Source organism: Archocentrus centrarchus, chromosome 24 (assembly GCF_007364275.1).
Source record: "Archocentrus centrarchus isolate MPI-CPG fArcCen1 chromosome 24, fArcCen1, whole genome shotgun sequence".
Taxonomy (NCBI): Eukaryota; Metazoa; Chordata; class Actinopteri; order Cichliformes; family Cichlidae; genus Archocentrus; species Archocentrus centrarchus.
The window spans coordinates 30448186-30592364 of record NC_044369.1 but is presented as its reverse complement, the minus strand read 5'-3'; the positions used below and the strand labels follow the sequence as shown (position 1 = coordinate 30592364).

Sequence of the window (144179 nt, the reverse complement as noted above, 5' to 3'; positions counted from 1 at the left end):
CCTTGGAGACGGCCCGGCTTCTCACCACCCACGTTTTTCGGCTCCATGGGATTCCTGAAGACATCGTGTCGGATCGGGGGCCCCAGTTCACATCTCAGGTCTGGAAGGAGTTCTGTACATCTCTCGGAGCCAAGGTGAGCCTCTCCTCTGGTTATCATCCCCAGACAAATGGGCAGACGGAACGGGCCAACCAGGAGTTGGAGGCAGCATTACGATGCGTGGCGTCCACCAATCAGGCCACCTGGAGTTCCCACTTGGCGTGGGTTGAGTATGCACATAACTCTCTCTCCTCCTCCGCCACAGGGGTGTCCCCCTTCGAGGCCTCCTTGGGTTTCCAACCGCCACTCCTCCCTGCCATCGAGGAGGATCTCACCATTCCCTCCGTCCAGCATCACCTTCGCCGCTGTCGCCGGCTATGGAGGTCCACCCGCGCAGCTCTGCTTCGGACGAAGGAGCAAAACAAACGCGTCGCTGATCGCCATCGGACCCCTGCGCCGGACTACCAACCAGGCCAAAAGGTATGGCTCTCCACGAAAAATGTTCCAGTCCGTGCCGAGTCTAGGAAACTGGCCCCCACCTTCCTGGGGCCCTTCGAGATCGACTCCATCGTTAACCCTGTGTCTGTCCGCCTCAAACTCCCTCGTACCATGCGCATCCATAACGTCTTCCATGTCTCCCAACTTAAGCCTGTTGCCACCAGTCCTTTGTGCCCTCCAGCTGCCTCACCTCCTCCTGCCCGTTTTCTCGATGGCCAGCGGATCTACACCGTCCGTCGCATTATGGACGCCCGCCGTCGGGGGCGGGGTTATCAGTTCTTGGTGGACTGGGAGGGCTACGGTCCCGAAGAGCGATCCTGGGTGTCCCGAGCTAACATTCTGGATGCGGCCATGGTGCGGGAGTTCCGGCGGCGCCATCCCGAGAAGTTTCGGTCGCCAGGAGGCTCCCGTTGAGGAGGGGGTACTGTCATAACCTAGGGGGAGGGTCTGCGTGTGTGTGTGTCTGTATACATGTGTGTTTGTCCTGCGGGCCACAGCGGAGGTTCCGGTGTCTCCGCCTCCCTAGGGCGGAGATCACCACACCTGCTACGGATCAAGCCATCAGGCAGGGTCTTTTTAAGCTGCCAGCAGACCATCACTCTTCGCTGGATCATTGACTACTTCTCAGTTAGTACCGGCTCTCTGGTGTGACTCTCGCTTTCGTGGATGTATATTACTTACCTGCTCTTCGTGTTCGCTCCTTTTTTCAGATCCCCGTGTCAGTTCCTGCTCGTCCTTTCGGAAACCCCGGCTTTTCGTCAACCCGCCGCTCCACGCCGTACCACAGCTGGCCCCTCACCACCTGGGAATTCCTTCAGCCTCTCGACCCGCTTCAGCCGCCTCCCCCCTCGCCTTCCTGGACCCCCTTGTCTTTGCACCTCTATCAATCACTGTAAATAAACTTGCACCTTGCTTTCATCAGCCACCGCTTGTGTGTCCTCTTCCTCCTCGAGTCCTGACAGCAATGAAAATGTATTCTGTGCCTTCAAATAATACTGCCTAAGGGAAGCATGTATAATGTAAATAGAATTGGTCCTAACATGGAACCCACTGGAACTCCATAATTAACCATAGTGTGTGAAGAAGACTCTCTGGTTACATGTCTGTGTAGATTCTCAGTTATCCAGGTCATAGTAGTCTCTGGAGCTTGAAAAAGGCGACTGGACTTCTTTTTGTTTCTTGAAGACGTTTCACCTCTCATCCGAAAGGCTTCTTCAGTTCTCAACCAAATGGTGGAGAGACCCAGGTATTTAAACCCCTGTGGGCGTAGTCCCCTGGAGGTGGTTATGACCCTCTATTGATCATGTGCTTGAACACATGTGCCCAGGTGTGAAGGGGGCGTGGGTCATATTTAATCAGTGGTTTCAGTTGAAACCAATTTAGACCAGTATCTCCTCTTTGACTCCCACCACCCTCTGGAACACAAACTTGGGGTGATCAGGACCCTACAACACCTTGCGGAAAGTGTTCCCTCTAAGGCAGAAGGGAAGCATAAGGAACACACACACATTAAGAAAGCCCTCAAAACATGCGGTTACCCCAACTGGGCCTTCATCAAATCAGCTAAGATGCACAGGAATGAAGGCCAAATACAAACTACAGAGAATGGGAAGGACAAGAGGAACAACATTGTCATCCCATATGTGTCAGGCTTGTCAGAGAAACTCAGAAGAATTTTCTCCAAGCATGACATCTCAGTATACTTCAAACCAAGTCACACCCTAAGACAAAAACTGGTGCATCCCAAGGACAAACCCGCCAAACACAAGATCAGCGATGTAGTGTATGCTGTTCAGTGCAGTGAAGAGTGCTCGGACCTCTACATTGGTGAAACCAAACAGCCTCTTCACAAACGAATGGCACAACATAGAAGAGCCACCTCGACAGGACAAGATTCAGCAGTACATCTGCATCTGAAGGAAAAAGGGCACTCTTTTGAGGATGCCAATGTCCACATTTTGGACAGGGAAAACAGATGGTTTGAAAGAGGAGTGAAAGAAGCCATCTATGTCCACTGTGAACAACCATCATTGAACAGAGGAGGTGGATTACGTCACCAACTTTCCCCCGCTTACAGTGCTGTCCTGAGCTCCCTTCCCAGACGTCTCAACCCCCATTCACACCTTTGTTCCAGTGACCTCAATAGGCCACAGGAAACAATGGAGCGGAGTCCTAAATTGGTTTCAACTGAAACCACTGATTAAATATGACCCACGCCCCCTTCACACCTGGGCACATGTGTTCAAGCACATGATCAATAGAGGGTCATAACCACCTCCAGGGGACTACGCCCACAGGGGTTTAAATACCTGGGTCTCTCCACCATTTGGTTGAGAACTGAAGAAGCCTTTCGGATGAGAGGTGAAACGTCTTCAAGAAACAAAAAGAAGTCCAGTCGCCTTTTTCAAGCTCCAGAGACTCTCTGGTTACCTAAACAAATTGGAGTGATACTTGCAATGCACTACCTTTAATCTGATCCAGACCAGAGTGGGGAGGGGCTGGTTTTATCTGGCAACAGTTCTGTCATAATGAGTCAAATTCACCTCTTTTGATCTTTCCATGGTAACGGCTTTTTGACAGACACATTTTACAAAAATTACTGTTTTTGATTTAATCAATGTAGTTTCCAGGTTTTCTTGTTTAATTGCTCTTTTTTATTACTTTGTCAACATTTCATGTAATTATATGCAACCTTTATTAATTAAAGTAATTAAAGTAATTGATTAAAATTATTTATGCTAATTTGGTGACTACATGGAATTATTAGGGTCAAAATCCAAGATGGTAGATCATATGTTTAGCTCAGGTACATTGTCCCTGAAACTAAATTACTACCTTGCATGTTTTGATGACAAAAAAATTATAATGTGAGCCAACAAACCTTTATTCCATTTTAATGTTTGTTTGCTTTTTTTTTTTATGGTATATTTTAAGGTCATTTTACCATAGTTGCCATTAGTAATGAAAACAAAGTTCTTAGAAGATATTGACACTTTATCACACATGTATTCTATTCAAGTTTTCTTGTATACATCTGATTGTTAAGGGAATTTATCATCAAGACAGTTTCAACACATAAAATAATGCCATCACAATGATGCCAGTTTTCATTGTAACAACACCAAAGTAATTGTAGGGATTTGCTATTGTGTATAAAATCTTAAATAGGTTACAAGTTGTGAGGCTTAAAAGTGGCTGGCATCAAAACAGATGTAAAAAAAAAAAAACCTGTCCGTGGTCCCAGTAAGCCCAAAAGTCCTGGTCTGAAAAAGGTGAAGACCTATAGTATGCTCTAATCTCTGTAATATAATATTATGGTCAATAGTATTGAACGCTGCACTGAGGTCTAGCAGGACAAGCACAGAGATGAGTCCACTGTTAGAGGCCATAAGAAGATAAACCTTCACTGTTGTTGTTTCTGTGCTGTGATGAATTCTGAAACATAAACCGTTCCTCTGCAGATGATCAATTAGCGGTTTTACAACTAATCTTTTAAGATTTTTTTAGATAAAAGGAAGGTTGGAGATTGGCCCATATTTAGCTAAGACAGCTGGGTCAGGTTGTTTTTTTTTTTAAGTAATGGTTTAATTACTGCCCCCTTAAAGGCCTGTGGTAGGTAGCCCATTAATAGAGATAGAGCGATTATATTTAAGATTCAAGCATTAATCAACAGTAGGACTTCTTTGAGTAGTCTTGTAGGAATGGGATCTTGTAGGAAAGCAACTGTAAAAAAAAAAAAAATACATCCATAAGATGGTTATGAACAATTTTCCACTAATGGCTAAAATTCTATTTGTGAAGAAATGAATGAAGTCATTACTAGTTAAGGTGAAAGGAATACTCAGCAGAACACAGCAGCTCAACAGAGCTGTGACTCTTTGTCAGCCTGGCTACAGTGCTGAAAAGGTTGTTCTTATTAATTCCAATAATTGATGAATAGTAAGATGTCCTAGCATCATAGATGGCTTTTTATGGAACAACAAATTCTTTTTTCAGGTTAAATGAAGATCTTCTTAATTAGCAAGATGCTAGCTCACGGGTCATCTGCTGTAAGCTACATGTTTGTGAGTTATACCAGAGAATTAAGCATTGCTGATTTGAGGCTCTCTTTTCAGGAGAACCACAGTATCCAGAGTTGTATGCAGTGACAATGTAATGCTATTAACAAGATAATTGACCTTTGTGGGAGAGTTTAGGTAGTTGCTCTGCACTGTGGTGGCACATGGCATTGAAGTAGACAACAGTGGAGGAATTATATCATTAAACGTAGTTACAGCACTTTCAAGAAAACTTCTACTGTAATGAAATCTATTCCTCACTGCTTATTATAAACTTTATTGTTATCAAGAAATGATCAGTCAAAAGAGGGTTTTCAGGAAATACTTTTAAATGTTCAGTTTCTAAACCATATGTCAAAATAAGAGCCAGAGTATGATTAAAGTGGTGGGCGGGCTCAATTACATTTTGAGAGAAGCCAATTGAATCTAATAATCTAATCGAATAGATTTAATGCAGTGTTGAGGCTGTGATTTTCTGCATCTACATGGATGTTAAAATCACCCACTATAATTATTGGATCTGAACTGAGCAACAAAGTCAGATACAAAGTCTGAGAAATCATTTAGAAACTCTAAGTAAGGGCCAGGTGGATGATAGATAGCAACAAATAAAACTGTTTCTTGAGTTTTTCAGTTTGGGTGGACAAGGCTAAGAGTCAGGCTTCCAATTGAGTTAAAACTCTGTCTGGCTCTTTGGTTAATTAATATATATTAATCAACCAAAGACCCAAGGGGTCACCCTCAGACAGTGTTGATTCATTTAAACTAACATCCATCCTGCTGTAACCAGGTTTCTGTAAGGCAGAATAAATCAGTATGTTGATCAATTATTAAATCATTTACTAACAGGGGCTTGGAAGAGAGAGACTTACTGTTTAATAATCCACAGTTAACTGTCTTCCTTTTTTGTGCAGTTGAGAATACTACAGTATATTGTTATTTGTGAATTGTCATAATTAAATAGTTTTTTGCTAATTTTTGGTTTATTTGGGGGGGGGGGGGGTGTCTCAACAATGGATAGTCACATTTTGGGAGTTTAATCAATTCATGTTAGTAAATTTAAAATAAATTAAAAAATAAACATTTATTTGTGGAGAAAAAAATGATTTTCGGGGGTGTTGGGGAATGACAGGAGACGAGAAGCTGCAGAGAAACATGTAAGGCTGCAACTCTGCTTCCACGTCTCAACAATATACATATACAACAATACATATATTGATTTCTTAACCCCTTAACTGGCAGCAAATAAAATCACCTGAAACAACTACATAACACCCTCTGGTTATTATTGGCTCTGAACAACCCATTTCATAGCCTATTAATCGGCTGCGTCTGGTCCGCGGGCCGAATGAAGTGCATTTATATGGCAGGCTAGACCCGCCCATTTTGACTGACACCTCATTCGGCCAATCATATTAAGAAATGGGTTTCCCAGAGCCAATAATACTCAGAGGGCGTCACGTAGCTTTGTCAGGTGATTTGGTGCAGCCAGTTACATGATTGGCCGAATGACGTGTCAATAAAAATGGGAGGGTCTAGCCTGCCATATAAAAGAGACTGCAAACGGCCCGTCACCGGGCCCTTGCCAGTTAAGGGGCTACACAGTACAGCAGGGTAGAGAATTTATTTAGATGAAAGTACCCCACACTGCAAAGTAAGTCAGACTTGATTTCTTTTTAGTTTACAGACATTCCTTCATGTCTTTGTTTTTCATTGCTCTGCTTTGCTAACTAAAAAGCTGCATGTCCAGTCAAGCCTAAGTATCCTTGGGCAAGATACTGAACCCCAAGTTGCTCTCTAATGCATTCATCGGAGTGAATGCATCAGAGTGTCTGTAGACACGTGTATGAACGTTACAAACCGGATTCCAAAAAAGTTGGGACACTAAACAAATTGTGAATAAAAACTGAATGCAATGATGTGGAGGTGCCAACATCTAATATTTTATTCAGAATAGAACACAAATCACAGATCAAAAGTTGAAACTGAGAGAATGTATCATTTTAAGGGAAAAATATGTTGTTTCAAAATTAAATGGCGTCAACAAATCCCAAATAGTTGGGACAAGGCCATTTTTACCACTGTGTGGCATCCCCCCTTCTTCTTACAACACTCAACAGCATCTGGGGACAGAGGAGACCAGTTTCTCAAGTTTAGAAATAGGAATGCTCTCCCATTCGTGTCTAATACAGGCCTCTAACTGTTCAATCGTCTTGGGCCTTCTTTGTCGCACCTTCCTCTTTATGATGCGCCAAATGTTCTCTATAGGTGAAAGATCTGGACTGCAGGCTGGCCATTTCAGTACCCGGGTCCTTCTCCTACGTAGCCATGATGTTGTGATTGCTGCAGATTATCTTGTTGAAAAATGCAGGGTCTTCCCTGAAAGAGATGACATCTAGATGGGAGCATATGTTGTTCTAGAACCTGAACATAGTTCTCTGCATTAATGGTGCCTTTCCAGACATGCAAGCTGCCCATGCCACAAGCACTCATGCAACCCCATACCATCAGTGATGCAGGCTTCTGAACGGAGCGTTGATAACAACTTGGGTTATCCTTGTCCTCTCTGGTCCGGATGACATGGCGTCCCAGTGTTCCATAAAGAACTTCAAATCGTGACTCATCTGACCACAGAACAGTCTTCCATTTTGCCACACTCCATTTTAAAAGACTCCTGGCCCAGTGCAAACGTCTGAGCTTGTGGAGCTTGCTTAGAAAAGGCTTCCTCTTTGCACTGTAGAGTTTCAGCTGGCAACGGCGGATTGTGTTCACTGACAATGCTTTCTGGAAGTATTCTGAGCCCATTCTGTTATTTCCTTGACAGTGGCATTCCTGTTTGAGGTGCAGTGACGTTTAAGGGCCCAGAGATCACGAGCATCCAGTAGAGTTTTATGGCCTTGACCCTTACGCACAGCGAGTGTTCCAGATTCTCTGAATCTTTTGATGATGTTATGCACGGTTGATGGTGATAACTTGAAAGTCTTTGCTATTTTACGCTGGGTAACACCATTCTGGTATTGCTGCACTATCTTTCTGCGCAACAATGGTGGAATTTGTGATCTTCTTACCATCTTGGCTTCAGAGAGACACTGACACTCTGAGAAGCTCTTTTTATACCCAATCATGTTGTCAATCGACCTAATTAGTGTTCATTGGTCTTCCAGCTGTTCGTTATATGCTCAATTTCCTTTTTCCAGCCACTTAGTGCTACTTGTCCCAACTTTTTTGGGATTTGTTGACGCCATTTAATCTGGTTTGTAGTTAGAAAGCACATATTTCATGGTCCTGGGCCTTTTGTCCCAATGTTTTGTGTTTTTGTTTTTGAAGTCTGTTGTTTAATTTCTCTAGTTGTGTTTCTAAGTTTGCTTAGAGTTTAGATAGTTTGTTATAGTTTTCTGAATTCTGTTATCAGTCATAGTTATTTGTATTTAGTTCCAGTTTCCCTTGTTCTTGTGTTCCAGTGTTGTGTTATCCCTCCTGTGTAAAGTCTTCTCTGTTGTGTTTCAGGTGTCTGTGTCTCCCCTGTTAGTTGCTTGCATGTCCAGTTCACATGTCATAGTCTGGATGTCTGTGTTTTGGTGTTTCCTCTGTGAACCTGTTGCCCAGTGTTGTGTCAAGTCTGTGTGTATGTTTCCATTGGTCACTTCCTGTTTTAGTTTCTGCGTGTGTTCGTGTTTAGTTTTGCTTCCCCTTGTCTCGTTTCTGTGATTATGTTCAGCTGTTCTTCCCACTTGTTGGCTGTTCCCTCATATCCCTCTGTGCTCATATTGTATGCATTTCCCCTTGTTACTTGTCACATCCTTGTCATTGTTGGTTTTCCCTGCTGTGCGCCCTTATGTAATCGAGTTTCAAGTTTCTAGTGAGTTTCGTGTTTTGTGCAGCTGGCTCCAACCAGCCCTGATATGTTCTTCATTCAGCAATAAAAGCTGTATTAAGTATTAATTTAGATTTCCTTTCTGGGTCCTGCACTGGGGTCCTCTAACTTGCCTGCCACAGCAGTACATGACAACATAGGCATAAAAAACTGCTTGTATGAATGGGTGAATGTGTACATGTTATATATGTATGTTGTGTAAAGTGCTTTGAGTGCTCAAGTAGAGTAGAAAAGCATTATATAAGAAAAGGTCCATGTACACACACATAGGCTACAGAGCTCAACCTGTCCAGCTTAATCTGCACATGCTCTGCTGGTTTAACAGATTGGATGCATATTTTAATTTGAAGCTCCTAGCATACTGCTCACTTTCTCTAGTAGAAGAATCGTTATTGTCTGTGTTCAGTCACAGAGGATCCTGCATCCCATCCGTGCTGCTTGCCTTTCCTTCATAAGCTGAGTCTCTGAGCTGAATAGCACCTCACTGAACATACTGTGGTCAGACAAGAAAGCTGGTCGTTTATCAATGTTTGTCCTGAAATCCAGCACCATTAAGAACCCTCCATCCTCACTTCTGTAAGTCAGATTATGTCTCCTAAGGGGCCACTAAGTCTCTAAACCCCAATCACTATGCTACCATTTGATCTATGGGTTTATTTTTAATGACACATTAAAATGCAATTAGCATCTGTAACCAGAACAAATCGTGTGCATCCAATGAAGGTCTTTGAGGAAAAAAATGACACAGATTCCTTTTCACTACATCTCCAGAAGTCTTTTTTGGCACACTGGCCTCGCAGTATTTTGCACTTACATGGGATGAAACAGCTCTGCCTTTAATGGGACTCTGAGAAAGCCACATATATTGACTTCTTAAACAGTCTGGCAGGGTAGAGAATTTATTTAGATGAAAGTACCCCCACACTTGATTTCTTTTTAGTTTATAAACATTCCTTCATGACTTTGTTTTTCATTGCTCTGCTTTGCTAACTAAAAATCTCATACACAAAACTATTAAACAGAAAAGTGTCTGTAGATACACTTGTATGTCCATACACAAATTTACATTGTAGAGGTCAATTCATGTTAGTACATTTAAAATAAATACAAATTTTCAACCCTGCCTCTCGCCCTATGATAGCTGGGATAGCCCCCCCACCCCCCCACAGCCCTGAACGGGATAGGCGGAAGAGAATGGACGGATGGATGGATGGATGGATGGATGGATGGAAGGATGGATGGAAAAATTAAACATTTATTTGTGTGGAAAAAACTGACTATTATCCACTCTGATAAGGATGCAGTGAATTTTCCAACCACTGACCTCGGGAACTGTCACTGGATTTAATATGCTTGAAATCAGTCAATACTGCGACTGACCTACACACAACATATAGTGTGCTTTAGAAATCTTTTGACACAGGTCGAAAAGCAGAAATAGCAGCATGATCAGCAGCCTGCATTCCTGCATGCTGTGCTGCATGCTGATTGAGCTGCCAGTATTGTATTCTCATAAAAAATGGATTGACTTTACACAGGCCAGCAGACAGAACATCTTTGGCAATCTTCCTCTTCTCTACTATAAGAACAGTTTTATGGGTCTGCTGGTGTTTTGATATCCAGGCTGGTTAACCACAGCTAACTTACTTTCCTAAAAAGTCAACTTGAACCCTTAAAGTCTCTTTTAGCATAGCTATGACTGATATTAAGGCTTGCTCGCAGCAGTCCATGAAACAGACATATTTCAGAGAGAAATCATGGTTATCTCAAGGGGTGTTAGAAACATTTTGATTTAACTATATAAGCATTCCACCCATTTTTATATATAGTCCCTTATTTTGATCAGCTCAAAATTAATTGGACAAACTAACATCATTTTAACCCTCTTTCTACCAAGTACATACGTACATACCAGAGGTATGTACGCTGCTCAAAAGAATTAAAGGAACACGTTTTAATCAGGCTATAGCATCAAGTCAGTTAAATTTCTGGGATATTGATCTGGTCAGTTTAATACCAGAGGAGGGTGTTAAATCAGTTTCGGCTGATTTGGTGTTGATGAAATTGACAACGGGTGCACTAGAGGGGCAACAATGAGACAACCCCCAACACAGGAATGATTTTAAAGGTGTAGCTCATTTTTTCCCTCCTCATCTTTTTTGACTAGCTTTGCATTTGGCCAGGATCAGTGTCACTATTGATAGCATGAGGCGATATCTCGACCCTATAGAGGCTGCATAGGTAGTCCAGTTCCTCCGCGACTGCACCCCAGTCCATGCCATTACCGGAAAGTTTGCAGAAATAAGTCCTGAGGTTCCTGCTGCTGGCTTGGGTGGTCTGAGTTTGTCTCAGCATCTCAAGCCCTTGCACATGCACACATACACTTTTGAAAACGGCTCTTGCAGAGCATAATAGGTTCATGACTTATGCATTTTGTTACTTAATTTGGGCCTTCCTTTCACATGCCTTATAGATGTAGCCCAAGTCCAACTGAGCTGTACCCCATCCAGCCCACCTTTTCAAGCAGACATAGTATGCAGAGATGAAAATAGACAAAGTGGACTTTTGGGGTTTAAACATGCTTGCGTGAGATACATATTCCCTAGTGTCAGTGTACCCTTAAAATTGCCTGTACAGTCTTATGAACCAGCCAAAAAAGTGGCCAGTCCACTTACTATAGATGTAAAGTTGAACCACTGAGTGCTTGCTCAGAGGCTTAGCTTTACATCTATAGTACCGTATTTTTCGGACTATACGTCGCTCCGGAGTATAGGTCGCACCAGCCAAAAAATGCATAATAAAGAAGAAAAAAACATATATAGGTCGCACTGGACTATAAGTCGCACTTTTTTTTGGGGGGGGGGGGGGGGGGGGGGGGGGGGTTGATAGAATCCGAGACCCAGAGCAGAAATTCCATCTTGAACGGCAATTTAAAATAATAATGGATTAAAGAACAGGACGAACACGGTTACACCTACGTTATGCTAACGTAGCACATTCAGCTACATGACGCACAACGAACACGTGTTCGGTATTGTAACGTTGTAAACACACTTCCAAAGTCGGCGATATTCACAACAAAGATCGTCTTTATTAACAGAAAAACGGCTGCTGTAGGCCACAGCCACGCCAACCACAACTACAACAGCGGAACAGCAACACACACACAGGCAAGCTCTCGGTCTTTTTCTCTCTCTCCATGCTGCCTTCACGAACCTCCCGAACAGTCCGAAATCCCACAACATCAACACGCTCTCTAACTAAGAGAATCGCTACAGTATGTTAACGTAACATTAAGTTATTCAGATAACCATAGCATAAAGAACATACTAACAAGTTAACCAAACCATCAACCCATTGAATTCTTCATCCTCGGTGTCACTTCTAAACAACTCCGTACACTCCGTAGACGAAGCGCCGCTTCCTCTTCTGTGTCGCGTTAGTCAGACTCGTCGTCAGCTGCAGTTCCAATTATTCCACCCTTTCTGAATCCCAACAGGATGGTTTGTCACTGAAGCCCATGTTTTCTTGATCCATCCAATGACTTCCAGGAAAGTTGGGTGGCGCATTCTCCCAGTTGCCGTTAAGCTGTGCTCTCCATCCACTGCGCCCACAGGTTACGCAAGACTGCCTTAAAGCTGCAGTTCACAGAGATGTCAAGTGGCTGGAGTATTTTGGTTCATGTGTTATAAATGTCACATATACGTCGCTCCGGAGTATAGGTCGCACCCCCAGCCAAACTATGAAAAAAAGTGCGACTTATACTCCGGAAAATACGGTAGGTGAGCCACTGTGTGTTTGCTCTTTTCTTTATTGAGTGTATGAATTGCTGGCAACATAAGGTAATTTTAGTCTAAGGTGGTGTCTCTTGTCATTTTTCATTTGACCAGTGAATTTATGCTCACAAAACATATTTCAGATCCTAATGACAGCTTAATATATCATTTTATACACATGAATACAAGGTCTCCAATAAAATCATTAAGCAACTTTAAGCAGATTTTTCCCTGTTGTATAGAGAATGGTTTTATTGCAAACAGAAACTGCAGTACTGTCTCCTGGCACATTCCTCAGCTGAACTGGACTTGTGCCTTGGCTCTTGACATTTAACATAATTGCTCTAGTGGAGCTGGTCAGTGGCTTACTATTAAACTATGATTATAGCAGGCATCTGCTTTGTATGAAAGTTGCATTCATACTCAGAGAAGCCTGCCTATTTCAGGAGTCAATTCACACATTTTAAGTATTAGCTTTTCCACTTACCTTTCCAGTCAGAGAGAAAAAAGAAAGAAATGTGCAGCAGTACCTTACATAAAGCAGAACATTATGGTGGTTATGTTAAACAAGTGAGAGGCAACAAACAGTATGGCCTGGGTGAATATGTAGGCAATGCTTACACATAGGCTGGGTTAGTGTGTGGTGACAGGTTGAGTAAGTGGACTGACCCACTATAAGACAGCAGTGTCAGCGGAAATGACATGAATACAATTGATCCTGGTTCTACCACTGGAGAGACCTTGTATATAAAATCTGACAAAGGGTGAACAGCTTATCCACACAAGGTCATACCTGTTCTCAGCCCTAGAAGATTAACAAAAAAAAAAAGAAAATTGCTGATGATACTGCTCTCTCCACAGCCACCATGAAGTAGGCTCACTTTGTGATTCTGAAAATCCCCGTTGCTACCATTAAGCAAGCACAGGTGGAACATGTAGGTGCCACAGAATGAGGCAATTATGCAAATTTTCAGAACAAAATTTGGAAAATTTATTGCAGTCTGAACATTCACCTCAAGATGTAGACCAAGATCAAGCAGGCTCATCTTATAGTTTCAGCATCCATCTTAAAAACCTGTTCACATATGGAATCACAGTTCAACTGCATGTAGTTAGAGATTGTTAACAGACTTGGTTACAGTATTGTTTTTTTAAGTTCAAGGTGACAAAGTATTAGAAAAATGCAAGGCAACTACTGTTCAGGCCAATTAAATAAAACCAATCAATCAATCAATCAATCAATCAATCAATCAATCAATCAATCAATCAATCAATCAATCAATCAATCACAAAACAGAAAAAAACATTTAAAGAGTAAGGATATAATAACATAATAAATTCATAATACATTATAAAGGCCAAAGTTTTGTCAACCCCTCCATCCTACCAGATCTCCTCCCTGCATTACATTTGTGGCTCAGTGTTATCTGACTTCCTCCATCTCTCCTTACATACGTGATTACCAGGGTTATTATAGTTAACGAAAACGAACGAAATAACGAAAACTGAAATTGAAAAAACATTGTCGTTAACTGAAATAAATAAAAACTAAAATTAAAAGGAAGAAACGACAACTAACTAAAACTGAATTGTGAGTTTACAAAACTAACTAAAACTAACTGAAATTATAGATATTGTTATTTTTTCAAAAGTCTTGTGGATTGATATGAAATCATTTTTTTCTCTCTCTGAGTTTAAGCTCGGAACGCCGTCGGGCAAATGGGTGCGCATGTGCGTGCGTGCGCACACCGCGCTGCTCCTCAGAGAGTCCCATGTGGTGTTTTTTTTTTTTTACTATGATAGCACAGATAGCAGCGAGTGTCTTGTTGTGGATGATGTTGTGGATGATGTACGGAACATTTCTTAGTCAGGAAAAAAAACACCAACATCAAAGTAGACCTGAGAAGCGCACACAAGGCAGCTACGGAAACCGCTCTCATCCTACAAGGCAACCCGGCCTCCACCTCCAGAGAAACGTGACTACTCGTCGGGTCAACGCAGCCCACAACGTTGTGTTTAGTCCTTGTGCGTTTCCGGCTACTTTATCAGTCAGATAATAACAATCAGGACTAATAATCAAAGCATCAATATAAGGACTCACAAATGTCAGCAAATTCCTGGAGGGAGCTGCTGAAACTATGGGAATGGACGTGAAGAAATGAAGAAAGTGAAAAAACAGGGACAAATATGTTTGCACCCTAAAAACTGAGCACAAAGAGCAAGGACCAAAAAAACCCCCAGCACACAACCACAAGGTAATTAACACACGCAATCCAGCTATACATGCATAAATGCGGACATGAGGTCGGACACTTCCGTAGGCTACATAGGCCGCAAAGACCCTGCAAGTCTAATCAGCGAGCATCTAACCAAGCTAGCTCCAAAACAGAAGCAGCATCAGGTGGAGAGAACATCAGGATGCAGCTGGATTTGAGCTTTGACTCCTTCAAAGAGTTTGTTTTTGTCAAACACCACATGTAGCTGTTATTAATCTGCTGCCCTGAGGCTGAACTTTATTGGGAGTTTATTGTAGAATTTATCGAGTTTGGAGTTCATATTGTTAGCAGTTTCTCCCTGTTGATGTTCATGTGTGTCCTTAATATTACACACATTTAGCATGTAGTTCTGCTGTCTGTGAACAGTTGGTTGCTGAATTTATTTCTTTAAAGGGTATCTTTAAAGCGTACCTGATTAAGTATGAAAATACTAAAACTAATACTGAAACTAACTAAAACTAAGCATAAAACCAAAAATAAAAACTAATAAAAACGAGCAAAACCACTCTGAAAACTAATTAAAACTAACTGAATTAGAGAAAAAAAAGTAAAAACTAACTAAAACTAAACTATAATGTAAAATCCAAAACTATTATAACCCTGGTGATTACTAATATCAGTGCGATCACTTGAATGCATATGTGGTTTGGGGGCCTCTGCTAGATGACTACAGGTTTCCTATGGAAGCACATACTCTGGAAGAACCCCGAGCACTTGGTGACACTGCAACAAGTAGAAACCTGGAAAGCGGGGTCAGGGAGCCGCAGCCATCTGTTGTGACCGGATGGGGTGAGTACATTTCCTCTATTATGAGGAACCATAATTGACTTTGAGGCTCTTCACAGCATTTACACAACAAATGGCTTTTGAGTGCTTGTACAGAGGGTGTTATTTTTAGGTAAGAAGCAAATCTGTGCCTGGCTTCTGGTTAATATTGTGAAATGCTGCAGTAACATCTGTTGTGTCATGTGTCAGCGCTGACACTTCTCACAATGCTAGGAAATCTTGAGTGATATTTGAGATATTTCTGATTATTTTGTTTATCTGCCATCAACCTTCAGGAGGAAAATAATCTAAAAACTAATATTTGGAGGAGTCTTGGTCAGAGAATCATTCTATCAATCATACAAATTACCCCTCACCTTGCAATATTTATGATAATGTTACCAATGACACAGTGTTAATTGCTTCCATCCCTCACCTCTTCTGATGGTATGACATACAGATCAAAAGAGAGCCTGTTTCTTCGTGTTGCTGTGAACACTCAATCCATCATCTCCTGCTCTTTGTGTGTGATGAAGGCTGCATTTATGGGGCATGATTTAGTTGTTTTCATCTCACCGCCATTTTCCATGTGAAACTCTTACTTCTGTTTGATAAACAGATGCAAATAGTTTATGCCTTTATTTATTCATATGCAACTATATATGTAATTCTTTAGGGAATGCAGCAATCGTTGGATTGTGATTTTCTTCAAGATCTGTTCCTGCACATTTCCTTATGGTAATCAGCTGTATACTTATGTAAAAGCAAAAAAAAATAAAACATTACAGTTACATAAAACATTGGCATGATACTAATGCTACAGTTAGCATGGTGAGAAGTGTTTTTCATATGATTCTAATTGACTTGTTCTATTGTTCTATTTCTATTTATGTTTGCATGTTTCAGGTCAGACCTCTGGTAGAGGAACACACACATACCATCCCCCAGGGGGTGAGAGGGATACTCCAGCCACTTGGTTGTGCCTCTCAGTGTACGCCAGTTTGCATATTACATTCTGCTACTCTGTGGTGGCTCGTCTCCAGGCCACCTTTGCACAGTCTACAAGTTGGGTCCTGTTGACTGTGGTACACTCCTGGCTCTATGGATCTGGTGCTTAGTGCCTGTTCTTGTGCTGCCATTATCAGAGCCTCTGTGCTGTCATTTAAGTTGGCCTTTTTTAGCTATTTCTTGATGTCAGCCGTTTCCTCTGTCTGTTGATGGTACATTCCATGCAGGAGCTTGGCCAGCCATGATAGTTCCTCTTTCTGCTCCTCATCACCATCTGTCTTCAGCTGCCTGAGGCATTCTTGGAGCAGCTCATTTCAGGTGGCCATGTTCCTGATCTATTCACGGATGCTTCGTGTTTCAACATGGATTGCGGCTCTGACACTCACTAATTCTTGCCCTCCCTCCTTCTATTGATCATAGAGCCTCAGGGTGCTGGACTTAAGGTGGAGACCTCCATGTATTGTGAGGAGTTTTCATGTCTTGGCATCAGTGGCATCTATCTCCTCCTGTGACCAGCTTATTATTGCAGCTGGGTATCTGACAGGTTTATGGATTGGTGGCTTGAATCTTATTCCTTTTCAGCACCTTAAGTAATCTTAAACAGGTGTACAGTGTAGGGGCAACATTATCTATCATCAGGTGCTGAAGAGCTACTGGAACAAGGTATATATGGACAAGAACTGACCAAACTTTTGACTGCTACTGTACTTGTTTTGGTCAGTCACTCATTCCACAGAGTTCCACAGAGTTTGAAACATTTACTGAAAGTGCTCTTTTTGAGGTTTGGTCCCATGAATTATTATAAAACAGATAAAACATACACAGCACCAGTGGTTCTTTCTGTTACAGTAACTGCTATTGAAACTATTCTCATTTGTTTTTGTTTTTGTTTTTTTTATATTTAATGACCTATAATCTAGATCAGGGACCCTCACATCCAGGCCTTGAGGGCCCCTGTCCTGCAGGTTTTAGATGTGTCTCTGCTTCAACACACCTGAGTCAAATATAGAAGTCATTAGCAGGACTCTGGAGAACTTGACTGCATACTGAGGAGGTAATTCAGCCATTTGATTCAGGTGTGCTGGATCAGGGACACATCTAAAACCTGCAGGACACCGGACCTCGAGGCCTGGATGTGAGGATCCCTGATCTAGACTTTACATGTAGATTCTTTTTTTTTGTTTGTTTGTTTTGTTTTGTTTTTTTTACAATGAAGCAAATATAACTTTCTCAGCTCGCATTACCCATGCAAAAAGAATTGTTCACACCTTAAAGTGATGTCATGTAGATGTTTCAAGTTATAGAACTGAATAAACGAATGTTTGCTGTCAGGGAGAAATGTTGACCGAGTCAGTCTTGAAATATGAAAGAAAAGAACAAAGCTTTTGCTTCCTCAGGCAACTCACTAAACAGCAGCAGAAAAGAACTTTCATCTTCAAGCATCATCATTTTATCATGAATTTAGGTGACCTTTCTCGTAAATCACAGCTGGGTGATCTGATCGAACTTTGTAAAGTTTTGGAAACTTTTCCACATTCAGTTTTTGGAAAGCATCTCTGCGCTTGCTGCTTCTTTGTCCCAGATATTCAGTTTACCTGCAGATGTGCACTGCAGCTGACAGCTGCATCAGCGGCCAAAACAGAATGAGCGATTGCAGGCAAATATTTCTTGTTAACAATTACATTTGAATGTTGAAATAAATGTTAATTTGCTAATCAGTGAATCTGCTGTAAAGATAGCTGTTATAAATTACGACAGCCGGAAACATTAAATAAATAAAAAAAAGATAAAAAAATAACAAAGCTGAATGTTGACAGGATACAGATGGGTATGTTTTAAAACTTAGCATGAAACAAAACCTCAGCCTCTCTGAGGTGCTCTTTTTTATTTAAATATTACATTGGAGTATGATGCTAATTGATCTCCATAGCTGTAAAATGTTCCACCAGGTGTTCTTTTTTAATTATTTTTCAAAACACAGTAACAACGATCAATTTCAAGATGTTTTCTTTGTACTATTTTCCAATTAAATTTGGGCTTTTAATGATTTGAAAAGTACTATTTTATATTTGTGTGTACTTTTCTACATTTCTTATCACTCCCTGCACTAGCATAGGATGCTGGCCCTGGACATAACTGTGAATATGTGCTAAATTACACCCACACCACACCACATCTTTATTTCCCAGGCCTGATCCACATGGACTGTCATAAGACTGAGGATAACCCCTTTAGCTTTATCTACCATACTTTTTGTGCAAGCACATTCTGGGAGCTCGTTTACATTCAATATACCACATCAAGGGCATTAGGAGACATGTAGGCTATACATCATAGCTGTTTGCTGTAAGCACTTACCCAAAGGTAGAGGGAAGCACTCAAGGGCAGCCTACTTTTAAGGATGAGCCTCCTCAGCTGCTCAATTACTATATTAATTCGCCTTTCAGCAACAACCCAACCAGATGCTCAAATAAAGATTTTCCAGAGCAGTTTTGTCTAAAATTGTCTAAAAGGCAAGGCAACAACTTCTGCCCCAAAATGTGATCCAAAATCCAACATTTTTTTCAGTAGTCTTTTCTGTGTGGTCCAAGAGGTGAATATCATTCTAGTGGCAATACAATCCCCACTAGGAAGCCCTGTTGGGTGTGGCTTGAAGGCCCTGACCTGACATTTCTAACTTCTCGTGTATTCTAGTTGAGTGCTGATATTATTGCAGTGATTACTGAATGCTACTTGGGCTGTGCTTATCAGCTGTGTTTATCAAAATCAAGCTTCCTGTGAGAGGACAGCCAAGCAGCTGTTAAATAGTGGGCCAGACTATAAATTGAGTGCAAGAGTTGCAGTGAATTGTGGCAGATTTCAGAGGCAACACAATCTGATCTGCATATGAGTTGGTGTGAAATAAACCAGGGAAGACACAGATGTCAACAATTGCTATTTGTTTTATGAATATTTGCAAATCTCCACAGAACTAATAATCCCAAAAAAGATAGCATATCATGTTATGCAGTGCTGTATTTTCCCTTTTTCTGATTTTCTTTTTTCCATATTTGTCACACTCACACTTTTCAGCTGATCAAACAAATTTTAATATTACACAAAGATAAATACAGAATGCGATTATAAATGATTATTTCATTAATTCTGGGAAGATAAAGCAACCCAAACCTACCTGGCCCTATGTGAAAAAGTAACGGATGTTTTGGAGTGACCTAGTCAAAGTCTGAACTTAAATCAGATTGAGATGCTTTGGCATGGCAAACTAACAGAACTAAAACAGTTCTGCAAAGAAGAGTGGGTCAAAATTCCTCCACAGTGATCTGAAAGACTCATTGCCAGTTATTGCAAAAATTTAATTGATTAGGTTTGGGGGGAATTACTTTTTCACCAGGGCCAAGTAGGCCTTTAAAGCCACATTTTGTATTTACTTGGTTTATCTTTGTCTAATATTAAAATTTGTTTGGTGATCTAAAACATGTAAGTATGACCAATGTGTGAAAAAAGAAATCAGAAAGGCTGGGGTGGTAGTTTCCATCTTCAAGAAGGGAGAACCCGAGGGTGTGCACCAATGGAGGAGAACACACTCTTTAACCTCCCCGGGAAGGTCTATGCCAGTGTGCTGGAAAGGAGAGTTTGTCTGTCAGTAAAACCTGAGATTCAAGAGGAACAGTGGAGTTTTCATCCTGGTGGCAGAACACTGGACCAGCTTTTTATCCTCTCAAGGATATCTGAGTGTGTGGGAGTTTGCCCACCCAGTATACATTCAAGTGAATTTTATTTATATAGTGCCAAATCAAAACAAACAGTCGCCTCAAGGTGCTTCATATTGAAAAGTAAAGGCCATGCAATGATTACAAGAAAACCCAACAGTCAAAACAACCCCCTATGAAATACTCAGTGCATTATGGGAACCCCCAGCAGCCTAAGCCTATTGCAGTATAACTACAGGATAGTTCAGGTTCACCTGATCCAGCACTAACTATAAAGCTTGATCAAAAAGGAAAGTATTATGCTTCATCTTAAAAATAGAGAGAGTGTCTGTCACCCAAATCCAAACTGGGAGCTGATTCCACAGAGCTGAAGGCTCTGCCTCCCATTCTACTCTTAAGTATCCTAGGAACCACAAGTAAGCCAGCAGTCTGAGAGCGAAGTTCTCTATTGAGGTGATATGGTACTATGAGGTCTTTGAGATAAGTCGGTGTCTGATTATTCAAGACCTTGTACCCAAGGAGAAGGATTTTAAATTATTTTCTGGATTTAACAGCGAGCCAATGAAGAGAAGCCAATATGGGAGAAATCTGCTCTCTCTTTCTGGTCCCTGTCAGTACGCTAGCTGCAGCATTTTGGATCAGCTGAAGGATGGGTATGGTGTTCCAGATATGTCCTACCAGGAGGATGCCCCAGGGTAGCGTTAGCAAATTGCTGTCATTATTATTTGAGACAAATCGTGTTTTTTTTTTTTCTTCCAATTTTAGGGAAGTTCATTGGTTGGGTCTTCAAGGTTTTTGAGGGTCTCATTGGGCATTTAGGTACTAGTCAACTTCAATATGTTCCATTCTACAGAGCTTGTTAGACTCCTAGCGGGGTTAATGTGTTTTTATTTTATAGTGTATTTGTTCCTCTTATATATTAAGTTATTTAAGGGTAACTGAGATTCATTAAATATGGCTGAAAGATAAAAATTTTTCTCCATGTCAGATATAAAAACAGGCGAGTAAACTACATTAAGTGTAGTGTGAAACATCAGACAGACTTTAAGGTTTTGATTAAACTTTAAAACAAATTAATAAACTGAACTTAAAAAAAACATACTGAGAAATAAATAGTTTTAATATAGTAAAGGTCTACATCTTAACCATTTAAGATAATTCAGATGCCAAAAAGCACAACCAAATTTTTAAGAAATGCTGCATCTAAAAAACTTAGTTATTTCCCCCCCACACATTGTGGCATAAGTTATCTGTAATCACATGTAACAATCAGAAAAGCTCAAGTGTTAAAAATTTACCTACTCTTGAGTTTCTCACCAGCAACTCCAAAAAGCCGATACTGACACTTCTTCTAACTTCAACATGATGCCCCTAAACAAAAAGAGGTGAATTAAATACTGAGAGCAATATGCAACAGCAGACATACAGAAATAGCCCAGCTAATGCAAATGGAGGCCTGTAACAGTTGTTAGCAAAAGAGGACAAAGACAGAACACAACCAATAACAGCTACAACCAACTTAACCACATAACCAGTATGTGGTCCATCAGAGCCCAAACCGAGAGTCATGTAGGAGTGGCTTTACAAATTAAAACTTTACAAAGTAAAGTCACTAAAGCTAAAATATCAGACCTACAAAGTCTGTATATCCACGACAGTTTGGACTTGTCTTTGCACTTGCATAGTTTAAAAAGGCCTCTGGGCCCAGCAAATGGTGGATATCCCATATACGCCTGCCTTCAAATGTGATACTTTCTAAAATCCTATTTTTAATTCATTACACCAAGTCCCTTACTACCAATTTAAACATTTTTGATATCAAAACCAAAGACCTTGTCACAAAAAGTAGTTACATGTGATATATGTAAATTGTGGTTACATGTACAAGCATGATCACTAGGTAGGAGGCAAAACTTAGGTAAGACTAAATTAATTCAGTTCAACTCAGTTAAGTTCAGATTTATTTATATACCACCAATTCACAAAAACAGTCAACTCAAAATGAAAACCCTACAATTTTGGGAAGAAACCACAAAAATCTCACAACCCCGAATGATTAAGCACTTGGCAACAATGGGAAGGAAAAAAACCCTTTTAACAGGAAGAAACCTCTGGCAGAACCAGGCTCAGGGAGGGGCAGCCATTGACTGTGATTAAGTATTCAGCAGTCAAATAATGACCTTACCTGATGAGTCTGCAGTAATGAACAGTTAATCAAGCAAATAATCTACCTCCATGGTTCCACATCTATGAATTTTCTCAGCAAGACTGCTGAGAAAATTCTGCCTCCTTGAACATGGTCTTAACATATCTGGAGAAAAAGGTGCACATTCTGCTGACATCACTCACTGAGCTTACAGATCTGTCAAGTTCACTCTTACTGCTGAAGTTTATTTTACTTGCTTTTGACAAGTTGTAGCCAGCAGGTAGTTCAGCAGTTTATATAAAGTGTGGTGTGACACATTTATCTGAGCTTATGATATAAACTCACACCACCTTCTTCAACTAAGCTACCACAAGCCCTGTCCAAGTCACTGACAACACTGCTCATATCCAAAGTCCTGACAGTATACTCATCCCAATGTCTTCTCTCCTTCCTCTTTTGAGCACCACTTTTTGCTTTGGCTTGCTAAACATAATTTTTAATGCTGCACTGACAAACTGCTCACTCGTTGAAATGCAAACTTACATAGTTGATGTCACCAGGTTCATGCATTTTCCACAAATGACAGAGGTCAGGAAGTTCAAGTAATCTATTTCCCAGCATGCCCCACTGCCATCAAACCTTTTCAGAAAAGGTACCTATAAGTCACATGTATATTGCATAAATATAGTTAGGTTTTGCTTCACAGGATAGATCCATAACTTAAACATATTAGTGGAACTCTTATAATCTGCCCTTCAATGTTGGAAATGTATGCATCCTGTGAAATGTGCAGGGGACATTTTGATAGTCATGTCAGCTGGGCCTCTCCTACTTTGTGGGCCCCAGTGAATTGCCCCAGCAACCCTGTTGAACATTACACTTTTTAAATATAGAGTGGGGGCCATGGAATATGGCAACCAAGTCAAAAACATGCTCTAGTACAACGTTAAACTGTCTTCCCCTTCAGTAACAGAATTTCAGTAACTACTTTACTGCAGCCTCCACTTATCTACACATGTTAACTAAAGTAAAGTGATTTTGGTTAGAGTAAAAGAGTCAATTTCAGCCTGCTTAAACCTTGTTGATTGTTATGACCCGTCATTCACCCCCCCAAGACCCAAGCAGCCACACAAAATCCTTCTTGTAAAAATAACAATGATTTATTTGATCACACACAAAGCACTCAGAGCAATTCACATCAGGGTGAGCCAAGGCCAAAACTATCTACAAAACAGGAACTAAAATCTACCATGATTCGTCGTCTGACCTAAATCAGAAAATAAACACCAAAGAAATGGCATAGCCATACCTCTCTACCTATAGTCAACACAGGAGAAAACTATTTAACCAAACTGGTTGCTCACCCCTACCCACCCTGGATTAGAACACTTGTTTTCAGTTGTGGCTGGTTGGAAATTTGGGACACAAATGATGTTCTCTCTCTGCGTTGTCCGTGTGGCCTCCTAAGTAGAGTGTGACCCTCAAATAGAGCCAAACATCCACAGGCAGGAGGGCACCACACCAACCACAACCAGGCACCTGCACAGACAAATTAGCATGTCACACAGACACACACCTAATTTGATTACCGATCTGTTGTTGCTGCTCTTCCACTCCTCTCTGACTTCCAAGTGATCTGAGCTAACATTAGCAGCACTGCTAACATGTGCTACTGTGCCCTGCACCAGAGGAGCAGCATAAAGAGCATCGCAGAACTACTATGTCTATGATGAAAACCCAACTTGGTACAAATAATGGGAATCACTTATATAGATAAGATCATAAATCTGATAATTATATCAGTTTTATGATCCTGTGGTAAATGGACTGGTTCTTATATAGTGCTTTTCCACTCTATGTTGAGCACTCAAAGCATTTTACACAACATGCCTCATTCACCCATATTTATAAAAGCACTTCCTTCTAAGATTAAACCTTCCAATTATTAAGTGACCTGCTCTACCTCCTGAGCTACAGCCACCCCAACAGCACTGTGGGTTTATAAAGAAACTTATGCAAAACTTTGTAAAGCCAGTCGTACATGAGCTAAAATACCAGCCTCACAAAGTTTGTATAACCAAGACAGATTGGAGTTGCCATTGCCCTAAGAGTCTACTGATTTGTGAAGCTGTACTTAATGCTAACATGCTCACATTGCCAGTGTTGTTATATCAGTGTTTACCTGGGGACGATTACCCTAGTCACTGGCTTAGCTAAGAATATTGCTAGCTAACTGGAAATGGCTGTAATGGTTGTTGCTTTAAAACTATTGCTCTAACTTCAGATACGGTTGAGACATACCTTATTTACTTTACAAATTTCCAATAAAAATGGAGCCTTTGGGGTTGTAAGGCTCTGAACAGCTAAACTGGAAAATGTGGAGCAGCAAGTATCTAGAGTTCAGGCTGGGTCTTTTTTTTTAGCATAAAGAAAGATGCATCTACAGCAGGCTGTTGTTAACTCACTACTTTTTTCTGTTCTATTCAGGCAGCTTAGCCTATTCCTCATGATAGTGCTGCAGCAGCTGAAGAGGCTATTTCAAAAACTCATTCAGCCCCACTTTAAGTTCAAATCAAATCAAACACAGAGCACTCTTAATTAAACTAAAAAAAACAACACATAAACTATTTAGTTTTTCCAAATGTCAGTGCATTTTTGCAATCCGCATGAATCTGTTGAACTTTTCCAAAAATTGCTCCATGTACAACAAAAGTCACTCAGTATGATCATCAACACAGATTGCTGCTATGCAAGTTGTTGGAAAGAAGCAAAGATGGCAGCAGTTGAAAATGACTGGTATATATTTGTACTTGCTGACAATACATCCAGACTTCAAATTCAGTCAGTCTTACTGTTAACCATCTGCACCACTGTCTTTGCCCTAAGAGCCGCTCACAAACTGTTATTTTGTGCTGCTATAGCTCTGCTAAAACATATTTTCACACAGGCCCTTTCAGCATGGCCCAAGTGACCCCTGACTTTAAGTATGTATATATATATATATATATATATATATATATATATATATATATATATATATATATATATATATATGTATATATATATATATATATATATATATATATGTATACATATATATATATATGTATATATATATATATATATGTATACAATTAGTCTTAAAAAATCCAAACAAGATACTATGTATGAAATTATAGCAAGACAGAAAGAATCTCTGATTTCCATAGAGAATCTGTTTTTTGTAGTGGTTTGTAATGGTTGTAGTGGTGACCCCTACAGGGAAGGGAGCAGCTGAGACAAGCTTTGTAGGTGGGAACAGAGTTAAGCTACTCCCAGCAAACAGTAAGCTAATGGCAGCAGCACCATCACTCATTCTACTCCACTGTGTCTTTGAAGAAGCCATTGTATCTGCCAAATCCATCAACCTTTCCTACAAAGGCATTTGCCAGCCTGTGAAACTGATCATCTACCAAGGGGATTGCAGGCCACAGCCGGGAGAGCCATATTTTACTGCCTTCCTAAATACTTAATGCAGGAAGGTGCCATAGGCCAGGTTATAAAAAAGGTTCCCATGAATCCAAAGGGCCGGACCACTCTCAATCAGCCCAGAGTGTCCTGAGACACTCTCAATCCAGATGTTTGATTAATTTCACTGTGGCTACAACACTTAATCAGGAGGATTTTTTTCTTCTTTTCTTCTTTTCTCTTTGTTTCTTTGTTTTTGTAGAAAATCTGGATGGGAAATTAGTATTCTTTAAGGTAAGATGCTCAGATTTGCATTAGATACACATTAACATTTGATTTGCCACAAACACCTGATTGTAATCAATTTGCAGCGTACTTATCAGTTATGAAAATTATTGTGCTAAAGTAGTTAAATCATTCAAACTCAAGTTCAGCTTTTGTCTGGTCAGTCCACAGATTATTTCCCAAAAGTCAATGGGACCACTGAGATTTCTTGTCAAATGTGAGGCAAGACTTTATGTTCTTTCACCTTGGACCTCTGCCATGGATGCCATTTTTGCCCAGTCACTTTCTTATTGTTGAATCATGAACTCTGACCTTATCTGAGGCAAATGAGGCCTGCAGCCTGTTTAGCCACTCCCAGGAAGGTTCATCAGTGTTCCAAGTTCTCTCCATTTGTGGATAATAGTTCTGGTGTCCCAAAGCCTTCCAGACTGACAAATGTCAATGACTTTGTTTTACAGCCGGTTCTTTAGGTTGTGGCATGATGTGTTGCTTTTTGAGATCGTTTAGCCTGCTTCACTTTGTCAGGCAGGTTTTTATTTAAGTGATTTCTTGATTCAACAGGTCTGGCAGTTATCGGGCCTGGGTGTGGCCAATGAAATTGATCTCAGCTTTCCAAAAAATGTGGCTAATCATGATACAACATAGTGGAGTAATTACTTTTTCACACAGGGCCAGGTAGGTTTGGATATTCTTTCCCTTTTGTAAGTGAAATCATCCTTTAGAAATTGCATTTTGTATTTATGAAGGTTATCTTTGATTAGTATTAAAATGTGTTTAATGATCTGAAACATTTAAGTGAGACAAATAAGCAAAAAACTAAGAAATCAGGGGCAGGGCAAATACTTTTTCACACTGCTGTAAACCATTAAAGGCAAAGACAAATCTGAAAGCACCTAACGGGCTGCAATCCTGCACACGAGGTATCTGATCAGTTCTGATGATGAATGGCTAGGCTGTGAAAGTGTTAGGTCTAGATTTTTTTTTTTTTTAATTGTTTGAAGCCCCTCATTGATACATTTGCTATGACAGAAATGCATTAAATATTGTTTTAGGTATGTACAGTTTGAAGTTAGAGCAAAGCCTCTCATGTTGGGTTTTAATTTTTACTCAATGAATAAAATGACAAATGTTTAAAAGTAAACTGCAGGAAATTAATTAATAAGTAGTGGCTGAAGCAAATAATAGACAATTAAATAAATAATAAAATTAGATAGAGGACACACAGATAGTGGACCAGTAGTCACCAGACTAACTTCACAGCCTTTGGGAGATATGTTTATCTTATTTATGGCCTTCCCGGTCTCTGAGAACAATATGTTTATCTTATCCTTGAAGGTTTTTCCCAAAACGTCTGTGTCTAAGGCGGGTGTGTACAGGTCATCACGCCTTGTTGCTAGGTAGAATAAAACTAGCATGTCATAATGAGGGCAGGAGGGCATGTGCTTCTTTTACAGAGCTCTTATTGCTGATTGGAGGAAGCTGTGGCATGAGGCTGGAACCAGCCACTGGACGAACCAATTTGAGAAGGCCAAGTCTAAACAATAACTCTCTCCATCTGTTTTTGAATTGATAGAGCTTGTAGACAGTGGTGTATAAAGTGTTATGTTTAGCCTAGAATCTGCGCCCTTTCGGGAGGAGAGTCACAGCCAGCTGGTTGGATGGTCTGTGATTTCCTGAACCGAGAGTGCCTGTGTATATGTGATATCTTCTGATTCTTTAGTTTAAAATTAAAACATTTATTATATTAAAGTGATTTAAATGTCTTAATTTAATTGTGTTTACATTAACATATTATTGGAAAATTTCGAAGGTACGGTATATCCCCATAGGTACACTTTACCATAACGCTCTGAGTTCTAGCCATCATCAGTGGCAAGTCTTATAAATGTTGTATATTTTTTAATATTTATAATTATTGTTGCATATGACACCAGTAGTTATTGTAATCTTTCTAAAATATAAACCTTCTGTTAAAGGCAACTATATAACTGTAGTATCAGTTCAATTCAATTGTATTTATTTAGTGCCAAATTACCTCCTCAAGGTGCTTTATATTAAAAGTTAAAGACCCTACAATAATTACAAAGAACACCCAACAATCAAAACAAGCCCCTAAGAGCAGCACTTGGCAACAGTAAGAAGGAAAAACTCCTTTAGCAGGAAGAACCCTCCGGCAGAACCAGGCTCAGGGAGGGGCAGCCATCTACTGTGAATGGTTGGGGGTCAGGGCAGGGAGACAGGACAAAATACAGAGTTGTAAAATGAAATTCAATGTTCAAGTGAACGAATGAGAAAACAAAAATATTGTTCATAGTGTATGGCAACTCTTACAGTTATAGCTGTTCTAAGACACAAAAAAAAAAGAAAAAAGAAACTTTTCTGCCTTTTCTTTTTCACTAATGAATATATAGACTGTAGACAAAATGATGGAAGCCAGAAGGTACTGGCAATTTTTAAGGTTGAATGTTTTCTTTTATGATTTGCATGAACTGACACTGTGAATCAATAAACGTACCTTAAATGTTTATATAACAATCTTACTATTCAATTTGCCTCTCTTTCATTTCATGCAATTTAATGATAACTGAAATATTCAATTTTCTCACTTAGAGGAAAAGGTTAGCTTAGTGTTGTTCTGTTGCTCTACATTGCTACACCTACATTCATATTATTTTGATGTGTTATTTTGTTCTATTTTCCTGTTTGTACTGCATGAACTTGTGCTGTATTATGACCCTTTGACAGGTCTGATTTCTCTACATAGGATTATTCTTAGAGGTGTATGGTCCACAAGCTGGGAAAGTATCCTAGTCATCTGAAAAGTATTTACAACTTTGATCAAAAAAAGCACTTTGTACATAATGCAAGTGAACATAATGAGAATGGACTGATCTTCTTATCCTAGAGCTAAGGTCAAGAGTAAACGTTATTAAAGCACCAATCTTTTTGGGGGATTTTTAGGAAAAAGGGCACCTTTCCCCAAAATTACCTCAATTTTTCTTAAAGAGCAACAGATTAGGCATGAAAAGTGTACATTGTTGTATCTGTAAATACCACATAATATTTCCCCAAAGGCTACACCTAAACTGTGAAAAGCAAAGCCTATGTTTTGCAAATGGTTTGTGATGTGTTTTCCTTGTGGAATCCAACAGGTAAACAATAAGACAGGCCTGCACTTCCATCCTCTAATCAATTTATACAGTTTAAAACCATTCATCTCCATATCCACATTTGACTTCTATATTAGTTGCAAAATGTCAGATACTGTAATAATGATGAAGCGGGGCTCAGGAGTATTGCAGAATTGCCAAATACAAAAGATTTGTTTCCCTCTTATCTTCCTAGGGCAGTCTGCCAGGTTCCTCAATTTCTTTGTGGCAGTATGTCAGCGTATTGAGAAATGTAGATAAAGACATTTTGTACTCTGATATATAAAGATTTAATATATCATGCATTGTGGGGTGACAATTATCTGTGTGGACCTCATCTCTGGCCCTCAAAAAACACCAGGCTCAGCACAGCAGAGGCGTGTGGAGTGATAGTGACTGGTAAGTGTGAAGTAGGAGAAGAAAAATATATTTCTTAAACAGATCCATTTTCTTCCACTTATGCTTTTCAGGGTCATGGGGAGCCTCCCCCCAGCTGCCATAGGGTGAGAGGCAAGGTATAATATCATGGACAGATTGTATATCTTTCACAGCTAATACAGAGAGACATACCATTCACACCTATGGTGTGATTAGGTTAACCTAATCCACTAACTGCATGTCTTTGGACAATAACGGGAAACAGGAGTACCCGGAGAGAACGAACGCAGACAAGAACATGCAAACTCCACACAGAAATGCCCCAGCCAAATTATGGATTAGAACCCAGGACCTTCTTGGTGTGGTGCAGCATTGCCAACCACCGTGCTACCATGCTGCCTATGATGTCCCTTTTGAATGCCTGGGTCATTGTGCCAATATATTGCTCTGTATCTCAAACATTAGGTTCATATTAAGTGATTATGAATTTCACATTTCCAAGTGCAAATGTTTTGTTCAAATATAGGAACAAATACAAGTAGCATAGATTTTATGTTGTAAAGCAGAAAATAGGATGTGGACTCTAACTTATCAGCTCATATTAGCAAGCTTGATTCAGAAATTGTATGGGTAAATAAACTGCATAAAATGTGATTTAGTGCAGAGACACAAACACTAGAATTTTACTCACCAAAACACTTACACTACTTAAATGGACTTGCTTTTGGAACCAGCCTCAAGTGGCCATTAAAAAGAACAGCAGATTTTAGCACTTCTGTATTGCCGTAATGTGTTAGCCTTAGAGGTTGCTGCTTGAGCAAGGCAGAAAGGTGAGTGTGGATGTAATGTAATTTCCAGAGCTTTCCATCCGGCCACGCGAATAGTGCTGCCACAGATACTATACCCAATCATGTTGCGTCATAACCCATTGAATGCCCGTCTCTGACTAGTCTGAATTATCTTTCTCTTGCCATCTTGGGCTTCTTGTGGGTGGAGCTCCACCCTCGTCAATAAGTACACTGCTCAAAAAAATAAAGGGAACACTCAAATAACACATCCTAGATCTGAATGAATGAAATATTCTCATTGAATACTTTGTTCTGTACAAAGTTGAATGTGCTGACAACAAAATCACACAAAAATCATCAATGGAAATCAAATTTATTAACCAAAGGAGGCCTGGATTTGGAGTCACACACAAAATTAAAGTGGAAAAACACACTACAGGCTGATCCAACTTTGATGTAATGTCTTTAAAACAAGTCAAAATGAGGCTCAGTATTGTGTGTGGCCTCCACGTGCCTGTGTGACCTCCCTACAACGCCTGGGCATGCTCCTGATGAAGTGGCGGATGGTCTCTTGACCTTGACTAAAGCATCCACCAACTCCTGGACAGTCTGTGGTGCAACGTGACCTTAGTGCATGGAGCGAGACATGATGTCCCAGATGTGCTCAATCGGATTCAGTTCTGGAGAACAGGCGGGTCAGTCCATAGCTTCAATGCCTTCATCTTGCAGGAACTGCTGACACACTCCAGCCACATGAGGTCTAGCATTGTCCTGCATTAGGAGGAACCCAGGGCCAACCGCACCAGCATATGGTCTCACAAGGGGTCTGAGGATCTCATCTCGGCGCCTAATGGCAGTCATGCTACCACTGGCGAGCATATGGAGGGCTGTGCGGCCCTCCAAAGAAATGCCACCCCACACCATTACTGACCCACTGCCAAACCGGTCATGCTGAAGGATGTTGCAGGCAGCAGATCGCTCTCCGCGGTGTCTCCAGACTCTGTCACGTCTGTCACATGTGCTCAGTGTGAACCTGCTTTCATCTGTGAAGAGCACAGGGCACCAGTGGTGAATTTGCCAATCCTGGGGTTCTCTGGCAAATGCCACACGTTCTGCACAGTGTTGGGCTGTGAGCACAATCCCCATCTGTGGACGTCGGGCCCTCATACCATCCTCATGGAGTCGGTTTCTAACTGTTTGTGCAGACACATGCACATTTGTGGCCTGCTGGAGGTCATTTTGCAGGGCTCTGGCAGTGCTCCTCCTGTTCCTCCTTGCACAAAGGCGGAGGTAGCGGTCCTGCTGCTGGGTTGTTGCCCTCCTATGGCCTCCTCCACGTCTCCTGGTGTACTGGCCTGTCTCCTGGTAGCGTCTCCAGCCTCTGGACACTACACTGACAGACACAGCAAACCTTCTTGCCACAGCTCACATTGATGTGCCATCCTGGATGAGCTGCACTACCTGAGCCACTTGTGTGAGTTGTAGAGTCCGTCTCATGCTACCACAAGTGTGAAAGCACCACCAACATTCAAAAGTGACCAGAACATCAGCCAGAAAGCATAGGTACTGAGAAGTGGTCTGTGGTCCCCACCTGCAGAACCACTCCTTTATTGAGTGTGTCTTGCTAATTGCCAATAATTTCCGCCTGTTGTCTATTCCATTTGCACAACAGCATGTGATATTGATTGTCAATTAGTGTTGCTTCCTTAGTGGATTTACTTGGAGTTATATTGTGTTGTTTAAGTGTCCCCTTTATTTTTTTGAGCAGTGTACATTTCATGACATGGACACAGGCGCCCACGCTTGTTCGTGCGGGTGCGGTATGGCGGGATTGTTGGTTTGTGTGTCCATGCTTTGTTTCTGTCTTTTTTTTTTCTTGTAAATTTATTTTTCCAGGCATTGTTTGATATTTTTTTTTTGTATGCAGTTTGCTGGGGTATCCCCTTTTCATGTTTTCTGCTTTTTTTTCCTTCTCTCTCAGCCTGTCAACTCTGGCATCACAAGGACTGTATATGTATAAATAACACAAATAAATAAAATAATAGGACAATATTAACAAGAGGAATCTATAGAGAATCTCTAGAGCTCATCTTGGACGAGTAAATATATCTGGCACAACATTCCTATCGCAGTTCTGGTTGCAATATCTGCCAGACATGACAGGCTTGAAAAAAACAAAAAAAAACCTTTTTAGTATTTACAGATTACAGAAATGCAATAGCTGTACATGCTAATGCACATGATAAAGGGCATGGAGTACAATTTGTTGTTAGTGCTTTCTACGCGATTTCTGCAAACCCGTTAGAGGAAGGATACAGCATTCTGGGACACGTTGACAGCGTGCTATGTAAGAGTAAATCCTCTGGCTTTATATGCAAAAAGAATAATTGCTCTATCGTATGTGGTTGCAATTCTACCGGCATTTAAAAGCAGTTAGCAGTTGGGAGCACCGGCATTCCGGCCGGACACATTCCCTCAGTCAGCAATATGTTTGCTTTACCTTCAGTGCTGCGATTTGCTACACAAACATACAGCACAGACACATACACAGCCATACAAGACACACATACACACACACACCTTTAGTGAACACTCAACACTCGATCAGTTAGTTTAAACATGACCACACTGAGGTCACATGGAGTGTACACAGAGTTGGTTCCAGGGAAGAGAGGCTAAAAATCGCTAATTGGTTAAATGACTTATAGGCAGCCTTTCTGATGCATATGTTCAAAGCATCTCTACACACACTCAGCTCTCCACAGTTCCTTCACACGTACTCAGCCTGCTACAACTCAAAACAAGAGGCGTAGCTACATTGATTAACAGTAATATAATCTTCACCATTAGCAACACTGTAATACGTCCCAAAGCTAGATTTATAATACTTAATTTATCTATTCAAAATATGGATTTGTGTACTGTGTACTGCTAGCATATATGGACCAAATGTTGATGACCCCTCAGTCTTTCATGCTCTCTTCACTTGTCTTTCTGATCCCTCTGACACTACACTTATAGTAGGACAGACTTCAACCTTGTATTTAATCCAGAAACGCACAGGATCAGTAGAGCAGTCAGTCAAAGGAAATGTCAGTCTACAGACATTCTTAAACAATAAATGAATGATTCTGGTCTTTGCTTGGTGTTCACATCACCCCACTCTCAGGGATTACACCTTTTCACCAGTCACATTCTCGCTTAGACTAGTTTTTGTTAGCAGCTCGATTATGATGCCATCACAGACACTCAGATTCATCCTATCACTATCAATGATCATGCACCATCTTGTTATCACACAAATGAGTCACACCACCAATTAGGAACTGGGTATTTAATACATCAGTGCTTAAAGAACAAGATTTCATTAATTATTTCAAAAGGAGTGGATGACGTACTTAGAAAATAATGACCTACCAGGAATAATGCAAGCAGGAAAGGTGCAGGACAAAATAATATCTTACTGTTCACATAAGAAAAATAAATTTAAAACACTTGTATTAGAATTAGAACAAAAATAAAATCTTTAGAAGCTGCCTATGCTGCCTCACCAGAAGAACACACAATTAGCAACCTTAGAAACTGAAACGGTACTAAATGAAATAATTGTTAAGAAGACAATTTCTGGTGCAGAGGCTGTGTTTGGAGAACTTTGATCATGGCAATAAATTATTCACTAAGCAGTTATTTATTCTGTTAAAGATTTGACTGGAAACATTAGTCATGATCCACAACAAATACATAAATCTTTCAAAGACTTATGAAGCTTTGTAGTCATCACAGATTAATCAATCTGATGCTGCCATTACATAATTTTTTAACAATAAAAATCTATCAAAATTAAGTGATGAACAGATTGTGGATTTGGATTCATCTCTTTCAGTGTCTGAATTCCATGAAGCCCTACACTGTCCTCCAAATATTAAAGCCCGAGGTCCAGATGGTTTTCAAGAATTTCAGCCTACCATTTTTTTTCATCACATAATTTTTTTCAGAATGACTCAAATTCAGAATGATCACACACCATCTCCAAACATAAACTCTGCCAATGTTAGGCTGGTTCTTAAACCAGGCACCCTACATGCTCAGCTTCCACTCAATTTCACCCATAAATGTAGAGTGTGATATAATTTGCAAAGTGACTACCAGAAGATTAGAAGAAATCACTCCATTTATAATAAATCCCAACTAAATACAGTAGGATTTATCAAGGGTCGACACTCATAATACACACAGACTAATAAAAGTAAGATACTTTTCCATTAACAAGTTATAAACCACAGTTATCTCTTTAGATGCAAAGAAGGCACCTGAGTGGGTAAACTGGAAGTTTCTACAAACAGTTTTACATAAACTTGGATTTGGTTCATCCTTCATAGACTGGATCAAATCGCTGTGCAGCTCTCCAAATAAATGTGTTAAGACAGACAATCTTATTTCCCAAAGCTTCAGTCTGCAGAGGTGCACTTGGCATGGCTGCTCACTCTCCCGCTCACCTTCTGTCATCTTCATTGAGCCACTAGCAGCAGCAATCTGACAAAATGTAGATATCAAAGAATTCAAACTGAAAATACAGACCATAATATAAGAGCATATGCTGACAATGTATTACTTTTCCTTGGGAACTCACAAAACTCCTGAAGATGATCACACTTATGGATAAATTCTCATCTATATCAGATTACTCCATCAACTGGAATAAATCAAAAGTTCTGCCACTGAATTGTAATTTTCAGAACACCTCCACCACTCCACTACAGTCATGCAACATTACATATTATATAATAATTCACCTAAAATCAACTATCTGTTCTTGCTGATCCTTCTGTTGCTTGATTTATGTCACTAGACTCAAACATCTCAAAATTTTTATAGAAAACACCCCATCATGAATAATTTTAACAACACCAATCACCGATGGGAATACCCACCCGCTATTAATGAAAACAGAAAATACATGTAGACGTCAGGATAATATTATAGCATCATTTCACAACAGAAATCCCTTAAGCAGACATCTTATTACGTTCTGGGTTAGTAAAGATATAATACGTATTCCAGCAAAAATATGTTTTCAATATTATTAATACTCATTAAATCCAAACTATTTTAGGCATGCTGTAAGAGTTTTGTATTTTGTGATTATCTTTAACATTTCTACAAATACTTTTTGGTAACCACATCCTAAAACAGACAAAAAAATTTCCATGTTAAACAAATTAGAGAATGTACAGTACATGCTGCACTCTTGTACAAGGGTGTATACTACAAAAATTCAGTTATATTTATATAATCTAATAAGCCAATAAGCCAGACATAATGCATACAAGGTATTCACATCATATTATACTCATGTATGTACAGGAATATTACTACATAATGCACCCATACTAGGTAATGTGCTAATACCAATGCATTATGTATAACATCCCTATAATCATAAGGCAGCCATGCAGACAGACAAGTACCGTTCTTCTGACAAACACCAAACCCAGAATTGTCCATCTGAATGCTAGACGCAGAAGTGTGATTCATCACTCCAGAAAACACATCTCCACTGCTCTAGAGTCCAGTGGTGGCGTGCTTTACACCACTGCATTCAGTGCTTTGCATTACACTTGGCTCAGAATCTCATCCCATGAAGCTCACTACACACTGTTCTTGAACTAATCTGAAGGCCACATGAAGCTTGGAGGTCTGTAGCAATTGACTCTGCAGAAAGTTGGCGACCTCTGTGAACTATGTGCCTCAGCATCCGCTGACCTCACTCTGTGATTTTACATGGCTTAGAACTTTGTGGCTGAGCTCCTGTTGTTCCCAGTCACATTAATTTTGTTATAATACCACTAATAATTAACTGTGCAATTAGGTGTGAGGAAATTTCACAACTGGACTTGCTGCACAGGTGGCATTCTTTCACAGTACCACGCTGAAATTCACTGAGCTCCTGAGAGCGACTCATTCTTTCATAAATGTTTGTAGAAGCAGTCTGCACGCCTAGGTGCTTGGTTTTATGTACCTGTGGCCTCTGGAAGTGATTGGAACACCTATATTAAATCATTTGGATGGGTGAGTGAATACGTTTTTACTGTTGCACATCTTTGAAGAGTAAGGAAGACATATGTCACATTTCATATGCAACTCCTTGTGGTTTTGAAATCTATAGAAAGAAGAAGAAGAAGAAGAAGAAACAGCCTTTATTGTCCCACAGAGGGGAAATTTGGGTGTAACAGCAGCCGCAGTTATTATAAATATAAGTAAAAATATAATAATTCACACTAAGAAAAGAATATAAATATATATAAAATCAACAAACAATATTAACCTTAATACTACTAATAATAACACTATATACAATGAACTATATACAATATAGACTGGAAAGGTAAAATCATGGACAGACACTCAGATGGCTGGTGGTTTGGGGGGGGTCAGCTGCATCCTGGGGTCACTGCTGGCTCTGGAAGGGTGCCCATTCACCCACATTCCATAGGGGTTGATGAGAATGGGTGTGTGTCTTTGTGTGTCCTTGTGTGGTTTGTATATGGGTGTGTGTGAGTGAGTGGCCTGTGTGTGTGTGTGTGTGTGTGTGTGTGTGTGTGTGTGTGTGTGTGTGTGTGTGTGTGTGTGTGTGTGTGTGTGTGTGAAACCTAATACCAAAACAGAAATAACCACTTAATTAAAATCTTGTTGAGCACTTTCTGGTTTACCGGCGCAGCTTTTACAGTCCTTACGGTAGTAGTGAAGCGTCCAAGGAAACCCACTGACCAATTGCATGTGAGTTTGGCGATACCACGTGATACCACCAAGCTGGTTCCTGCCAGCTGGTAAACTTTGGAACAAACAGAGTTATTATAGTTAACGAAAACAAACTAAATAATGAAAACTGAAACTGAAAAAAACATTTTCATTAACTGAAATAAATAAAATCTATAATTAAAAGCAAAAAACAGTATTGTGAGTTTACAAAACTAACTAAAACTAAGATAAACTATAGATAAAATGACCTTTGTTTTCATAATTTTATTTTAAAAAACCCTTGTGGATTGATATAAAATAATTTTTTTCCGCTCTAACAGTTGAAGCTGGGAGCGCCATCGCGCAATTGTGTGCGTGTGTGCGCTCACCGCATCGGTCTGCAAAGTAATGGCAGCGGTCTGCCGAGAAACCGCACTGATCCTTCAACATAACCTGACGTGCACCTCCAGAGAAATCGAACTACATGTCGGGTCCACACAGCCCACAAGGTTGTGATTAACCTGTTCAGGCCTTGTGCGTTTCTGGCTACTTTTTGCTGCAGTGTTTGAATTTATCAGTGAGAGAACAACAATCAGGAATAATAATCAAAGCATCAATATAAGGACTCACAAATGTCAGCAAATTCCTGGAGGGAGACTGCTGGAACTATCGGAATGATGTGAGGAAATGAAGAAAGTGGAAAAACAGGGACAAATATGTTTGCAGCCAAAAAACTGAGCACAAAGAGCGAGGACCAAAAAAGTCCCAGCCAGCACTGCATATAAAACACCAGCACGCGACCGCAAGGTAATTAACACACACAATCCAGCTACACAAGCATAAATGTCGGCCACTTAAGTAGGTTGTGTACAGAGGCCGCAAAGCTAGCTCTCTGAGCAGCTTCATGTGGTGAGAACATCAGGATGCAGCTGGATTTGAGCTTTGATTCCTTCAAAGAGTTCATTTTGTTTTTGTCCAACATTCGCTGCGTTCTGATGTTTTACACCACATGTTCTGATGTTTTACACCACGTGTTCTGATGTTTTACACCACATGTTCTGATGTTTTACACCACGTGTTCTGATGTTTTACACCACATGTTCTGATGTTTTACACCACGTGTTCTGATGTTTTACACCACATGTTCTGATGTTTTACACCACGTGTTCTGATGTTTTACACCACATGTTCTGATGTTTTACACCACGTGTTCTGATGTTTTACACCACGTGTTCTGATGTTTTACACCACGTGTTCTGATGTTTTACACCACATGTTCTGATGTTTTACACCACGTGTTCTGATGTTTTACACCACATGTTCTGATGTTTTACACCACGTGTTCTGATGTTTTACACCACATGTTCTGATGTTTTACACCACGTGTTCTGATGTTTTACACCACGTGTTCTGATGTTTTACACCACGTGTTCTGATGTTTTACACCACATGTTCTGATGTTTTACACCACGTGTTCTGATGTTTTACACCACATGTTCTGATGTTTTACACCACATGTTCTGATGTTTTACACCACGTGTTCTGATGTTTTACACCACGTGTTCTGCACTGACGCTGAAGTTTGTTGTAGAGTTTATTCAGTTTTGGAGTTCATGTTTTTCTTTATGTTTCTCCTTGTTGATGTCCATGTGTTACACACATTAAACACATAATGCTGCTATTTTGTGAACAGTTGGTTGTTGAATGCAATTTTTTAAACGGTATCTTTTGTCGAGTTATTATTATACAATAGTCACTCTTGCACAAAGTATGAAAACCTAAAACTGAAGAAAACTAAACTAAAACTAAGCATGAAACCAAATATAAAAGTTAATACTCTGAAAAGTAACAAAAACTATATATATATATATATATATATATATATATGGACCTCTTTAAATTTTATTTGAATACCTCTGCTCTAGACAGAGCCCTCGTGGCCAAACAGCTCCAGAGAACCAGAGGCAACGGGCAGCCCACCCATCCTGGCACAAGCCAAGAACAGGGCCACCTCCATGATCATGTCCTACAGGGGCATGTAGGACTTGATCAGACACCCCACCCCAACCCAAACACACACACACACACACACACACACACACACACACACACACACACACACACACACACACACACACACACACACACACACACACACACACACACACACCGCAAAGAGATTGTAGTTTGTGTCTCCATTTTGCTTTTTGTTTTGTTATTTTCAGGTGCTGTTTGTTTTTTGTGTGGACTTCTCTTTTCTCTCATGTTTTCCTCTTTTTTTCTCTTTCTCACTTTGTCTTTTTTTTAACTATCTGTCAGCTCCTGTATTGCTGTATCACACACATATACACGTATACAAGTGAAAAATAATAAAAATGAATGAATACATTTTAAAACAGAAAACCACTAATAAGAGGAGCCTATAGAGTTTATAGAGCTCATTTTGGTAAAGCACGTCTTTGGCACAACAGTGCATTCAGATCGTGATTGTGATCCCAAAAGCTACCAGACAGGACAGGTTATTAAAAAAAAAAAATAAAAAATCTCTCTGGCTGTCTTACACCTTCTGTCTTTTGTTCTGTCTCCCTCTCCTCAATCCCAACCATTCATGGCAGACGGCTGCCCCTCCCTGATCCTGGTTCTGCAGCGGTTTCTTCCTGTTAAAGGGATTTTTTTTCTTTCACACTGTCACCAAGTCCTTGCTTAAATGGGGTTGTCTGATTGTTGAGGTTTTCTCTGTATTATTGTTGGGTCTCGACTTTACAACAGCGAGTGCCTTGGGATGATTGTTGTGATTTGGTGCTATATAAATACAATTTAATTGAACTGAACTGTATAGTGATATACTTTAGTACAATGGACATTGTCACTGAAATATTCAGTGTTAATGTTGTTCAAATTCTTCTCACATGACGTGTGCCAAATGTCCCCCCTGTTACGGGACAATTTAATTTCTAAGTGTTTTAAATTTATAGTCACTTTCATATTTAGATTTTCTAAGAGCTAAAATGTGCCTGACTTTACTCTCCAAATGCATTTTAAGAGGGTGTTACTAAACACCCTCCCAATAAAGTATTATCAAAGGAAAGGCATGATCGATTTTGAAGTATGATGTAATTTCAATTAATGTCTTTTAGATCAAAAATGAATTTTAATCAAATTTGGTTCATTTTTTTCAGTGAACCATTAAGATATGTGTAGTATTTTGTTTAATTTTGAAAAAAAAATATTTATACAGGTAACTGTAGACTGAGAAGAAACAGGGTCCATCCTTAATTCACCCTGTTTAAAGAAATTATAATCCTGTAAAGCTTTAAACATTTCTAATATCTATTTAATAAAATAATAACTGATAGTAACTATTTTAGAAATATAATGTATAACTCCTGGGCTTTTAACAAGATTATTAATTTCATAAAGTAAATTTTCTGGCAACTGTGTTTTTCAGCTATTTTCACCTTAAACAGACTTTTTCATGGATACATTAACTTTTGGTTTTGGTACTAAAGAACATATGTATAACTTTTAAATGAAATAAAGATTTTTAAAAGTTAATATTTTCCTAGTTTAATATTGGTTGTACCACTTGACATGGAAAGTATAACAGTCCATATTTAATCCATATTTAAGAGTGAGCTACAAAACTTTTCAACTAGCCATAAAGACACCATTAGGTCCTCTGGATTAAATATTGTTTTCACTATTATTACATTTTTACTTCATAATAAAGTCTCAATCAATTTCTTGACAAAATACTTGCTTATTTTAATTATCATAACAGCTTTAAAATCAATTGTATTTATTTATCAATTTATTTTTTTAACATAAATGATATATGAACATAATATAAAAAATAAATCATGCCACTGCATTCTATTTATAATTTATTATCAATATCATTTAAACACAAATTTGAATACATGGAAGCCTGTAAAAGAAGCCTGTAGTTTTCTTTTACATGGACAGTCTCGCTGCCTGGCATATTTGGGGGTTTAGATACCAAAAATGACATAATGCATGTTGTATGAATGCACTGAAAAACTATTCAAATTTAAAAAGTTTTATAGAGTAAACCCACACATCATGCTTAAAAAATGCATATCACATCACCAACCAGCCTACTACTGTGCGTCCACCCTGTTACTGTGGAAAACAATAACAGGAAGGACATTTTATACTTAAATCAGCTATTATTTCACATGATGTACAACAGACTAGGACACAATTTATTTCAACATGTTTAAGAATAGATTATTGGATTATTGTTGTAAGTAAGGCTCTGCAACAGTAATGACAAATTTTGAATTATTTAGATTTTTCTAACTTATATGTGTACCTGAACTTGAACAAAGATGATTGGGGACATGACATTTTAGGATATTTGTGCTAAATAAATCAGTGGTAATTTTATAAATAAATACATACTGTATGATTGTATTTTGTCGTCGAGGGGCATTAATACTGTAAGACAAGTTTTAAGAAGTAAATATTGGCCTATTTTTATACAGAATATACTCATTTCACCGGGACTCAAATGCACTGAATGCTAGGAATGACCCAAATAAAATATATTTTTACTTGGGCAAGATAATTTGTTATTCATGTAGGAACAAGGGGGCTCTGGCAACCAGAATTTTTTACTCTATGAATTCATGGGTTAACACTAATAATCTTTTGTAAAGGTTGCTTTAAATTCAGCAAGGATTCTTAAATAATATGAATCATTATTTCTTGAAAATAAAATCAGTCAGATGGATTTTGAAAGCGAACCTCGAGGTTTCACTTATTGAGGACTGGGTATGTGAGGCTTCAGACTGCTCTAAATGCTTTGTTTTGTTTTTTTTTATACTCTTGGCTCTGTATTTTATATCAGTGGCAGCAGATATTCCTAATATGGTCATTTCTGGCTGTAAGCAAAGTCAAAACATTTGTTTGTGATGGGAAATCCATCTGAAGGAAGTTGGCTTGAAGGGAGGCTCAGACATCTTGTCTCAGCCAGAGTACGAAGACAGGAGCTGCAGCAAGGCCCGCTCTAAGATGAGGTCACTGTTCAGTGTTTGACTGGACCAAATGTATCAGTTTCTTTAAGTAAGACAAGACAATAAATGCCTGGTGTTTCCATCAAATGAAGACTGAACAGATAAGAATGATGCTGAATAAATGCATCTAAAAATTAAAAAGGCTTCTGAGCTCACGTTCAAAAAATGAAAAATGTCAAAACAAACACCACACGAGATATGCAGGATATGCTAAATGTTATTAACAAACAAATAAAAAACAGCAATAACAAACAAAAAACACTGCAAAGGACACTTGAAAATTATATAGATTGTATTATATTTCCAAAAATATATGTACAGTCTATTACAAAGGTTACAAAGCAAAAAAGAATTGTCTATGTAACAAGAAACTGTCTAATTAAATGATCTTACAGTTCTGTTTTTGAGGAAAATACTTTTGACCAGTGAATATTCTCAGTACTCTCATCACAGAAAAATAAATAATGGATCAACAATTTGTATTACTGTACAATAAACTAGAAGGCAAAATCAAAACAGTCAAAGGAAAGATGGGAATCCTATCAGCTGTCTTTGGTCCTAAATGAAAAAATTATGTACAACTGAAATCTTGTGGGTGACAATAGTTCATCTGTGAAATAGAAAAATATAGTGCATTTTCAATGTATTCAGAGCTCTCTACTGAGTAATATGTGTAAAAAAACAAAAACAATATAAATAAAATGTACAAGTTTTACAATTAGAACATATACAAAGATCCCCTAATATCCCGGCTCGTTCTGAAACAACTGATAGTGCTGCACTCTTTGGAATTATCCACCACCTGCCAAAGTGGAGAAACTAATTTCCAACTGCTGAACCACAAGATTTAAAAAATAAGTTTGTACTCTATCTGCTATTCCTAAATTCCAGCCAGCAGTCTACATCCTGTAGGTTCCTTTTTTTTTTTTTTTTTGCCTTTTTATATTTTAAAATCTTTTTTCCTGAAACAGAGTCACAACAAAACTTTTTTTTTTCCAGAGTTGAGCAACCTGAAGTTCAGCATAAATCAAACTGAAACATTGTATCGATTGCATCCTGGCCTTAATCTCAGTTTGGCTCAAACTACTATCTCCCCAGCACAGAAAAAAAAAAAGGGACAGAGGTGTGAGGGGCATCCTCCAGAGGTCCAGTTTGAAAATCAGAGCAGGGAGTTGATGGTGAGAAACAGAGTGCTGCCTGTAAACTGGGGAGTTTTGTGCTGACTGAATGACTTTATGCCAGTATTCAATTCAAAGGTCTGGCCAAGGCCCAATTGCTGAGGTCTGCTGTATGGATAAAGGGAGGGCGTGTGTGATATGGAGGGCTGGTCGGGGCTAATTTTGGGTGTCTCATCCCAAGGTGAATCCCACAGTGAAAATGGATTTAAGCAACGCATCCACGATAAGCCAGCTAATGTTGTTCATTTAAGGACTAATTCACGTTTTTCAAATTGAGTTTTCCGCCATTCTGAAGGAATTTTACATCCACACAATCACGGTTTTAGCATGCCAGGCTAACTCATTTTTCTAACAGGTGGCAATACAACAAATAGTTGAGAAAGTAAACAAACACAAAAAGAACATAAAATTTGTTGCAGTCTTTATGAAGCTCTAAACCTATGACTACCTGACCATGTCTATCTATGCAGTTGTGAATTTGCATCTACTGTCAGGCTATATCTCACCCTTTAGAGAGACTTCAGTGACACTCAGTCTGAGCAGGATTTCTTTGTTGTTGTTGCCAGATTTTTGCACCAATTTCAATCACTGTCTTAGTGTGGATGAAAGGTCAAAACAGAAAGTACAAGAAGTCTTTTTTTTTTATGTTAAATGAAGCTTCAGATGGTTTTACTGCCTGTTAGTGAGCTCAAGGTTGAGTCCTGATGGTTATACTTTTTCTGTGATGAGAAAATGACTACAGCTTTGAAAACAAAGATTTATGTCTCATGTTACAGCAGCAGCGAGAGACGTTTTAATGCTTTTCTTCTGTGAACACCACCCTTTACAAAGGACACTGCAGTAAAAACAAACTCAACATGGAAAGTTTTCCTTTTTGGGAATTTTTTTGTTTGTTTGTTTGTTTTTGAAGTGGAGACAGATGGCACCAAATAGGTTGATTGACTTTTAGCACATCCTCGGCACAGCCCCTTCTTCTCTGTTCTCCATACAAAGCTGTACGGAAGAAAAGAGGAGCAATTTTAAGAAACACTTTAATGCATGTTCTGTCACATCTGTGCCTGTGAGGGATGAGCAGCAGAGACGCATGAATAAACAAGGGAGCTGCACGGCTGCCTGCAGTACCGGGACGGAGGGATTTAACAACATAGTCCGTGTCTGATACTAGCTCCATGGTTTAGTGTGACATTTTCATACCTAGACCCAGAAGGGGCTCTTTAGATTTTTTTTTTCTTTTGGGTGGAGGGAGGTGGGGAAGGGGGGGCAATGTGTCAGAAAATTATGTCAGCATGGCTAATTGGCACCTTTCTAGTGTTTTAGATGGTGCCTCTTTTATCTCTGCAGTCACTCAAGTCAACATTTCCATGCCACTTTAGAGTCTCACCAAATGTTTAACATATCATTACAGCAAAATACATTATTGTTTCATTTGATGACTTGGCATGGTATTTTTACGCAACACTTAGGTCAAAGAGGTACATTCCTTTCCTTTTCCGGCGGTGACTGAATCTTTCCAAAGGTTTTGTCTCTGAACAGCACCCGCATCCTTTCCATTTCATCTAGCACCTTAAAAAGTCTGTCGAGGACAATTTTTACCTAGTAATTATTGCTCTTTTTAGTCCAACTCTTCTTCACTGACTGTCACTTGTGGCATAAAACAGAGTCTGTGCACACCAGTTCAAGTTCAAGATAAAAAGACATCACGCTACAATGAAGAAAAAAAAAAAAAGGAACTTTACACCATTGAAATGAGCCACAGAAAGCACTGCCACTGAAGTGCCTAAAATAGTGGCAATACTTAATCTAAACACATTTTAAGGCAGTATTACGTCTCGTCATGTCTTGAAACAATTCATCAAAACAACCACTGTGTAAAACATTTGAGGCAAAATGATGGCAAAGCATGGCTGCAACGTCAATACAATCTTTCAACTGTGCTGACACATTGTACTCAACAACCAAGTGAAACTCTGTTTCCCATAGTGAACACTCAGATGAAGGATATTGCTACTCTGATTAAAAAACAATAATAATAATAACAATTCTGGTGAATCGAAGAAGAGTTTGCCTCCTGCAGCTCCATCGGTGTTGCACTCATCATAAAATTCTTTGATTAAAAAAAAAAAAAAAATGTTGAAAATTTGAAACCACGTCAAAAGCCCACTCCAACAGGCTGCAAACAAGCGTGAAGATAATGTTTTCACTTCAACAGCACATGAAGAAAAACGAGAGTCATTGCAAACAGTCCAGCACAAAAAGTACCTTTAAATGTGCACCTAAAAAGTTCCCTCTGTGTTTGGATTAAAGAGTTACCCTGTTGTCACATCCAAAGAGAAGAGGAAAAAGAACTTTTATATGTGCCAAAACGTGTCACTGTGGCAGACACAAAGGAAATTAACAAATAAAAAAAAAGAAACAAGTAAAATCACTGCTTTAGTTCTTTTAAAGGAAATCCAGACAATGTGTTCACATAAATCATTAAGTTAAAGAAACTTAAGCGGCAAACTCCTTTTCAATATGTTGTTTGATATGTGGTTTAGCTTGAAAAAGAAGGGAAATATAAATTTGTCTCATCCAGGTAGTTTCTTTTTTGTTGCTGTTTCTTTTTTGCGCTTTTCCTCTCTTTAGTGCCCTTTAAAGAGGTGGACCACAATCCTTCACTGAGAAACAAAGGAATGATTTCACTCCAGGCACAGCCAGAAGAGTCAGACATCACATATGTCTGTTTACTTTGACAGTTATTCCATTTATGCCCCAAGCTCATTTTTGTTCGCCCTCTCTGAAGGCAGCCCATCAGAGTTTGTCACACCTGGACACCCGTGCCATGGAGGTGCAGCATCTGGGCTCTCATAGTCTGTATGCTACTCATGATCTTTTTCTGATGTCCCACCAGAGTGATCCCCAAGCTCATCACGTCCCTGGAAGACAGAAGAAGAAATAGTCAGCTTTTTTCAATATTGTGAATATAGCAGCTTGTTTATGAATCTAAATAAAAAAAATTCACAAGGATCAAGGATAATATACCAAAACATCATTTGAAGCAGTCTGAGGCTTGATTTCTTTGGGAAGTTTGGAAAGTTTGTTTTTCCTTTTTAACTCGTGTGTTTTATGGGGATGGTAACACATATGTTGAAAACTAAAGACTAATATGCATTCATTAATTGCATTGCAGCAACTCAAAATGGTACTTAGTAGTCTGTATGGAACCCACATGTTTGTGTGCATGTCTGACATCTCATTAGGGCATGCTCCTAATGACATGACAAATGAGGGGGATCTCCTCCCAGATCTGGACAGTCTGAGGTGCAACCTGCCAGCATATGGCCCAAAACATAATAACCCCAGAGGTGTTCTATTGGATTTAGGTCACGTGAGCATGGGAGTCAGTCAATGGTATCACTTCCTTCCGTGCACCTGTCCGCTGTGCATAAACAGCTTAAACTGATTAACAACCCTCTCTGCTAGTTAACTGACCAGATCAATATCCCAGAGGTTTAACTGACATGAAGCTATACTCTGAAGCTGTACTTCTATAACTTTTCATAGCCATATATTCCCCACTCATCCTATGGGTGGTCTTTATTTTGTCCTCCAAACAGAGGCCTGGGAGCTTGAAGGTCCTGCGCAGCATGTTAGCTGTTCCTAGTACTGTAGTCTTCTGGACAGGGAGCTTGGAACTTGTTTCTTGTGTTCTTTGTTCCTTGACCTCTTGCAGTTGACTTGGGGTCACAGCCCTGAGTGTTCTGATTACCACAGGAAGCACTGTTGCCTTCACGTTTCACATCCTCTTTAGCTCTTCTCTCAGCCCTTGGTATTTCTCAGCTCACTATGTCCTTCTTCCTCTGCTTGTCCACCACTATGTCCGGTTGGTTCGTCATCAACAGCTTCTCCATCTGTATCTGGTCTCATAGGATCTTAACTTGGTCATTCTCAACCACTTTTGGGGGTGTATCCCATTTTGACCTCGGGACTTCCAGGCAGAGATGTTCCTGTATACTATGCCAGCCACTTGGTTATGGCGTTCCATGTATGTCCTGCCTGCTAGCATCTTACACCCTGCTGTTATGTGCTGGATTGTCTCAGGGGCATCTCTGCACAGCCTGTGCCCAGGGTCTTGCCTGGTGTGGTAGACCCCACTATTTATCGATCTTGTGCTCAGAGCTTGTTCCTGTGCTGCCATGATTAGTGCCTCTGTGCTGTCTTTCAGTCCAGCTTTGTACAGCCATTCGTAGGATTTTTTTTTCTTATGTGAGCCACTTGCTCTATCTGCCAGTGGTACAATTTTGGCAACATTACCTTCTGGTAGTGCAATCCCCTCAATTTTGACTACCTTCCCTCGCTTTGTTACCATCCAACTATACACACCGATTAAGCATAACATTATGACCACCTGCCTAATATTGTGTTGAAGGCAGTGTTGAGTTCACAAGAAAAGGTAAATTAAACAGAAGCAAATCAATAAGTAGGCTGATTCCTAAAATGATGTGGTTCAAAAACAGACCCAGTTCCTCCTCCAGCTTGGATTATTAGAAAGTTTATGGTAAGTTTCAGAAACTCACAAAACCTTCATACAATGGCATTCTACCAACAATTCTACTTTTGAATACAGCTGAAGTTTTTGCTCAAGAACGAACGGAAGTAAGGGAAGTGTAGATGAGAGCACAGACTAAGCATAGTTAATTTTAATGTTCTCTACTAATGCTTAAACCCCTGAGGGTTTCCTATCCACTCACTCGATTGACATCCTGGCCACAGATTCCAAGGAACTGTAGCCAGCTGCTGTGAAGTTGTCTCTGTATCGCTCCATCTTGATGGCTTCCAGCCACTCTCCCACTGAGCGGAAAGCAGTGAAGTCTGGTGTGCTCTGATCTAACAGTGGGCTAATTGGTCTGCGGGATGAGCACAGAAAAATGGTTATGTAAAAAGGAAATGTTGGGCTGAAAACACAATCAAACAAGAGATGAGACAAAGCGGCAACCAAAGGCATCCAGCAGTGTGGCAAATTATAAGAAGGGGAAAAAAAAAATTGCTGATTGGAGGCTTCAGTCAATAAGAATATCACAAATAGATGCTGCATGTCATCCTCTGCTTCTGAAAAATGTTTTTGTCAATATCTTTTTGATCTGAATTCATTCCCAAAAACATACCCCATACAGTCTCTATATAGAAAATGATTTTTAACCAGTTATAACCTTTAAGCCTCATCTCACAGTGGAAAGCATGTTCTGACTGTGAGTAGAATTCATTTGACAAACGTCAGAGTGAGCTCTGGAGTTCCCACTGCACTCCAAAGTACTAGAAACTCATTATAGAGATTGATTTAAAAGCCCTGCTTTTGACCATAAAGGCATGGAAGCTGCTTTGAGCTATTGATCCTCCTGGATTTATCTTTTAACTTTGAACTCGAGAGGCTAAATCATCCACTGGACACTTTGGATCATCTACCAATGTGATAAGTTGAAATTCTATACTGTGTGAAACCTACATTTAAAAATAATTCATCAGGGGTCTTATTTCCATACCTTGTACACGTTCCGACTGGGGTTTTCAGTGTGTTAGGGTTGCGTATCATCTTATCGAGGATGCCAACTATCTGGTCAAATTTGGGGCGTTCTGCCCGGTCTTTCTGCCAGCAGTCCAGCATTAGCTGATGTAAGCCTGGTGGACAGTCCATGGGAGCTGGAAGACGGTATCCTTCCTCTATTGCCTTTATGACCTGGAAAATGCAAAGCAGATGAAGGAATTAGCATCAGCCTTTGGTATCATCCAAACTCCAAAGCCTTTAGTATCAGTTCAATTCAATTCAATTTTATTTAGATAGCACCAAATCACAACATCAGCTGCCTCAAGTGCTTTATATTGTTAGGTAAAGGCCCTACAATAATACAGAAAAGCCCAACAACCAGAGATCCCCTATGAGCAGCACTTGGCAACAGTGGGAAGGAAAAACTCCCTTTTAACAGGAAGAAACCTCCAGCAGAACCAGGCTCAGGGAGGGGCAGTCATCTGCCACAGCTGGTTGGGGGTGAGGGGAGAGAGACAGGACAAAATACAACTAACTACAACTAACTAACGATTAATTGCAGAGTGGTGTATAAACACAGAGTCAAAAGGGGTGTGTGTGAAGAAGAAACACTCAGGTGCATCATGGGAAGCCCCCAGCAGCCTAGTCCTATTGCAGCATAACTAAGGGATGGTTCAGAGTCAACTGATCCAGCCCTAACTATAAGGTTTATCAAAAAGGAGAATTTTAAGTCTAATCTTAAAAATACAGAGGGTGTCTGTCTCCCAAATCCAAACTGTGAGCTCCACAGAAGAGGGGCCTGAAAGCTGAAGGCTCTGGCTCTATTGGGGTGATATGGTACTATAAGGTCTTTGAGATAAGATGGAGCCTGATTATTCAAGACCTTGTATGTGAGGACAATTTTAAATTCTATTCTACATTTAACAGGGAGCCAATGAAGAGAAGCCAATATGGGAGAAATCTGCTCTCTCTTTCTAGTCCCTGTCAGTACTCTAGCTGCAGCATTTTGGATCAGCTGAAGACTTTTCAGCAAGCTTTTAGGACAGCCTGATAATAATGAATTACAATAGTCCAGCCTAGAAGTAATAAATGCATGAACTAGTTTTTCAGTATCACTCTGAGCCAGGATGTTTCTAATTTTAGAAATATTGTGCTAGAGCAAGAAAGCAGTCCTACATATTTGTTTGATATGTGCACTGAAGGACATATAATGATGTCAAAATATTATAGAAAAACGCACTGCAAACTGGGGGCAGAGATATTTTTTAAAGCAGTGGGCATTTTCTAGAGCAGTGGTTCCCAAAGTCAAGAGTGATGCAGCCCCCTTAAAAATCAGAAAATCCCATGGGGCCCTCCTCTACAACCCCATCATCCGTTAGCGCTGGCCTGTGAAATTTTTCTCGCTAGAAGCCTGTCTTCACTCTCATCAAAATACACGAGAAAGGGATGTATTTCCTTGAAAATTTGATTTAAAAAAACATAAACAACACAGGCTGTTGGCTATAAATTGCTAATTCTACCCCGTCATATATAAAGTGCTGAAGCCAATATGAAGTGACTCACTTGCCACTGGGACACAAACTTTAATACAAGAGCAGTAAATTTAGGGCAGAGTAATGAGTTATATCACAAACTAAACACCTCCTATTACCTATTCATTTTTTATATAAATAAATACATTTATGTAAATGGGTAACGATGCATACTTCTGAGTAATTTCATGTTTGTAAATGAGAGCTGGATCTCAAACATTTTAACTGGTAAAATAAGGGTTTGAAAAATAAAAAAATAAAAAAAAATTACCGTCACAGCCCACCAGGGGGCCGCAGCCCACACTTTGCGAACCACTGTTCTAGACCTACGAGATTTTTATCAAAGGTGCTACATAAGTGAAAAGAGATTTGTGTATTATTAAGAGAATGCAACTTATTCTAGGGGCCAGGATAGCTTGGCCTCTAAAGCATCCAGCAAAACCAGGCTTATTTCAGTCTGTCTCTTATGTCTTCCATTCATGACTTTATGTAAGTGTACTACTAAATTCCTTAACAAAGAAACCTGGCCTTATCTTAGTCACAGTTGCTTTCATTGCTTTTATGAATGACATTATTTATGTCACCAGTTTGAATTGAGATCTGGAGAGAGAATGACACCAGCAGTGAATAATACTATTTATTGTATAAGCCAAGGACACACAGATTGGGTTTGGATTCATTTCAGGAGTTTGTTTGTTTTCTTTTTTTTTTTGATAATGCTATTCAGCTTAGGAGCGTTATCAAAATCAGACCTTTTTCTTTTATTGAATGTACTCATGCTTTTATTTGCTTCCTCCCTATCCTGAAAATGATCTCCGTGGGAAAGCGATTTCCTCTTAGAGCTAAACACTGCAGGTAGACTTTTTAACCAACTCTTTGGTAGTTGGGATCATATTTCAACAATCCCTGTCACTTTTTACCAGCCAAATAGGAGTTTTAGAATTAAATTTGATAATTTAGTGATAATCTTTAAGGCAGGGGTAGCACGGCGGTGCTGGTTAGCACTGCTGCCTCATAGCAAAAAGGGACCCCACCATCTGGCCGGGATCTTTCTGTGTGGAGTTTAATGTTCTCCTGTGTCTGTGTGGGTTCTCTCTGGGTATTCTGGCCTCCTCCCACAGTCCAAAGACATGCAGTTAGTGGGGTTAGGTTAACTGGTGATTCTAAATTCCCCATAAGTCTGAATGAGTGTGAATTGCTGTCTGTCTGTGTTAGCCCAGCAACAGACTGGTGACCTGCCGAGGGTGTACCCCACCTCTTGCCCTATGGCAGCTGGGATAGGCTCCAGGCCCCCGTGAAGCTGAATTGGATAAGCAGAAGAAGATGGATCTATCTTTCAGACACTGGAAGGTCAAGCTTCATGTTATGATGTGAATATTTAGTATATTTTGTGTTTCAGTCCAGGTACGTTGTTCCTACATTCTTCATATATTTAAACAAAAACCTCTTATACAACTCTAATACATAGGAAAAAAATCCTTCTGCAGACCTAATCCATAGTCACTCAATAATCATGCATGCAGTTTAGTACAGAGTTAATTAAAAGCCAGTGCTGTGAAAACTATAGGTGCAGCATGAACACTGATTTGAGCCCTGAGCTCTCCTTCCTTTAATGTGTTGAGCTGTGTATGTTTTTGCATATATTCATCAGCTATTCCTGTCAGGACTGCTCTGAAAAGAATGAGTCATTGAGGGAAAGAGTGTCAAAACACTGAAACTGTTGGGAAAAATGCAAATAATGTTCTTCCTGTATCCCTGGAGGATGTTTGCTGACATCTTGACAAAGTGCAAAAATTTCTGACATTGATGTCTGTCAAGCAGCAGACGGTCAAAACACCACATATCCCACTTTCATGCCCAGCCATCTTGTTTAGCATTTCTAACATCTGATTGTTCAATCTGCAGGCCTCTGCTTTGGTGCGCTGCAGAATATTAATCATATTTAGCTATGATACTGTGGGTGCTAAAACTGGAAGTCATATAGGAATCTTAAGGCCAAAGCTCACTCGCCTTTCACCATCAATCAAAATGTGTCAAGAGAATAAGGACCAGCTTCAAATGATCTGGCACTGTTGGACTTTCTCTGTGGGAGTTGGCAGGAAAGAAAGCAACAGCACTCAGAGATCTGTGGGTGAGTCAATCATCATAGCAATTTGCGACATTTGTAATGAGAAGAGTGAGATTTAAGCAAAACAAATCAAACAAAAAAAAAAAAATCTGTTCTTTGAGGAAGAAAAGTGTGGCCAATATCAGGAGTCCCGAGGAGGACTTACAATTTACTTGATGGTGAGGCTGCAGGAAGGGTACAAAAGAATGAACCCTGATTACCTGTCTCTGCTGCATGAGTCAGATGAGTTGTAAACCAGGGGGTTAGGGTTGGTTGCATTTTAGCCACAGCTTCAGAAACTAGAAGATATTACACTTCTCTTGCTTGCATTTTGACACGAAACAGTTAAAAATTCCATGCAAATAAGTAGATGTGAGCAAATAAGTAGATGTGAGCCTAACACTTCACCTATGTAGCACTATGTGTTCCAAGGCCATTGGGAAAGCAATAGGAAAATGAGTCCCCCCCATTTAAAAAGTCAGCTAAGGACTTTCTTTTAAAACATGTTGAAGATTTCTCAGTACTTCTATGCAACTGTGTCCACTGTGTAGCTGTCATGGTTATGTTTTACTTGGGTGAAGTGTCTGGTCGACAGAGGGTGCTGTGCATGATTGGGGGAGGCTGAGGGCAATTATGAGCTGCAGTACAGCTCGAGCTCATGGCGGTTCTGACCAATTATTAGGTCAGAGAGACAGGATGCAGGTTCCTGCATATCGGCCAAAACAGAAGCACAGAAAGGGAATTCTCAACGTGCATGTTCGGTGATGTTTTGAAAATAAAAGGTTGTATTTAAGACTGTTATAAGGGAACAAATGAGTGGAACAGAAGAAATGGTAAAGGTGAAGAAGAGGATTTTCATGTGATAATTTTGTATTTGTAATTTGACTGTTTTCTTATAATTTGTGTTATGTTTTTGAATTATCTATGCATCAGCAGAGTAAGATGCTCTGGGTCTGATATCAGTGTGAAGTTATGCCAATTAACACAGACGCTGAGCTGTCGTATCCTGTTCTGTTGTTCACAGGAAAAAAAAAACATTAAATATGCTACCCACAGGATGGACCACTGTGTCATTCTTAAAGGTGTAACACCTACACTTAACTCTAAACAGGTCACTGGCAGTCTGGTGGATGTAGATCTGCAGCATCTTTACATTACATTCCCAGAATGCATTCAATCTGAGTAGAAAGGTCATCGGGTTTATGATGTCATATTTGAGAAAGCTACCCAAGCATCGCTGAAAACAGAATACAGCTGTTTTCATAAAAGTTACAGTACTTTCAAACATGCAGTTGGCATTTACATTTTTTCAGCAGTTCTTTAAAATCCGAGCAAAGCCAAATGGCTTTGCAGTCATTGCTGACTTGTTTGTAGTGTAATTGTTTCAACACTGCTAGTCACATTGGTTCCCATTACCATAAGTCATTATAAACCTTTAAAGATGTTTGAATCAAAAGCATTCTGCATGACAAGTGTTTTCCACTCCTGTTATTTGTATTAATAGCATTACCAAATCCACCCTCTCGGGGCTTCATTTCAATGCATGTCCCACTTCAGGCTTGTTTCTCCTTCAAATGGATTCAAGCAGAAGATTATAGCAAGACTTCTTGAACTAATTAAGCCCAAGGTTACTGTCGCCGCTGAGCTGCTCTCATGAGAATCTTGCAAGAAACCTCAAAAAAAGAATTACAGACCAGAATTTTTTTCTGTGATTTTCAGTGTTTTAGTGTGAGGACTTTATTAGTCATAATTAACGGAGGAACTTCTGGGGAAATTCTCATATTCTTATAACTCATGTCTGATTTCAGATAATTATGTGAAATAGTAGTTCTCACTTGAGATTCTGATTGGAAGTAATGTGCAGCCTTCACTGCCCTGCTACCTTTAATACTGGTTTGTTATTTGCTACACACTAAGAAGAACTAATTATGACTATCATTACTATATTACTATTTACTTTTATAAGAAATTAATTGATCATTTAGTCTATTTAATGGCCAATAAAAATGCCCAGCTTGTACAACTAACCTTTCAAAAATGAAATATATTTTTCATTGTCTAAAAAAAAACACACACACAAAATATAATAACTGAAGTGCTGAAACCAGTGGATGTGTTATTTAACTTAATAAATCAAATCTGCACTCACTTAATTTAGCTCTTTTTTTTATAGTTGTGAAGTTTTTCTTTTGCAAAAATAAAATTAAGAGTTAAGGTGGCATGTGGATTTTAGCTGCCTTCCCATTTACCCTAAACTATAACTCAGCATATGTTCCCAAATTACTGACCATAAATAAGAATTTCCATATCTAGTTACATCTTTGGGCTTTTTGTAAACGTGTGGCTTCTCTGATTGCGAGGCAGTCACTTCATGTCTGCATATCCAGAAATAACTTACATCTTGGTTGGACATGTCCCAGTAAGGGCGCTCTCCATAGGACATAACCTCCCACATGACAACACCGTAACTCCACGCATCACTCGCAGAAGTGAATTTACGGTACTGGATGGCTTCTGGTGCGGTCCACCGGACGGGTATTTTGCCACCCTAGTGAGTAAAACACAAGTCAGGATTAGTCAGAAGAAATTTGTTATATCCTGTAGAGTTTTTCTGTTATATGCAAAAATATACACAACCCAAAAAAGAACACATTTTAACAGACTGATACTGATTTCTAATTAGCCTTTTTATAAAGGGTCCATGAACTGTAATGGGTTTAATGGTTAATAAATCCTTTATCAGTGCCATAAAGATTAGTGTAAATAATTGACTGTACTTTCTGTTTTGCTTCCAAGAACCTTGACCAAAGTGCATCCATTAACAACTTCTTACAATTTAAAGCAACTGAAGGCAAACTTTTAACTATTTTCCCTGTTTAACTGTTTTACTTGTTTAGGACTGAGATCAGCTCAAAGACTACACACTCAAAATACTGGCTTGATATTTTTAGTACAACTTGAGTTGCAATCAGGTTTCCAGATCAGATTTTCTTCTTGAACGGCCTAAATATGAAGCTTTTTGTCCTTGTCAAGAAATGACACTGTTTTTGTATTTTATCTTTTTCTTGAAGGCATTACCAGTTCAACTCGTAGTCCAGCTTCACCATAATCATAATGAGTAACTGGGAGAGTGACCATGTACACTTTACTGTTGTTTTATATATTTGTCTTGCTTTAAGGCGGTCATTATCTTTGTTGCATGCTGTGAATTTGCCTGCCGACCTTTGTCATTAATAACAACATTTGGAACTGCTGACATCATAACCAGTCAAAGGCAATTTTCAAAATTCTGCAACATGGCACTTATTTTTAAAAAAGTCTGAACTCCAAGATATTACTAAATAATTGATTTTAAGGACTTAGAGCTTTGAAGTCTTCTAAAAGTTGTGGTCAAATACAGTTATTAAAAGTGGTGTGGACTACTTTGTTACTCATTCTTCCTTCCTCTCTCATTCACCAGCAGTGATTTGATTAGAGAATTCAGACAGGGAGAACGAGTGCTTTAATTGACTCACAGTTGTTGTGTAGACAGCCTCGGGATCGTCGTCTATCACCCTTGACAGGCCGAAGTCAGACACTTTACATACGAGATTGCTGTTGACAAGGATATTCCGTGCAGCCAGATCTCGATGGACGTATCCCATATCAGCAAGGTATCTCATTCCCGCTGCGATGCCCCGCAGCATTCCCACCAACTGGATGACTGTGAATTGGCCATCATGTTTCTGCACAGCACAGTGAAACACAGACAGGTCAGCCATTTTCACTGACCATGATGAAAATGTAGGTCACAGCACTGCCGCAGCTTCGGCACAAGATTTATGATATTTATGCAGCACACAAATCCTGCTGCAGACTCTCGACTCTCTGAGACACTTTCCAGCAAACGGAAAGGAAAAGTTACAAAAGATGCCGCTCGAAGCCTCCTGCACTCCGAAGGTTGTACTCACCCTGAGGAAAGCATCTAATGAGCCGTTCTCCATGTACTCAATGACAATCATGACTGGTTTTCCTAGAGAAGAAAAAAGATGGCCAAGAACGGAGATTATTAATTATTACCTAAATTTTATTTGCTCACAAAATGTTCCCTAATAAATGGCAATGCTCAAACTGCTTCCAAGTTATTTTTAGCTATACATTTCATTGCTTTTAATTAAATCTTACCATCTGCTCCTTTTATTACTGCATCTAAATGAGAAAATGTTAAATGGGGAGTGTGGCTAATTCAACCTGATATAATGTCACTCTAACTGAGGCGCATTTGCCTCACAAAACTAAACATACTCCAATGATACAGATCTTACAACAAGTCCGAACTACTTCACGTATTCAGTTCACTGAGTTTTGAATACTGTGTTTACCTCTTGTCACGACTCCCTCCAGATGGACAACATTAGGATGGTCAAATTGTCCCATAATGCTGGCTTCACACAGGAAGTCCCGCCTCTGCTTCTCAGTGTAGCCCACTTTTAGTGTTTTGATGGCAACCGACACGTCCCGTTTTCCAGGCAGCTTCAGTCGGCCGCTGCACACCTCCCCAAACTCTCCTGTGTGAGGTGAAACTTTTGATGAGTGAGGAGGCGAGCAGATTAAAAAAAACAAAAACAGAAGCACTTCACTATGACAAATTTATTAGTGTATTTTGAGACAAAGCAGCTGTGCAGAGCTGGAATACCAATTTGAGTGTGACACCTTGTTATACCCAGGGGAATGTAACCCAGACCTATAATAAGACATGCTAGAGATGCATACATACTGTCATTGACCGCCTCTGTAAAACCCATGTGGCAGCAGTTTTTCAGCTGTGGGTATTCTCAGTGATTGCCTCTACCAGATGTAGCCCACACATTAATTGCAATTAACTTTTTCCCTCTTTGCAGTTGCTCCATCAATACATGATGCATAAAGCTGTGTCCCTGTTCAAGGTGTAAATATTTAGTTGTCAGTGTGATATATGAGAGCACCGAGGGACTAAATACAAAAAGGCTGAGAGACACGGGATGGGCTCACCTGCTCCAATAACCCGCTCGATTTTAATGCAAGAGGCATCCAGCTCCTTGGCAAATTGATGGACAGCCCTGTTCGGGTCCTCATAGGTTTCAGGGTCAATGTAGGTTTTGGTGCCTGGAAATTTAACTGTAGAAAGGTAAGAGGATTACTGTTAATGATTAAATATGCATACTGCGCACCAGCAGGTGCTTGACAGGCAAACACTAAGGCCAGTGATTCAGAGGGAATCGCTGAGCAGTCAGCGGCTGGAAGCAAAGATTTGAGTAACCTGTGTGTTGTGCTTTTATGAGGCTGTGTTACATTTCACCTCTCTGCAGAGACTCACTGAAAAATAATCTGCCTTTATCCCTGTTCGATTCAGTGCTTTTATATCCATGATATGATTGTATATATGTGATTGAGCAGGTGGAGAGCTGTTCCAGTCTTAAATCTCTGTCCCGAGTTCATTAACATCACTCACAGCAATAAGCTGTAAAGGAGTGAGCACATTTTTTTTAACACAGAAAGGTTGAAATGGTTTACATTTTTTTAAGCAACTGAATGTTTATTTGTCGGTTTTGTTTCACAGCCTTGAACACTACCTGCATGAATTTATGTGGTTCAAATTCCACTCTGAATTTTTCACAAGGGAACTTTATATTCAGCTGCTCATATTACATTAAACGGATGCTTTTGGAAAGTTTTCAGGAATTTATGAAAGAAATTCCAAATGTCCAGAGTCTTTCTTTCGGGTTGTATAATTTGCAGATAAGCAAAGGTGTTGACAGTTCTGTTCAGGTCCATCACTGTCCTAACACTGATGTTCATGTTAAATTGTTTAATTTTTAATTATGGAGCCTGAATTAAAAAATAAATAAAGTGCATTATAGACTCCACAAGTTTCTAAATGGATTTAACACTGAGGTCTGAATTTAACACTACCTACCCTCCTCTAGCATAGCCCGAGCTCCTAAATTTAAAGGATCAATAAAATTCTGTTTTTGGAGACAGTTAAATGAGTTTCTGATGTCTTAGAGTTGCAGGATTTTGTCTTTGTGCCTGGACTTTGGAGCACAGTTTTCAAAAGCCAAAACTGTATATTTTAATGTAAGGCTAAGATTATGCAGGACATACAGAGGATTGAAAATGTCTTACTGTCAGACCTGAGGTGCAACAGTGCAAACATACATCTAAATCTGAATCTGTTTTACAGTAAATGAAGTGCAAAAGAGTGTAGGAGTACTAAAGGTACTCAGGTTTAGAGGTACCTCACAGGATAAAGCAACTTGGATGCTAACCCTAAACCACAACCACACCGATATGCAGAAAATACTTTGGTGAGTTGCTGAAATTGAACCACTTGAAATGAATATCTGGACATTTCATGTAGTTCAATTCAAACTACATAAAATGTGTTGTTTCAAAACAGCCTGCTTCGTGCCATGAGCTGTCTAGTTTCATATAAGTTTCCCATTTCAAAAGCAACTACTTTTTTTTTCTTTTTTCTATGCAAAGGTCAAACCAGAAACAGACATACAAAGAAATATCCTGGAACACGTTTGCCCACCTGTAGCTATCTTGTAAAACTTCAGTACATTTGAAATACTGTTTTTAAACATTTTATCACCTTGTTAGTCTCTCCCTGTAACAGTCTTATTGCATTTCTGCTGCTACCCTAACCACTTGTCATCTGATTGTTGGAAGAGACATTACTCAGAGCTGGAAAATCAATCAGTAAATCTGTATTTTGATTTACAAATGACAATGCACAATCACATGCTCTGCAAAAGTCAGTAGAATAGAACATCAAGGAAAGATGAGATAGTAAAAGCCTGATGCAAATGAAACATTTTCCATCATAAGATATGAATGAAACTAAATGAGGTTTCGAGACGGGTCTGCTACTTTTGTTAGACTGATGCCTCAGGCAAGAGATTTGGGAACTTTTAAAAATTAAGTCTGTGCAATTTCCAACAACAGTGATAAGGGAAAAGTTCATGAATATCCATTAGGTAAGAGTGGGAACAGTTGGTTGAAAATAAAGCAACCAAACAAGGTTAGAGAGAAGACAAGGCGGGGTTGGGGTTACTATTTCGCACAGCTCTCCAAATTAACAGTAAATTACAATATTATGCACTATTAAGTTAACAGACTACTCTTGGGGGTTGTTACAGCATGCATTTAAAATTTCCACTGATAACAACATAACCTGTCAACTTTAAAAATTTAATGAGACACTACAGCCATAAGACTCTGGGTAAACACTGGACCAAAACAGCACAACAGCACAACGAGCACGTCCAGTCACAGAGACACTTATTCTCTGAAAGGCAGTCTATCCAATGCACTGGTGTAAATACAGCTAAAGCATTGTGCTCAGGCAAGGGGACACCGACAGATGAGATTTCCCTCGACTTGCTCCTATAATTGCTTCGTCCATCCAAGACGTCTGGGATCTGATAGGAGATGTCTTATCAGGACTTCCTCGCTTCTTCATGGCAGACAAATTGGGTCTACATGTTGGATTTACGTGCTATCTAGCTTCTCTGTCACCCTGGAAGCCTCTCGTCATTTGATATTGCACAGCAGATCCATCCATTAAGCCCCAAACTAGCCTTGTTTGTATTTCCTCCCAGTTCTTTTTCTCCCAGCAGGTTGGGCTGAACTGTGATGTGTTGATGTGGAACTATCAGATACTTAGCAGTAGCCCGCCTAGCACTGCCTCTGCTCTAGCCATGTACTTTGTGACACCCCTGACCCTTTGTTTCCAAATCAGCAGTTTGCCTAGAGCACAGATCATTATGGCTCCTCTTGGGAAAGCTGTCTGCAGTTGGAGCTCCAGGGGTGGTGTATCAATTTAAAAAAAATCTCTAAACGATAAAAGTTGCACCTACAACAGTGACAACTGTGTGTGCACACCAGAAACTCAACCACTAAAACTACCAGCCTTATGGTTACATTTTTAAAGGACTGTATGCTTGTCGGTCCTTTTCTCCCTCCCTGGCAGCTGTCACATTCATGTGTTTGTGGCCCCCTGACTTCTTTATATCAACAGGGTAAGCCTAGCCACTCACCAGCAGATTTTGCCTGATAGATCCCGGCTTTGACTCAGATCACATGAGCTGTGATAAAACAGTCATGCCTTGGGCTCTAATAGATTTTAAAGCACTCTCCTCTTTCAGTATGCAGTGACTGAGATCTCTCTCTGTCTGCACAAAAAAAGTTAAAGGCATACTTTTTAATCAGAGTATAAAATCAAGTCAATTAAACCTCTGGGAAATTGATTTGGTCAGTTAAGTATAACCTGTGAAACCACTCCAAAACAGGAATGGTTTTACAGGGAGGCTACTGACATTTTTCCTCCTCATCTTTTTTGACTAACGTTTTTTTTTTTTTTTTTTTTTACTATTTTTGCATGTATCTAGGGTCAGTGTTACTACTGGTAGCATGAGGCAATAAGTGGACCCTACAAAATTTGCACGGGTAGTCCAAGTTCTCCAGGATGGCACATCAATACGTGCCATCGCCAGAAGGTTTTCTGTGTCTCCCAGCAGTCTTAAGGGCATGGAGGAGATTCCAGGAGACAGGCAGTTACTGTGGCAGAGCTGGGCAGGGCCGTAGATGGTCCTTAACCCTTCAGCAGAATCAGTATCTCCTCCTTTGTGCAAGGAGGAACAGGATGAGCACTGCCAGAACCCTGCAAACTCACCTCCAGCAGGTCACTGGTGTTAATGTCTCCGACAAAACAATCAGAAACAGACTTAATGAGGGTGGCCTGAGGGTCCAACGTCCTCTAGTGGGCTCTGTGCTCACTGCCCAGCACCGTGGAGCCCGACTTCACCGTGAACACAATGTGACAGACAAGAAATGGTCTGGAGAAGCCACAGAGAACGTTATGCTGCCTGAAACATCATTCAGCACGACCGGTTTGGTGGTGGTCAGTGTTGGTCTGGAGAGGCATATCCATGGAGGTACCAACAGATCTCTATAGGCTAGGCAACGGCACAATGACTGCCTTTAGGGATCTGGATGAAATCCTTGGACCCACTGTCAAACCCTACCCTGGTGCAGTGGGTCCTGGGTTCCTCCTGGTGCACGACATTGCATCATGTGGGAAGAGTAAATCCAATAAAACACCTCTGGAACATTATGTTTTGGACAACATTTTTTCAGCCCTGCATACAAGCATGAGGGGGTCATATAAACTACTGAGTACCATTTTGAGTTGCTGTAATGACATTTGGGCCAAATGGGCTAACCTGCCACATCATTTTTTCACCTTGATTTTCAGGATGTCTTTGAATTCAGCCGAGTTTGATAATTCTCATTTCCATCAAATAATGTGGTAGCCTTTACACATTACCCAGCCCATATATATATATATATATATATATATATATATATATATATATATATATATATATATATATATATATATATATAAAATGGCTGTATGTGTGTTTGGGGTAAAGAATGCAGGCACTCACACTGGAAGTAGAGTTCCTCATCTCCCTCCTGATCAGCTTTGCTGTACCCGCAGTGCCTGCACAGGGGGAAGAGGAAGAGAGACAGAATCAACTGATTGTGCAGAGGAAATAAATGCCCTAATTTATAAGAATTTTAATGCAGTGTAAGACAAATCCCTTAAGAAACCCAGCTGAGCTGCAGGAGCTGTGAACCCAACAGCCTTGACCAGGGAAAGTAGCTCAAACATCTAATCACGTAACATAAGGCAAAAGCCCAAATAATGCATGCACTGTGCATGCAGTCCTGTTCAACATGTCTTGGAATATTAATTTGAATATTAATGTGTTGACGGTTCCCTTAAGCAGGTGATTTCCCATACAAGATTGGCCTTTGAGAAAGTGACTGACATGGGAAGACAAAATAAGCCACAAATAACACAATTCATTCTGGCTATTTTGGAGTATTTTGGTTGTTCTGTCTCCAACTTCAAGAAAGAATTTCTGTGCTTTATCCAGAATTGGGGTATGCTACTTAGAAATGCAGTCAAATGATGTGATTGTATTTATGTTGTTGGCAGGCTTCTGTAGAGCTCAAAATTAAATCTTACAAATACCTACTAGGGACTACGTTGATGGGACATTCTGAGCCTTTGTAATGTCATAAAGCTCTCATTGGTTTTTGCTTCCTTTAGACAAGAGACACTGAGGGATCTTACACAGATCATCCCAAAGTAAAAGTACCAGTTTATGTTGTGCACACACCATGTTCTGCATAATTCTAAGGATTGGAGAGTCTTAACCTCCTAATATTCAGCGGAGCGTTGGCAAATCTCTTAGGTGTAGGGTCAGGCTGCATCTCAGCCAACTGCTTAACAAGCATAATTTCCAAAAATAGACAGTGTTACCTTCTAAATCAAGACCCCCAAGAATGAAACATGAATCGAGTAAAGATTTATGAGACTTGTAATCATAGTATGATCAATAAACAAACATATCTTAACATGAACCTTTCCTTTTGCAAGCAATGGGAATATAATTTCCATATGGGCTGGATTCATATGCTTCACTTATGCGGTGCACACAGAAAAAGTAATTTTATCACAGTCAGTGAGTAAGCTGTGGGCCACGTTTGAGCTCACTTTGTGGTAATATCTCTGATATTAAAAAAGTAAACTCATACTGCTTCTACCTGGGCATGCTGAGACAATTTTTGACGCGAAAAAACCCCAACTTGGATTAAAATGGTGCCATTCGGATGAATCCATCGTGAAAAGCAATTTTGGATGAAATTCCACTTGTGTGGACAAAAACAGATGAAGTATGTGAGGGAATGGTGATAATGACGATGGACTGGGTGCTTCATGATGGTGAAAAAAAATAAAAAATCAGCACCATGCTTCATTTTGCTCTCATGATTTCACACACACGAATGCGGAGCCGAAGCGTTCTCATTTTTCAGTGCTTGTTTCATAATGACGCTGCAAAAAATAGCTTAAAATTTTTGTTTAGAGGAAAAAAAAGATGCATCACAACCCATTAGCACAGCATGCCACTAGATGATGGGTGCGTGTGGGTGTAGGTGTGTGTGTGTGTGTGTGTGTGTGTGTTTGTGTAACGACTCCACAAGCATGGAGGCCTTGTGAGTGACAGAAAGACTAATTGACAAGCGCAGACTCACAGGAGCGGAGAGTCAATGGGGCCCGCGAGAGCGTACCTTCTCCCGATGATGAAGCCAAACACCATGAACACCAGTATGATGGTCCCCGCCACAGCCACCACCGCTATGATGATGACGGGGTTCTGCTCACTAGAGACGATTGCAGCTGATGAGATGGACACACAGAAAAACAAACACTCAGAGTGAACTTCAGCACATCAGACTACAACCTGCAAAACATTTGGTAATTGAGACCATTGACTAGCATGGAGATTGATAACATGCCCCACCCCCCCACCCTTTTTCTACCCTCGGAGAGAGTGGAAGAGGGACGCTTCTATTTTTGAGCTGTCCTTATACACACGGCTCTACTGTTTCAGAAAGTGGGCTTAATAGTCCCAGACGGCGACAGCGATGCCCTTCATCTCAAACAAAGACACATTCAGGTTGAATTGTTTCCCATGCACAGCTCTCACTGTGCTCAGACAGTTTGAACTGACAAACTGGTGATTACTCCGGCATCATATAAAGTCAACGTAAGCAGTGTATGAGGAGAGGAGATTCATGCATTTTAAATCAAGTTGTGTAAATACGGAGATATACAGAGTGAGGAGAGGGGAGGGGGGGGGGGGGGCTGAGAAATAAAAATCTGCCATGTGCCCATTACCCAATCAAGAGACAATATTAACAATCATCTATTTTGGGAGGAATTAAGAGTGCTTGACTGTCATATTACAACTTGCAGGTTTCCCTCTTGAGCCTGCGGTTCACTGTGTTGGTCAAGGACAGTACCATGCCTAGACTGCAAGCTTCTAACCTTGATACAGGACGCACTCGGCATGTGGTTATGAGTAATTAATGTGTCCTTTTATAAAGTAATGTAGGATGTAAAGTAGGCAAGGGTATATTTTTGGGCAAGTAGGCTGAATGGTGGCTCTCCAAAAGGAAGTGAAAGTGATGGAAAGGTTACAAATGCAGTGTTAGATACTAAAAAGCTGAAACTTTGTTTCTAGGTACATTTTTTTACAAAGGCTAAAAATTAGGAATTCAAGCTTCATCAACACTTGCAAAAGGTTTAACAAAATATTTCATAAAATATTTACATAGTCCAACACTTTGCTTTCCAAGCTGTAAAAAAGTAATGCAAACACATTCTGGCAGGCTCAGAAAGGGCCACGTGCCTGCTTACTTTCTGAATACATTTTAAAGAGGATCCGCACCAAAATGCATTTATCATCCTATTCCACAACAACTTCATTATTAAAGATATATTAGCATTCATAACTGCTAATAATTAATTACTGCTGGCTGTTTAAAAAGAAATATTATAATGAATTTGGTGACAAAAGTAGCCACACTGAAAACCTATAGAAAAAAGGGAGATAAGCAGCACTTATGGCTGTGTTTCTGTGTCTAACCCCAGAACACTAATGTGGTGATTTTCACCCACATGAAAGCCACAGTGTTACAAAACTCACATTAGTGTTCTAGGGTTAAGTACAAAAGTCAACAGAGGGATTTATAAAACAGTGCAACCTTCCCTCATGTGTAATCTTTACAGCATCTTATAATATTTGACATTCTGCTCCATAACACAAAAACTTCACAGCATCATCCTTCTCGCAATAACGCAATTTTAAAATCAGGACTGAGCTAATGTAACTGATTAGATTTAAATTAGTTTATCCTCTTGACACTACAGCAGCGTGTCCTTGTGCTTAGTGATTTTTCCCATGACGTGTTGTCAGCATAAAGTCAAAGCAATTTGTGTTTGCATTGCTTGAAAGCAACTAATTTCCCTGGGCTATTACTACAGTAGATAGAAACATTAGCAGGTTGTGGTTAAATATTTGAGATAGGAAACCTGTTTTACAAAATGACACACTGACACAGAGTCCCATCTTTAAAGTCCAAACTGAATGTTTTTGCCAATACAAGTTGGACCCACCCTAAAGTATAATCTGGTTTACCCTCCTTGTTGACCCTAATAGAAACCCTAATTTGCAAAATGAACATCATGTTTTATTGAATAAGATTTAGCAAATGAAACCAGTGAGAAACCAATCAGTGATTTATTTATTTAAATTAGATAATTTTTTTTACTTCTATTATACAGGAAAGGAGAGCTGACAGGAAATCAGAGAAAGAATGAGGGGGCGACATGCAGGAAATACTATGAGGCACACATGAACCCAGGCCCTCGCAGCACCTGGGTCTCCTAGTCAACCAGGTGAGGTACTGTGGTACTCTGCTTGGTGCATTTTTGATCACAAAGAGAGCAATAAAGTCCTCGAACCTAAATGACTAATTTTGCCCGACTCTCTGATATGACCCGTATAAGTGTTACTAAAGTAACACAGAATAGGTTTGTAAGGACCCTAATGCTAATGCTAACCCATGATGATCCTAATGCTAAGACTTGTTCTCCCAAATCTTGGCAATCAGGGAATGAGTCTCACCGACCCATACATCAGTAACTATTCAAAAATCTTTGCACAAAAAACATCTGATTTGCAAAAATATTGGTGTATTGTTAGGGTTAGTGCTAGTGATGACTTGATTAAGGAATTGGAAGTCTTTCCAACTAGACTAGATCTGTCCAACAAAGAGGTTAGGAACTGCCAGGAACTTACTGATGAAAAACTGAAAGATCTTCATTTTAGTTTTACAGCCAAGTTTTTCCCGGGGTAACGGGAACATTGGTCAACCTTTATACTACACAAATATGGTGGAAACTGATGAAGTTATAGAGGACACTCTTCATTTCTACTTGGGAAGTATTTTTACAACAACAACAAAAAAAATGCATAAAATTGTAAAGCACAATGAGAGAAACCGTAAATCCTACCTGTGGCCTCTTCTTTGGTGGTTATCTCTAGTCTAGGTCCGTAGGTGCCATATCCTGCTTCTGTGAAAGCCCTAATCTGGAACACGTAAGCTGTGCTGGGCTTTAGGTTGTTCACTGTGACTGACGTGGACTTGGACCTCACTGTAGAATAGATCCGGTCCTTCTGATCCTGCACAGGAAAAATTATATATAAATATAGATAAATATATTTATATTGCTGTTTGGTATCATGGTATGTACCACACTGAAAATTAATCACAGAAAGCTGAGGAGAGCGCTGTCTCAGGAGATGAGACAGAGACAATTTTTGACAAGCATGTTAAAGATAAAGACTACAAGACCATCTCCAAGCAGCTTGATGTTCCTGAGACTGCAGTTGCACATTGTATTCAGACGTTTAAGGTCCACGAGACTGTAGCCAACCTCCCTTTACATGCCCTCAAGGAGAAAATTGATTTCAAATTGAAGAGACGGATAATATAATTGGTAACCAAAGAGTTCAGAACAACTTCCAAAGAGATTAGAGGTGAACTCCAAGGTAAAGGTACATCAGTGTCAGATCACACCATCCATTACTGTTTGAGTCAAAGTGGACTCAAACACTAGACACCACTGCTGGAAGCAAATCATAAAAAAAAGTGAGACTGGAATTTGCCGAAATGCATACTGACGAGCCACAAAGCTTCTGGGAGAATATCTTTTGGACAGATGAGACAAAACTGGAGCTTTTTGGCAAATCACATCAGCTCTATGTCCACTGATGCAAAAATGAAGCACACAAAGAAAAGAACACCGTAGCTACTGTGAAACATGGAGGAGGCTGGTTGTGTTCTGGGGCTACTTTGATGCATTTGTCACAGGGTGTCTTCAATCTGTGCAGGTACAATGAAATCTAAAGACTATCAAGTGATTCTGGAGCAAAATATGCTGTTCAGTATCAGAAAGCTTTGTCTCAGTCACCAGTCACGGGTCCTCTAACAGGATAATGACCCAAACACACAGCTAAAAACAGAAGATTGGACAATTCTGAAATGGCGCTGATCTAAATCCTACTGAACATCTGTGGAAGGACCTGAAACCTGAGACAGCTGGAGCAGTTTGCTCACGAGCCGTGGGCCAGTATACCTGTGGACAGGTGCAGAAGTCTCATTAGCAGTTACAGAAATTACTTGATTACAGTGATTACCTAAAAAAAAAAAAAGTTGTGCAACAAAATATTAGGTTATGGGTACCATCTATTTTGTCCAGTTTGTTTTTTAAAACAATTCTGTTGAACCACAATTCAAAAGCAAGGTCTGATTTCCATTAGTTGACTTTCAGTACATTGTTATTTATTATTGCTTTTGTCAGTTGTGGGGTTTTTCTTTCTTTAACAGAAGGGTACCAACAATTTTGTCCATGTCTGTACGTGCGTATGCGAATGAGAGACATAGAACCTGAAGCCATACCGGCTCAGACATCAGGTCCGCATCCATGAGGAACCAGCACATACTGATGAGAAGTGGGCTACCAGAACAAGGACGAGGCACAAGTGGACACGAGACGAGAATAGGGAACTGCTGGAACAACCTCAATAAAAGAGTTTACATGAAGAGGATGTGGAATCTATGGATTTTTCAAAACCCAACATCTACACTGAGTTAAAAAAAAAAACTAGTAGCTCAGTGTTCCAACATCCACAACAAGCAAGAGCTACCACAAGAGATTATGGTAGGTACAACAATGCTACAGCAAGATAGAGCCAGGATGTCAGGTCAGGGGTGGAAATACAGTATCCCCATCCCTACACTCCAAGATCGGGTACCCAGACCCCAAGAACAACTGGTATGATGAATGCCAGAACAGACAACCTGAAAGAGAAGACTGCGGCTAAGCTCTGAAAGTGTACTAGAAGATGTAAATGCAATGTGTGTGGGTGTGTGTGCGTGTGTGTGTGTGTGTGTGAAATCATTTGAATTGACCTTGTTTATTGCTTATTTCCCAATCTTTAACTTTTTACACATTTCAGCAGTATTCATTCAATCCTGCACAGGTCATTTTAGCTAGTTTCTGTTTTGCTGGTGGGAGTATAAGTTGTTTTATTAACATTTTTAAATGCTTTCACATTATTGCTGATGGCATTTACAGTCACATTTCCTTCACAAAAACGGTCTTAAGATTAACAACATTTTTTTTAAATGGCAAAGTTGAGGCAAAATGGGGCTAATTAATAAGGACAATCAGCATTTTAGTTCAATTAATGTGAAAATGTGAATATAAGCAACTGAATTATGGCGCAGTCCCTTCAACTTTTAGACCCCTTTATTTTGCGAATTTATGTAAGAAAAATGGTGTTAACATTTGTCTGATCGTAGACTCTGGAAGATCATTATCTACCATTAGGCAGCCTGCCACATGGAGAAGATAAAGGCATCTGAACATTTCTTCTACATCAAGGAATACATTTGGATTCACAGGCTGCATGCATTGTGTGCTTTATTGTTGATCTGTAAATGTTTTGCTCAGCAAAAGCCCAAATGGAATGCCAGGCTCTGTTAAGGGTGCGGCCATTTCTTCCAACTTTCCACTTTTACAGCTGGGCAGACCACAGCCATAGTACGTGACACAGGAGACTGATTCGTCAGTGTATGCAAGAGACAGCGGCCAGCAGGACTGACATCAGAGCTCTGCTATCCTGCCTTTGATTTGCTGGGTTAAAGTTGCTTCATTAAACCTTGCTGCAAAAAGCTGATGTGTTCAGACTTGAAACACAGTGAAGCGGTGGCATAATCTATGTGGAACGGAAAAGGAGATAACAGTAGCAGATTGCTAACTCTGACAGAGCAGTAGTCATGGATTGTGCGTGTGCTAACGTGTGTGGGGGTGGCTGTGAAGGACTATAGCCTGATTAAAATCTTATGAGCATCTCATTCATTATTGCAATTAGACAAAGAAGGTACTTGCAGAATCTTGTGAATTCCACTCACAACCATGTGCAAACTGAATACAAAATGAGGAGTTGGCAAAAAAAAGAAAAAGGGGAGGGGGGGGCTTCAGAAACAGACAAAGACAAACAAATGTACTTCAAACTCACTTTTTCATAGTATTTGATCTCATATTCTGTGATGACACCGTTGGGTTGCTGGGGCTCCTGCCAGGAGAGCTGGACGCTGCGCTGCTGCACTTTCTCTTTGATGACCTCGCTGACCTGGGACGGAGCTGTTTAGAGAAGAACATGTCAATAAGTGGAGGGCAAACCCTCTCAGCATGCACAGGCATAAGGCCAGCCACAAATGAGCCACACCAACTCCTCCACCGACACTCGGTGGCCCTTTGTAGTTGATGAATATTCACACGGACGCCTCTAAATGTTTACACGTCATGATCAAAATTTCAATTACACTGTAAACATTAGAAGGTAGCATTATGCTAGCCAGTGGAAAACCACAACTTGTAGATTATGAATGACATTTCAGTTCAATTAATTCCAACGTTTCTAGTGGAACAAGCAGGTACTTACTCTCCCTGATGACAGCTGTTCAGAAGCCTCTACAGGGCTGTACCTGTAACCTCCTGACACCAGTCTTACGCACACCGATTATCCTGGACTGTTTGTTTGACTTTTTTTCTGGCTGCAACTTATTGTTACTACATTTAATTTTTCTAAGCAGTGCACAGACATTGCAATCTTTTTTAGTTAATAACATTAACAGAAGATAAATGATGGTGCTGAACTTAACAGCATTTTGTAAACAGATTTTGAGCCATGTAAAATCTCTTCACTGTAAAGACCCCTGAGGCTGCTGCTGTATCAAATACCACTACAACTACTCCTACTACAACATCTTCTGCTATAATTACTGTACTACTGCTGTTCATACTGCAGTTATCCTGCAGCATCATCTACTGCTACTCTCTTTCAGGTTTAAACAGTGACAAAACCATGGATAACATTTATATTGTTGCTAATTTCACTAAGTGACAAACTGCTAGAATTCCCATGAACACCGCTACTGCATCTACCTTCAGATAGTTTGATCTGAAGGTCAAAAGCAGGACCACACCTTAATCTACATCTATAAATGCCTTCCTGCCCCACACATGTCTGCGTGCACCACCCTGTTTCTCTGTGTGTCATCATGGGGGAGGTTAGGAAGCCTGAGGCCCTCTCTTTGGTCCTTATTTATCTGTCACCCATCCCTTCTTCATTAGCACTAAACATTTAAAAATTTTTAAGGGTTTTGGAACACAGGCAAAATGTATGATTATATACAACCAAAGAAATCTGCAATTAAGAACTAAGCCATCATTTCAAACAGGTAAAGAATACAGTGCTGTGAAAAAGTATTTTCCCCTCCTGATTTCTTAGTGTTTTGCAAACAGTATTTGTCACATGTACACGTTTCAGATAATTAGAGAAATTTTAATATTAGTTAAAGATAACCCGAGTAAATACAAAAGTTTTCAAATGATAATTTAATTTATTAAAGAGAAAAAAAGCTATCCAAACCTACCACGCCACGTGAGAAAAAGTCATTTGCATTGATGGTATTTTCTAATTACTTTGGTTATCTAAAACTTTGTTTGATGATGTAAAATATCTGAGTGTTACAAATATGACAAAAAAAAAGGAAATCAGGTGTGGACAAACACTTTTCTACATCTCTGTATAACTGATTTCACACAGAAAGGTGGGGCAATATTATACTGCACCAGGCAATATTCTGCTGGGAAACCTCGGCTCCTGGGTTAATGTTAAGGTTACTTTGACACATATAGGTGTGTGGAGCCCACAGTGTTTACTCTAAAACCCCCCATGCATTCTCCAGATGCACTGGAATACGTTTGTGTTGTTGCTGCTGCTCTATTTTGTTTATTGCATTGTTATATGTTTATCATTGCATTTTTTTCTTATTAAAAATAATATGTTCTTGTTTCCGTAAGTGCAATGTGAACTGCTTGGAGGGTCCCCGGAGAAACCCATGTGACTCCTTATGCTAAAAGTTTCACTAGGATGATGCAACATTTGCTAGAAGTTTGCAGTTTGCCATGTAGCTCAAAGCAGCTGAAACCAGCTGCCTGCAGCAAATCAAAGGTTTGAGACTGAATTAAAACCCAAAAGTCAGCTGAAATTTAATTCTCTTCATGCACAGCGGTCACTGCAGCTGTATATGTATATGCACGTGTTTTGTTGTTGTAGTTTTCAATTGCATTGTTTTTTTCATGCCTAAAGAGGAATAAAAACACATCTTAACACCAAAAGCTGGAAGGGTGAGGGTCAGGTTTTAGAATCATCATATCATTTGATCTATTATAAATTTATTAAATATTGATGGGTAAAATATCCCATGCAACACATGTCGACCTGTTTCCAATGCCGACAAGCTTGAATCATATATGTTCTAAAATAGCAGCTTCTGTTTCTTGAATTTAATGCATCGACCACTCAATGATTTTCTTCTTTGGTAGTTTCAGTAGAATCTGGTTTAAATGTTTCCTGCTGATTTTTACATGTATTAAAAAAAGTAAAAGTTTTTTTCTGCAACATGTTGCAACTGCTTCCAGCTCAGCAGCTGTGTTTGCTGCTTATAGTACATCTTCCATTTCCTTTACAGTACATCATTATCATTGTCATCTTGATTATAATCACCATAATTTTACAGCACTTTTCATAAAGACCCCAGTGAGGAATAAACGGGGCAAGCTTTCTGGATTGCCGAGCGTCACCCAGAGGAGATGATGCTTTCAAAAAATGTTCTTACTGCAAATCTGCACTCTAAACAGCCCCCAAATCCTTTCTGTACACATATGGTAAAATCTTGATGATTCACACTTCTCTGGGGGCAAAACATATTAATTAACACATCTTTTCAAGTTTGAAAAAGCTGCTCTGGGAATGAGTTGAACTCTAAGGTAAAAGCCACCTGCCAGAAACTGGCTGGATTTCTTTCCTGCGTCTTCAGCTCAGCAAAGAGCTTTGAAATGTAAGAACATATTTTGAATGAAGAACTTACATGAACAAAGGAGAAGTAAAATCAAATGATACAAATTTACTGGATGGCAATGTGCAAATAATGAAAAACAGCAACTGCTTTGCCTTTTAGCTTTATAGTGTGGTTCAGAAAGCCTGTAAAGATGTCCTATACTGAGCAAGAGCCAACGAGAGACAATCCCTCCCCCCGAACAAACAGAAGCCGCTAAGTGTCTGTGCCGTGCTCAGTGACCCCATGGGAGTGGACCTCTCTACCCTTAATACAGTCTGACCTTAGATTGTTTTAGGATGACCTGGCACTAATGACTCTGGCTGGATTAAAATCTCATTAGGCCTCATCAGCACTCCTGACAGTAATGCACAAGACAGCGGACACCTGAGACCTTGTCAGAAACTTGCTGTTGTGGCATGTCCCCTCATAATCCACCGAAAACACACAAATAATGTATCTTTTCTGAGTGCAGTCAGCCGGCCAAAGCGATGATTGAGTTTTCTCCCACAAGTCACAACAAGCAGTTAGTGCAGCTTAATTTGGCTGCTTTCTCTGCCCCCGTGCAGACGCTGTCCTTGAAATAAAGACTTTTCTCTTCACAAGAGTGAAGTTGTGGTTTAGTTTATAGGCCCTAATGATGCTTTTTACCTGCATTTACTACTTTAATTAATATGTCATTTGCTTTCACCCCCAAATTCTCCTATGCTGCATACGCATAGACAAAAAACATTTTAAGTAATATATTATTTACCCCGTTGGGAAATTTTGAAGTTCAAAAAAATGTTTAGTTTTGTCTATGACCAGAACTAAGAGACCTTTTAAAATTCTCCATCTGTGACCTGTTTCAGTGAAAAATCATTTTCATTAAAAGTCATAGCAGGGGCACCAGGGTGGCTCAGTTGTAGAGCAGGTGGCCATGCACGCCGCGAGGCGAAACCAGGCGGCGCAGGTTCACGTCCCGACCTGTCGCTCTTCGCTGCGTGTCTTCCCTCCTCCCTGTCACTCTATACTGTCAAATAAAGCTGCCATGGCCAAAGATTTAAGAAATAGAAGTGATTATAACACTGTTTTCTTCTTTCGTTAAAATGCAACAGTGCACTGAACACACATTAAAGGCTGGTTAAAAGTTTTATGTATTTGGTTTTCTGGTGACTTCAGTGAATCGATAACAGAAAAAAAACTGTTTTGGGAAATAAGCAGGAAAATGAGCAATGACTCAGCACAATACTGCTGCTGTACGGTTTCCAACTATCAAGAAAACTTTCTGCTTCTAAGTAATACACATATGCCTGCAGTATTCCAGGTCACACACGTCATAATCCAAAAATCAGGAGAAATGAATAACACAAATCATTGTGTAGTGATACAAATTGTGTAACACAGAGAACGCTCAGAACAGTAAAGGCAAAATAAATCCAGATTTTTATTCCTTAATTTTTGACTAAAAGCCAGGTCCAAAAACATTGGATCCAACAACTCCCATGACACAACTCAGTATCATCTGTAGTTACACCACAGAGACCGAGTGCCTTAAACTTTCAAACCTTGTGCTTTGAATATTGTGAGATATCCTTTTGGGGTAAGCTCTAAAAAATGCTCCATCGATATTACTACTGGTGAATTTCTACAAGTACAGTCACTGCTAACCAAAACACACTACACTAATTGGTTGGACTTGATAAAAGATGAGAGGTCAGGAAAATGGTGACAAGCCCCACCATATCCAATATCTGATTGGTCACCTGCAAAGGACACCACAGAGGGTGGCCTGCATAAACACTGATCCTTTTAATGCCTGCAGAGAATCAGCCAGTATTGTCTTCTGGTAATGTGAGGCTAGTTTAACCAGGTACAGCACTCAGACTTGTCCCAGAGCCAGATTGGACCTTTCATAATATCACAACATATTTACTTTCTGTCCTTAGTATGGGGTGGGCTGTATCGTGAGCTTTCCTTTATGCAGCTTAGTAATAGTTAATAGAGCAAACTAGGCTCTTGGCCTGGGGCACACACCAAAATATCAAACACGTGCATGTCAGTTTTGTTTCCTCTGTGCTGAGTTTTAAAAATATAGAGTACTTGCTGAGAGAGAGAGCAATCTTCTCTTCTACAACCAGAGATTCGTGATTTTCATGCGACAGCAGTGATAGCGCCTGATCTACAGAGTTAGCACGCAGCACGATGAGCTTTCCCACACAGCGTCTTCTCCCTCTGCTGTGTGATGTGGGCTCAGGCACCAGATCTGCCCCATTTACCCCTGCTGGCCTGTGGCTGTAGTAGCAATGACTCAGGTCAGCCCCACATCCTCCTTCACCCCTTCATGGGTGACAGAGAGCTTAGGCTTTATGTTTCCACAGATATTATGAGATCAGTGAACAGTATTAGCAAATGTGATCTTCCGTGGGCTAAAGGTAATCATTCCACTAGGGTGATTTTCAGAATGATAAAAGAAGTCATTCTGCATTTCTCAGGCATGTGAATGAAGACCACAGTCGAACATTAATTCTGAAGAAAAAAATGGTCCTCGGGCTCTCGCCGCGTCCCCTGCGAGTCAGTCAGGCAGCACTGTGTGACAGCCGTTAATGACTGACTTGATATCACGAAGACTCAAACCAGTCAGCCACTCTCACACTTTTAGTCTACCTGTGGTGCTTAGCACAGCGGAAAATTGTATAATTGTTATGCCAGTCTTAAAGAGACCAATTTGAAAAGCATTTGTGCACTTATTTTGCAATATTAGAAAATGTGTTAGTGACCCTGAATGCCTTTTTCTGTAAAGCTAACTGATCCAGAAGCCAGTCACCACCATGCTCTGCATTTGAATATCTTATGAATACATTAGACAGTGTATTTCTAATATCCTCTTCTTTCACCCCGCCAGCAAACATCGAATCTGAGGCAAAAAGCAGAGTGGAGGTAGTTCATTACATAAACATCTTTATCTGCCTCTGTGCGTGCCTCATGGACCATACCACTGCTAAAAACGCATGTATTAATTACTGCCATTTTCAAGATGTGCCTGTGTACCTTAACGCCTACAGTACCATCTGTGTTGAAATGCTAAAGATTGCTGGTGTTTAACAGTGTTTAAAGGTTTCTAACAGGTTTTTCATTAAACAGGATTTTACAATCGCTTCTGTAGGGAAAACTCTTTTCCTGATTTGACTTTTGGATGTACTGAGGACATTTTATTTTACTTAGACAATTAACTTTTCTTTTTTTTTTTTGGACTTGTTCCCCATCATACCAAGTATTTGACACACTGACAGCTACTGATGCCTTTAACATACTATGTGGGTCTATTTAGCTTCCCTTTTCATCACTGCACAGACAAATGTTTACAAAGCTGTCTGGTTATTAGACTGAAAGCTTTTTAACACATCATCCCCAGCAGCCTGTGAGACAAATAACTGCTGACAGTTTGGTGTGACACTAACGAGGTATGACATAATCAAGATTAACTCTACTTTATGTTGTGACTTCTGTAACAGAGCAAAGAAGTGAGTGCTGTTAAATGTTGGCAGATCAGGAGAAACAGACTTTTCAGGAGTGATCTCTTCACAATATCTGAAACTTTTTATGCTTTTTATGAACACAAATCAATCATAAGAGGATTCCTAGAACTAGGTTAAATGCTTGCTCCAGCTGCTTGACTGTGGGAGAAGTCATCACACTACTGAGATCACTGGACAAGACAGAGAAATCACACATTTATTGAATACTGTTTGTTTGTAGGCTATCAGAGGACAGTCGCACAGAACCTGGGTGTGATGTGCTGGAGGGGAGGCCTTCCCTCTGATCTCCTTGCCTGTGTTGAATCTGTTTCATTAGCAATGGAGACAAAATTGATCTCCCCTGCTAAGTGATTTTTATCACTGCAACTTGCAACAATCTTAGAGTACAAATCAGAAACACTGTCACTTTTCAGCTCAGCTGAAGAAACGTTACACCCTGCCTTTGCTGGCTTTGCGACTGAAGCGCAGCTGCTATGATTGGCTGTTACAAAGAAGTAGCCATGCTCCTGCATAAAGAGATCAATCCTAAACTGTCTGCCATTCACTGCATCACAAGTGAGAACTTGCGGTCTATGCCGCTATAAAAAATATTTGTCATTTTCAGATGTTCATTCACTCTGTAAACAACAAAGAGGAGCGAGATACTGCAGACAGAGAAGTCTGAAATCAGCAGAATATTTTATTAGTCTGACAACTTGGATAGACTTTTCACGCCATTTAAACTGTCATTGCAAAACAGCTTTTTACTTTTTGTATTAGCCAAAGCAGCAGTTACATTTAAAGGTTCCACCTATGTGTAGCTGAAAGACACAATTATTCCATAGTATAAATGTTACAGTGGCATTCTTATTTTCACAGATTTGAAACATTACAAACCACTTTGTATGGACAATGTTCATGGACTGTCCATTAGTCTGTGCTTAATTTTGGCTGTTTAGACAAATTTTAAGTATTAAATGAGTCAATTAGTCTCATTTAGATTAAATTCGTTTTTTTCCTCCTGTTTAATTAACTAATAGTCTTTTCAGGCTGTCACACAGGACAAACTCCAGAAGTAATTTAACTCGTTTTGACTGTTAAACAAACTAACTCTGATCCCTATAAACGGTCGTCTGTTTATGAATATCTGTAGGGAAGGGACAAGAAAATTAGTTTTTAAAAGAAGTTGGCAGACTAGTCAGTGGGTTCCCAGATTGAGATAATCCTAATTACACCGTCAGAGTATTACTTCCCAGACTTGAAAAGACTTGGAAAAATCCCCTGCAAAGACAAGGAAAATAATTTTTACTGTTGGAATTCTCCTTGAAGGTCGGAGCTAAGCATTCCGGTTAAGTTGTCTTTGTGGGTGAATGACAAAATAAAGACTTCACAAAAGATGCTTGCATCAGTTGAGAATGGTATGCAGGTCACTGACAGGGGACCTCACTCTCTGCCGCTCTGTTTCTGCATCAACCTTCTGCCATGTGCTCCATGCCGTCCACTCCTGGTGGGGGACGTCTGCATCTCCCTCAACAAAGTTCACAATTTGAATTTTCTCGACTTTCATGCAACCCCAGCAGGTTTTTCCAGCTGGCAGTCCCATGTATGTTTGTACTTACTGTGGGCGTTCACTTGTTTGTGGAACGAGTGTGCGTGCGTGTGTGTGTGTGTGTGTGTGTGTGTGGGTGGGTGAATGTAATAGTAATAAAATTGTGAAATTAAGCTGTTTTGGGGCTAAAAAATCATTCTAAACTCCACAAAAAACAGGAAGCATAAAATTTTATAATTTTATGCTTCCTGTTTTAACTATCTCTTTTACATTGTGTTTTAAGTTATTTTATTTATCTTAAATGTACAGCACTTTGGTCAACTGCTGTTGTTTTTAAACGTGCTTTATAAATAAACTTGACTTGACTTGAACTTGACAAAAGCAAAGTTCGATAAGAATAATGGACATTTTCTGTTGTTTTACAATAAAAAAAGTTTGAAAATAACACTTGCTTGTGTTATTGTTCAAATCAAGCCTCATATTTTCACATTGGTTTTGGTTCTTGTTTAAGTATGTCTAAAAAAAAATCAAAAGGGTCAGCTATGAACCTAAACATAATCCAGCCTCTAACTCTAATCATGCTCATGGTCACTTTATTGATGTGGGTTTTGGAGAGCCAAAACAAAAGTTGCAGCACAGTCACTCATCATCGGCTAATAATATCACTTCTGGAACATGTTGACGGTCTGATGATTCCTATTCACTGCAGACAGTGTGGTGTAAAAATGTACCCTTCAATCAGACACGTTTGAAAGCAGTTTTAAAGAGCCCGGCAGAGGAGCGAGTGCTCGCTGCATAACAATGCCAGTCGAGCTGGGGACACCTTTTAGTGACCATGCTGGGAGGTCAAAGGCTGCTCCGTTTGAAAGCAGTTAGCTTGCCCTGATGTGAAGGAGACCTGGCTGGGCCTTTCATGTTGTATAGGGCTGACAGCTCCAGAGGAGATGAGATGATTATTAATGTATATCTGATGCATTCACTGCTGACAGTTCAAATAACCACCATTATATTAACCACCACAATTATTTCCTAGTTCAAGGAGCCCACTATCATATTCACAGCTTTTTTTCACCACTAAAAGTAACAGACAGGGCTGATATGAAATGATGCTGAGACGTGTTTGCCCATAAAGTGAGCACTTTGGATGTCAATGAGAAGTTCTTAACTTAATAGAATCCCTTGTTGAATTCTCCCTGCACTCAAGCAAGTTTTAAGTGTGTGAGTCACTGAGTGCATCACACACCCCTAACAGCTTTAGCCAAGAATCAGAATTGCAGTGGAGGATCAGTGGGGGAAATTGCATTCATGCTGCACTGATATGCACACACAAGGCACACTGTGCCTGATTACCCCTCCAATGCCTCCTGACAGGGAGTTCATTTTTACCCACAGTGGTGTTCCATGCTGCTCGCTCTCATATAATATCAAAATGCCATTCAGTAGTGTAACAGATGCAGAAATCATTGGTCAGCTTTGTTACATAATTGTTAAACCAGCAGGGACCCCGCTTATTGAAGAAGCACTCAGCCTTCCTGTGTCAGTGTCCAAATTAGGGAGCCAGGCTGGCAACCTATCATCAGCCGCTCACAACACTCCCTGAGTTCTTCAGATCAGCTAGAATCGGGTTTGCAAGAGCCAAATTTATTTTCGTTCATGCAGAGAAAAAAATAGTGTCATTTTGACTCTATTGTATGACATCCTAAATTTACATAAGCATACATCTGTACTGGTGAAACCACAGCCTTGCTCACATGGTGTGATCCTTTATACAGTACACACTGACAAGATGTCAAAGAGATTTCACCTATTTCATAAACTCAGACAGGAGAAGTATTTTCAAAGAATGGCTTGAGTTGATTTTGCACTGCTGTTTTTGCAATTGAGAATCAGAGACCAACCAATATTTAAGTCTGTTATTTATTATATCTGACCAAGATTTGCTACAGGACAACTCTGTGTGTAGCTGAACGCAGCTGAACTGTTTTTTTCCTTTAATATTTTGACCTGTTTAGGATTAAGAAAAGAGTAACAGAAATGTTTATATGGAACTTTTACCTATTTGGCACACATACAGGAACAGTAAGGCCCAAATACATTTTATAATGTAAATGCTGTATAAAGTGTTTTGAGTGTTCAGCTAGAGTAGAAAAGTACTATATAAAAACTAGTTCATTTATCTCTTAAAAGTAATGACTTGATTTGAACGGTAACATCTTTTCCTTTATGAACCTTTATGCCTGTTTACCACGTAGCTAAAAAACAACCTAACCCTAGCCCTACCCCTCAGTGGTTTGCCTACATCCTGGTGGATGTAGGCATATATAACTGAATATAACTGAAGATATTAAACAACTAACTACAAACAGAACAGCAAACTCTTGTGAAGATGACGTGTTTTAATTGTGAGAGTGGAACTATCCTCAATTTCTTTTCTTTTTTTTTTTTTGTTTACACAAGTGACAAGAGAACTTCAAGATGTAATTCCAGTGACAGAAGATAAAGTTAAAAGTAAAATGCAAACGAGTGAGCCGCTAACCTCTCGTAACCTCTCTAACCTGCGATTATCGCTGCGTCGTAGCGATAATCTCACTGGGCTGATTCAGATTCAAAGGGTCAGGCCAAATTCTGAGGTGCTCAGGGACACATGTGACCAGATATGAGAAGCCAAAGCAATCCTGTCTACAACTAGCTACAACTACAAGTGTGCATTTCCCTTTTTTTTTTTTTTTTCTCAGATTCTCACATAAAATATAAGCAGCGAAGCAAATATGATCACATGCAATCAGTTGAAACTTGTTTTAAAAATGCCAGGTGTGAATAGTAATTTCCTGTGAATCACAGAAATCAGGTCATGTTTTAGAAAGCTGGATGATTAGCTGGAAAGAAAGAAAACAACAGAGTGACTCAGAGAACATTGACATGGAACATAAACTAAATGTGTACTACAGCTTGATTGAGCCAAAACCATGTATTTACCACAGGCCTAAAACTGCGCCGCTTGATTTAAAATCCTCAGCCGTTCACAGAAGAATCACAGGGATCAGTTGTTTGTAATAAATGTCTCAGGCTGCCAAATAAGAACATTTGTTGACTTATTCTGGCAATCATAATTATCGTGACATTACACAGTAGGCTCACGGTGATGTGAGGTGGTGTGGCGGGATGCAAATGAACACGCAGAGATGCAGGCTTGAAATGGCATGGTCAAAAACAGAAGGAAACGCTCAGAGTTTTGTTTCCATCTGAAACCACTTAATCAGTGCAAATCCCCAGGAACTGCCTGGTCGCATGATGTATAGCTTGATATCCTCACTCTTAATTGCTGAATTTCCTGAAATCAGCAGAATTCATTGCCCAGACAGCCTGATGAAGTCATGAAAATATGCCACGCTTGTCCAAATTCCTTTTTGCTAGTAAGCTGTGTTATAATGATGCTATCTAACTCCAGCTCAGCACATGGACTGTCAGTGGGAATACACTGTGAAACAAACAGGCACAGGCCAGATGAGAAATGAAAGCACTGGTACTTCTTATGAGCTACAAACCTGGCTTTGGTTTTCTGCTGCCTCGCTGACCTTTCTGCTACAAGCAGCTGGAAGGCATGTCTTTTCAAATACATGACCAGGCTAAACAGAGATCTGCGTTTGCATACGCAGTGGTTTTATAATTTATCTTAATGAAACAAGGAATGCGGAGTGAAAAGAGAGAGAGCCGATTACAGTGTGGTGAATGTGGATATTTACAGGAGCTGCTAAGCAGCCAAACGGCCTTCCATCGCTTTGCTTTGCTTAAATGTCAAAGCACAGCCTGAGGGCCCTGTGCTCCAATCAGAAAGCCTGATTGGACATCTGAGCTCCACAGGGATTGATAAGTGAGATAATTTACAAAAAGCACTGCACTGCAGACTGATGGCACTCACCGGGTCAGAATCCTGAGGCAGTGCTATTATTTTGTGGTTGCAACCCCTATAGTCACACTTATCTGTGGCTTCACACTGAGGCAGCTGCTCCTAAAGCTACTTTCATTTCCTTATCATCTGCAATGAGAATGAGAATGAGAAATATTACAATTTCAAATTAAACCCACTGCTGCTGTTTTGCAAAATGGGGGGACACACTGTATGATCGCTTAGGGCATCGAAAACATCCATTTATCATAGAAATGCATCTATCATTAGGAAGATGATCATATTAATCAGTGCTCATATGCTCTTTAATCACAGTCTTGGACAGGCTCCATCAAAGGGAAATCACATCCAGGGCCCCTCCAGCCGCCTCTAATTTTGCATGGAGCTGTCTAGTCCAACATGCTCCTGATTGCCAACAGCTAGTTGAGGTCTGCAGTTCCCCGAGACACCACACAGTTAAATCAGCTCACAGCCCAATAGAAGTGAAAATGACCCCTGCTCACCCTGCTGACGACAGCAGCGTGGGGTGTAGTGTGTGCTCCCCTGGTGCTGTGGTTGGGTTACCAAGCACCTTCGATCTGTCGACAAGTTCAGAACTCCACCAGAAACATCTACGTTTGGGCATTTCAGCTTCTGTTTGGATATTTCATTTTGCAAGAGTGCAGAAAACAATCTGCCACAAAGCAAGTGGGACAAATCTGCATGAGTGCAAATGCACCTCATTCTAAGGGGATCATCTTCATTATGGAAAAGCAACAAAAACAAAGCTGGAGTCAACAACAACCAAGTGAGTGAGAGGAAAAAAAGGCCAACTCCTAATGTCTTCAACTCCACCAACCCCTCAGCTCCAGCTCTGCAGTCAAGCTTTGTTCCAACCCACAAACAAATGGCTCAAATTTTATTAGAAATCTCAGATATCTCAATTATACCAAATATGCCAGTTTGAATTTAAGGGCAATGTGTCCAAAATGATGATGACGATATCTAGAACATCCAAAGTATCTATTACACATTTAGCTTTGAGACCATGATTGAGTGTTACTCGGTAAATATGAAAAATTTAAATTTTAGGTTATATTTACGGGCTTTTTACACTTTATTTGAAAGGTACAGTGAAGAGAAAGCAGGAGAATGACATGCACCAAGTCCTCATCTGGGATCAGCTGCTCATCCCAGATACGACTATCTGCACCCCTCCCAAAAATCAAACCACTGGCTCCAGCTCTGAAAAGGATTAAACTGTCATTGCTAGCTCACCCAATCAACACAGCAGAAAGAGACAGGGAGGAAGACACAGAGCTGTTGTTGTACCAGGAGAGATGCTTCTTTTTTTCCCAACTTTTCAAAAAAAGAAAATGTTGAAAGGGTATGAAAAGTCTCGGAGTCTAGCAACACAATCACCAAGTAACCAAAGACGGGGTGAACAGAAGCTCGATGAAACAGAGATCCACGTTTGCAGACGCATCCAAGAGGATGTCTTGCGGCTAAGCTATGATGGTTTATATTGCCACAAGACAAAAAAACAAACGAAACAAAACACACACACAACAAAAATACAATAATGAAATATGAACCTATGAATGAATGATAAATGGCTGAATGCAGTGCAGTGCAGACCGGAAGCATACAAACATTTTAGCTTTATGTGGTTCTTTAAATACTACAAGCAACATGTAAAAGGTGCAGAGGTCTGTGATTTTGGGACGGGCGTTATTCTGTAGTTTCATACAGTGGTTAGATTATTTTACCAATCCTCCATAGTATATATTCCACTTCAAGGTCTGTGCTCACAAGTAAATGGGGTCCAGCAGTGATGCCCGAGGTAATATGGAATATATTTAAATTAGCCCATCAGCGTGGAGTAAAAATATTGAAGAGCCTTAAGGGGAAATAAAAGTAGATATTAAATGATAGCAAATTAGCAGATAGTGACATCTCTAATGAAGCAGTAACTCCTGATGTCCTTGTGATTTTCATGTCTCTTTTAGAAATACCTTGTGCTGGAGTTATTAATGCAGAGGTCACATTCATAGTGCCAGGTTTAAAGTATATGCATCTGATTTTCATTTTTTAACATAAATCCAACACTGACCTGCCTAGCATCGCCTCATTCTGCGTGAGCAACCACAGAGTGGATGGTGGTAACAACCTTACATGGAAAATATAAAACTCATTTGTCTGCACCCTCACTTTCAGACACGCGAGTGCATCTACAGGAAACTGAGTGGTGCAAAGCTTGGGTAAATGCACCTGGTGATAAAGGATAAGACTGGAACGCCCAACGGACTCAGCAGCAGCCCTGTAATCAAGGGACAGCATGATCCTGGCAGCTGCACTCGTGATGAGTAACCCCCGGGCCAGACACTCTAGACAGGCCTCCAGCCAGACGGCATGTGGGAGAAAAAAAAAAAAATAAGACTGCACAAAAGCCTACTTAGTGGTTGACTGTAGTTTTAGGGAGCAGCTTTTTTGTGCCTGTCATCAGGATGAGCTCTTCTATCACTCAACTGTCTGCTATGAGCTCACTTGATGTCTTCTTTATGCTCAGACAAAAAGCAAATGACAGGATGTTAAGGGAACCAGACGGCAGCGCGTAAATGCTTACAGCTGGGTGTGTCACTTCATGCTCAACAAAAACACATGCCAAGCATATTTGTCCAGGAAGAGTCAGTCTTGAACTGACGGCTCATGTGCATCACCACACAGAGCGAGCTGATGCTTTCAGTGACTGACCTCCTGAGCCACAGCTTTTCTTTCTTTGACATTTTATGTTAGCTTATGGAAGCAGCTAACTGATTATGATTAATGACATAGGAACAGCCACAGGCAGTGACTGTGGGATATATATATATATATATATATATATATATATATATATATATATATATATATATATATATATATATATATATATATATATATATGGGATATATATATATATATATATATATATATATGGGATATATATATATATATATAAAATCCCACACATATATACACGTGTGTGCATTTGAAACAATCTCAGAGTCCATTTGTCACAAGTCCCACTGTAACAATCTGTTTTGATCAAATTCATAACTATGATTTATTATCAAGTGTCATGTTGAAGCTGTTTGTTGTGCTAAAAGGCAGCAGAATCTAAGAAAAGCTGATTATTCCCAGACTTGGGACAACGCAAGCTGCCCTCTACCCTGAACATCTGAACAGCTTTCAACCGAAACTGTGCTGAGTGATCGGCTGCTTGGGAAACAAAGCCAGCTCTCAGATTGCCCAGCTGAACAGGGCACAGATCTGCCCCCAGCTCCTCTCTCTCTTTGCCTTTCAAAGGCATGGACACTGTCCTTTGTCCCACCTACACCAACATGATACATAATGAAATACTGCTTATATGCACACGGGCCCCCAAGTATTTTGATAAACTGCAAACTACACAATATCAAAATTCTTATAGGCAAATTTAGCCTCTCTGCAGCTTTTTTGAGAATGCCGTCAGACCAGCCCCCTATCTAAATAAATGGAGAACGAGCCATAAGCTCACTTTCAATGTGTGCATGTATGTTAAAGGTGTTTTTAAAAAATGTGTTGTATTTTGTGTGCTTTGCCCAAAAAAAAAAGTTTTTTTTTTAAAATTCCATTCCTTCTACATATGAGCAATGATTCACAGCACTAACAAGCTTGCATAACATGGCTGCAAACTGTGTGCTTGCTTTACTGCCACAGAGTGTCTATGAAAGATGGAGATATTATTTCATTGGCTTCCTAAGCCCTATGTGGAAGTGTAGACCTGAACATTTAGCCTTGGTTTTGAAACCAGGTGCCCTGACCTTGGGGTGGGCTTAAAAACCTCAGGGGACTGCATGTTTATTATGGCAGCACAATTAATCAAATTTTAATCTCAATCATGATTTTGGCTTTTCACAATTAAATGAACATGATCAACCAATATTGACATTGAGTTCCACACCAACAGAATGCAAATCAAAAGCAAATCAAGCGCTCCCTAAATGGCTGCCTGACGCTGGGCCTGCATGTGCCCATCACAGCTGTTTCCTGCACCACTCACTAGATTACTAGATGTAATCTGAACAACTGCAACCACGCAAAGTTTGAATCGTCGATCATCAACTCAGGCATCCATAAAAGTGATGCTGTACAGTTTATCAGTCAAGCTAACAAAGACATACTTAAATCAGGGACAGAGCGAGCTAACGACACATGACGCTACGAGTTTTGCTGGTACAATGAACAGAGTGACTATTTTTTTCTTCTAGGAGATGCACTTAAACTCCATGAAAAATAATTTCCTGCTTTCTTGATTCTTTTTATTTCTTATTTCTTTACACATTTATGTTTCCGATCATCAAACTCATTTTAACATTAGACAAAGAAAACCAAATGCATAATGCAAAATGCAGTTTTTTTTTAAATGATGATTTCATTTATCAAGGGAAGGAAGTTATCCAAACCTACCTGGCTCTGTGTGGAAAAAAAATAATAATAACTGGCTGGGTTATCTTTGACTACTATTAAAATTTGCTTGATGATCTGAAACATGTGTGACAAATCTAAGGAATCGGGAAGGCGCGGATACTTTTTCACAGCACTCTGAGTTAGGTGAATAAACAGCGTATATGTCTGCAGCAGGAATGTAGAAAGATGTAAATGTAAAAGCCCTGGTGACTATATTGTGTGTTAAGGTTTGATCATGGTAATTATTTTGGCTGTAATCATGCAGCCCTAATGCTCATAGAATTACAAATGTAACTCTGTTTTCTTGTCTACTTTACTCTAAGCAGAACCAAAGTCTAAAAAATAAATACAATTTTATATTAAATAAGTAACTAGCAATTGAGAGCATAAATAAAACACAGAACTTTGCCCAAATCATGGACTTCTATTAAAATGGACTTCTTAGATGAGTCACCCCCTGCTGGCCAACAGAAAACAATGCAGGTTTAATAAACGTCTGATTTTGCAGATTTGGAAGCCATGCCCGCCTCTTATATACGATCTATGGTCAGTGATTCTGGGAGTAATGGGGAGGGAATTTTCCCATTGATTTCTCATCAGGATACTTCAAGTGGCTCTATGAAAATTTGTGTTCACATCCAGTAACAGTCAAAAGTTTGGACACACTCACGCAGAATCAGCCAGTGTATCCAGCCACAAAAGAAGGCAGGAAACTTTCGTGGTCACTGTTTCACTCGGGGTTGTGACTCTTACTTTATCTTGACTCAACTATTGCTCTCTTCCCACCTGTGCACAAAACCTGCAGTTGAAAAGGAAAAGTTCTCTCAAGCTCTCAGTGGGCTGTCAAAAAGTCGGGGAAGTGAAGGAAACTACGTGTTTGAGACAAGCTGAAGGAAACTGAATATCCAAAAACAAAAACAAAGAAAAAAAACAAACAAACTAAAAAAACTCACAGTGAATATTTCTAATGTACTGGACTTGTCAAAATTTAGAAATCTTTTTTTTTTTTTGTAGTCGTCTGTGAAATGATGTGCTTTCAGCAGATTAAAACTGTTTGTGCATGAAGCATGAGTGAGTGTTGTGTGAGCAAAGCTTCACTCTTCAACAGCCTGAGCCCTGGATTCCCATCATTTTAATGATGTCATTATTGCAAGATAATTAGCCTTGAAAACGTATCTTGGGAAACAATCTCATAGTTTGTACTTTCTCCTTCAAGCAAAGTCTCCCTGTTTGCTGCCAACTATATATTGGACTTGATAATGACTCTCTTCTTCTTTGGATGGTTACAGAAACTTAATTCACAATATCCACCATGATTTCTCAGTGAGGGTAACACAAATAACAGACACTCTAATGAGATGTCAGAGATTATCAGTGAGGTTGAAGAGAAAATAAGTGATATTGAAAAGGACTTCAAAACAGCACTATGAGCTGAGCAGCATATTGGCCCCGGTGCACTCAAGGTGGCACCTCGTGGTAGTTCTTCCAACAGCTCTATTAGCCGTCTCCTCAGTTTGGCTGTTTCGTGACTTCAGCTGCTTAAAATGACAGAAGCAGCAAATGGCTACATAACACCTGAGAGCAAACAAATCTGTCTGTGGAAAGTACTGTACCTCCTTGGAGTCAGTGCACTGATTAAGGTTTGAAGATTGGCCAGACACAAAGAAAAAAGCCCAGTCTGTACTTAACTGCTTTTCCTTCTGCTGGTAATCTTATTTCTGTTTTATTTGAGAGGGGGAAAAGAAACAGGTACAGGGTAAAGAGATGCCATCAATGCAGCTCTATGCAGAGAGAAAAAAAAAAAGGAAAGTATTTCTTAATCTGTCCCTGCTGCAAAAAACATGCTCTGGTCACATAAATTCTCAGCCTCCACATGGAAATAATCAGCAGTCAATTCCACAAACACATTGTGTTGTCTCTCAAAATGCCTGGCCTAATACAACTCCTATTAGTCACACAGAGACAATTTAAGAAACTGGCCCAGCTTTGTAATCTGCCTGAATTGCCTTAATCCTTCACTATTAAACTCGAGAATAGATGGTGGGACCATTTATATCTATATGGGGAGGCTGTGCTGCGCTGTAGCCTAGTAGACATGTGTGGATTCAAACTCAAAAAGCAGCAGCAGGGGGTGGTGGGAGTGGGGGTGCGGGGGAGCTTGCTGTTTGTGATGCAGATTCCCTGCAGGAAAAGGACCACCAGCAGTGTAGAGCACAAACACACAGGCACACACCAAAGCTCATACAGTATGCTGTTTTACCCGGTGGCCTTGTAGGAGAAGTCATACATCAGCCAGCCTGCTGTTGTGATGGAAGGAGCTTTAGTGTTTTAGTGAACTGCAGAGGTGCCAATCTGCCTCAGCCTGCATTAATAAAATGATGAGAGGGCTGAATTAATACTGCTGTAAATTTGGATCAGAGCTCAGTACTGTTGCTGTTCTCACTGAAATCTGTACAAAATGAATCTATCACTTGCTGGTCTTCTGTCCTTTCTTTGACCAAGTACTTTCCAATTGAAATAATAACTTTAACAATTATGGAGAGTTTAATTGAGGAAATATATAAGTCATTTAAGCTGTCACTGGCTGGATCCTCTGTTTTGGACACTTGCCTGTTTCTTCAAATCTGTTATCATTTAAAAGCCAAACCAACAAAGTGTAACCATCAACCCCTAAGCCTATATCTATAGATAGATAGATAGATAGATAGATAGATAGATAGATAGATAGATAGATAGATAGATAGATAGATAGAGAACAGGAGAATTTGGGGGAAACCTGCATATAAGACCATTTAAAAAGTAACACTTTCTTCTTTCTGAAACTACATGTGAGTAAAACACAACTCAACCCTAACCGTCGTCGATGATAAGAGTTTAAGTTTTTCCTAAAGTATTTAAATTTAACATAAATCCCTCTAATAATAATAATAAGAAGAAGAAGAAGAAGAATGGCAGCTAGCTTAGAAACAAAAGTAGGAAAATGAAAGGTGTTTTTTTAAATATTTATATACTTACACAATCAGAGTTAATGGCTGTGAATATGCAAAGCCAAACTGTCTTCCAGACAGTTTCTCTCCTAAGTCCAAAAAAAGATAACAGGGCCGTGTGAAATTGGGCCAAAGCAGCTTAAAGTGACGTCCCAAAGCCAATGACAGACACCCTGCAAATTGAGAGATGTAGCCTGACATCCTGATTAAGGCAAGCTAGGTGTCACATCATTGTCAGCCTTTGTGTACTGGCTGCTGGATTTGCCATTACTGTAATTGGTGATTTCTGTCTGATAGGAGGCCAGGGAGATGAGGCTTAAGGCTTAGTGGGAGGGCCCCCATAACAGTTTGCTTTTCAGGGTGCGGAGCTTCTCCCAGATCCCCAAACCAATTACCCCTGGGACAATGAGAAACAGCAGCTTTTGCCTCTTTGTGTCAGACATCCCCAACCCACACTGTCACCAGTTAATTGGAGAGTTAATGAGTTATTCCAATATAGATGCCAGATGTGTTCATACGATTAAAACTGAGCCACCTTTAGCAAGCTTGAGGTGGCAAAAACAAAAAATAAATAAAACTGTGTTAGCAGTGTGGGGGCTAAGTGGCTGTCAGATACTGTACAATTCCAGGGCTTCCAGACTGAATTCATCTCATGTTATCAACTGCGATTTAATTTCAGCCAGAAAGCAGAGGATGTTATCTGTAATATGTCAGATTAACGACCCCATACAGCTGAAATACATCAACTCAATGCAGTAAATCACCGAATCTAACAAGATGGAAGTAATTTAATTTTGCTAAACAGATCAAATCAAATAACGTCATGACATTAATAAGTAAGTATGTCTCTTCTTAAGGAGTAGTTTTATAACAGCCAAACCTGCTGAAAACACAGGGGTCTCTTAATTTCATCTCTCATCTGAGTATCTCCTGCCAGTATACTGGCATTAACACATTGTGACACACTTTTTGGCAGCTTTCGACGGTGAGTTACCGCCGTGATAGGGAGATGATTTGGGAGGAATTTACAAATTTAATTAACTCGGTCTCTGAGGATACGGGCTCTTCGAACTTTCATTTAGATGTAATCTTTCTTCTGAGAATACACTTCAGCACACAGTTGTCACAGAAGAAACGCTCTTCTCTGTCTTTGCTACTCGATGACATGAAATAGAACGTGGCTGCTTGCTTCCTGAGAGCGGACCGGCGACGTAAAGCACATGAGTGACGAGGCTTTCTGTGGCTGCCACTGCTGAAAAAAACACCTTCATGAACCTAAGCAAATTCAACTAAAATGAGATGAAGTAATACAAATAAAAGGGAAAACGGGGGGAAAAAATGACAGATTAAAGTCTGTGATGTATTCTGCATTAATGTTTTGGGCATCTGTGGAGGCATCCTGTGTTGGGAGCGTGCTAACAGAACGGCTGGCAGTTTTCATTTTCTCACACAGTTGTCGTGTCACCAGATTCTCCAGTGACAATAATTTACTGTAAACTGCAAGGCAACAAAAACAGAAGAATGGTGTTCCACGGTCACAGCTTTGTCTACAGAGTTTTTCAGTATGCACGGATCAGTTATTGTTTCTGAATAATGGCAGTAACATCTTTATGTTGTATCAGGACTCGACAGAAAGCCAAAGATATTCAGTTTCCTGTGAAATCAATCATTTTTCAGTTTTAGAAAAAGGACTTAATGACAGTGAATCAATTATTAAATTTATTGCCTAATTATTTTCTGTCGATTGACTAATCTGTTCATTAACTAATAACTGCAGCTCTACTGTGTTCTACAAGTGCTAAGGAATTGGCCTAATTAGAGTGTATTGGGCTTACTTGACAGTAATTATTTGCTTCAGCGCGTGTAGTGAACCAAGAAAAAGTCTGCCACACTGAATGTCTTGCATTGACGAATTCTTCCACCCCTCCACCCCTAAATAAATCTTCATTAAAGGATAAATATACTTCTGAAGGTTTAACATGGTTAAAAACAGGCCTGACTGCCCTCGTCCCTTTTTATTTAGTGGTCTATTTGTCTTATCCTTAAAAATAAATAGCTAACTAGACATTTTACAAACACACACACAAAAAAAAAAAATATGCTTCAGTAATCGCAAACATAAACCCTAAAAAACAGATTATGATCAACAAAAGGGGAGAGAGGAGTTTCTGGACTCGTCGTCCTGCTCCAATATTCAATTATATGGGAAGAAATCCAAGAACAGCAAAAACATCTATTTCTATGCCACTTATAGCCTTAATAGATCATTAAACTACACACCAAATTACTTGTGGTGGGAAGATAGGAAAACATTAAATGAGGCAAAAGTAAAAGTAACTCAGGTTAAAGAAAATAGCCTATAAAATGACTCACCGCAGTACAAACGGCAAAGTATAGCCCTGGGAAAATGTCCAAATCTATTATGAGCAAAGTATAATGAGCAGTAATATAAACAAATATTCTGCTTCTTAGAAATATTGCCTTAACCACCTGCCTTTCTGCTCTTCCTATGAAGGTGACTGATCTGCTTCCAGCTTAAATGTTTTGCTCTCTTGCATTTCGGCAACAATCTCTGAAATTACAAGGTTAAAGGAGCAATTATTTTCTCCCAGCAGTGAGGGCTGTGCCTCAGTCAGACCCAAACACTTCTCACAAAGTCTTTGTCCCAGCCATCCAAGGATGCAGCAGAACGTGGTGGGAGGACGCACGGGTGCACAAAATCATCTGAGACAAAGGCACTGGGAAGCTCCTGGCCATGTTAGCTTGTCACAGCACCCCTCTTGTCCTCACTAACTTCCCATAGCCCAGATGTGAAGCCCGAGCTCCGCAGAGACTACCGGTGTCCTTTCAAATCCTCAGCTGCCATAATCTTTTTATTGTTTTAGATCAAATAATTAAAAGCAGCCTACCAGATGGCTGTCATACACGTCCTCTGCTTTGATAACAAAAAGGTTTTGGTACAGCTCTGGTTTATAGGCACAGATGAAGACGATAGCAGGTGTGCAGGACCACAAGTTTTTGTTGAAGTTTTGGTCGAGCCCTGAAAGAATTTGAGACGACAGCTTTTGAGGGTTGAAATGTTGCTCTTAATTGCCAGCAGCTTGTTTGAGGGAAGGCGAATGGACTTTTCTGAATGTGCCCCCCCCCCTCCACCCCGCAACTTCCTTTCTCCAAAGCCAAAGTGGTCTGACACAAACTCATTATGATTTCCAAGTGTGATGATCTGAATAAAAGGGGAGGGGGGTGAAGCAGGGGGTTGAAGACATAATTAGTTTTCCTCACTGCAGGAGACAGTATGCTGATGAGACACTGAAAGACAGAAAAAAAGCCGAGCTGTCAGTCTCCCACCATTCTTTTTTTTTTAATCTCACAAAGCACCAGTAACGCTCACAGACCCCAAAAAAATAAAAACCCTCACACACCCACTCTACAACAACTGTGTTACACAATGCAGACCTCTGCCAACTCTGCAACCATAAACTATTTCATAGACCTCAGGAAAGGATGAAAAATAAACACAATTAAACAAGTCAGAAGGCTAAAAATAAATATAAACACCCGACATCTCAAAATAATGTCAACTGCTTCAACAAAAGTCAGAGTGAAAATGACGATAACCAACATCCTAACCCTGAATCTAAAATGTACCCATTTATTTACTTACTCCTGCTCCTGTACCCAGAGGAGCGAGCTGCTGTACATGTGTGTCTCTGCGATGCATTATTCTTCAGCTGCCCATATAACATTTATTTTTAACACATTCCAAAATGTCACAGAATGCTCCGTAGCTGGATCGTCACAGTCTGTCAGTAACATTACTGCAAATTTAAAAATATGCTCAACCAAACAACTCGGAGGGTCCTGTTTCTCTGCCACAGCTGTGAGTCCTGCAGGTGATAAATAACTAAGTTCATATGAAGCTATTTTAAAGTAACAGCAACAATTAAACAATTTTCATTATATATATATATATATACACACTAAAAAATTCTTTCAATTACACACTTAGTTCAGCCATTACTAATAATTCAGCTACTGTTAATAAAGATTTCAATCTCTAGTCTTAGGTTTTTGCTCAGTGAATAAAATGGTTATGCACAGCCTATAGCAGTCAGATCAGGTTCAGGCCTATGTTATTAATTATTTCTGCATATGATAGATCAAACAGACCCTCTCCAGCTGATGCACTAATGCTTTTTAAGCTACTTCTATGCAAAAAAAAAAAAAAAAAACCTTCAATATGTTGTGATCAAAGTTTAGCTGTAAGATTGCCGCTGTGTGTTTATCCAGTATGGAGAGTTCTCTGCTATGGGCACCTACGGCATGCAACCCCACTTGGCTTTTATTACCCTTCGAAGTCCTTTTAACTCCTTCAGCAGGAAATGAAACACTCAAATGACTCTATTGCAAAGTGGCAAAGCCATTTGCAGCCAGGGCTGTGACATTCCTGAGCATGTGTTCCATATAAAGAGAGGCTCGGGGAGTCACAGGTGCATACTGACTGTGTGTGTGTGTGTGTGATAGGTTTGTGCATCTCTGCATGAATGTATACAAGAGAACAGAAGGAGTGCAAGCAAGCGAGTAGACAAAGAAAGACAAACAAGGAAAGTACTTGGGAGGTTACCGAGGCATTACAGTAACCCATGGGCACTAAACAGAGGGCAGCTGCATTGCAGAACCAAAGCAAGTTGCTTTGGTTCTGCACTTGAAAACACACACAGACACTTTAAATATAGAAACTGAAGTTCACTTTGTTGAAACTGGTTGGCTGGAGCGCTGCAGTTAACCAATATCAGATTCTTTCCTGATTACTTGATGAACTGTTTAGTCTGTAAAGTCTCAGTCACAGGTTCACTCAGCATAAAGCTGCTTCACAATCAAACCAAAGACAGCAGCAAACCAACACATCTGACAGCATTAGGCTTTGCTTGGATGTTTAATATTATTGAACCTGAAGATTCATTTTAAATGTATTATCATTATTATTAATAACAATTAATAATAATTATTTAATTGACTGTTTCAGTACAGTAACTTCATAACTCTATGCAGCTGTAATTATGTATATCTCTGATGATCTCTATTTTGCTATATCTCTTTTCTGTAAAGAAAAAAATAAATAAATAAAAAATAAAATTGATGTGCTATCATCCCAGAAAGGAAAGATTTTAAATCAAGCATTTAAGCAGCTAAAGCTAATCACAATGAAGACAATAACAGCAACATAAAGTCAAGCTAAGCAGTAGCAACAAAAAAAGAGTTTGTATTTTGTTTTACTGCGTCTGAATGAGTAAAACTAAAATGTCTCGCATGCCCTAAAAAAGATCAACATTTTAAGACAGATTGTGAATAATGAGATATGTTGCTCCGTTACAGCAAAAGCTTTTTTTGTCAACTTGAGAACACTTTGTCCTCCGAGTGCTTCGTAGCTCCGCTAAATATGTATATTCTCATCACAGCTCTTTTGTTCTCAGGTCACACTGTTATTTGTCCCACGCTTCATCTGCTGCACCAGACTGACTGCCTTAATTAGTGGCACTCACTGAGAGACATTAATAAGTGTCCAACAAACCTGTGATGGAATATATTAGAGTTCCATTTTTGTCGACAGTGACATTTCTCATCAGCTGCCCCTCAGGTCTGTAATTTCACAGAGCGAATACTCTGCTCATGATCTGTCACCAAGCTGAGGTGGAGGTGGCGCAGAGAGGGCTGAGGTGTGTGCCTTAATTTGGAAAATTCAGGCTGAAACATTATATATTAATGTTAAATAATGCTTCTTTAAGCTCATTTAAATGGAACTAATTGTTCAAATGCCACATTTGATGGAAATGAAAATAATCAACCTACAGAGGCCTGAATTCAAAGACTCCCTGAAAATCAAAGTGAAAAAAATGACGCGGCAGGCTCGTCCATTCTGCCCAAATTTCATTGCAGGAACTCAAAACGACACTCAGTCATTTCCACGGCCCCCACGTGGCCATATGCATCTCTGATAACGTCAGGGCATGATCCTAATGAGACGATGGATGTGTCCTGGGGGATCTTGTCCTAGACCTGGACCAGGGCATCACTGAGCTCCCAGACAGTCTGAGGTGCAACCTGGCAGCGTCAGATGGACCAACACATAAAGATCCAGGTGTTCTTTTGGATTTGGGTCAGACAAGCGTGGGGTCAGTCAATACTATCAATTCTTTCATCCTCCAGAAATTGCCTACATACACTTGCCATATGAGGCCAGGCATGGTTGTGCACCAGGAGGAACCCAGGACCCACTGCACCAGCGTAGGGTCTGACAGTGGGTCCAAGGATTTCATCCCAATACCCGATAGCAGTCAGGGTGTTGTTGCCTAGGCTATAGAGGTATGTGCATCTCTCCATGGATATGCCTCCCCAGATCATTACTGACCCACCACCAAACCGGTCACATTGAACGAATGGCAGTCGAGCTTCACGGTGCCGGGCAGTGAGCACAGGGCCCACTAGAAGACGCTGGGCCCAGTGTGTGATAGTGGCTGCTGGAGATTATTTTGCAGGACTCTGGCAGTGCTCATCACCAGTAGTGACACTGCCCCCCAAATGCAATACTAGTGAAAAAAAGTCATAAAAGATGAGGAGGGAAAAAATGTCAGCGGCCTCAATCTGTGAAATCATTCCTGTTTCAGGGGTTGTCTCATTGTTGCCCCTCTAGTGCACCTGTTGGTAATTTCATGAACGCCGAAGCAGCTGAAACTGATTAACAACCCCGCTGCTACTTAAGTGACCAGATCAATATCCCAGAAGACTCACTGACTCGATGTTAAATCCTGATGAAAAACTTTATTTTTTTGAGCAGAATATTCACATTCCATGCTCAAATATGCTTTTACCATCGTCCATGCCACACAGTAAAATAATGTGGAGCAAACGTGATTGATGCAGCTCCTCTGGCTAACTCAGTGGTTCTCAAATCCAGGCCTCGTGGCCCACTGTCCTGCAGGTTTTAGATGTGTCTCTGCTTCAACACACCTGAGTCAAATATAGAAGTCATTAGCAGGACTCTGGAGAACTTGATTGCATACTGAGGAGGTAATTCAGCCATTTGATTCGGGTGTGTTGGATCAGGGACACATCTAAAACCTGCAAGACACCGGACCTCGAGGCCTGGATTTGAGAACCACTGGGCTAACTTAACAACGCAGTAACTCACCCACTGTTTCTGCTTTTATTTTGGAAAGACACTTGACTCGCTGAAGAAGTTTCATGACTCAAGTGATTTTGGAAGCTTTCATTTAACAAAACACCTGGTGAACACTGAATTCACTGAAATCATAGTGCTTCCTAATCTTGGAATATCTAGTTCTTACATCCATGTCACACTCAAATGATGTGGATCCAAGTCTGCCTCTTCCCTGGAATTACTTTTAATGCCAAGATTATGTTAATGTGATCATAATATAATGTTTTTTGGTCAATATTATATGATTTAAGTGCTGTATTTGTGAGAAATGTGCTCATTTTCCATCAAACAGGGTCATTTTATCCCACCACGGGAAAGTGCAAGGCAGCAAACACAAGTTCTTTATCAGCTGCTTGCTTGCGATTGAAATACCAGAAAATGCAAAAGTCACAGAAATGTAAATCAGTGGATTTGGAGCATTTTGAATGAAAAAACCAAATACCAAACCACCACTAATTTTACCCAACTGTGGTAAAAAAATAACTAGCTCAGCTTTAGCAAATGAATAACGTTCTTCTCCCATGAGAAGCTTAGATTTGCTTCATGTAAAGGCAGATCTACTGATAGGGGGACCATAGGAATCTGAGCCTTGCTGACATTTTGATAACTCCGGCTCATTTTATCCACAGCAAGAGAGAAGATTAACAGTTAAAGGCACTTCAAGAGGATTCACAGTCTTTAACCTTGGGGCCTGTCATTGGGCCAGCCTCTTGCCAGCATATAAACATGCAGCTGAGTCTGGTCAAACATTCTTCCACGTCCAAACTTCCTGCTTCATGCAGCCAGAGAAATCTTTTTTTTTTTTTTTTTTTTTTTTGCACAAGGGTTTAAGATATCATAGTCTACAGATGCACAAACGTAATACCCCCAAAATATTGATAAGTGTGAGAGTACAGAAAGTTGTTTAGTGGCCAAGAAAGCGTTATCAAATGTTTCAGCTGATAAATGAGAGCGGCCAGCATCTGTGAGAGGAAAAGAAGTGATTCCAGAAAGGTGAGGGTCTGACTGAAAGCCACAGAAGGTAAACAGCAGATTGACTGCCAAAAAAAAAAAAAAAAAAGCCTCAATCTCTTTCTGCTGCCTTGCATAGGTCTGAATAATTTAAGGTGTTTCTCTCTCTGCTCCAGGGGAAAACAACCTATAGGATGAAACTGAATGTGAATCAGCACTCTTTTCAACTTCCACATATTCACAGCTCAACCTGAAACAACAGAATGCTGCAATTTCTAGACAGTCGTCAGGATGAAATGATATCTCTCCCTGCAAATGTTCCAAATTAATAATGCTGGATCTGAAACACAAACAAACAGAGAAGACAGAGCTTCTGTGGAAATAACGTATAGCAATCCACAGGAAATAAGAACATTTCAATAAAAAAACTGAAATTTTCCTTCAATTGAATTTTTTTTTTTTAATTTAAAATTGCAGGTTTCTCTGAAATTCACTTGTGCACCCCAGGGGATGAAGCCTCTCCATTTCAGACTTTCTGTGAACTTTCCTCTAATGATGCTGTCAAACCAAAACATCCACTTTAACCAGCAGGCCTTTTTCCTCACGCATAAAAATGAAATTTGGACAAAAAAAACAAATTAAAAAACATTGACAACCACTAACTGCCCCCCCACCCGTGCAGTGGAAGAATCCATATTCGATGATTCATGCACACCTGAAGCAGCAGGACAGTGTATGTCAGACATAGTCAATACAGCTGCATTCACGTTAATGTATAAAGATGTTGCCCAGTGCAACCGTGAAATTCTGAAGCACACAGAGGGAAGATTTAAGAGACTTCGGGTACAAACACAGCACTTGTTAAAAAGCTATATTCATTGTTGCGTTTTTTCATGCAATTTGTTGACAGATGCTGAATATCAACATAAAACTGAATCAGCCCACTAAATCCGTTGTGACTGTGGCCCATTCTTTCCGGCAGCCCTGCACGGATGTGTCCTTTCCAAGGTGGTGGAACAGCCAGTTGCTCTGACAGGCTGCCTGCACCGAAAGAAAGAATTGTCCAATGGTTCCAATAGGGACCAAGTGAAGGGGAAAGAGGCGACGCCAGCTTCTGTGAGGGAGGGCTCACTGAAGCACAGCAGATTCGGGGGGATTTAGGGAGCTCGTCTGCCAGCAATAAAAGGCTGAAACAGGATACTTGGTGAGATTAATTACCTAGATAGGCCATGATAATGCCATTTAAAATGGGAAAGTAATTAAAGTGCACCTTCCATGAAAATTATTCATTGCTGACGGATTGGGTGACAGACAAATCAGGAGGCATTTACAGAAAAGCTACAGGTTAAGTGCTCTGAGCTGCTGCTCTGAGACCACCGCAGTTTTATTGCAGCTGTTGAATCTTACTGCTTTGCCTGGCTCTCATCAAATTACTGCAAGCTTGTTGGATGGTGAGGGGTCGGGGTGGGGGCTGTGGGTAAAAAGAATGGGTTCCCAGGTAACGTAAAACCAGGGACAAATGATACAAAGGAGGATCCGCTTAACTAGAAAATTACACTGGCTGGCACTGGTCAGTGGGGACTCCTCAGAATCAATCAATCCTTCTATTTAATGCCACCAAGGCAGATTAGAACACAAAAAGGGATAAATCAATGCTCTGATTGTTCCCAAGTGTTACTTTCAAAAACACACTGAACAATATCTTTAGTGATGATTAAGTGTCAATAAAATGGACATATAGGTTCCCATTGGATATCAATTCACTGCACAAGAAATGTTCACATTCTTGTAGCTGTAAATAATTATCAAAACATGCAGCAAAATATGATATCATCCACTCTAAAGTGCTGGAGGACAAGGAATCAAACTTGAACTGAAACAGCCAAACTAAAGGGGAATATTTGCTTCTCACGCAATGCAAAGGCACTGAGCCTTTTCTGATCAAAGTAAAATGCTTTGCTTACATTCCTGTGTGCCTCGTTGCATTTTTTTCTTCTTTTTCCTTTTGTGCTCAGAGACTGTACTAAAGGGAATAGCCTGTTGTTCTCTCTGAATGTTTAAGTAGGTTTATACTTGAGGGGAACTACAACATCATCCTACATTCACACAGCGTTGCACAACAAATGAACCGAAGAATCGCTAAAAATAAGCAGAAGATAACCCGGCTTCTGATGTAATAAGAAAAGAGTAAATCTTTTAACATAAAAAAGTCTATTTTCTTTTTTAAAGATTCAGTCCCATCTGATGTTTTGGGCTAATGACCACATCATTCCAGGAATTCTGAGTCAATCTAATTAAAACGAGACTCTAAAAGCTCCTTTTAGGCATTCATGTAACAACAACTATAATAATAATAATAATAATAATAATAATAATAAAGATTTATTTGTATAGTATACAATTGCTTTACAGAACTGAATAAAATAGACTACAATTAAAAATCAAACAGAAAAGTAAGCACAGTTAAAACGAACTAACAACATAAAATGTTCAAATGTCTTCGGTGTCACAAAGGTTGCTGTCCCTCCACCCCGCTAAATCACCGTGGCAACCCATGCTGAATGCACAGCCAGAGCGCGCCACGCTCAGAGCCACAGCCCAATATCTGCTGGAAGCGTCACACCCCCATGAATCCTCCACCTACAGGATGCTTCAAGTGCTACGCAGTGTCTGTGCTGGAAGTGCACATCCCCATACAACCTGTGCAGTCCCATCTCACTGAAACCACAGAATGAAGCCCAGCTGCAAAGCCCACAGCAGCGCAAGCCGTGCACCGCACAGTCACTGGAGTTCACATGCATTCAGTTGGTGATGCAGAAAACACACAAATGTTTTTTTATGCTTGGTCCCAATATTACCAAGTCTCCTCTACACTGCTAGGACTACAACCAGTGGAACACAGACCAGAAGACCAATCAGCCTCACCTGCAGGTCATTAGTTATATGTAGCATTGCTTATTTCACCAATTTGAAGTGATGGCTTTTATTCATTCAGACAACATGAATCTGAAAATCAATATAAAGGTATTCTGTGTGGACATCTATATCCTGTGATAAAATATCCTGATAGGAGTAGTGTCTTCCTTTAGAATGCTCATATTTATATGCTCACTGAATGATATGAATATGAGAATTATGTGAATCATGCAGTGTGGCCTTCACTGTCTTGTCCCAATTAAACATCGATGGGTCATTTTGGCACCATGTTCTCCAACACCATCATCAAAACAAATAACTGGAAGAATGTGTTTCCATCCCTGAGTGGTTCAGTAAAAACAAACTATGGTGCATGTGCTGGGATCCTGTGTGGACTAAACTAGACCAAGACCAGTCAAAGTCAATCTGGTCTAGCTCGTCAGTCATCAGTCTAAAGTGTCAATTAAACAGAAAGAGCAATACCACTGGGATCCTGAGGGATTCCTCATTTTGTTAGTTTCTTATGCTGAAAGTTGAATGCAACATAATGATCCAAGCATTTAATTCAGTTTTATTTATATAGCACCAATTACCAACAACAGTCACCTTAAGGTAAAGACCTACAATATTAGAAATAAACCCCAACAATTGTACATATGAGAAAGTAATTGGTGACAGTGGGAAAGAAAACTCCCTTTTTTAACAGGAAGAAACCTCCAGCAGAACCAGGCTCGGGGGGGGGGGGGGGGGGGGGGGAGAAGAGAGCAGAAAGGGATGGGACAAAAGGCAAACTGAACAAACTCATAAAGTCAGTTAAAGTTAAAGGAATACTCGGCTCAACAGAGCCGTGACACTTTGACAGCCTGGCTGCAATGCTGATAAGAAACCTGAGGTTCCTCCTGCATCACTTTATTGGAAGAGGTAATTACACATTAATCAATTATATTTATGAGTACAATATTGTTTTTTTTCTATTAAATGACTTAAAAAACAACTGACTGTACCTTTAAGGTGTGCGTTTGTGAATTATACCAGGAAGTCAAGTGTCTCTAATTTGTTGCCTCCTTTTTCAGAGGAGCGACAGTATCCAGGGTCGTACACAGTGAGAATGGAACACTATTGACAAGATAATCGGCCTGTGTGGGAGGAAAGTTGAGGTAGCAGCTCTGCAGCTCTGTGTTGGCACATGGCATTGAGAAAGATAACAGTGGAGGAATTACATCCTTAAACGTAATTACAGCACTTTCAAAAAGACATCTAGTGTAATGAAACTTATGGTCCAATTCTGTGTAATTCATTATTGTAAAATTAAATGTTATCAAAAAATGGTCAAAGAGGATTCTCAAGAAATACTGTTAAATGTTGCATTTCAATGTCATATGCCAGAATAATATCAAGAATGGGATCATTTACATTTTGGGAGAAGCCAGCTGAGTCTAATGAAGTGTTGTTGCTGTCATTTTCACCATCTACGTCAATGTTAAAGTCACAAGAATTATTTTATCAGAAATGAGGACAAAATCAGATAAAAGTCTGAGAAGAGCCAACACTGTAAACCCGGATAAGTTGACTCTACGTAAAAAAAAACAAAAAAAAAAAAACAAGGTAACTCGTTGCCTTAAATTTTTTTAAGAAATGAAGCATTAGTTGAATAAATGCAGTGCACTATGTTCAGTGTACTTGAGGCCCTTTTGGAATGGAATGAATGATTTAAGTTGAACGTACTAATAACAGAGTTTCAGTAACTGAAGATACTTAGTTTAAGCAATCATTCACCCATGTATTTAACTCAGCTTGTTAAGTAAGCACTACTCCATTACCAACTGAACTAAATTGTATTTTCTAATTGACCAAACTTATCTTTAATAGTTCTTAAAAATCAAAATATGGCTTTTAATCAATCATTTTTCCATCCATCCTCTTCAGTTTTGCAGGGGGGGTTGGAGCTTATCCCAGCTGACCCCAGTAACTGCATGTCTTTGGATTGTGGGAGGAAACCCACGCAGACATGGGGAGAACATGCAAACTCCACACAGCAAGCGGTCAGGGCCAAGGTGGAATCAAACCTTCTAGATGTGAAGCAGCAGTGCTGTCAGCCAGTAGTAGTAACATTTCATTTTAGAAGAGAACAAACTCACATGAAATAACTGGAGTTAAACTTGATGCAGTGGCATCACTGCTGTCTTCTTCAAGACAGCAGTACAAATGATTCTCTTTCCACGATGGAGGTGAGAAGCAGTTTTGTTGTGACCCAGGTGGAATTGAACCCAGACCTGCTAGATGTTATTCTAGCTGTGAGGCAGCATCGCTAACCACCGTGCCACCTGGCCAACGTAACGTCAATCTAATATCATCAATCCAGTCTGTTAAAACTGGTATAAACTAGCATTTTGGCGGGGGCAAAACCTGACGATATTACGTTGTTTGAATTTAAACACATATTTACAATAAGAGAAACCATTAAAAAGTACAGTCTACTCAGAATTGATAAGTAATGTATCAAAATGACAGCTGTTTAACTAATATAAACTCAGTTTATTTCAGTAGATGCTGTTAATTGGACTTAAAAACACAATTACAATAAAAAAGGACATGAAACAGCTCATCTTACTCAGAATTAACAAGTAATGTTCACATACTGGGCAATTTTAAGTAATATGAACTCTACTTAACCGCTACTTAAAAAGCCATCACTTGACCCAGCTGTCTTAGCTAATTATAGGCCAATCTCCAACCTTACTTTTCTCTCAAAGATTCTTGAAAGAGTAGTTGTAAAACAGCTAACTGATCATCTGCAGAGGAACGGTTTATTTGAAGAGTTTCAGTCAGGTTTCAGAATTCATCACAGTACAGAAACAGCATTAGTGAAGGTTACAAATGATCTTCTTACAGCCTCTGACAGTGGACTCATCTCTGTTCTTGTCCTGTTGGACCTCAGTGCAGCTTTTGATACTGTTGACTATAACATTTTATTACAGAGATTAGAGCTTGCTATAGGTATTAAAGGTACTGCACTGCAGTGGTTTGAATCATATTTATCTCATAGACTCCAATTTGTTCATGTAAATGGGGAGTCTTCTTCACACACTAAGGTTAATTATGGAGTTCCACAGGGTTCTGTGCTAGGACCAGTTCTATTTACATTATACATGCTTCCCTTAGGCAGTATTATTAGAAAGCACTGCATCAATTTTCATTGTTATGTAGATGATACTCAGCTTTACCTATCAATGAAGCCAGATGACACACATCAATTAGTTAAACTGCAGGAATGTCTTAAAGATATTAAGGCCTGGATGACCTCTAATTTCCTGCTTCTAAATTCAGATAAAACTGAAATTCTTGTTCTCGGCCCCACAAATCTTAGAAACATGGTGTCTAACCAGATACTTACTCTGGATGGCATTACTTTGGCCTCCAGTAACACTGTGAGAAATCTTGGCGTCATTTTTGACCAGGATATGTCCTTCAATGCACATATTAAACAAATATGTAGGACCGCTTTTTTGCATTTGCGCAATATTTCTAAAATTAGAAACATCCTTTCTCAGAGTGATGCTAAAAAGCTATTTCATGCATTTATTACTTCTAGGGTGGACTATTGTAATTCATTATTATCAGGCTGTCCTAAAAGCTCCCTGAAAAGTCTTCAGCTGATCCAAAATGCTGCAGCTAGAGTACTGACAGGGACTAGAAAGAGAGAGCAGATTTCTCCCATATTGGCTTCTCTTCATTGGCTCCCTGTTAAATCTAGAATAGAATATAAAATCCTTCTACTCACATACAAGGTCTTGAATAATCAGGCCCCATCTTATCTCAAAGACCTCATAGTACCATATCACCCCAACAGAGCACTTCGCTCTCAGACTGCTGGCTTACTTGTGGTTCCTAGGATACTTAAGAGTAGAATGGGAGGCAGAGCCTTCAGCTTTCAGGCCCCTCTTCTGTGGAACCAGCTCCCAGCTTGGATTCAGGAGACAGACACCCTCTCTATTTTTAAGATCAGGCTTAAAACTTTCCTTTTTGATCAAGCTTATAGTTAGGGCTGGATCAGGTGACCCTGAACCATCGCACTTCTGCTTGTGTAGCCGGATTGTGTGTGTTCATTACCTTATGGTCGTGTGCTGGTGTTTTATATGCGGTGCTGGCTGGGACTTTTTTTGGTCCTCCCTCTTTGTGCTCAGTTTTTTGGCTGCAAACATATTTGTCCCTGTTATTTCTTCATTCCCTCGAGTCCTTATATTGATTGTTCCTGATTGTTATTCTCTCACTGATAAAGTGGCCGGAAACGCACAAGTACAGAACAGGTTCATCACAACGTTGCGGCTGCGTGGCAGCGACGAGTAGTCACATTTCTCCGGAGGTGAACCAGATTCCATCGGTTCAGAGCGGTTTCCGTAGCTGCCTTGTGTGCGCTTCTCAGGTGGACTTTGATGTTGGTGTTTTTTCCTCACTGAGACGTGTTCCATACATTTTTCATCATTCACAACAAAACACTCTTCTATCTGTATTATCGGACTCAAAGAAACTCCATATGGGGCTCTGCCACTTTCTCGGCAGACCATTACTTTAAGGACCAGCGTGGTGAGCATGCGCGCGCACACACGCACGGGCGCACACACACACGCGCACACAGCTGCCCGACGGCGCTCCCAGCTTAAACTCTGAGAGCGGAAAATGATCAGTCCACAAGGCTTTAAAATAAAATGACAAACAAGAAAGGGAAGGTCATTTTATCTATAATTTTAGTTACTTTTAGTTCATTTTTTAAACTCACAATACAGTTTTAGTTAGTTATTGTTTTTTCCTTTTAATTTTAGTTTTTATTTATTTCAGTCAATGACAATGTTTTTTCAATTTCAGTTTTCGTTATTTCGTTCGTTTTCGTTAACTATAATAACGCTGGTGTTTGGTTGACTGAGTGAAAGTCTGCAGTCAATTCCTCCTCCTCGGCCTGTGCTTCGAGAACTGTTAGTATGACCTGGTGGTGTTGATTCATTTAAACTAATGTAGTCATCCTGCTGTAACCAGGTTTCTGGTTACACGCAGGAAAGGTAAGAAATACTACTTTGCTGTCCATGCAGCTTACTTTAAAGTACAAACATACAAACGCACATACAAAATCCTTCTACAGCCACATTAATGCCAAATATCATGTGGTTATAAAGGTCTAGTTTTGTCTAAATAACATTATATCAAGCATTGAAGTAACACATGTTTGTGTCTGAAAGACTAAGAGCTACTGGTTTAACAGACAAGCAAAGCTAACAGTGAGTGTCCATATCTGTTAAGAATATTAGAAATGTCTCTTATTTCATGGCTGAGTGTGGCAGCCTTGGCTTGTTTGGCATTGAGGAATTTTTAGCTAAACTCACCACAGTAAAGATTACAGCATTAAGTCACATTCCCTGTTCCTTCCTATGAATAAACCTGTGAATAATTTAGAGCACTGTTGTAACAGCTTCTATAAGAGGGTAATAGGCTTTGTGCTGCTGGCTAATACAAGCATTCAACATTAAAGTCAATTTCCACCAGCTCTTCTGTCCACGCCATACAGTGTTTATACCTCTACCTGATTGCACCTAAACCCCATTACACTGGTCTTATGCTGAATATGTGTATACAACATCTTGCAGGGTCTTTACATTACAAAATAAAGTGCATTGAGACGACTATTTTTGTGATTTGGTGCTATATAAATAAAATTGAATTGAATTGAATTGAACTGAATTAAAAAATATACACACAAACACAGGTCCTGTAGCCTTTTTCAATCCTATTTCTGCGCCCGTCTCCACTGTGATTTTTCTGGCTCTGAATGTGAACACCTTGCTTGAATAATATTAATGGTAATTCTATGAGCAGTGCCCACTCGTAAGTGTGCTGGTAGAACAAAAGGCCTTGTTTACAAGTGTGCTTGAGGAAAACTGAGGCGGGAAGGACCTCTGTGGGCCTCCAAGGTTGGCTGTGCAGCGCCGTCGGCTCACAATGGAGTGCTGATTGAATCACACTCTTAACTTTCAGCATAGGGCAGGCAGCAAAGATGGTAAAAAAAATCCTGTGTGACGAATTTCTATTCAAACTGCAAAGACGGAGCTGAAGAAATCAAGCTTACAAACTTGAAGCCTCTACTTAAACTCATTTAAGACAGATCTGAGAGGCAATTAGGTTTTCGACTACAATAAGCACTCAGCATCTTACGTAGCTCCAGCATTGCTCCAGACATTTCCTTTGGTATAATTAAGGGAGGTGTGAATTCCTCATCAGATGGATCACCATCTGCATTCACACACTTCTTGTTCATTCCTCAATCCCTAGCTATGAGCCTATGCGCTTGCTGATTATCATTTAGCAGGAGGCGATGGGAGGGATGAGAAGAAGGACTTTCTCTTTTTAAGTTTCTTTCACTGATATGAGCCTTCTGCAGCTCACCATGCAAAGGTTAATCAACTCTGAATGATGAGCAACAAAAGCTTTAATATTGAAAGCTTTTCTCTAATAAGCGGTCATGTATGTGTCCCTGCTGTTTTAGGGAGTTCTGGCATTGCAAGCATTCCCCAACAGTCCAGAACTGGACTGGAACAGTGAAGTACCAGAGAGCAGGACAATGGGCCTGGCAAAAAGGAGCCAATGTCTGCTGAAGAGTGTAAATAAAAAAGATCAGATGAAGTGAATTTCCCAGAAACAAACAACCTTTACTGTCTGACTTATGATGCAAATCATTGTTAAATACTATCAGTCTTGCTGGAAAAAGTAATCTGTGGTTAAACTGCTGTCATTTCCTGACTTTTTATTGAATACATCACTCAGTTATGCAGTGAATGAAAAAATAAATAATTAAACCACTGCTGATTTTCTGTCTGCACATTTAATTTATTGTTTTCAGTGTAGTCTTCTGTAATTCCAGCCATTATATTAAAGGTATTATTCTGTCCTCCTGTCCTACCATTGAACAGATGGAGAGGGTCGCCTTGCCATGAAGAACTGCTAACCCTTAAGGAATTTGATTAGTCTGGGTTTCAAAGAGGAGTTTTAGCTTTGCGTCATGGCTGAAATACGATTTCAGAGGCTTTTCCACCCCATGCCATAAAACAAAGGCAAAATCAGAGAATCTTTATAATGATCAGTTATAAAAGAGATTGACTGACACAAACTATTTAAAATTAAAAGTTAATGGAACCGACCAACAAAATTCTATCTATACTGCCCAAACGCTCTGATCATAGAGTTAAGGCTTATTAAATGCTGCCACAAATTATAAACATGACAACAACTTGGCAAAGTGCACCGCTCTCTTTCACAATAGCTAATGGCCTAATATTCCACCAGGTTAACTGAGTAATTGTGTGTTGTCAACATGCCACGTATAATTATGGGCAACTCCAAAAGAGCATGTGATTATCCTCCTCCTGACGTCCTTGCGTCCTTGGCCATTCAACCCCCAGCACATTCCAGCTTATGTCTCTTTCACAAATTGGGCCATGCAAAATACATCATCCCCAAAACCATAACCCATGCACATTAATTCAACTGATCACATCTATCTTTCTTTCTGTCACTCCTACAGCTTGTAAACTGAGACATATTCTGTTTTTGGTAGCAAACAGCAGAAAAAAGTGACACATATGCAGAATTACTCAAGACTAAAATGATGGCATGGACGTAAGTCACTAAAATGATGGTGATGTAAAAGCAGCAAGACATAATTCATCATAATTGAAGGGTGCAGGCATAGTTATCCAGAGACAGAAGTTAAAGTCTCAACACTGTCCTTGCAGTCTTGCTTTTCATTACCATGCTCTTTTGGACCAACTGTGTTTCATGGATGCTCAAGCATGAAAGAGGAATCTTGTTGAGTGGATCCATAAAAATAATGAATAAAAAACAAAACACAGCATTTTAATTATGGCTAATTCGCCTGAGAACAAGCTGCAAAGACACTGCTAGTTCTTTAGGTACCACTGGGAGTCTGCATCATTGCTAACCTAATAGTGTTTGCCACTGCAGTGCTGAGATACACATTAAATTAATCTGGCTAATATGCATACTGGAAAATATTATAGATCATATCAGACTGTGGGCATTAATGTTAAAAACATTAATGGGCAAACATTAATGTAGTTTGCATATGAGAGGCTTTCAATATTAAAACGGTCAGTTGTCACAGTCCTCATGTCTAATGCTCTCTCAACTGAAGCAAAGATCGAGCTCCAAACTAGTGGAAGCCGAACACTTTTAACTTCAGCTTCAAGGAATCATTTCCTTTTTAGATCAAAGATTTTTCAGGGTTACACTCTCTATTTCTTGACAAGCAACAGTTTAAGATTTCTACTTGTTATTCTCACAATATTATTATTTGTGTATGGACTATAAATGAACTAGACACAATGTTTTATCCATTAGATGGTTGGCGGGTGCATTTTTGAATACAGAAAAGAAGCAAGCCTGATTTTTCCTCTGCTTACAGTCTTCATGCTAAGATAGGTTAATTGATTCTCATGATGTTAAACCATTTCTTTAAATCCATATTTTCATCCACAGCAGAGGAACACTCACAGACTAGAATAGAAATCACATTTTAAAAGAAAAAAAAAAAAAGTTTAAGTTAATTACCTGCTTGGCCAGTAGCGATGCTAACTGCAGCAAACAGTCTCTGCGTGCGACTCAGGTCAGACACCCCATTGACCGCCTCCACCTCAAAAGTATAATTGGCATGAGCAAGCAGGTCCACAATGGTCACATAAGTGTCCACTAAGCCTGACTGAGCAGGAGAGTATCCCACATTTGGCCCACATGGAACACACTCCTCTGGTTCCCAGCTGCAGCGTCGACATATAACCCTGTAGGTGACATCGTTGCGACCGCCAGTGTCAGCCGGTGGGCTCCACTCCAGGCTAACTGTGGTCTGGTTGATGTTGTAGACCAGGTTCTGTGGCGCAGAGGGAGGTCCTGTCAGAGATGGACATGAAAAAAGTGAGTGAGGTACAATGAAGTGAACTCTGGCAGTTCAGTGGAGCCCAGACTTTCAAAGGAAGAATAATTTTTAAAAAAAAATTCATTACAGGGACAGAAGCCCACACCTATTTCACTTTTCCTTTATTGTTTCACTAACATTACTTGCTCTATAAAGTGATATTATCCAAATAGATCAGGAGATATTTCAGCACAAGTTTTTTTTTTTGTGTGTGTGTGTGTGTGTGTGTGTGTGTGTGTGTGTGTGTGTGTGTGTGTGTGTGTGTGTGTGTGTGTGTGTGTGTGTGTGTGTTTGTTTTATTGTTGTATTTGTGAGGCTTTCGGGTTGTGGGTGGCTGAGTTTCAAATCTCTTCCAATTATCAGCAATCAAATAAATATGGCAATACCAGAAGCTTGAACCATTAGTGTTTCTTAAATTCAAAATCTGCTGAAAATCTATCTTTAGCTTGAACATGCCTGATCCACAGAGATCTGACCCACTACAAACAAAGAACTCAAGGATGTGCAAGACAGAACAGGTTTTGAGGGCAACACTGCATATCACTTTGCCACCAGTTTCATCTTGTGACTGCCATCAATCTCCAGCAACCACACATCAACCAGTTGGGGAATATGTATTTTTCCCTAGTGACCGGTTGTTGCCAGATGGCCGCTGACGAGTCTTTAGGCCTGTGTGACTGGGGCCTTAACCAGTTAACTGCTAACTTTTTCTCTCTGCCATTAAAGTGCTAATAGGTCTATCTACAGTTAATCAAGTTAATCACAGCTTTTCATTGTTAAAAGTTTCTAACTCTGAGTCTGACTTTTAAAAACAGTGAAAGTAAGCCAAAAAAAAAAGGTCCCTTAGAAAACTAAATGGCAAAAAAGTACAAAGAGCTGATGGAAGCTAGTTTTCTTTGGGTCTGATCCATTCATATTTTAATTTTCATCCAACCAAGTTGTTGTCCGCTTTACTAATACATACCACCACTGCTGGTGACTCATCTCAACGGACTTAAGGTGTTGTTTACATGGTGATTGTTGGCAACAGCATAAAGTCAGCTGTTGATATGGAAATGATTGACATGTGTGGTGACAGGGTGTGGTTTGTGGCTCAGCTGCAGGGGAGGGGTGGCACAGTGAGTCCATGGGCAGCCCCAGAGAAGACTGGCCGGCACAGCTGGCAGACATTTGATAATTATGCCTCTCTATTTTATGTAGTAGCATGCTGGGACTGGGGCATGTGGCAGGCGGAGAGGAGCCAACAGCAAGGAAACCGGTGCCATACACCAGAGCTGACCAGCCAAAAGCATTGAGTGAAGTTATATAAAACAATAAAGAGTTATTCTGAGTTGAAAACATTGTGTCCTGCGTGTGTGTGTTGGGGATCCACACTAACAAGTATATTACATTGGTGCCCAATGGTCCCCAATGCTTGAAATGTCTCGCAGCACATGCAGCCGGTGCAAGTGCTGGGACAGATGGTGGCTGAATTGGCTGCCATGCACCTAGAACAGGTGGCAGTGCAGCCACAACAGCTTGAGGTGTTGGAGGCCCAGGTCGAGCAACACGCACAAGTGCTGGAAAACCAAGTGGCTCAGTCTGGGTCCATGATTCAGCCACCACTGCCGCTTCCCCCAGTCACTATATTGCAGAAGATGAGGGACGCAGACAACCTGCGGTTCTTGTTGAAGGCCATGACGTAGGTGTCAGTGGGCAGTGTGGCTACTGACCCTACTGTTTAGGGAGGCGCAGATGGTGGCACCACCAGCATTGCAAGCCAGCTTCGGCTACATCCGCCAGGCAGTGTTTCATTGGCTGGGATTTCCTCTGGAGGACCCTGGAGGGGCTGCTGGCAAAGACAGCGGAGTGGGTCCACTGTTACCAGCTGACAAGCCTGAATGCAGCAGTCATGCTGGCACAGAATGGTAAATGGACTAGTTCTTGTATAGCGCTTTTCTACTCTGTCTGAGCACTCATAGCTTTTACAACATGTTTACATTTACCTCATTCACACCCATTCATACAAAGCTAAGTGCTTTTATTATCTAACATTCACACACATTCACACTTCCAACGCTTCCACTGGAGAGCAATTTGGGGTTAAGTATCTTGCCCAAGGATACATTGGTATGCAGTCTGCCGATCAGTAGGTGACCTGCTCTACCTCCTGAGCTACAGCCACCCCCAGAATCACCTCACGGTGTCACCGGCATCAAGGAAAAAGCTTTTCACTTCTCTTGGGACCCCATCTTGGGCGGTGGAGCGACAACCAACCTACACACAACTAACTTTATCACATCTGCTCTTCCTCCTCATGTTCCAGTGACTACGGGCACTGCTTTCCACTCACAGGAAGCCATACAAACACTGAGGCAGGAATACTGAAAACAGAAGCAGCTTGGGCACTTCTTTAGAGTGTACATTGATGAGGATGGCACAGGTGCTCCGTGCCTTCCAACACCTTCCCCCAGTCCAGGAGAGATGAACACTGTTCTGGTAAGGTGCCAAGGGGGTACACACCAGGAAATGGTGGATTCCGGCTGCTCAAAGAACCTGGTCCATCAAACCCTGGTTCAGCCTGGGGCATTGTTGGAAGCAGATTGGTGGAGATTAAGTGTATACATGGTGACATCCACAAATACCCCATGGTGCCAATGGAAACTTAAAAATAAGGGCAAAACATATGGAGTGCTGTAGTTAGCTCCCACCTTTTACACCCCTTAATTCTTGGGACATTGGCTTGGGTTTAATAGCAGGGCCTTCTCAGGAGACCCTGCAGGTTCCCGTGATTCACTTCATTGAAGATTTTCCACTGGACCAGTCTCATGATGACACTCTACACTCAGTCTTGGACCAAGTGATAAAAATTGATGGTCACTGAGGCAGCACAGTCATGCTGCCATTTTGTATTGATTAGGGATAAATTGTACCAAGTGAGTCGTGACACTCGCACTGGAAAGGAACACACTCAGTTGTTGGTGCCTAAAAGCTGTTGGGAATTAATCTCCCAGATGGCTCATAACCTGATGTCTGGCCACATGGGATATGAGAAAACTCTGGATTGAATTATGGCCTGATTCTATTGGCTGGGAATATGGGGGGATGTACGCCAGTGGTGTGTGTCGTGCCCAGAATACTACTTAGTAAACCAGCCGGCACATCCCAAAGACACCTTTACACCCGTTACTGTTAATGGAAGTCCCATTTGAGTGCACTAGCATGGACCTCATCAATTCATCGGAGTGCACTGGATAGCTCCCTGGCCTAACTCAAGCAATGAAGGTATGTAGTGGCACAGTGTTGTTTGAGGCTCAGCTGCAGGGGGAGAGGTGGTGCAGTGGGTTCAGGGGGCAGCACCAGGGAAGGCTGGCTTGCACAGTTGGCAGACAGCTAATTATACCTCTCTATTTTATGCAGTAGCTGGGACTAGGGTGCATGGCAGGAGGAAAGGAGCTGACAGCGAGGAAGCTGGTGCCATGCATCGGAGCTGACCAGGCAGACATACAAAAACATTTAGTCAAGTTAGATAAAACAATAAAGAGTTATTCTGAGTTGAAAATGTTGCATCCTGTGTGTGTGTTGGGGATCCTGGGTAACAAGTACATTATAACATGGTTCCCTACTCAGACTTAGTAGCAAATCAGAAGCCACAAAGAGTGACTCGCTAAGTGCAAGCATCCCAGCCGGAGACAGTGGCTTTCCTGGGTTTCTTTTGAGAAGCTATATCATGTAGACAGCAACACACTAAAACATAATGTCTTCTAAGACAGACTTTAAAGTCTGAGTCACACACAGAATTTATCAACAAGATTTAAACCTAGATTATCACCACCCTGTAACTGTCATATACAATTTCAACTGACACACTACAATGACAATTACCTCTGCACCATTAAAGGCGCACAGGAGCGCAGACCATTTGCCCATAAATAGTCACATAACGGCAAAAAGATTAGCTCATCTTGTAAAACAGTGAATAACAAATTGCTGTTTTCATCCTCTCACATTCCAGACTGTTGGTTTTTATGGCCCAGGTGTTGATATAAATAAATTCCCCTCACATAGTGAAGATTACATAATATTCTTTGTGTATGAATGTTTTAGGAATATATTCATTTTGTTCATTGGGAGTTTTGTTTTCTTAGGAAATATTCTTTGAGGGAATCTCGTGAAGGGATGCACCCATTCATTAACATGACACATTAAGTGACAAAATTGGTCACGCATATGCATAGAGCAAAAACTACAGACCATCACAATTTCCGGGCTCATTAATACAGTATTGTAGTTGTTTTTCTCTTTTCTACACATTAGAACCAACGGCTCAACTGAGACATGTATATTCATGATTATCAGGCAAGATAAGAACCGGGCTATGGACTGGGAAGATGAAAGAGCCACCTGTGGCAGGTGAAGTGGAGAGGAGTGACTGCCAATAGTGCCACTCAACTTCAGCCATGGCTCTGACACTCGACCCACACTCTCAATCTTTCTCGCACACAAAAGAAGGGGTGTGATACAACACACACACACTTAAGACACCCACGCACTTGTGCACGCAAATACCCTTTTCAGCCCTACTCCAGGCCAAACCTCAGGGATCTTTTATTCTGCCATTTCCACAGTAGGCAAAGATAACATCTCATTTCGCTTGTGCCATTCTCTTTCAGGTCTCAGGTGCCACAGATCAAAGTGATGATTTCTCAGCAACAACAGGCAAAAGGAAATTAGATCAGACTCACCCTCGATCCGTGTGACCTTTCTGTGTTGCCATCTTTTTTCAGATGCACACTAACAGTGTTGTCTTTCTTGGCCTTGGCATATTTCAAAACAAGTTAGCAGACTATCTATCTGAAACTCCACTTCCAATGGCTAAATTGTGGCAAATTCTTTTGTAAGAGGCAATCCAACATGTGTGGAGCTGTGGAACCTAGCAGGGTTTCTCTGGGGAGACCCAGAAATACATCTTTTGGCTGGCCTGGAAACAGCTTGGTGTCCCCACGGAGGAGCTGTAGGAGGTAACTGAGGAGAGAGAGGTCTGGATGTCTCTGTTTAGACTGCTGTGCCCACACCGTAGACCCTAATAAGGTCCAAAAGATGGATGGATGGATGGATGGATGGATGCTTTTCAAAATACATTTCGCTGTTTTCCTAATAGTATAATTTTTTTTCCCTGCCTATGACAGTGAGCTATGCAAATGATCCTGTATTCAAACCCCAATAAACATAACATTTAGGCATGGCAGTCAAATCTGTTGAAAAGCAGTGCAACCTCTGAAGTCCAGAAGTGAACATGTACCATGAATCTCTGGATGAGAAACTGCCTGAACTGGGTTGTATACATTGTTGTCAATGCTACAAAGGCATCCAAAGCCTTTGAGGGTGTCCACTCATAAGATTGCCATTTGTCTGAAGCATACAGAACACATAAGCTCGACTTCATCTGCCTTGGCGTCTCTTTGTTTCTCTGAGTATGTGCTGTCTGGACTCAGGAAAACTCTTCTGGCCTCAACTTCACCTGCAGCACAGTCTCACATCCTGAGCCCACCGCTGTCAGTCTGTCTGCTCATACCTACAGCTCAGGGGTTTGTCACTCTCCCTCTTCTTTTACTCTTTTTTTCAGTCTCTCACTCCCCCACTCTGTCTTATCTTTTCATGTTCTCTCCTCTCACCCCTCCTCCCAGTCAAGTTTCATTTCACGGATTAGCCTGCCACAGCCCCCACAGCCTGAAATGTCTCAATTACTTGCTAGCTGCCCTACAACTCTGCCACTGTGACCAAGCAGGAGTGAGAATGTTGGATGTGTTTAGAGGTGTGCGTAAATACGACTTATGTACATACACACTTTATATCCTCCTACAAGATTTGCATAGTAAACATGTCACAGATTTTATAGCAGAAGCTGCCATTTTACAGGATAAAGACCTCTCACTCTAAAAAGCTGTCAGAGGAAAAAAGCCTCAGTTGTATAGATGAATCTACAACATCTAATAAATTACCATATAGAAAATACAAGATAGTATTAGGTGATTTTTAGGTCATGTTTCAAAGATCATCTCCACTCAGCACAGCGTTGTAAGACCTAAATAAATCCAGGCTTAGGAGAGAAGACTCTTCCACTTATCAGCCAGAGAGGTGCTCTGGGCTAACTTAACCCTCAACAGCTAATAGCACAGCCTGACTGTGCTCTGACTGGGGAGCTGAGGGGAGAGGGAAGGCAGGGGTGAGTGGTATTCAAATCGGCCATGAGGTAATCGTCACTCTACAAATATGCGTTGTGATCCTCTGACCTCCCGTCTAATGATGTGGCTGCAGCAGAACCTGTTTGAGGGGAGACATGCTGAAGAGTAAAAAAAAGAGTTTTCGTGTTCTTTTTTTTTTTGGCCTCCAACTGTCATTGTTGTACTAAGTGAAATTTCAATGCTACTTCAATACTGCAATGAATTCAACATTGGATTTGCTATCTGTACACAATGTGTGTTGCAAGCTTAAATTCCATTTGAGCCTAAGTCTCTGGACAGTGTACGATGGCACGTCGGCAGGAATGAAAAATTAAACCAAAGCACGGCCAACTAAGTCTGTGTTATAACAATTCACATGCCGTTCTTTCGGTGCATCTCAGATATACACGCTCAGAGCTCGCAGATGTCACTCTTACTAAAATGTGTGCCAAAAAAAGGACAGAAAAAGACAGAAAACACAAAGTATGGTGCTGGAGCTCCCTTTGCCTTAGATGTTCTTGCATGTGATAATATGTGAGAATATTGTTTTGAGGACACAGGTTGTATTTGCATAGCCTCCTCTAATTACAGTGGGGACACAAACGCATACAGTGATTTACGTTGAATTTACATGTGCATGACTAGAATGGGATAAATTAAAGTAAATAATAGCATGGCATTCAGATGTGTGTCTGAGCTTTCAGCAGAGATCTTAATCCCTGTGAGGTCCAAGCTAACATCAGAGAAGTAAGCCTAACCCTAATCCTACACTTTTAGTAAGAGGTTTTTTTTTTTTTTTCATCCCCACAAGCTCCAAGACTTAGGAGGACATATTTCAAAAGCCAAAAAATCCCATATTCTGATAGGACAGGATTCTCAGAGTACTTAGACCTCAGAGAGTTAAACAAGCAGTCTGGGTCATTATATTTTGGCCTTCAGTTCTATGAGTAATGACGAAATTGCACACATGAAAAATAAAGGCTGTTTTGCCATAGTCTCATAACATTACATGACAAAATGTCTTATATTACCATATTCAAAAAAAATGAAGACTTCAGGATTGTGAGATTCTGATGTCAAGTATCAGCACTTGCCCTTCCACCACCAGCTCTTTCTCAGTCCCCTCGCAGCTCCATGTAGAATGGATCCTCAGACGGAACCAACTTGTTGAGGTGGCACATTTAAGAGGAGTGGCTGGGGGCTGGGAGAAGGAGACGAGTCACAAATGCCCCTTTCAGTCCCCGCTTGCACCAGCACTACTCACAGCTGTTGCATGATTGATGCCCAGCTCCCCGACCTGTCAGCAACTCCAGTCTGAGCCGGGCCTCCGGAGAAAATGCCTCCTCATGGTCTTCCACCTATATCTCATCTTCTCAGATTTACATATGAATAGCATGGACAAATATTCAACAATCAAAAGCATCTCTTTGTACCACCCCCTCACAGCTAATACCACATGGGAAACAATGTTTTTGAAGCTGTGTTTTTGGAACTTCTTCCCTCATCTGTATTCAACGTGGATTTGGCTTTTCATGTCCCCACATTACATCTTTATCTCATTTCCTCTCAAATCCTCATAGACACGTCCTTAATCTCTGTGTGCCAGAGATCCATCTCACTGTTTTACTAAGGCCTACAATATGGCAGCTTTACAAACTCTTATTAAAAAAAAATCTGTCAATCAAGCTATTTATTCAGGCAGTGCAAATTCATTTTCAATTATTATTCACTCCTGGTCTGGATAAGACTTGAAAAAAGAAAATCACAGTCACTATTGGTCACAGTAACTTAATCCAACAATGAATGAGGAAATGCACGTACAGAGCTGTACAAAATTTCTGCTGGGTAAATGAGGAGAAGGAAGTCAAAAATACATATTTACATATAATGGTATGGGGTCATCAAGTGTAGACCCGAAGTTAATGAAAATGAATAATGGAAAGTGTGCATTAGGCAACTTCAGAAATTACTTCGCTACTTGGCCAAGGTGATTACCCAAAAGGGAACAGCCAGAGGACACTGGAAGGAAGTAGGAACTTTCCCGTGTTCTGTGTGTCCTGCTCTTGATCAGTGGAGGATGTCAGAGTGAGGCGTTAACATCCGATTAGGATGGTTGGAGAATTGAGAAATGGACCTGTCTTTTAGAACAAGATCTATATGGTTTCCTCTGTGCTTCATGGAGAGATTGGTGGTTTGTGGGCACTGGCCTGCCTCAAATTTACTTAGCTTGAGTTACGTCCTTGACTGTTTCAAACAGTTATAACAACATGCCTACTTCAGTTCTCGACCCCCACCAACACCATAAATCACCCTTACAGGCTGATATCATGTAGTCTGACGCCAGCATTATGCTTGACAATGATAGATAGATAGATAGATAGATAGATAGATAGATAGATAGATGTCATTTGTTGATAGTATTGTATTTGGAGGATCCTCTTTTAATTTTTTGTGTGTAGCTCCTTAATTTCTGCTGAAACGTGTTACAGCTGTAACTATTAATATCGAACATGATTTTATTCAGCGTTCTAACTTTTAGAAGTGCTGTTAATTATCACTATATCACTGTATGCACTGCATACTTACACACACTCTTTTGGCAACGTAAATACAGCACTGTGTGTTAAACTAGATGGAAAGGTTTCGGGCAGGCAGAGACAAAGGTGTTGCTCAATGAGCTGCCTTAAAGACACCCATAAATAACAAAGAATCCTTTTTTTTCATACGGTATTTGTAACATTAAATCCCAACTCCAAACCCTTAAATCCCGTCTTTGATTCTCTTGTGTAGAGGACTCAATGCAACGGCATTAAATACTATTTACATAATATTTGTAACACATGCACACACACACACACACACACATTATTAGATATTATGTCTTGGCCTACTTTAGATGCACAGCAAAAATGCAATGCTGCTCCATATGTTATGTGCATTTTCTTACACATGCACAAAGCAATTTGAAACATTCATTTCTCAGCTCTGCTTAATGGAAACATCAGAAAAAGAACAAGAGAAGTATAAGTCTAACAGCCAGAAGACTGCAGATATGTGCAGGAGTGCTATGATCCATTATCAGTAGAAAGAAGGCAAACAGATCAGGTGCGCAGATTACGTTTAGAGATCTGTTTACCTCCAGAGATAAAGTAAAGTGCTAACATGGCCTTCCCCCCGTGCACAGTAGCTGAAGGGAAAAGGAGTAAAAAACAAAACAGAACAAGAAAACCAAGCAGTAGCACTTTGAAATAAACATGTTTGAGAACGGCTCTGGGAGCAAATGAGCCCCGCCCATTCCCACTGAATCCCCCAGCCTGTGTAAATAAGCCATGAATGGCTGTCACAGAGCTGTTACGCTGGCCAGTACAAATGAAGATGCAGGTTGCTGCATGGGCTGCCGCTGCCGACTGTAATTGCAATCTTTCAGACGGGAAATGGCAAATTGCTCCTGTCATCATTAGCAACCAGCTAAGACACAAAACAGACACACAAGCCTGCAAACATAATTTGCAGAGGAACTGTTATGGAACACATCTGGGGCTTTCATGACACCACTGCAGGCTGACTGAACAGGACTGGATCAGGCTGTGGAGTGTGTTGTTTTTTTCCACTTGCATTAGTAACTGTTTAAATGCATGTAATCTGTACTGTGTTTACTTAGCAGCATGGCAGACTTACTCGTGCAGGCCACAGATGGCGGGTCAGAGAGTGCTCGGTAGTAGCCGTCCTCACAGTCACAGCGCCAGGAGCCTTCACGGTCGTTGAAGCTGGGCACCGGACAGCGAGAACACTGAAGGTCCTGTGAGGAAGACTTGTAGAAACCTCGACCGCATGCTGTGCAAGGAAGGGAAAAAGGTAAAACACTGAATCAAATGCTCAATGTGAATTTGAGGCTGGCAATCTGTCGATTATTTTATTGATAAACTAATGAATTCTTTCCTGTACAGAATATCAGAAAATGCTCAGAAGGGTCTTAATAATGCCCTGCTGCCCAAGGCAACAGCTGTAGTGCTTCGGGTGTTTGGTAAAAGCAGAGTATGGAGCATCATCGTCACATTTAAAGAGGTGGAATCAGCAAAAAGGTGCCATTTCTGCTTAAAAAACGAGTAACTGAAACAGATGCCAGTTAATTTACTACCTATTCAATAATCAACTCCAACGTTTTAACTTATTCAAACAAATTAAAAGAAAAAACTGGATGGAGACCTAATCATGGTTAAGTGGTGGTTCTGAAAAGACTTGACATTGAAGGTCATTAATACTGAGAGTGTCCCTGCACAAACACTTGATCAGACGGTTTTTAATTTCTTGCTTATAACAGAAGATAAAATATTTTCACATTTTTCTACTGTTGCACAGGTGCTTTAAATTTTTGTACACTGATGCTATTCCAGGTCAAATTTGACCAATGAGATGGATTTCCATCAGTGTGAGTCAAACTGAGGAAAATGAATGTGTTAGGGAATCTTGAAAATGTGAAACTGGACATACCATGTCTGTGTATTTTTTAATAGGACAGTGATGACTCTGAAACTGTAATGAGAACTGTCTGTATTCCCAACACATTTGCCCATTTCCAGAGAGAAAATCTCCAAACAGTGTAAACAGCATAGGAGTGATCATTTATGGCTAGGGCGGCAAGGTGGTGGAGTGGATAGCACTGTTGCCTTATTAGGACAAGAAGGTTCTGGGTTCAAGTCCTGGCTGAGGCCTTTCTATGTAGCATTTGCAGGATTAACTGGCTGTAACACAGCACATGTCTTTGAACTCCCACAGATGTATGTTATGTGTTGTATAAAGTGCTTTCTGCTCTACTAGAGTAGAAAAGTACTATATAAGAACCAGTCCATTTAAAAGGTTAGGCTAGTTAGCAACTCTATATTGGACACTGGTGTGAGGTAGATAAAATACTTGAACTGTATATGTATATATATATATATATATATATATATATATATATATATATATATACCCACAATGTAAGAAACTAACAATAAATAAATTAGAATGCATTCCATTGTGAGCTAACTGAGCTTAAAACAGATCAAAAGCACGCGAGCTGCCATTTCAGTGGGAAACGCATGCAAATCCCACACATGCAGGTCTTCCTACCACTGCTTTGAATGCACAGACTAGCTTACAATAAGAAAGTTTTGTACTTTCAGTGTTCATTTATATTGAGTTAATATTGATAAGTATAAATGTTAGAAATATGTATTTTTTTCATGACACAGAAGTGAAGATAGTTTGATGGGTGTGATGGTTATAAATGGTTATATAATAAATCCCAACAGTTCTAGAATTTTTTTTTGCCATTTTCACTTTCAATAAAATGTATTTAAATTATTATGGATGGACGATGGATAAAACAGGATGTGGTATTGTGTGATAGTAGTTGGTTGTAGTAGTTATAAATCCTAAAAATTACACTCTCCCTGAAACATTAATTAAGGATTAATTACTAATTTGCTAATGTCAGACTATTTAAACATTCTAAATTGATCTGTAGATCAAACTTTGTTGTAGAAAATTATTATGAGAGAATTCTTGGCTACAAAGGCACAGAACATGAACAGTATGTAAGGGTTACGTTCACTGCATTGTTGCTGACTTAGCTACAAGAATGATCCCCTTTTAAACCCCTCAGAAGGTCCACTCTCTCTCTCTGCTGTGTGGGAGCAAACAGTAAAGCTTCAGAAAGTGACAAAGAGGAGTGGTGGACAGTGTGAGAGAAAAAAAAAGTGAGTTGCTTTCTGCTGCTTCTAACTTTGTGTCTGAGTGATCATTTTACATATAAAATCAGACATGAGTTGCACCCTCCTCCTCCTCCCTGGGTTGCAGGGTGATGCTTTGATTATTTGCTGTAGATTACTGCTGAAGCTCCAGAGCCACCAAAATGGTATTTCAGGGCAGCACTGGATATATGGCATCTAATACTGAAGACTGGGAAGCACAGGTAGCTACATATTCATGTAAAGGACTGGGGTTTGCGCTCTGATCTTATCATCTGACCAATTTCCAACAATATTTATTGTCTAAAGATTTCCAAATAAATTCTTCTTTGCAGTCACACATGCCAGTTCAGAGTTATGTCTGAGTAATGGATTTTAAAGTGTCACCTCCAAGGCTGTAGTGATTGTTAGGCAAACGATACATAAAAACATGCTTGTAAGAGATACACAATCTCAGATACAGAATCATTATTTAGACTTGACAATACATTGTTAAATTACCATCACATGAAACTCTGAGAGACTGAAGTCATCATCTGTTACAAGGAACCATAACCCTGTGTTGGAGTGAAAAACAACTTAAAAAAAAAAAAAAAATATATATATATATATATATATATCTGAGGTCTTCAAGATAAGATGGGGCCTGATTATTCAAGACCTTGTATATGAGAAGAAAGATTTTAAATCCCATTCTGGATTTAACAGGGAGCCAATGAAGAGAAGCCAATATGGGAGAAATCTGCTCTCTCTTTCTAGTCCCTGTCAGTACTCTCCCTGCAGCTTTAGGACAGTCTGATAGTAATGAATTACAATGGTCCAGCCTAGAACTAATAAATACATTAGCTAGAGTTTTAGCATCACTCTGAGCCAGGATGTTTATCATTTTTGAGTTATTGCACAAATACAAGAAAACACTCCTGGTGAACTTCCTTTGTGCACCACTGTTCCAGGTTTTTTCCATTTGTGGAAGCCTTAGAAATGGCTTTGTAAACCATTCCAGTCTGATAGATGTCACTGACTTTGTTTCTCAAGTTTCTTTAAACTATGACATGATTTGTTGCTTTTTGAAAACTTTTAGCCTACTTCAATTTGTCACAGGCTCTATTTAAGCGATTTCTTGATTCAGCAGGTCTGGCAGTAATTAGGGCTGGTATGCTAGCGAAATTGAACTTGGAGTTCCAAAAAATGTGGTTAATCACGATTTAACATGGAGGGGCGATTTCTCACCTAGGGCCAGGTAGGTTTGGATAGCCTTTGTCTCTTAATAAATGAACTCCTCACTTAAAAACTGCATTTTGTATTTACTCAGGTTATCTTTGTCTAATATTAAAATTTGTTTGATGATCTCAAAACAACTGGTTTTTCACAGCACTGTATTTTTATTAAGATTAGGGGGCCTTAGGCCTCAGAGAGTTAATATAAGGAATTATATGCCTGACAGAGTATATGAAAGTAAAATGAAAACAACTCCTGGGTAACTTATTGCTTAATACATTCATTATCTCTTTAGTCTTTATACTTTTATGCCTTTAGTGTATGTTATTGTGTTTTAGGGTTACTCGTTTAAATGAAACGGTTGCAGCTGTAACAGTAGTAATTTCCCTTTGGGATCAATAAAGTATTCTGACTGACTGACTGACTGACTGATTCAAGACAGGATATGAGATATAACCCATTACCATCCCCAACCAGAAATTTGACAGCTCTCTGAAATTCTCACAGAATATGATTTGGTACGTTCCAGCTGAGCCAGGTTCACACAGGATCACATTCACTGATGATCTCAGCAGTCATTACAAATCACTGAATGTCTCGAGGTGATATTAGTCCTGTGCAAACAGAGCCTCAAAGAGCCTTAGCTTTATAGCTGAATTCCCATCATGGAAGGGGCATGACAGAACAAACCACTGTGTTCATATCTTGATGCAGCCAGCATTTGAATGAACCTGCCCCCTCAGGCTTCATCAAGCAGGCTGAGCTGTGAAATGGTACAGCAAATCTCAGGTTGAAGCTTTTGCCCAGGGATGAGCTACTACCTGAGAGGGAAATAACAAGGCCATTTTTATTCTGATGAATCCACAGGTCAGCGAAGGGGTCTGCCTTGTTTATAACAGCTCATATCTGTGAGAGGAAACATTCTTCAGTAGTGAGATAAGCGTATGTACTCTATCACGCTCAAGCAAATGGATCATTTCAGTGCTTCACCTTTGACCAAGTAGGTAAGCAAACTAAGTCGGCTCATATGACTGATCACGACTTGTGTTGTGGAATAGTAAGTTAAGAATTATGCTCCTAAACCTAACTCATTTACACACATATCATTTTTCTTCAGTTACAAATGATTTTCAGGTCCCCAAGGTGCCATGTAAGAAAGTAATGACAAACAGATACAGTGATTCATACCAACCCAACTGAGAATCACACAGTCAACATTTAAGGACCAGCAAAGAGTAAAATCTCTATTCGGGGTAAAGCTATTTTAGCCTGGAAGTCAGCTAATCCACACTGGCTGGCTGTGTGTGTGCAGAACACAGCTAAAGCATGGTGAAAAACTGCAATCTAGGCCACATGACTTTGTAAACAATCTGCAAGAAATCTATACAGCTCTGCATACAAACTATCAAATTATACTAAAATGCATTTTTCATGAGCCACAGGGGGAAACGAGCAATGACTTTCATGCTGCCTGCCCCCTATTCCAAATCTCAATTCTACTGGCTTTTTCTTTCTTTCTTTCTTTCTTTTAATTTCCTTTTGGCCGCCATCTCTTGAGACAGGTTGGGAATGAGAAAGTCTAAGGAATCAGAGTTTTCTGGTTCTAACACTTCCAGAGCGGCGTGAAGAAGAGGCCATGGCTCAGGGTATCCCCATTTCAGCTACATGAAAGCCCTGTCATTTTCTATTTATCGCAGTGCTGTAGTCTTGTGAAACAAGAGCTTTTTTTTTTTTTTCCCCCCAAGAGGAAAAACAACATGATTTTATCTTTAATCTTTCTTTACCTTTTCTAGCTGGTAATTGAAAACAGAGCCACGAAGAAGCTGTCAGCAGTGGCTCTTGAATGCTGACCAGGCAAAACATATCCACGGAAGTGCTTACTCATCATATTTAGGTGTTTTGTGTTTTTTTTTTTTCTTTTTAATGTCATGTCGTGTTGCAGTATCTGATCCTCAGTGTAAACACTCCCGCATGAATGTTGATAATGATACTTTCTCCAGCAGGTTCAAAAATGCTTAGATCTCAGTGCCTCCGCTCACCAAGCTGGGAGCTTTAACATTGTGATAAGCCAGCATGTCTGTTTGGGCTCATCGGCTGGGTGGTCTGTGTGAAGAGGGGCAAACACCCTGAATGGACCGAGACCCCCCACAGCAACCTCACACCCCTCCAGGGTGCAGAATAACAAGAGTACAAGGCCTTTAAGAGGAGGGTTTTCAAAATGAAACGCTGGATAACTCATGACTCACATTTTGTACATTTTGCTGGATTTTTTTTTAACAGTTATAAATAAATTGTTTAGCTTCCATCGTTACTGATTCCAAATTCCAGGTGCCAGCAGTTAAACATGTACTGAAGCTGTAAGAGAGTTTTGTTTTTTTTGCCCAATATTTAAAGTGGAGTTATTGTGTTTTTCCACGCAGATCTTGAATATGGGAAATTTTCAGATAATGATGTCGTCATATGTACAAGTAATCCCTGCCTCTTCAGCCTGTGTGATATCATAGAGAGGGTATATCCTTAATATAGTCACATTAAGCACAGCGCTCTGACTGTCAGCATAGCAGCCTCACATGACTGCTCTGATTGCTGCTCGGGCCAAACAAAGAGAGAAGCTAAAATGTGAGCAAAAACATAACAGGTTCCCTCTATAAGTAGATCTACACACTTAACTATAAGATGAGCTGGGCCTAAATCAACATCTTTTTTTTAGGATGATACTGAAGGATATTCAAGAGGAAGGGCTTTCTCAGGGCACACAGGCTCCACCATCTCTTCTGCAAACCTCTTAGGATTTTCTAAGAACTCCACAAAAATGCTTCACAATGCCCTCCACACAGTCTCCACAATTTCCTTTCTAAATAATGTTTACCTGTGTAATTCCTTATTTTCTAATCCATTGAAGCTGATGGTTTTTTCTCAAATAAGTCTATTAAAGTCTGTTAAAAATCTATACTTTAAAAAAAGCTATTAATGCTTTATTAAGGCCTCCAAGTAAAGTGCTGGTGATGGTGTCACGGTCAACACATTGGGTCTTTTCCAACTGTATCACAGAAATGCATGTATTGACTGACCTGAGCACCTCTGGTCCATTCGAACTGCATATACCAGGTTACCACAACTGAGAGGTGCACCACAAGCCAAACAACCACACCGCACCGCACTGCATTGACGACTACAGTATGTAATGTATTTCAAAATGCTCTGGCTCTTATTCCTAGAGTCCAGTGCATTGGCTCCCCCTTTAGTTATTAACATTTTGTAAAATGCAGCATCATCTGAAGTCATCTGAAATAGATACCATCAGACCAAATGTGTACTGCATCTGTTGCTGTCAGAGGGCAGAAAAATGGCGGTGAAGTTCCCCTTCTAAAACAGTCCATGGCATTTCAACCCATAGCATGGACTGCCTAACCAAGGAAGCAAATAAGTACAGGACATGAACAGAACATGAACGTGACTCCTCAGGTGGAACAAAGGTCCTAATGTGGACCACCGTGGGCTTTTACCAGCCTATTCTGAAACGTGAAGAGAAGAGCTGCTGAAATGGCTGACCCAACTACAACAATAATCCCAGATTTTACAGTTTGTGCTTGGAACATGGTTCAGTTTTTACATTTTTTTTTTTTTCCCTTTTCACTGACAATCCATGTGTTTATCAGCCTGACTGGGTTTGGCACCCGGAAATGTTTACAGAAGCAACAAGGCGGCAAATGAGGCCTCAAAAATCGAATGCCTGTATGACATGGGCAACTAAGTGGTTCTGCAGCTCTTCCCATTAGTATCAGTGCAATGAGTGACAAGTACAAACACAGCCATCCTAGCCCAGCACTCCTGTCCCAGCGGCAGCACACACTGACTCGCTGCTGGCAAGTTCTCTTTTCCTGGCACCTGATGCCAAAGAGAGACATTCTCAGCCAGGATGATGGTGAGTGAGATGTTCTTTCTCAACTGACCCACCAGCAACACTTTCTTTGGAAGGATATACCTGTGAAGCAATTACACCATGTCTGTTCACCCAGTAGCTTTCTTAACTGACAACATGACTGACACCTTAGTGGCAAACACTAACACCCAAACATGTTAAAGCACCGCACAAAATCTGGACTCTTTGCACTCTACAACTTGCACTGACTTTGACAAGGGGACTCACAGTCCATCATGTAATTACATTTGTAGGGATGAAGTGTTTCAGAGTGACTCTTTGGGAAAGGGCCCATTTATGTAAGTCTAATCTTCTTGCACAGAAAAAGGCAGACTGCTGGCTTGACACGGGGCCTGCTAAACAAGCTGCGCGGCAGACACAACAGCAAACCTATTTAAGACTCTAAGAAATTAGCCTGTCCTCAGAGAAGTGGATTGAGGTTTAGGAGAAAAGAGAGCGAGAGAGAGAAAAAATACAAGAAGTCTTACATTCCAGCCGGTTTGCTCGGCAGGGACAGAGCGCCAGCATCTGTAATTTCCCTTCCAGTGGTCAAGCAGTTTCATTCAGTGACGTGTGTGTGTGTGTGTGTGTGTGTGTGTGTGTGTGTGTGTGTGTGTGTGTGTGTGTGTGTGTGTGCGTGTGTGTCTGGGGGGGGGGGCAAGCTGCAGTCAGCAATTTTACACAGAGCCAGGAAGAGGAGCATGAGAAAGGAAAGGTCCTCAGAGAGGTGGGATGCAGATAATCAAACACTCTTGTGCCTTCAATGTCTCTATCACAGCAGACACTGACCCAAGGAGTAAAACAAAGTCTCCTTATCTTATTCAGACACACATACACAAAAAAAAAAAGGCGGCGGCGGGGGGGGGGGGGGGGGGGGGGGGTGTCTGTATTTTTGTAAGAACTCAGTATATTTCTTTTCCCTTCAAGCTGAGCTTCTTAACATTCTTGAATTACATCCAGTTTTCTCAAGCTTCAGCGGTGTCACGACACTCTGGGTGACAGACAGGGAGGGAGAGGCAGAGTGGCAGTGACTCCTTACGCGATAGCCTGACATATCCCTCTCTGGCCAAAATAGAAAATAATTATTTCCCTCGTCTGGGGTAGGGGGGGTGGGGGGGTAACACCATGGCACTTGGTGTTTTTTTCCTTCACTTAATCTTGTGACTCTGATGACAGGCTGGATTCTAAATTTGTCATTTTAGTTTTTTTTCATTTTTTTCTGTGTTTGCAGAGGCTGGATGGTAGTGTGCCAACTGAAATGAGTCTCTAACATCAATCATTAAAAACAGCAACGTATCAACAACTGATCAGAATCTAGTAGAGAATACTTGGTTTGGGGATGATTTTGGAAGTGCAGCATTATATACCTCAATGCAGATACTGTTTGATTATTGATGCACAGAAGATATGCCACAGCTTCTGGCTAAAAATACAAAAACAAAACTCAAATTAAGAATTGTACAAGACGACAAAGAACCATAGTGTGATGCAAGAGATCAAACGGTTGCCTATGATGGCTTGGGTATGTCCTTACACTGAACCAGAACCTCATACCAAAGACCATTTCAAGATGGACTCCACCCAGAAAATGCAAAACACACAATCAGTCCAAAGAAAGTTTGATGCCCATCTAGGGACAGAGAGAACTAAGTAGGTGACTCTGGGTATCTGCCTAGATGGATGCGTTCATATAAGTGCGGTCAGTGCTTATGATCCATGTGTATATTTTGGGCTGTCTGTAAGGGCACTGATGAGAATCACTGCGGTTGTGGATAGATGAAAAATACAGATTCTTGTGGCAAAGCAGATGTAGGTGGAAAAACATTAGCTTTAGATATTAGAAGGTAAAGTATTTTTTAAAAAGTTGCTTTGGTAACAAAAAAAAGGTCTTAGATTGCTACCAGCACTGAAAAATTTACCAGTGAGACTTTGTCTCAAAAGAACTTCAAACTGATCTTCTTAATTGGTTGCAACCCACAAATCCAATCAAGACTGCAATCCTTTTTACTACTGAGAACAGAGGGGACAAGTTGGTCCAAGCAGGGCAGCTGGAATATTGAGTTTCCCCCCCATCTGTCTCAATATTGCTGCGGACAGGGCTAAAAGAAAGCTGGAGTGTGGGAATGTGGGAGATTCCGTCTATTTTTTGCACACTGCCAGAGCCAAAGTGAGAATGACTAGTGTGGGCCTTTCTGTCTCCACAGTCCTCGTGTGATGAGTCCTGTCAAGGCCAGGCCTTCCCTCTTTCTTTTCCGACTGCCCTCCCGTCCAACCTGATTATGTGTTAAATCCGCCCGTGTGTCGGGATGGATGTGGAAAGAATGTATGCTGAAGGGAGCCAAGCTGGGCTGTGGAGACCCGGAGAGAGCAGCCTGGAGATAGCACCCCATTAGAGTGATAAAAGAGGCAGAGGGAGGAAAGCAGCCGACAGGCCCAACATGCACAGCCACTGATGAATGCCAGGTGGAATGGGTCAAGTGTGATAAAGGAAACAGTTTATTTTCTTATTTAAAAAAAACACTGCTTTCTGTAAAACCCTTGCTATGGCTGAAGCCACAGTGATAGGGAAATGTCTTCATAAATATCAACTCTAAACACAGGCATGGTATGGCATCATATGTGGCACCTTTAGCCTCTGGTTTATGACTACGTCTCCTTCCAGTTTCTTTTCTGTTGTCTGCATGATTCTAACATTCACTCTCAACTGGTAACTATGTTCACACAAGGCCATGTTCTGCTGGAAATGTAGTGTTTTTTGTGTGTTTGTCTTGTTTTGGGGGTAAATGTAACCTTAACCATAACCCTAAATAAGTGGCCTTTTTATAGCTGCTAAAGGGGTTAAATTTTGTCTTCTTTCTTGAGAGCTTGACTTGAAATCTGTTTTCAAAGCCTTTGTTTCATAAGAGTTGCAGATATAAGATGTGCACTCAGGGACAGGAATGCCACACATTTTGCCCAGAGAGTATGAGGAGCTCATTTCTTTTCTCCATGGCAGTTAAATGTTAAATGTTGCCTAAACCAAGCCCCTTCACACTATATTTGCTAGTGTAAAACAGCTGATTCTATGTGTAACGTTATAACATGTTATAATGTGGAACAGACATTTTTCCAGATACTAAATTATGGAACTATAGACACATTTTGTGTGGTATGAAAAACAGGTTTGCCTGATGTGAAGTGCCATCTGTAAAAAATGTCTTTCAAATGTTTCTGATTGCTTGCATTGCACTGCAGTACTATCAGGGATGCCGACACACTCAGAAACACGGTCTGTCTGCTGTTTCCGCTGCATGTTCACGGATCTATGAAATGCTATTTAAAAGCCCAAATCCTGCTTTATGTTTTTAAGTTTTACTTTCAACGCAGGTAATTAGGATGATAATGTATCACAAAAACAGAGAACGATGTCAATGGTTCACACGGAGCTTATTTCATATGCATTAATGTAGCTCAGGGTCTATGAGCATTGTTGTGATTAGATCTGACTTATGTTCCTTGCCTCAATAAATATTAAGCCTCAGTGTGGACATTCATCAGGCTCTGTTTTTCATCAAGGCATTTTAATGCATGCTGAACTATGGCTGCATCTCTTTTATGGACTAAAGCCTGTGCTGTTTTCCCCTGCATTGTAAGAGGCAGTATATCTTTAGAGTAATATGAGAGTAACACAGACAGGCAGACTTGGAAGAATCCAGGCCGAGTCTATTTTTTCTACTTTAGAAGCCAAACGATGGCTCAATTGATCTCATCTTATGGGGGATTTGTGGACTTTTATAGCTTCAAAGATTTGGGAAAAATCAAGTGCACCTTGAAGGCAGACATACGTTATTTAGTAGGTATTAGGTATCCAAAGTCTGCAGAATTCTTTTGGTCTTTAATTTGATTAATTCATTTTTCCCAGTTCAAACACATTTTGGTTACGAGCGTGATCACAGAAATAAGTAGCGAGTGTTTGTCAAATTTTCCTTCTTTCCTAAGAGCCCAATGCACCACTCTACACCTGGGTGATTTATCAGTTAAAAGGGGATGCTCAGTAGCTGGGGTTCTGCCTGCAGACATGTTAATCTCCCACCTAGGAGAGGCAAAGCGCCTCCTCAGCCTGGGGAAACAGTGGCAGAAAACAAAAAGGAAAGAAAGAAAAAAAAAAACAAGTCTATTGTAAAAAATCTCTTCATGGGACAGAGACAGAGTTTCAATGTCAAATCCTTTTCAAACAAGCTCATTTTAAACAGCGACACCTCCCACAGGCTTTAGAAGAAGGAGGGAAGCAAGGGCATTGCAGCAATCAGGACGGAAACAGAATTAATAGGAGCCACTGAAACACATATTAAATGGTTAAAGAATCTGATGTCATATTATGCCGGATCCTCCCTGCACCCCACACATACTTGGAATGATTATGTCTGGCTGCTGCTGCTCTCCACACATCTGCACAACCAGCCCATTCATCCGAGGTACCTGTGCTTAGTGGGAGATAAGTAGCTTTCCATGAGAAACAAAAAGAAGATTAGCTTTCCCATACACTGTGTTGGAGGGCATGCAGCTTTGCCCTCTGAGCAGAGAAAACCTGAAGGAAGTGGCTGTTCTGGTTGTACACAGCAAAGATCAAAGCCAGATGCTGATTAAGTCACAAAAATTTAAGTTCCTTTTTCTCAGTGTGGCGTCTAAAGAAGTGCAACAGACGTCTACGCTGATTTTCCTGCTACAACGCTTAAAAAATAGAAGCATTTAAACTAATTCCTCCTGTACAGTAGTTAAAGAAATGCTTCAGACAATCCACAAAATGCATTTAAAAAATAGGTAATCTTTACTAATGTTTGTTTTTGATCGCTCCTGTTAAAAAAGCAACAGCAGGATTGATAAACATCATCAGTTTCAGGGGGGTTCTAAAAAAAATGTTACTACTAATTCTTTTTCAATTTAAATTTAAATCTGAGCACTATAAACAAAATTCATTCACTCCGATTTATAGGGCGGGGGACATTAATGTCAGAAACAAACGAGGTGACGTCGGTTTCATCTTCCTAAAAAGAAAAACATAAAATTAACGTTTTTAATCTTTTTTTTTAATATCAAATCTCAGTTAAACCTCTCAAAGGCATTTACTTACTTTGTGATTTAAATATAAAGGAGTTAAGAGCCCTTACTGACAGCTATACAAATGACAAGCAGCAAACTCCAACACCTGTTCTCTCTTTCATTGCTACTGCTAATTTATTGAATGGACTTGGTAGAAAATGAAGGGTATTTCAAGATTAAACCCATTACATCAGCGAACGGCTGCCTGGCTGGCCTGCATCATGAGTCTGTGCGCGCTCCTCCTAAGAGGTCTCTGCTTCTTTAAGTTATCACGCGGAGTGAGCTTTTGAAATGGATTCTCAGTGACATGGAAAATGTCCCTGCCTAATCGTCTTTTGTTTAGTTCATTTAACTTACATGGAAACAAGAGAGTGGGTCCTTAAGCTCAGCCAAGCAGGCTACCTTTATGAAGGAGGTGGCCAGCTCTAAAAAGGAGCTGTGCTAAAAGGCACTGCAGATGAGACGAGGACTCTGCATTCTCAGGATGAAAGCATCGGGTCTAAAGGTCTGACCCTTCCACAGTCCCCTGGAGCCCAAGCGAAATCAGCACTGAAAATGTCCCCAGTCAGCAACTGAGCATTATCTCTGGATGCCAATGCCTATCAACCCTCCTAACTTAGCCACCCATCCCCAACCCCCCCACCACCACACACACACACACACACACACACACGACCCACCCTCCTCCGATTCCAGAGTTATGACAGAAAGGAATGGAACACCAGTCTGTGGCCAATTCCCCCCTGAAACAGGGACCAGTCTGGCCTCAGATGAGTGTGTGTGCAGATCCGCTCCTAAAGGGTTGGTTCACTTTCATATCAAGTATCAAAAGTGTCTCAATGGATCGACAGTTTGAAAATGAATCGTGACTATTTTCTGACCCTTTTTTTTTTTTTTTTTTTTTTGTAGACCAAACATTTCATCAGGTAATCTGAATAATTCTCAGCACATAATTCAGTAATGAGCATAATTTGCAGTTGTAGCCCAAAACCCATTTACTCCATAACACTGGCACTGATTTATTTTGAGACAACGCTCTGAAAGAAACAGCTACATTTCCTGCAACAGAGCAACATCTTAAGTTGTGCTTCCTCTGCTCTGGGCGTAAGTGGGTGAAAAAGTGAGAAGTTATGTAATAAGTTATTGATTTTTCTCTTAAAGGAAGACTGAACCAAAGAGCCAATGGTCTGAAGCCTCCCAGAGGAGCAGCTCCACTGATAACAGTGCCCTCCCTGCTGCCTCTTAAGATGGCAAGACCCCAGGCCTAGTCACACATCACTTTCACCGTCATGCCACAGGGACACAAAAGAGAACACCAAAGACAATGTCTTTTGACATGGAGCTCTCCTATCTGATCACATCCCTCTCAAGCAGTCAGCAGGCAAGCAATTACAAAAAAAAAGACATCTGTGCAACAGTCTGAATGGCTAAACGGGACAACAGCTTAAAACTGCAACAGAAGATGAGGGCCACTGCACTGCGAGGAGGGCTCTTTAGCCATGGGGGGGGGCAGAGAGGTGACTCTGCTGGTGATCAGGGGTCAACTGCTGCAAACATCCATCTTCTCCTTGACAGCATCCTGTCAGCCAGGGTGCTCACATTACTAAACACAACAGCCAGGCCTCCATTGTGGCGCTGCGCTGGTCTGCAGCCATGTGTAAATGAAGTTAATATTCCCTGACCTCAAGCATGCAGACCTCAGTGTTACCTTGGAAATAACGCTATCTGTCACAAAATCACCAGGCTCTCAGTTTCTGGTGGTTACAAAGTCTTTAACTGACCATATGCTTTTCTTTGTGTGACAATGTTTGCTCACATTCTGTCTGTTCATGTGATGCAACACAGAGCCTCAAATTTGAACTGGGAGGTCTGCTTTTATTTTTCCTTTCTGACTCCAAATAGCTGGTTGATCCAGTTTGCATTTCTAATCACAAAGATCTTTAAACTCAGGACGGTAACCCAGTCAAACTGGAATTCACGTAGTCACGCACGCGGATCTCCTAACTGCGATAAAGTCAAAGTTGATTAAATCACTTTCATTCAGTATCAAAGGGGATCCACTTGTATTCATTTTTGAAGGAAAAAATCTGATCAAATCAATCAGTCAATTCCTTGTATTATGTCATTCCATCACTTTCCTCTGTCCACACATATTCAGTTGTTTGCCAAGTGCTGCTAACCTTTACCACGCAAATTCTAACATTTTTCATAAAATCCCCATCCGAGAACATGTAGCGCACAACTGGCATTCCATCTGGTCCTCTGTCTGCAGAGACTAAATTAGGCTAAAAATGTATGGCATGCCTGCCGAAGACAAGCTGTGAAAATGCCATAAACCTGAGCTTAGCACAAAGAAAATGAAGCAAAAACTGTCCCGGAGTCACGGTGCCGATCAAGCTTCAATATCTTCATGAAACTTGTTTTTAATGCTGCTAAAAGCGCCTCCTGGTTTGCAGAGGTAGATCCATTACACAGGCAGCCCCCCTGGCTTTCTCTAAACTCAGTTGTGAATAATATGTTAACAAGAAGCACTTCGAGAGCACAAACCCCCGCCAAGGCAGCTCGCTCTCTGGGCACTTTTTACTTTTAAGGGATTAGTATTGTTTTTGTATTTTTTATAAATTCATTTTGTCAATTTGCTCTTTTTAAACGTTCTTTAGGAAGTTTGTAGTGCAGTGAAAACTAATGCAAAATGCAGGCTTTTATTATTTGCCCTGTTGAAACCCATTTTAATATACTTGACATAATTTTGCGTATATTTATTTCTTATTTATGGGGATTCATTCTCTTCCTGTTGACAATACTTTCTTTAAAGATAAGAAATGCAAAAGAAAGGCGGACGTTAAAGTGGGATCAGAGGTCAAATGGATGCAAACTGTGTGATATTTAGAATTATTCCAGCATCGTTTCCTAAATGTTGACAATACAAACAAAGGCAAAAAAATTTTAAGCGTTGTCTGAAAGATAAAAAACAATTTACAAAAGTTTGACCTTATTTGACCTTGAAGAAGAGGTCAGAGGCCCAAAATAAGATGAGACTTAGAATCCCCGTATATTGTTCTCTATATGTGTATATGCTGTTAATGCAAACAGCAGCACTAAGAAAAATAGTTTAAGCAGCTCTATATAACAATATTATCACTTTGACCTTGAAGGAGAGGTCAGAGGTCAAATGTGAAATGATATTTTGAATCTTTATATTGTACTTTCCCCACCTCACAGCCCAACAAACTTTGATCAGAATTCATAAAAATGTTTTGAGCGCTCATGTTTACAGACAGAATGACATGGAAATGCAACCAAAAACATAACCTCCTTCACTGCTTCACGTAATATCAATATTAACTTTTAGACTAATTTACCAATTTACTAAACCAAACAACTTTGCCAATGAGCCTCCAAGATTTTCATGAAAAATGAGGCTTTTTTATTTAATCTGATGTGTTGACAGGGCTGCCAGACCCTTCAATAAGCCTTGCTGGCAAGGGACTCTACCCAGGTAAACAGATTCTTCTTCTTTTTTTCTTTGTAGTGGCTATTTAAAAATGGGGTCCTAGATGTGAAAGTAAACTAATTATAATTATTCCAGCTTGCCAAATCATGATTTCAAACATTCTTCTCTTCATCCTCGGAGGACGTAGCTGTGATTTTGTCTCTACTAATGAGGAAGAACTAAATCAGAACATCTGCATTGGAATTGTCATGAAGCTAATTTTACATCTGTTCTCAGCAGTGTAACTTCAACTGATATCCAGCGACATTTTACCTTTTTCTTCTTGTAATTTAATGAAGCACTGCTCTCTTTTCTACAGAACCTGCAATCCCTGTTTGTATTGTTTTATCCACCTGTATACAGCAAAAAGAGCACAGAGACCCAGAGTTTGTGTACTGATAATTCAATCAAAAAACATACACTGACTTTGGCTGTGGTTAGAGACGTGAAACTGAATTATCCAGCCTTTATTTAATTATTAGGTCAATTTGTTTCTTTGGGCAAAAATTTCCAAAGTTAACTTGCAATAAAAGAAATTATTTTCTTTTTCAGCCAAAAGAAAACGAAAACCAAACTAGTTCCACCTGGAATAGTATAAAGTCAGTATATCTGCGGAGTTCTGGCATTTTACTTGATAAATGACCTTAATTATTATGTTATTATTGGGTGCAGCACTGAACAGCTCTGTTTGTCTTTGTCTTGGGGTCCTATCCTAAGTGATCACTTTTAGGCTAGTGCCAACTCTATTGGTGAAAGCATTCTGAGCAGAAAATAATACATCTTATCTCAGACTGCTAATTGCCAGGCCAAGACAACAAGTAGGAAAAGGCCTTAGGCTGTGAAAGAATGCTACTATTCACAGGAAGGAGGCGCTGGCAGTGACAGGATGTGATCCCATCCATCACCAATTTATTTCAATCTTGAGTGATTTAGGCCCATTTGGGTCTCTTGTGATATTCAACACGCACCTGTCATTTGCATAATTAAGCTCTGGAGCAGTGGTAAAAGACAGCCATTTGGTGTATTAAATTCACACCTTATCAATCAAGTGAGCATCAAGATGTATGAGGACCTCCTGACTTCTTGGCTTCATTTGAAATGCTAAATGCAGCTTTTTCTTCAAGCCTGGAGCTCGATCTAGCTGCCTGCTGGCTTCCATACATGTACGCTGTCGCGGTCAGATCCCAGCCCTTTCCCTCAGGGGGCTCAATCATCAATCAGCCTCCTAGTAACTTCTGTCTAACTCCCTGACAGTCAAGATGGATGGTGCCAGCATCTACAGGATGCTGTATCCTCTCATTAGTTCTCTAGTTAGCATGCACCGATAGCAGCGAGATATGGCCTGTTTTATCTGTTTTCCACCAGACAGCGATCTCTCCCTGTCTGGGACAGGGTCAACAGTTAATTATTTCTCAGGCACTGGTTACTTAGTACCACAATGATGTGATGTGTCAAAATTGGACAACATACATTCTCGGGATTGAGCGAAACAAAGACACCAGTGTCCTCCCACAAGGGCCCTCTTTCTGTTTAAACGACTCAGTGGCTCCATTGCCACCGGTGGCCAGCGCTGAACAGAACCAGCAGATGAATGGGCGCTATTTTCACAACACGCACTTCTTTGCAAAATGAAGCCTTCGCAGGCTGCAGGGACACTTCAACTGGCCTTTTTCAACAGCCATTACACTGAAACCACTGAACGAACACAGCGCTTTTACTGCCACAGAAAGAGTTAACGACAGACTGGGAGGGGTGGGGTGTGTGTGCGTTGGGGAGGGGAGGGGAGGGGGGGCCTCTATGCTGACGGTGATGAATGAGTGGATCACAACAAGTTGCATCCACACAAGAGGCTCCTCAAATTACATGAGTGACAGCTCAACTCACTCCACCCCCACCCAACGGTCCCAGCTATTTTCCTCAGTATCCATGTTATAATCATAGCACAGTTGCACATTTTAAAATAGGCCAGTTAAGAAGTGTCTTAAGGAGGCAATTTGCTTTACATGAAGACAGGAGAAATTATTTTCAAATGTTTACAAGACCATTGTGATCTTAAACCTAGATTATACCTTGTTGTGGACACAGTCACGGACAGCTGGAGACCCGACAGCCGAGTAGCCATTCACATCCACTAGAAGCCTTCTGCCTGGGGAATATGCGTAGTTCCTGTATTGTAATGTAAATTCTTCATAGATGTGAGGATCCATGCAGACATTCGCACGGATCCTCACACCCACTGTCTAATTACGAAATGTCAGAAATGTCATTTGGACCCAAACCAACCCAGGGGTCTCGTGGACGCAGAACCTATAATCCCAGCTTTAGCTACAGTCTTAACTGGCTTTAACCTGTTAAGAAAAACTGGGCTGCCAACTACCCATTAAGGGTTAAACAGGGATTATACTTTCCAAGTCTGTGAGTCTGCTAGGGTCCGCTCGGAGTAAATTTCATTAGTAGATGGTTAGCACGATGGTCCGTGCAGAGAGAATTTACATTACAATGCACAAACTACGGATGCTCTCCAGGCTGCGGATTTCAAGCAGATGTCAAAGAAATATAACAGGAAGGACTGCTCGGCCATCAGGTCTCCAGCTGTCCCAGCCTGCAGCCAAGTATAATCTAGGCTTTATGTGTAAGGTTAGCTTAACATCCATCCCTTTATATGGAATTTTTCCCTTTCTGACATACTCAGATGAAAAACTTAAAGCAGAATAATATTAAGGCCAAAATACATGCATGAGACTTCATTTAAAGGGTAATATCTTTCTATTTGACTAAAATGGCTGAAACGCTTCCTAATTCTGGCAACCTGGTAGATTTCTACCCTGTAAGGTTCGGAGAAACACAAGGAGGGCTTTTCTGAGTAAAACATATTCTCTGGGTTAGGGTTTAGGTTTAGGACTGCTTGACCTCAACTGTTAAATGCTTTTCAGACATCAGAACATTTGAATTTGTAACATTTTTTGTAACTTTCCAAAATATACTAATGAACAAGTACCCACATGTCAGCCCTGTCAGGAAGGGAAAAAAAAGTCTGAACTTAAAGTGTCTTATGGAACCTTTGCAAACTCTTATCTCTATTTGTGAGTTCTAACAAGTACAACAGAAAAAAATACTTTCACGGGTTTGTGATTATCTCCATTTCTAAAATTGTGTCACCTCTCTTTATAATACCCACCATGCAGCACATGTATAAACAGATATGTTTGGGCAATGTTTCATTTTAATTCCTCACATTAAAAGTCCAGCAGGTACCATGAAGTATTAACAGAAAAAAATTGTCAAAAGACAACGTAGGCTACTTTTACAGCACTAAGACAATCCAGTCTAAGGTCCAAGAGCCAGGATCTCATTTTTTTTCCTGCAGTCACAGACACTTGGACTTATTGCTCTGCTGTTGAGCTGATAGAAATACTTTGAATAGCTTTAAGATTGTTCTGGGGGAAACTACTGAATGGACAATTTGATGTCAGTGGAGCCACTGGAAGAAGTGCTGATGGTGCACCGTGATTCTCATTTTATTTAGATTAACTACCCCTTGATACAAAAGCTTCTCATGCCTCAGTAGAGATAAAGCTCATAAAGGTGCGGTGTCAAGACTGGAATCTGATCGGCACACACATTAGGAAGACTCCATCCCTCGGGCTTTTAACGACCAAAGGGTACACTCATTGTGCTGCTGCCCGTATCTGCAGGTTATTTGTTGTAGTTGACAAATTAACAAATTAATTAATAGAGACATGCAACCGTCTGCTGTTATGAGGGCTCTGTAGCAAGATGTAATAATAAAAGGTAGTGAAAATGACTCTGCCAGGTTGGTGGTTTTGCTGCATCACCGTCCCTGTGGAAATTGTGGGCTTTCTTTCAACCTGAGGGCGCAACCCGGATCTTACATGTATAAAAACAAAAGAACAATAAGAAGGAGTTTTGTGGGGTCGGATAAGCGATAGCCTGCTAACATCAGAGACACAGCACAACTTGAGGCAGGCTGTGTCGCTCTAAATTACATGGTCTAATATATTTCATTAGCACACCTCCCTCAGAGGGGTCCCTAATGGATGACAGCGTGGCATAAAAGCTTGTCTGCCAGGGACTCTAATTTGTTCTTAGACACATTCCATGCAATTATTACTGGCTGCTGCTCCTTATAAGCTGCTTAGATTGAGGTTGCCCGCTTTGCAAAAAAAAAAAAAAAGTTTCGCTGACAAGGGACGCCGCTTAAGTTCCTTGACCTAAGTCAACCCCTTTTAATCCGCAGTGATTTCTATCATTCAAGTCAGATGTCCACTGCAAATAATCCTCTGGGAGTTCAGAGTGACAGAAAGCACATTATTGGTAATTGTAGCAGCACGCTCGGTACCACAACAATCCAAAAACAAGCCTTCCTTCATAAATATCCTGAGGCCAAAATGCCACAGTACAGCAGCAATTTGTTTTCCCATTCTGTCTGGGTCATTTGGCCGGGTCAGAGAGAACACTGAGTGACTGGCTGGCCTTCCTCTAGACCTGTATATTCTGCTAGTGATTGTCTTGGCTTCCAGCCAGTAAGACAGAGAGAAGTGCTGGCGCTGAGGACCTAAACTCAAGAGATTATTTAATTCCATTGTCAACAGAATCATGTCAATAAATTAAGAGCCTCATAATCAATTAACATAAAATCAAATAATTAGACTTAAGACGTCTGCCTTAATACTTTATGCAAGTTTACTGCTGTCAAGCCGCCCCCTGTAATCCTATTTGCACACACAACTGTACAGCCACCGATGCCTAAATTGTCATTCACCTGTTTTGCATAATCAAATCACAAATACTCTCAAGTTTATTGCCTGTTCTTTTTTTTTTTTTTTTTTTTGGGGGGGGGGGGGGTTCTTGTTAAATTCAAAATGCAACTAAATTATTTCTAAAAGTTGATTCAACAAAGAAAAACTAAGAGAATTATTCCAAAATATTATGTTAAGAAAAAAAAAAAAAGGAACTCACGTTCACACGCATCTCCCTTCTGATGAAATCCAGCTTTGCATATACATTTCCCAATGGGAACTAGCCATTCCCCCTCAGCACTGCAGTGCATCTTAGGAGAGTTATCGGCTTCCTCCTCGGCATCGCTCACGCACATACCCTCGACCTCCACCAGCGAGGAGAACTCTGATCCCGTCACGGTGTCTGGGAACGTGGCCAGGTTCTCAATGATAGACCAACACTTCTTGTAATAAACTTTGACAGAGACCAGGGCAATGCACGCCCCTACATCCTGGAAGGCCAGATAGAAGCCCCGCCTGGACAGGGGGCCAATTATGCGCACTTCGGTGTTCAGCTTCATCTTCCTCTCACCTAGGTCACCCTGAGTGAAGCTTTCATCTGCTGCGATTGTGTCAATTTTCACGTACTGGTTCTCCCTTAAGCTCCTTCCTACCTCTGAATCCGTCTCTTGGTAGTACAAGTTGAACGTCTCCTTGCAAGTGCCCACCACACCAGGTAGGCTGTTACAATCCCTCAAGGTGAACTTCAGTTCCACAAAAATTCTCTGGGCATCACCCTTCTCTATCCAGTTAGTCCGAAGCCAGTTATTCTGATTGGGTTCCATAACTTGGCAAACCTGGTATGTTCGGATGGGGGTGTAGTTCTCATCCAAGCCGCTTATCTCTTCCCACTGAAAGAAGACAACACGGATTTGTAAATGAATGCATCTGCAAGGAAACAAACTTTAATGTGTAAGAAGTCACACAGAGATAGGCATCTAATGATCAACCCTAAACTGGAGGTGATTACACTGTAATGAATATGACAAAGGTTTATGAAATGTAGTCATTTCAGACAGTTCTATGCACAAAAAACTGCAGCGAAGGCAGATTAACGGTTTATCACACAAGCGCATCTTTAAAGAATGATGGTGCTCAGTTTATCTGCTTGTGCTCACATTATTTATTTAAAAAGCCCCCACCCCACCCACCCACCCACCCTCACACACACACACACCAATCAGCAAGTTAGAAGTGGTTTGCTTGAGGCCTTTGTGCTCTGAATGCCAAAAGCCGGCAGAGTTTAGCTGCAGAAAACAGCTTCTTGTTTTCTTAATCTTTCTCCTGGACAGACTCTTCTGAGCAGAGGAATATAGCACACTGGTCCTTCTGTATGTGTTCTCTACATATTATTATTCCTATCACATTTGTGAGACATCACAGAAAGCAGGAAAAAAATAGAGATATATGGAGCAGATCCGCATGCAGGCGATGCAGAGGTTCCGCAGACTTACCCCATTGGGAGGATAGGAGATCCACTCCAGTTCTGTCTGCTGTGCTTTGGAGTCCAGCAGAATCACTAGTGACAGGAAACCAAGAGGCAGGTGGTTAAATCACACTGAGGTACCGGACCTTAGTATTACTGGTAGGCCAGACATCTGTACAACACATACCCGCGACCTAATTTCTGCCAGCAGCAAAAACACGCAGTAAGGAAGGTACACACTGCAGCAGACAGGTCCTCATGCTTGAAACTTTTTTAGGAGACTTGCATTTATATGTTTTTTTTTTTTTTTTAAGAGTAACGAAACAAATATAATAGGAATCGTAACGCATAAAATTTACGCAGTTATCTCTAATGTCGCTTTTTTTCCACGTTTATTAAAAATAATTTTAGCAGGGGAAGTTGTTGCGTTGCGGTGAAAGCAGCTCCTGTCACCCTGGATTCACAAGCTTAAAAAGGAAGGCTATTTTGAGCTCTAGACAGCCACAAAACTACAGTGAAACAATTTGTAACATGCGGCGTCTCTGCAGTTTTAAAGAGTGGCGGTGAGGAAGGGGGCAGCGTGTTTTCTGTTCTGGACGAGTGCGAGAGCGCAGAGCGGCCGTAAAAATGGAGGAAGTTGTTTAAATTGTATTTAATATCAGCAGACATCTCCATCACGACAAGCGCTGGCAGCAGCCACAATGCACCGCCGGAAAAATCAATCAATCTATAAATAAAATATAGGCTCCAGTTGTTTATTTTATTTTTTTTTAAAGACCTCTGATGGAGGTCTACGAAATCCCCGCATTCACCTATGATTTAAAATTCCGATCATCATCAGCCTCTACGGTTATTACACTGTACTTTCGGCTGTGAACATTAATACACGAGGAGCGACTTTCTGCTTTTATTAAGACGATAATTTCTTTAATTTCCTTTAATTTAACTGGTTACCAGCAGGCGCCAATTTTCAGCTGTTGGGATATATTTGAATTCTCTTCCATTTTAGTCTCATGTTGCCTTGCCTCTGGACGACTTCAAAGTCTGAGGGAGATCATGACTGCGCATCAGTCTACTGCATTTTCCTTCCAAGACACAAGAACAGACACGACCGTCAAAACCGAGGAAATAACCCCCCGAAACTGCGTCCTGATAGAAGGCGCACTCACATCCAGCGAGGCTAGCCTGCTGCTGGAGCCATCAAACCGCTGAGATCTAAACCTACTTAGTCCTGACAGACTGTTAATCTATAACGAGCAACTGATGTTGTAACAAAAATTAAATCTCGAGCCTTTGCGTCTAATCTACAGCGTTTAGATGCCGTGCGTAAAAGCACCAAGAGGTCGCTTTGCAATCCAGCCTGGTAGCAGACAGCCCAGTCATCCCCGCTCAGTTATCATCTGATATACACATGCCGAGTGATTAAAAATCAAAAAGAGAGAGATGCAGAGAGAAAAAAGTCAGGACGTGATTTGCTGATTTTTGACACATTTCTGTTAATTTCGTCTCCAACCGCAAAGGCATGGAGGAGTCCAAACTTTAGGAACTTACCTTCCTTCGCATTCTGTGCTTCGCCGCTGTCTACATAACAGCATAAATAAAAGCAAAATGTAATCCACAGACGCGGAATAGACCTGGAGAGCATGGTGCAGTTGCGGATTTCAATCTAGACCGTAACCAGCTTTGCCACCGTCTCGTGTGCTTCCCATTGACGACACTAAATCGGCTCTATGTACAACAATCCACTGGTTCCCACTCAAATAGCGTCTGCTGCCGCTGGGAGGGGACTACAGCTCCACTCACGTCAGTTAAGTAGACGGACAGAGGGACTGTCCCATAGCAGCGCGAAGACGTAAACGTAACGAAGCTGGGGAGCCTATATGAACATGGAGGTGGGCTTTGAGTGGGGTTGTGAGCAGACCGTAGGTCCACGGCTGTGGAAATGTTGTCACTTGGGTTTCCTCAGGAAAAGGGCTAGGAATTTTTTAGTACAGTTGGTGTCTCGGCTAAAATGTACTCACACAACACAGCTCCTCAGAAAAACACGGAGCTCCACGGTGTTTTCAACTTATCCTTATTTTCCTCATGTTAATGAAAGCTCCCCTCTTCATTCTGCAACACAAAGGAAATCAGTGCAGACACTGTGAGAGAGTCAAATATATAAACTGTAAACTCTTAATAAATTCGTCTTCAAATGAAAACAATATGATTAATAATAACTCATGAATTTCATTGCCCTTTAGAGACTGAAGCAACCTCACCACAAAGAAAAATCTTCAGAAGTGCTGACACATAATGTGTTAAAGCTGTGGTAATCCTTCATCGTAATGTTATTCAAGTGCAGAAAGGAAATGTGGGTTAGACTCCCACATGAAGCCAGTAGCATTTATAATGTGTTTTAATTGTTACATTACTGATTTTCAACAAATTGCCTTTGACAGTGTACTCTGGTCTCCAGCTGTGTGTATTGACCAGGCGTCTATGTGAGTGTGTGACTGCGTGCTTTTTCCAGGAGGTATTTAGAGTGTCTCTATAAAAAATGGATTTTTACAAGGTTCTTCCTGGTCTATGAATTATATGCAGTTATAATGTTTTGTTTCCTGTTAACTCAGCTCCACTGAGTAAGTGTTTCGTTAGGGTCTGAAAGCACCACGTTTGTATTTAAGTTCTTTTTTTTTTTTTTAATTTTGGTGTAAAGGGAGCTGCCTTTGGATCCAAGACTATGGAGCTCAGTGTTTGAGTCTTCTAACTAAAACACACTGCACTGCACACACACACACATACACAAAACTATTATAAAAGTAGTAAATATTGTAGTTTCTATTACTCGATTTTTTTTTTTAACTTACAACTATAGGTACAAATTTTAATAGATTTTCTATAGTAAAATGTCATGACCTGTCAGAAATGAATGTTATTATCAGTCATTTTCAGAGGAAATTTCAATCATAGTTTCATTATATGCAAGCTTGTGGAAACATATCTGATTTCCTTATGGCAGTGGTGCAGTAAGATTTTTTTTTTGGGGGGGGGGGGGGGGGGGGGGGGGGGGGGGGGGGCCAGTAGAAGACTGCTGGCTGTACCACAAACATCACACACAGGCTTCATTAATGGTCATGTGGGGGTGGCCATGCTATTTTAGCACAATATATCATTAAATACACCGAGGTCAGTCAGTACTTTATTTTGTGTCCAGTCCCGTTACATCATATATCAGATCCTGGTGCCACAGGTCAGATAACCTTCTGCCTGAAACAAGTTGTTTTAGTTTCACAGTCCATGTGTGACTGACATGACCATATTAGGGATATCTGTGTGACATCATACATAGCCAAGAGTAGACAAATACTGTCCTAAATTGAGCATTTAGAGAAGTCTGAAGTGTGAATGTTTAGTTTACAGGGAATCCTTGTTCATACTCTGACCTCATTATTTCAAACATTGCATATGTTTAATGAGAACATCCACCATTGTAATATAAATAATAGAACAGAGGGAGGATCCCTCGTCCAGCACAAAAAACATGTGATAAATGTACTTTGTAGCGATCACACAATTGGAGTGGAGGAGGAAAACTGAATGACTAGATTAAAAAAGAACAAAGAT

The 144179-nt window shown here is 40.3% G+C and overlaps 1 protein-coding gene across 2 annotated transcripts; it reads right to left on the bottom strand.

Moving 5' to 3' along the window:
• Positions 1 to 42890: 42890 nt before the first annotated feature.
• LOC115774018 (ephrin type-A receptor 7-like) lies at positions 42891 to 142297 on the bottom strand. Of its 2 annotated transcripts, none has more exons than XM_030721019.1 (17): positions 142125 to 142297; positions 140602 to 140666; positions 139329 to 139998; positions 118583 to 118738; positions 108341 to 108676; positions 69345 to 69469; positions 66272 to 66440; positions 63445 to 63589; positions 61788 to 61843; positions 57322 to 57447; positions 56673 to 56858; positions 56262 to 56323; positions 55827 to 56036; positions 54710 to 54859; positions 48671 to 48864; positions 47882 to 48037; positions 42891 to 46066 (listed from the first exon to the last, which is right to left on the bottom strand). In XM_030721019.1, the coding sequence occupies exons 1-17, from the start codon at positions 142216 to 142218 to the stop codon at positions 45952 to 45954; spliced, it is 3015 nt and encodes a 1004-aa protein (XP_030576879.1). In that variant the 5' UTR covers positions 142219 to 142297; the 3' UTR covers positions 42891 to 45951. The 2 variants fall into 2 exon arrangements, with proteins under 2 accessions (XP_030576879.1, XP_030576880.1); XM_030721020.1 differs by having other exon boundaries at positions 63481 to 63589.
• Between the last annotated feature and the right edge of the window lie 1882 nt (positions 142298 to 144179).

Excerpts from the sequence above, each read along its gene's own strand:
- LOC115774018 (XM_030721019.1), bottom strand. The coding sequence starts at position 142,218 with ATGCTCTCCAGGTCTATTCCGCGTCTGTGGATTACATTTTGCTTTTAT. Across the intron at positions 108,677-118,582 it reads GCCATCTGTGGCCTGCACGA|GACCTCCCTCTGCGCCACAG; the intron begins GTAAGTCTGCCA and ends CATCTCTGACAG. Across the intron at positions 69,470-108,340 it reads CATCGCTACTGGCCAAGCAG|CTCCGTCCCAGGTCAGCGAG; the intron begins GTAATTAACTTA and ends TTCTCTAAACAG.